Source organism: Neoarius graeffei, chromosome 14, assembly GCF_027579695.1.
Source record: "Neoarius graeffei isolate fNeoGra1 chromosome 14, fNeoGra1.pri, whole genome shotgun sequence".
In the NCBI taxonomy this organism is placed as follows: domain Eukaryota; kingdom Metazoa; phylum Chordata; class Actinopteri; order Siluriformes; family Ariidae; genus Neoarius; species Neoarius graeffei.
Window position 1 is genome coordinate 56,745,954 of NC_083582.1, and position 131,773 is coordinate 56,877,726.

General features: G+C 42.3%; 1 protein-coding gene across 9 annotated transcripts; it reads left to right on the forward strand.

The window, feature by feature from the left end:
• Positions 1-11,429: 11,429 nt before the first annotated feature.
• Positions 11,430-77,610, forward strand: jcada (junctional cadherin 5 associated a). Of its 9 annotated transcripts, XR_009656526.1 has the most exons (7): positions 36,757-37,161; positions 63,757-64,206; positions 66,815-70,929; positions 71,019-71,054; positions 75,075-75,130; positions 75,223-75,329; positions 75,440-77,610. XR_009656526.1 is itself a non-coding variant. In XM_060940097.1 (5 exons), the coding sequence occupies exons 2-4, from the start codon at positions 63,872-63,874 to the stop codon at positions 71,048-71,050; spliced, it is 4,482 nt and encodes a 1,493-aa protein (XP_060796080.1). In that variant the 5' UTR covers positions 36,757-37,161; positions 63,757-63,871; the 3' UTR covers positions 71,051-71,054; positions 75,440-77,610. The 9 variants fall into 9 exon arrangements, 7 of the variants coding, with proteins under 7 accessions (XP_060796079.1, XP_060796076.1, XP_060796074.1 ...); XR_009656525.1 differs by having other exon boundaries at positions 75,075-75,329; XM_060940097.1 differs by lacking the exons at positions 75,075-75,130; positions 75,223-75,329.
• Positions 77,611-131,773: the final 54,163 nt, after the last annotated feature.

The window sequence follows — 131,773 nt, forward strand, 5'->3', positions numbered from 1 at the left end:
AGCTATAAACACTCCTTATCTCATTAACCTCTCATTTTCTATCTCCTGAAATTAATTTTGGGGGAAAAAAAGCTTGTCATCTCTTCTGAAGAGGCGGCACGGTGGTGTAGTGGTTAGCACTGTCGCTTCACAGCAAGAAGGTTCTGGGGTTGAGCCCAGTGGCCGACAGGGGCCTTTCTGTGTGGAGTTTGCATGTTCTACCCGTGTCCGTGTGGGTTTCCTCCGGGTGCTCTGGTTTCCCCCACAGTCCAAAGACATGCAGGTTAGGTTAACTGGTGACTCTAAATTGACCGTAGGTGTGAATGTGAGTGTGAATGGTTGTCTGTGTCTATGTGTCAGCCCTGTGATGACCTGGCGACTTGTCCAGGGTGTACCCCGCCTTTCGCCCGTAGTCAGCTGGGATAGGCTCCAGCTTGCCTGCGACCCTGTAGAAGGATAAAGCGGCTAGAGATAATGAGATGAGATGAGAGATTAGATCTCTTCTGAAGAGGCGGCATGGTGGTGTAGTGGTTAGCACTGTCGCTTCACAGCAAGAAGGTTCTGGGGTTGAGCCCAGTGGCCGACAGGGGCCTTTCTGTGTGGAGTTTGCATGTTCTACCCGTGTCCGTGTGGGTTTCCTCCGGGTGCTCTGGTTTCCCCTACAGTCCAAAGACATGCAGGTTAGGCTAATTGGTGGCTCTAAATTGACCGTAGGTGTAAATGTGAGTGTGAAAGATTGTTTGTTTGTTTCTATGTATCAGCCCTGCGATGATCTGGTGACTTGTCCAGGGTGTACCCTGCCTCTCGCCCATAGTCAGCTGGGATAGGCTCCAGCTTGCCCACAACCCTGCACAGGATAAGCGGTTACGGATAATGAATGGATCTCTTCTGAAGACTCTGGAAAACTTACTGAATGTTAGAAAGTTCTGTTTCCTTAACTTCACCAAATCTACCATTATAATTTTTTCTTTGTTTAATATGTTTTTAAACTCCATTTTCCCATTTATTTGGCTTAGGTTATGTTGAGCATCCAACATACAAGTCCCTTACTTTAAATGATAACATACTATAAATAATGAGTACATTAATAAAACACATGAATTAAATTACAGCTGGCACTAGTTTGAGGTATACTGGGAAAGGAAAATAAATAAACACCATCTGACCATCATAATCAAGAATTCAAACCTTACGTAATTCCTATAGTTTCCTCCTGTGGAGTCTTTCACCATGAAAGGGACTTCAATCAAGGTTTAGTTTGTAATTAATGTGGTTTTGTGAAGTTGGCATGGCCAGACTTGCTGTGGATAAATTATTTGGTCTTCAGAGACCTGATTCCTTGTAACTTGACAATTATCATGTTTCTGAGGGTGGGACCTTACTGAAAATTCAAAAAAAAAAAAAGTAAACATAAATGTCCATTTCTGCTTTTTCTGGATATGGCTTTAGGTGGAACATCTAAACAAAAGATCTAATCCTAAAATTACACTTAGTCTTATTGGTGAAAACAGAATGTGTATATGTTAATGCGAATGAGCTTATTTAATGCAAATATAGTACCTAAGACAAGTAAGATGAATAGAATAGAATAGAATAGAATAGAATAGAATAGAATAGAATAGAATGAACACTTTTCACTACAAAACCATGTTCTTCTGATCAGAATATGTCTTACGTTGAGCATCCCTGAGATGGTATGCTGCTCTGGGTACTTGTTTATATTTATAGTTTTCTGGCCTGTCAGATGGCCTCTGTTCAGTGAAGATAATGGCTCAGATATCTCACTTCCCTCCACTTTTATCTCCAGGAATGCTGAGGCTATCAGGCAGCATTCCAGCACTATGTTAACTGGGATCATGGGAGTTTTGTTAATACTGGAAACAATCTTGGCGACTTGGTTAAATGCCACTAAGAAATTCCCAGGTTTAGGGAGACAGTTCCCATTATAGCAGAAAGGGACTGAATGGGACAAGGCTTTAGGGTGAATAATCAGAGAATAACCTGGAAATTAGGTTGGGGTTTTGGGTTTTTTTTCCCCCAGCTTCTTCCATTATTATTATTATGACTGTTGAGATGAGGCATGGGGCACAGCTTGAGGCATTCTTTAGGTTTTTTTTTACATATTGTGCATAATGGGTTTTCCAATCCTAGACATTATTTAATAACATTTAATAACAGCCAATGCATAAGTGTATATTTTTTCTTTCTCCGTGGAAAATAACCTAAATCTTGCAGGTGGTCATTGTAATGAAAGAGAGAGTGGAGTAGAAACAGAGGTCGTTCAGGCAGTGTTGGTGGTCTAGCTGCAGCGGGGCTCAAAGACTTTATGGGGCAGTCGAGTCGACCAGCAGGAGGACGTGGAGCGGTTAGCAAAGCTGCTCTCACAGAAACCTGGCATTAAAATGAGCATTAAATAGACCCGCTTCTGGAATCCTTCTCATAATGGAGACCACCTTACATAGCTATAACTACAAAAATACAGTATATATTTTATAACCACTTGGATGGCCATAGTAATTGCTAGAGTAAACATCTGGCCAGTTTTGGATTGGTTTAAATATTATCCTTATTTGCAGCGCAAGAATTTTAACAGTCACCTTTTCCATCTTTGATCTGTTTGGAACTTTACGTTTTATTTTGTTTTTGTTTTTTTTACTTCATAACTTTCATATTTTTAGGACACACTGTACGGTATTTGAATGAAATTAAGAATAGATAGGCTATTGTTTTCTATTCAAATCACACTACTGAAAAATAGTTCAAGTGAAAGTTGTGAATTCCTGCAGACTCGAACCGCTGTGTTTAAACCATGTGCTGGTTACTTTAAGTGGGCACTGATCTGTCTCTTATCTTTGTAGCTTTAATCAGGGGTTACATAACTCTTCCTTGACCCCAAGTCTTTTAGCATTCCCATTCCCACACCACTCAGATATATTGTGCACATGATTTTTTTTTTCCTTTTAAATTCCTGTTTACTATGTGGGCAGCACAGGAATGCAGTGGTTTGCTCTATCACCTCACAGTAAGGAGGATCTGGGTTCGACCCAGCCAGTTGACTGGGGCCTTTCTGTGTGGAGTTTGCATGTTCTTGTCATGACAATGTGGGTTTCCTCTGGGTGTTCTAGTTTCCTCCAAAAGTCCAAAGACATGCAGATTAGGTCAACTGGCTACTCTAAATTGCCCATAGGTGTGAAAGTAAGTGTGAATGATTGTTTGGGCGGCATGGTGGTGTAGTGGTTAGCACTAGACCCCGAAGCCGCCGCCAGGCGCCGCTAAAACCGCCATTTAGAATTTGAGCCGCCGCCAGCCAATAATTTTGTAAGCCAATTTGAGCCGCTATCTAATAAAATTTGGCTGAGCCACTAAGAATTGTGTACATCAAATAATGGGTTTATCCACATCATGAGCTACAAGAAAAGTGACACAAACATGATCAACTGTACACACTAGTAGTAACACAATAGAGACGTATAGGCATACACTGTAGAGATTTAGAACTGATATCACAGCACAGAGAGCCACCACAAGCTTGCCGTTGTGACTACCTGTCTGGCTTCCCGCCCCTCACACTGTTACCACGATACACTGGGGAACCCGGGAACCCACCCAGAGCATCAATCGACTCCGATATCGACGAGATGGCTGCATTCTTTGCCGCTGCTGAGGGAAAGTGTAAAGGTATTTTTTTTTGTTTGTTTGTTTGTTTCACATACTTCGAGATTGATAAAAAAAAAGTACTCCACCACTCTACTTTCATCATAGTAAGATAGCTGCCAGTCCTTCACTGGTCATTGCTAGTGAGAGTAGATAGCTAGATGCCTTCCTCGAACAATCCAGATTAGCTTATTATTAGCATTGAACTACAATCTTGCTAGATTTATATTTACAATGAAGTAAGAGACCAGGGGACCTGTGGTAATTTGCTATTTATTCCCCCCATTTGTTTGATCCATTCGCCCGGATATATGCCACGCAGTGACGTCCAGTATCAGCCATTTGTAGCCATAAACATTTTGGTGGCTGCAGCAGCCATTAAGGTTTTGGCTGAGTCAGCTAGCCAGCCAATAATTTCATCAGCCAGCCATTATCCTGAAAACAAACGGCTTCGGGGTCTAGTTAGCACTGTCGCCTCACAGCAAGAAGGTTCTGGGTTTGAGCCCAGTGGCCAACAGGGCCCTTTCTATGTGGAGTTTGCATGTTCTCCCCGTGTCTGCATGGGTTTCCTCCACAGTTCAAAGACATGCAGTTAGGTTAACATGGGGCAGCCTTGGGCTGAAGTGCCCTTGAGCAAGGTACCTAACCCCCAACTACTCCTCAGGTGCTGTAGTATGTAGTAGGTAGCCCACTGTTCTGGGTGTGTGTGCATGTGTTCATTGCTTCAGATGGGTTAAATGCAGAGGATGAATTTCACTGTGTGCTTGAGTGTGCATGTGACAAATAAAGGCTTCTTCTTCTTCTTGTGTTAGCCCCGCGATAGATTGGCGACCTGTCCAGGACCTGTACCCCACCTCTTACCCAAAGTCAGCTGGGATTGACTCCAGCTCACCCATGACCCTCAGGAGGATAAATGGTATAGACAGCGTGCACGTGACGTCACGGGGTCACGTGATATTTGTTTATCTGCCATCTTGGACGGCATGGCCGTGCATAGAACTTAGACGAACCCGTTCTAATTATCAAGTGTGTGGGAGTAGATCTTTCGAGAATGGTTATATCTCGTTCAGCATTTGGTTGTACCAACAGACAGGGCCAAAAGGAGGGCCTGTCATTTTATAGATTCCCCACAGACGAGGAGAGACGCGCAAAATGGGTGTCCGCTGTGCGAAGAGAAAACTGGTACCCCAGTTCTACCAGCCGAATTTGTAGTGAACACTTCATATCAGGTAGGTGTAATCTTCTAATTCAATACTCCTAGTACATCTGTTAAGTTGATTTTCGGATTGAATGATAACTGCATAGTCGGTGATTTGTGATATTTTTTTTTAGACAAAAACATACATATTTACAACCCTGTCATTATCTGGAACTGAGTTTAGATTTTGAACATTCTTACGATAAAACATCCTGCATAGTCTCTTTATGATAAGCGTCTTAATGCCACTTACCCGTGAGGTTATCAAGTAGACATTCTTCTTCGGAACCTTCCAGAGGTATAGTTGGGATATCCATCCCGCAACAAAATATTTATAAGCTTCCAGGCTCTTGTAAGCTTTGAGGGCTTTGCCAGTGTAACACGATTCATGATTAACAAGAAAATTGTAAATGTCGTAGTAGGCCAGATCGGGCAAATCGCCGGCACCGCAGCTCCGAATTTCCCTGAACAAGGATTGCGGCAAGTTGTACGGTTCTGCAATCCCCAACCTGGAACACTTTTCCATGTAACGCTGCCTCACGTCACCTTCAAGATGCTGAACAAACTTAGACAAGTTATCGCGCGATGTAGATGGGGTGTTTTCCGAATTTTCTTGGGGATTACTCCCTGGATCCATTACGCTCGCGCAAGGTAAACAATTCTGAAGCCGTCCAATATGGCGGAGTACACACGGACGGGTCACATGACTGCACATCCTCTATAGACGATGGATGTTTACTACTGTATGTGTTCCTTGTAGCTGGAACACATTTTAATGTTTTTGAATGTTTGTACTCAGTTAAAATCTGATGTTGTGTCCACTCCAGCAGTCATAGATTATAGTTAGCTAAAATGCAATTGATTAAAACTGCATACATAATCGCAAAATACCATCACAGTTTTATGTGCTATATGAATACTACTTGAATGTTTCAGCAAAGAGAAAGGGCATGTCGTGCTTTACTGTACCATAGAGTCTTTCTCCAAATCTTCAAAAGTTCCATACTGCAGCTTTAAGTGAAAACTAGATTAAAAAGGTTGAAAAAAAACCCCAGCTATAAACAATATCTCTGTTTTTCATCCCTGATTTACTCAACACAACAATTCAGCATTCACCGTACGAATCAGGCTCAATCTCTGAAGTAGCTCTGACACTTAACTTTAAAGGAACAGTCCACCGTACTTCCATAATGAAATATGCTCTTATCTGAATTGAGACGAGCTGCTCCATACCTCTCCGAGCTTTGCGCAACCTCCCAGTCAGTCAGACGCAGTCAGACGCGCTGTCACTCCTGTTAGCAATGTAGCTAGGCTCAGCATGGCCAATGGTATTTTTTGGGGCTGTAGTTAGATGCGACCAAACTCTTCTGCGTTTTTCCTGTTTACATAGGTTTGTATGACCAGTGACATGAAACAAGTTCAGTTACACAAATTGAAACATAGCGATTTTCTATGCTATGGAAAGTCCGCACTATAATGACAGGCGTACTAACACCTTCTGCGCGCTTCGGCAGCACATTGATATCTGAGCTCCGTATCAATGCGCTGCCGAAGCGCGCAGAAGGTGTTAGTACACCTGTCATTATAGTGCGGACTTTCCATAGCATAGAAAATCGCTACGTTTCAATTTGTGTAACTGAACTTGTTTCATGTCACTGGTCATATAAACCTATGTAAACAGGAAAAACGCGGAAGAGTTTGGTCGCATCTAACTACAGCCCCAAAAAATACCATTGGCCATGCTGAGCCTAGCTACATTGCTAACAGGAGTGACAGCGCGTCTGACTGACTGGGAGGTCGCGCAAAGCTCGGAGAGGTACGGAGCAGCTCGTCTCAATTCAGATAAGAGCATATTTCATTATGGAAGTACGGTGGACTGTTCCTTTAAGATTAAGAATAACTTTTAACCACATTTAACACGATTAACCTTTCAAATATTCTCTAGTCACCAATGTAGTATTAAAATATGTAGCTAGATACTGTATTATGATGTCCCTGTTTTTACTTAAAAAGTCAAAGGAAAAAACGTTCCATTGAGATTTCTTTCACTCTTACAAATATGGTCCTTTCAAAAATATGATCTATTCTTACACCAAGCGGGTGAAATGTCACAATGGAGACGGAGACTCTGGCTCTGCTTTGTTCTCGCTCTGTCTGTCTTTCTCTCTTGTTTACTTTGCCGTGCCTCACTGGAGGAGCCTTCAGGCCACAGACCACTGTGTTGCACTTGGACTAAAGAACACTCTACCTCACTGCTTCCTGCCCCTCGAGCACACTCAAAACAATATTCATAAACCCCTCCCTTCTCCATAATGGGTATGTCACGGCAGCTGAAATAGAATGCTTACTTTAACTCATATTCAGTTTACTTTCAATATAAAGGCTTTGTTTGCTGACTTTATCAACAAATGACAAAAGCAAGAAGGAACGTCGATAGAAATGCTTCAGTGTGCTGCTGAAATAAAAACTGCTACAAACTGGAGCCAGGGAGGTTGGTTGGCATGAGAGGAGTGTCGACTTTGGAGGGTTTGTTTAATGATATATGGTGTTTGGGTGTGATCCTAAGTAGAGATTAGACTGATTACTCACTAAGGGTAATTCTAGGAAATGGAAAACAGTAGTTTTAAGCAGGGCTTTGAACCGGAATTTTTTTCCTATTGGTTCGTTCCGAACAGAAACGGAATTTTAACGTTTCCGGTTTTGGGTTCCACCATTAAATAGACGTTCCCGAACCGGTTAGAACAAAAAAATTTCGTTCCCGGAACGGTTAATTACGTTCCCTGTCAGCTGTTTAACAAATGGCTATAAAGTTATGTCTCTGTCTCATCCAGCTTAAGCCAAATGTAGGCTAATTCTATTACAACCTTCATTAAATAAGACAAGAAATAATTCAAAACAATTATTATTTCAAATGTTGGCGATTTGGATTCTCAGTATGTCTTCCCATCTACACAAACAGAAAAAGTGCCAAAAATGAAAGATAATTCGTTTAGTGTGTTACCAAAGGCTAGTCAGGCCCTATAGCGGGCTACCGCATGACATCACCGCGCCGCGAGATTTTGTTAGGCGCCATATTGGAAGACCAAGTACACATCTATGCAAGTACATACATACATAAAACAAACTACACCTGAAATGTAGCCAGGGCCGGTTCTGCCCTAATCTGGACCCGGGTGCAACATCGCGCAACCCCCCCCCCAAAAAAACAGTCTAAATCAGGACAACCATCACATAACTATAACTATAAACATTTTATATCAACTATTTTAACTAAATGGGCTATAATAAATAAGCCTGCAGGCAGCCACGGCGGGCTGCCTCAGAAAAGTAACCATTTGTCCTACCTTAAAACTCGTTTTGCATTTTCTGCCTCCTTTTTTGTATTTTCGACCCTCCGTTTATTTTCTTTCCTTTTCTGAAAACCCGATTTGTGTCCAGACATTTTGTTCTGCTACCAACGAACTAACTCGTCAGGTCTCGTCTCTCGAGCCCGCGATGATTCCCGTGGGAAGGGCAACAACTGATACATTTTTACAAACAGCCAATAGGGAGGTTGCATCGTTCAGGCTCTTCTTTGCTCAGAGACACTCAGTAATGCACTTACTCACTAGTAGTCCACCCTCCCGCTCTCTCCATTCAATCAGCGAACGTCACACAGGAAGTGAACCCCAGCGGGTCATAGAAACTTGCGCAGGAGAAGAATGACTATTTGTAGGCTACAGAAACTTTGAGGAACGAAATAAAAACCGGTATTAACCGGTTACCATTATTTTTAATAAGCATTTCTGTTCCGGAACATTAAAAATAATAAAGTTTCTGGTTTCGTTTCTGTTCCATGTGAAATAGAAAAAGTTCCCGGTTTTTGTTTTCGTTCCTTGAACCGGTTCAAAGCCCTGGTTTTAAGGGAGGTGAAGAGGAGGCTAATTCCTGAAAATAATACACATGATTGAGTGATGGCTCACTGGATCATAGGCAGTGCTGTATGTGCATGTCTCACACATTTCTTTGACAAATCAATATAACATTCTGTAAAGATTTTTTTTATTGATTTATTGAAATTTAGTCATTTGCCAATTCCTGTCTGCTACCTACTACTTCAAGTTTCTGCTCCTGCTACATCCTATGACAGTTAAACACACTTAGGCTACATCCACACGACAACGGCAACGAGATGTTATTTAAAAATATATCGCGTCCAAATGGGCAACGATCAGTAAAATATCAGGTCCATATGGCAACGCAACGCTTGCTGAAAACGATGCAATACACATGCCACACCTCTAGGGGCGCTGTAAGACGGTCCCTTCAGAGACACCAGAACAATAGAAGTAAGGACGCATGCGCATAAACTATTATGCGCGAGACTTCATATTAGCCACAAAGTCAGGAAAATCTGTTCGTAAAATTACATTATAATGACCAAATACAATGAAAAGTATTTTTCCAGTCTCACCTGTGAAAGGTAATCCCATGTGATCTCGTTTGGACGGCAAACCTGTTGGTACAGTTAAACGCAGCTAATCTTTATTCTCCGCTTTGACCTTTCCAATATGGCGGCGAGGATGACGTATGATTCTACGCGGAAGGCGGCGTCTTTAATGGTCCGGAATAAATTGAATACTACACGTTGATGGATTAATTTGTTGTTTCTCACCTGTGAAAGGTAATCCCATGTGATCTCGTTTGGACGGTAAACCTGTTGGTACAGCTAAAGGCAGCGCATGAATCTTTATTCTCCGCTTTGACCTATCCAATATGGCGGCGAGGATGACGTATGATTCTACGCGGAAGGCGGCGTCTTTAATGGTCCAGAATAAATTGAATACTACACGTTGATGGATTAATTTGCTCCTCTACGCCCTTTTTGAGGAATGTACTGTAGGACTAAAACCAACATCTGAAGAGGTGAGATCGCTCCTTTTTTCCCCTATTTTTGCTGGCAGGATTGACTCTGCCCTAAGGGCAGAGTCTCTCTCTCACTTTGCACCATTACACAATAAATATTCACAGTGAAAATATTTTGTAAGCGCGTTTCATGAACCAAGTTATAGGATTTGTTGACAACTCGCATCGCATCGCAATGAGAAGATCATTGGCACTACTGGTGTTAAGAATCAGACCATTTCATAAATGAATATTTTGCTGTAGAGCTGCAGTGTTTGTACAATTGCATGTTTTTGCTTCACTATTACTGTCACTATTCTGCTTCTTGCGTTACTACTGTGAACTAACACTGAACATAATAATAATAATAATAATAATATCCAAGCTCGTGTTTCACTCTCACTAGTGCTCTGTAAGGCTTTTTCCTGGTGATATCCTGGTGATATTCGTTACACTTCTACCCGGCGTGAAGCACTCACAGTCATGTGGTTGTGACGTCATCGTAAACAAATCCGTTCTACTCATCCAGACGACTTCACAACGGCAACGTTGCCAGATCTTTCCACTCTGGAACCCGTTCTCAAAAAGATTGCGTTTTGGGCACCCAAAACGCCGGTGCCGTGTGGACGCCAGGCCTAAACGATAAGCAATTGTATCGGAGTCACCTGAATCCGTTGCCGTGTGGACAGGGCCTCAGTGAGGACGGTCAGTTTTGGTTTCTTGGGCTATGGTGACTGTGGCATAGTTATGATTCAAACCTGTAACGTCCCTATGATAGGATAAAATTCATTTTCTGATGTCGATTCATCTTATTTAGAACAGATAGTGTGATCAGTGTTAAAATGTCATGTAGTAAGCTATTTTAAAATATAAAAAAAGTCAACGATTGGCTGATGATTGAACATGATATGCTCCGCAGTATAGTTTCCTTTCTTCAATTTAACACATTTAAAATGCATGCTGTAATTAGCACTTCATTTCTAAAAGGCTTTATTTATTTACTTACTTACTTATTTATTCATTTCTGCATTTCTTTTTCTTTCTGCATTTCTTTTTCTTTCTGCATTTTTCTTTCTTTCTTTCTTTCTTTCTTTCTTTCTTTCTTTCTTTCTTTCTTTCTCTTTCTGCATTTCTTTCTTTCTTTCTTTCTTTCTTTCTTTCTTTCTTTCTGCATTTCTTTCTGCATTTTTTTCTTTCTTTCTGCATTTCTTACTATCCTTCTTTGCTTTGAGTGCTTTTTTTTGCTCTTTCTTTCCTTCCTTCTTTCTTAATCTAAATAATAAGAGTAAGAATTTTACTGAAGGTTTAGTGTTTCCTGAGATCAGTGTTTTTTTTCCAGTGCTATGGATAAATTTGTCAGTTAAAATACACGGCCCAGTGCAAAACAGCTGCATGAATATAACACTATACCAACATGCACCATCAACTGTCCAGATGTCCTGGAATTTGATCCTGGACTCCGTACACACAGCTGAGCTGCAGCCCTCCGAGCAAGTTTCACATTCATTTCCAAACTTTACTTTGATATAGACTGAATTATATGTCCCGTGTGTGTATGTGCATTGTATGTTCAGATTTTGAAATTCCAGTTGGGGATTATCACTTTGCCTGTCATCCAGAATAACTTTATCTAAACTGTCTGTCTTCTCGCTGTATTATCTCTCGGCTCATACCTAACCCAGCTACAGTGAGAGAGAAGTGGAGAAGAAGGTGGCAGTGCCTGGTACTGAAGCTGAATGTGGGTGACATCATTCGAGTCCAGTGTTAATAATCATCTGTGTTTGTTAAATAAAGCAATTTGATGTCCATTTATACACAGTTTTAGATTGTTGAGACTATTATTGTAGAAATGTGCTCCTCTGTGTCTGAGTGTTTAACGTTATTTCACTCTTAAGTGTGTGTGTGTGTGTGTGTTTTACAGTGCAGTGATAGTTGGAGCACTGACCAGACTAAACATTTCTGAGTCCTGCACTCACATGTCAAAACATACAACAGAACCTCTGTAGGTGACCCAATAACCTTCTGTTGAGTGCACAGACACTAGAGCTTTTCTCTAATGTAGAAGTGTGACCAGAGCACATATAAGACATTTTGATATACAGTATATTACGGCCTTTCTTTGCAGTTATCCTGTATATTCTACACAAGCACTGGAATAGTCCTATTCTTCTGTGACTTGGTTGTTGAATACCCTTCATTTTGAGCAATTACTCTAATTGTGGAGTGGGATGCAAGTAGCTGCTGTGATGACCTTTAAAATGACCCAGAATTTTCCTGCTTGGGTATAAATATGCAGAATTTTCTATAGAAAGGACTATAGAAGGCAAAATAAAAGTGATAAATTACAACTATAACTCCTATTAATTTATACTTACAATGCCGAGTCCAAAAAGGTTGGGACGCTGTGTTAAATAAAACCAGAATACAATAATTTGCAAATACTTTTGAACCTATATTCAACTGAATCCAATACAAAGATAAGATATTTAATGTTCAAACTGATAAATTGTATTGTTTTTGTAAATATACACTCATTTTCACGGTGTGCTTATGCCTGTGCTTGAGTGTACGCGTGACAAATAAAGGCTTCTTGGCTTCTTACATTTTTTTTTTTAAGTAAAAGTTTTTTGGCTTCATTATGAACCTGAAGCCTGTAACACATTCCAAAAAACTTGGAGGCAACAAAAGAAAGTTGTGGAATGCTCAAAAAACACTTGTCTGGAACATCACTTTGTGAAAAACTGCATAGGCAAATCATCCAACAGTTTAAAAACAATGTTTCTCAATGTGCAATTGCAAGGAATTTAGGGATTTCACTATCAACAATCCATAATATCATCAAAAAATTGAGAGACTCCAGAGAAAGCTCTGCACATAAGGGGCAAGACGAAAACCAACATTGAACACCCATGACCTTTGATCCCTCAGGCAGCACTGCATTAAAAACCGACATGATTATACTAACCACATTTCCAGACACGTTGGGATATTTTGCAAAATGCAATAAAAACAAAAATGTGCAATTTGTTAATTCACACGAACCTTTATTTAACTGACAAAAGTACAAAGAAAATATTTTCAGTAGTTTTAATGACCAACTTAATTGTAGTTTGTAAATATAAACAAAGTTAGAATTTGATGCCTGCAACACACTCAAAAAAAAGTTGGGATAGAGGCAAAATAAGACTAGAAAGTTTATAGAATATTCAAGTAACACCATTTTGGAAGATTCCACAATAAGCAGGTTAATTGGTAACATGATTGGGTATAAAAGGAGCATGCACCAAAGGCTCAGTCTTTGCAAGCAAGGGTGGGTCGTGGCTCACTCTTTTGTGCCAAAATCCGTGAGAGAATTGTGAGTCAATTCAAAAAGAACATTTCTCAATGCAAGATTTTAGGTCTTTTCAAATCTACAGTACATAATATTGTGAAAAGATTCAGGGAATTTGGACACATCTCAGTGTGTAGAGGTCAGAAACCACTGTTGAATGCGCATGACCTGAGCCCTCAGGTGGCACTGCCTTAGAAACTGTCATGCTAATGTGACAAATATTGCCACATGGGTTTGGGAGTACTCCAGAAAACTGTTGTCACTTAACACAGTCCATCGCTACATCCAGAAATGCAACATGAAACTGTATTACACAAGAAGGAAGTAATTTATCAATTTTGTGCAGAAACATTGCAGATTTCTCTGGGCCTGAACTCATCTCAGATGGACCAAAAGACAATGAAACGTGTACTGGGGTCAGATGAGTCCACATTTCAGCTTGTTTTTGGGAAAACCAGACATTGAGTTCTCAGTGCCAAAGGTAAACATAGCCATTCAGTTTGTTATCAGAGAAGGGTGCAAAAGCCAGCATCTGTGATGGTATGGGGTGCATCAGTGCCCATGGCATGGGTGAGTTGCATGTGTATGAAGGTACCATTGATGTAGTGGCATATATTGGGATTTTTGAGAGGCATATTCATCAAGGTGATGTCTCTTCCCAGGACGTCCATGCTTATTTGAGCAGGACAGTGCCAGGCCTCATTCTGCATGGGCTACAACAACGTGACTTCATAGACATGGAGTGCATGTGCTTGACTGGCCTGCTGCCATTCCAAATCTGTCTTCATTTGAGAATGTATGGCACATCATGAAGAGACGATTCAGATAACAGCGACCACGGACTGTTGAGCAGCTGAATGTATCAAGCAAAAATGGACAAAAATTCCAATATGATCCCGTATGATTAAAAAGTGTTATTAAAAGGAAAGGTAATGTGACACAATGGTAATAATGCCTCTGTCCCAACTTTTTTGAATGTGTTGCAGGATCAAATTCTAACTTTGTTTATATTTACAAAATACAATTAAGTTGGTCATTAAAACTATTGGAAATCTTTTCTTTGTACTTTTGTCAGCTAAATAAGGGTTCATGTGAATTAACAAAGCACAGATTTTTTTTATTGCATTTTGGAAAATATCCCAGCTTTTCTGGAAATGGGGTAAGGATAAAGGATATTACTCCATGGACTTGACAGCACTTTGGAAAACTATTGTCAGTAAACACAGTTCATTGCTGCATCTACTATGCAAAGCAAAAGCCAAATATTACCAGCATCACCACTGAATTCTCTGGGCCTGTGCTCATGTGGGATGGACTGAGGCAAAGTGGAAAAGTGTGCCGTGGCATGACAAGTCCACATTTCAAATTGTTTTTGGAAATCATGGACATCGTGTTATCCAGGCTAAAGAGAAAAAAGACTATCCAGCTTGTTACCAGCACAAAGTTCAAAAGCCAGCATCTGTGATGGTATGTGGGTGTGTTATTGACTATGTCATGGGTAACTTGCACATTTGTGAAGGCTCTATTAATGCTGAAAGGTACATACAGGTTTTGGAGCAATATATGCTGCTATCCAGATAACATCTTTTTCAGGGATGTCCCTGCTTTTTCCAGCAAGACAATGCCAAACCACATTCTGCATGTGTTACAACAGCTTCATGGTAAAAGAGTGCAGGTGCTAAACTGACTTGCCTGGCTCCCACTGAAAATGTGTGGCGCATTATGAAGAGTAAAATACGATAGTGGAGACCTCGGACTATTGAGCAAACTAAGTTGTATATCAAGCAAGAACGGGAAATAATTTCTTTTTCAAAACTCCAACAATTAGTGTCCTCAGTTCCTAAATGCTCACTGAGTGTTGTTAAAGAAAAGGTGATGTCATACAGTGGTAAACATACCCCTGTCCCAACTCTTTTGGATCTTGTTGCAGGCATCAAATTCAGAATGAGTGTACATTTACAAAAAACAATAAAGTTTATCAGTTTGAACATTAAATATCTTGTCTTTGCATTGAATTGAATATAGGTCAAAAAGGATTTGCATATCATTGCATTCTGTTTCTATTTACGTTTTACACAGTATCCTAACTTTTTTGGAATCAGGGTTGTAAATAGTTACTATTTAGATTTTTACGTCTTTGTTATAATATTTTATGTTAAAATTGCAATTTCAGTCCATATATCCATACACGCTTATCCATTAGGGTTGTTGTTGAGTTGGAGCCAACCTCAGCTGACTTTGGACAAGAGGGTACACCCTGGGGAAGTTGCCAATTTATTGCAGGGCTAACGCAGACATGAACAACCATTCACACTCACACTCAAACCTATGGGCAATTTAGAGTAGCCAGTGAATCTAATCCGCATGTCTTTGGATTGTGGGAGAAAACCAGAGCATGTGGAGGAAACCCACGCAGACACATGGAGAACATGCAAACTCCATACAGAAAGGCCCCCGTCTTCTTGCTGTGTGGTGACAGTGCTAAAGACTGCACCACTGTGTCACTCGCAATTTTGGTCATTATTCTGAATGAACTTTTCACATATTAGAATGTTTTTCCAGTTGTTACTATCTGTGACAACAGAGGTATTAATCTCTGGATATTAATCATTAAGCATTTTCTCTCAAATAGCCTTCAAATATAAAAAATAATAATCACCTCATCTTGTGTGTATATTATGAAGTACTGTACATACTGTACTGGGAATGAACCAATTCGATACCGTCTTAGAATGCTAGAATGATATTGGATCAGATTTGACTTATTTTCTGATTCAATACATAGACATGTTTTATATTTTATGGTATGAACGTCTGCTTTGTTGACTAACAAGACACAGATCATGCTCATGGAAACCTGTCATCATGAATCATGAATTAGCAACAGAAGCTTGCTGAGAGTTGGCTTAGTTAAAGTGAAGACATCAATGGCAGATTAGTATTGGATATCAGCCAATACATCAAGCTTAAAGTGCATATCCTGGACCAATTTTGTTTTTTTTATATGAAAGTATGTCCCTTTACACACTCATCCAAAAGGGTAATTTTGCACAAGGCCATCTGTCTACAGCAGAAAAAATAAAATAAAACGCGTCTGGAAAAATCCCAAGGGAGTCTGGAGCCAGATTCGTGACGTCACTTGCGGAAGCGCTAGCAGGCGGTTTCAGTGCACAGCCTGTGTAGACCAAGTTTAGCAGCTAGCGATTTTGCATTGAAATATGGAATTGTCACCTGAGCGCAATGTTACTTCATCTTTGGATGAAGAATATAATGAGATGTCAGAATTATTTCTTACCCTGGCATCAGTCAACTTGTGAATTGCCGATTTTCTTTTTCTCGGCTCGGCTTGGTCCTCGGCTTCGAGGGCCTCAGTGGATGCGGCACTTCGCCTTCTGTCATGGGATACAAACACGGCTGGCTCCTTTGATGACGCTGACACAGATGGAGACGGTGTTGCTTTGGGCATTCTGACAGATGGAACTGTGTCTCTTTTCAGATCAAGTTGCCTCGCGAAGCCCATTTCCCACTGCAAATAGTTCTCAAAGTCGTCAGGCCTTGTGAAGTGAGCATCGCAAATAATGCTGTAGTCTGTAGCATGTAGCCAATTTTTCCGGGTGCCTCGCACGAAGCGCTCCCATTTCTCTCTCATTGTCTGGTCTTTTGGAAAACGATGAGTACTAATCCCATCAAGATTGGTGTTGCTACACCCTTCTACGATACATCGGTTAACCATTTTAATAATTACGCGATAACGTTGAAGAAATTGGCAGAAAACCACCAGGTTGTTTTCTCATAAACAAACCAGCGCTGACGTAGGATTCAGAAGGAGGCATCCCGCACACGACGTCACAAAAATCAATGTTTCCCGGGAAATCCAAATGCCAAGCTTTTTCAGAGGCGGACCAATTCGCCTCAAATGGCTCGATTTCAACTGAATTTTTCTGGTATTGCGCAAGGTAAAAAAAATTGCACAAAATACAAAATGTGACAGATATTTGACCAAAGTTTAATATAAAATAGGAGAATTACATTGATCTCACTCCTGAATTTACCCGTGATATGCACTTTAAGTATTGAATACAAACTTGAAGAAATAATGAGAGCAGAGCATTTTAAAGTTGTATGTATATAATATCTGAGAACACTGCAATTTCAGTGACTATACAAAATGTTCATGGGGATGTCAAATTTTCCAGGAATCAATTTTACATTTCTTATGTAGCATGGATTGTCTCCACCTCTCTCTGTCTGTCCTCCTTTCTCTCTTGCTCTCTTTTGGTCTCTTTCACTCTCTCTGTTGATTAAAACAGGGACTCTCCTTTCTCAGTTGTCTCTCTGAAACAGTCTGACATCATAGTTGGCAAATGAAAGGTCTGTGGTAGTCATGTTAAATTAGCCAAGATGACTTATGTGTGCATGGAGAACAGGAAAGCCCTGTTCAGGCTCAGTATTAATATCAGTCTCGGGTGATCCGAGAAGGAGAATCATTCGCACCTGGTATTGTCGTTCCTTGCATGCATCTTCAGTATTCACTTCTGATCGTATTTTATGTCTAAAAGGGTTACCAATTCTGCTAAAAACAACCAGTGACACTTCATCAGCCAAAAATAAAATCCAATACCAAAACAAAGTCTATATTTTGTCGCTGGGTTGCATTTCTTAAATAAACCCGTTACATGTTCAGATTGATTGACGAAAGCTATACATACCATGCACCACTGGCAGGGTGCATGGTCTTTCCTGCAATGTATGACCAGATAATCATGACAATCACACAAACTTCAAAGAGCTCTTAACCAATACAGAGGTAAATAAAAACCGAAATAAAAAAGTGAATTGCAGAAACAAATTTATGCACTATTTATCAGGAGCATCAGCGTTTATGAATAAAAAGCTCTAGTGAACTTGATCACAAGTTAAAAGTGGTTTCACTATTGTTGATTGTCTTCTTGTATCTTTTTTCAGAATCTGATGGTAAATGTCTTTATTTACCAACAAGTTTACAGAAATACAGTGGTCTATTAAAAATACTGTCTCTTGACAATTTTGTTTAGTCAAATAAAATGAACCCTGGTGAACCTTTAATTTATTTACCTGGCTCTTGCACTGTGTACCTGTGTATGGCTTAGGCCAAGTTTACATTAGACCGTATCTGTCTCGTTTTCTTCGCGGATGCACTGTCCATTTACATTAAAACGCCTGGAAACGCCGGGAAACGGGAATCCGCCAGGGTCCACGTATTCAATCCAGATCGTGTCTGGTCCGGTGCTGTGTAAACACTGAGAATACGCGGATACACTGTGCTGAGCTCTAGCTGGCGTCGTCATTGGACAACGTCACTGTGACATCCACCTTCCTGATTCGCTGGCGTTGGTCATGTGACGCGACTGCTGAAAAACGGCACGGACTTCCGCCTTGTATCACCTTTCATTAAAGAGTATAAAAGTATGAAAATACTGCAAATACTGATGCAAATACTGCCCATTGTGTAGTTATGATTGTCTTTAGGCTTGCCATCCTTCCACTTGCAAGTGGTAAGTGACGCGCATGCCCGATATGCACTGGGATCACACACACAGCGGCTCAGTCCCGAATCACTGCTCGTGCGCTTCACTCGCGCGCTCTGTGAGCTGCGCAGGGCCGGAGTGCGCACCCTCCAGAGGGCACTCGCTGTTCAGGGCGGAGTGATTTGGAGTGCAGGATGCCTGCGGAGCCGAGCGTATCCGTGTATTGCCGTTGCTGTGTGCACGCGAATCGTGTATTGGCATTGCTGTGTGCACGCGAATCGTTTTAAAAACGTTAATCTGATGATCCGCTGATACAGTCTAATGTAAACCCCACCTTAGTCAGTAATGTTCATTGATTAAGGTTTAATTAACTAACATTAGGGCAGCATAGTAGTTAGCACTGTTGCCTCACAGCAAGAAGATTCTGGGTTCGACTACCATGGGCAAATGGGGCCTTTCTGTGGGGAGTTTGCATGTTCTTCTTGTGCCTTCCCACAGTTCAAAGACATGCAGATAAATTGCCCATAGGTGTGTATGTGAGTGACTGTCTGTTTCTCTGTGTTGGTCCCGTGATGGATTGGTGGCCCATCCAGGATGTACCCCAATGTTGGCTGAGATTGGCTCCAGCTTAATCTGTGACCCACAATTGATAAGAATAACTAACATAATTTATTTAATATATGTAAAAATCGCTCACTCATGCTTCCAGCTTGTCTCAGTTATGAGTGTGGGGTCGCTGCCATGCAGACCCCGTTGATCCACATGCCATATTAATTGGAGGATAGTTGTTGTTGTTTTTGTTTTTTTGTTTTTGTTTTTTTTATGCCGGATGCCATTCCTGCCACAACACTCCCATTCCTGGGCTTGGGAAACAAGCATTCACACCTATGGACAATAAAGTCGCCAGTTAACCTAACTGCATGTCTTTGGACTGTGGGGGAAACCAGAGCACCTGGAGAAAACCCATGTAGACACAGGGAGAACATGCGAACTCCACACAGAAAGGCTCCTGTCTGCCACTGGGCTCGAACCCAGGACCTTCTTGCTGTGAGGCGACAGTGCTAACCACTACACCACCACCATTTAATGCATATATACATATGTAATACATAATAATTGCCATTTAATAACATTTTAATGAAATGCACCTGCACGGACTTATGCTTATTCAATCCATCCATTATCTGTAGCCGCGTATCCTGTTCTACAGAGTCACGGGCAAGCTGGAGCCTATCCCAGCTGACTATGGGCAATAGGCGGGGTACACCCTGGACAAGTCACCAGGTTATTACAAGGCTGACACATAGAGACAAACAACCATTCACATTCACGGTCAATTTAGAGTCTCCAGTTAACCTAACCTGCATGTCTTTGGACTGTGGAGGAAACCGGAGCACCCGGAGGAAACCCACACAGACACAGGGAGAACATGCAAACTCCACACAGAAAGGCTCCCATCGGCCACTGGGCTCGAACCCAGGACCTTCTTGCTGTGAGGCGACAGTGCTAACCACTACACCACCGTGCAGTCCTTATTCAATCCATTATTAAAAAATAAGTCCACAAAATGAGCAAACATTAAATTACAAATGTAATCTGGTCTCCAATTCTAAGTATTGGAGCTTACTTTTCAGGCTCATTTCACAACCACAAACATGATAATTATGGTTTTGTTCATGCTGGCCAGTATGGCCTTAATTTTTTATTATTCATTTATTATGGGGGGCGGCACGGTACGGTGGTGTAGTGGTTAGCGCTGTCGCCTCACAGCAAGAAGGTCCTGGGTTCGAGCCCCGGGGCCGGCGAGGGCCTTTCTGTGTGGAGTTTGCATGTTCTCCCCGTGTCCGCGTGGGTTTCCTCCAGGTGCTCCGGTTTCCCCCACAGTCCAAAGACATGCAGGTTAGGTTAACTGGTGACTCTAAATTGACCGTAGGTGTGAATGTGAGTGTGAATGGTTGTCTGTGTCTATGTGTCAGCCCTGTGATGACCTGGCGACTTGTCCAGGGTGTACCCCGCCTTTCGCCCGTAGTCAGCTGGGATAGGCTCCAGCTTGCCTGCAACCCTGTAGAACAGGATAAAGTGGCTAGAGATAATGAGATGAGACATATATCACAATGATCAAATTTCAGAGGGAGCTAAATTTCACCGATTTTATGAAATCAAAGGTCGTCTTGCTTTAATGACGGTGCGCCCCTGGCTGAAGATTGAAATTAATTTAAATAAATGAACTGAATCAGCTTTCCTCACAGTCCAAGCAGCATCGCTCTCAGTAGTGGTTTAAATCCAATTTTGAATTTGTTAATGATGTGCATTGTCTCATTTCTTCAAGAATTGTTTCACATATTCTAAACCTACTGACATAAGGTTGAGCAGTTTAACCAATCCCATGTAAGTGAAATCCTAATAAAAGGCCATTTCTAATTCACACAAACGTCTCAGGTTAAATGAAGTGCTTCAGTTATCAGCTGCGTTCAGGTTCAGATCCACTTTCACTTCATAAAATAGATATTGTAGGTGGGTTAAGTGTGCGAAGCCCGTCCTGAATAAGCCACAGAGTGCTTTGCGACAGCAGTTCGCTGTATGAGATTGTGGGCCTGTACCACATCAAAGTGAATCAGCTTGAATCACTGTGCTACATGTAGACAGCAGTTCAGAAGTCAGTTCAGAGGTGAGACGCCACTACATGATCCTCATGTGTTAAACGCAGCCCCCCTGCCCCATCACCCACCTCCCTGCAATGCTTCTTCCTTCTTTACCATATCCAGATGCCCCAGCTGGGGCAGAAGTTTAAGCACATCTCCTTCTCTTGGTCTCTAATGCTTGACCCCTCCCCACCCCTCAGCCTCTGCTCCACCCTACACACATCTGTTCTGCGTTAGTGTGGTTGCTTGCTCAGGAAAACCCAGTTGCTGCAGGATTTGCTGTGGTCAAGGTGGAAGTGTAGGAGGAGAAGTGGATCATGGGAGGTCTGCTTGTCGCTTTAAGGGTATTTACTTGCCATATAATGTGGTAGGTGAATATGCAAAACCTGCATTACGCTACAAATATCCACTTTGTGTGTTTATTGTATAACTGCGTGTGGGTGCGTGTTTGGAGGGGGTGTTCGGACTGTTTGTGGTTTCCAGAGCTCTTTCATATTTTGACAGCATTCTGTTGAATCATTCATTAGTTTAAGGCCTAATTTAATTGGACTTTGTTCAGCACCCACTCTATTTATGTTTGAGGCTTAATTTAGAGGTACTCAATGAATGTTCAATTTCGTTAAACAAAGAGGCTGTTGTGGCATGAATCAGGCTTTTTCTTTTCTTCATTTTTTTTTTCCAGAGGAAAAACTGAAGAGATTAGATGCTGTGGCTGGAAATTGGAGAGCAGGCTGAACAGTCCCTTTTGTTGGGATCGGATTTCAGACAATTTACTTTTAATTCTTTTCTTATTTACTATTAATATATATTTATTTATTGTTTATCAATCATGTTACCCATTCAAACAAGCCTCAACCCCAGTGAATATCCACAGTCATTGGCAGGAGGTTTGATATGTTATGATTCACCATGCTTTAAAAAAAGCATTTAAAAAAAATTTATGGACAGAGACATTTAACCTTTTTGAAATAATTCTTAAAATAATTAATCTGCAATGAACACTGGAGCAATCTTTGCTCTATTCTACTGTAGGACAGAGTAGACTTTTTATTTCACTAACAAAAACCATCAATATTTATATTATTGCGCTACAGCATAAGCAAATACACTGAACCAAAATATTTCAAAAATGTTCTCTTTTGTTGCTTGGTTTCATGTGTCAGCTGTAATCAATGTGGTGGTCATCAGAGGGTTCAAGCCAGATAGGCCTGAGGAATGGGCTGATTCATAGCACTGTTTGGTTATGGAGACATTTCCTGTTCTGGTGAGATGGTATAGACCCAAGTGACCACAGAACAATGCAAGTGTTCTAAAATAACTATGCTAAATTATAGGTTCAGGCTAGACCAGTAGAGAAGAAAGCCTGAGTTCAGTCTTCAGTAACTGTGTGTCTTTGAACACTAGTAGTTATTTCATCTGATTTCAGTTTGGCACCATCCTGTTTGTGAGGGGGCCCGAGAACGCCAGACATGTTTTCCTACTCAAGAAACCACAGTCTGACTTTTTACTATTCATGGTTTTTAGCATGCTAGTATAGCTGCATGGTTTATCAGAATATCATGGTATTATAAAGTACAATTACTGGTGGATAATACCGCCATGCCCCTCATTCAATGTTCTTTGTGAGTGACAGAGACTATGGTATACAGTAACTTGCATATGGATTCAATGCCTACCTTATTTACAGTCATAAACCTATTCTGAATTTCACATTAATCTCTTCGTTCAGTGTTGGTCTATTGGAGATTATACTAACTTAAGCAAATGGAAGCAGAAACATGCCATTATATTGCATCATACCCTTTCATGGTCCTTTATTATGGCTGCAGGATGTGAAATAATCCAACTCCCACCTGATGTGAATCAGAAACTTGAAGCATTGAACCACCAGAATTCTACTCATATGATATTAAGAACAGATTAACCTCTTGGCCATATTGCTGCATATCCTGTCATATATCATAACAAATCATAAATACAGAGATTTTAATTTAACAAAGGCCAGTTTTCTAAACTTCAAGACCAATATGAATTAATCTACCTGATTGAGATGTAACTAGTGACTTCAATTTGACACCATTTGCTGTCAGGCTAACTGACACTGCATCATGTTGTCCTTGGGATTCTGGACTTCCTAATATACCTACTGTACTCATCACTTTTTGTATGTGACCATTTCTTTTTGCGTTTAAAATTGCACCAATAATATCTTGTTACACTGTTGTGCTCTTATACTGTGTAAATAAATTGGCTGGTAGGCTGGTTGGCTAACCAAGTTGGAGAACTTACCATAGTCCATTAAAGACTTTAGCCGTCTCACTTGCTTCTGTCTCTTTGGGTTCAAAACAGCCTCTGATGTTTTTGTGATTTAGGTGTATCCATGTATTGTTGATATACATTTACTTAAGGTAAATGTAGTTGGCTAGAACTATCTAGATATTTGGACTGAAATGTAAAAGGTGCCATAGCGATGACTTAAGACTTTTGAGACTGAATTAAAATACTATACCCTGTATTATTCTATCCACATTCACTGGATATGAGTAATCGCGCGCTCTGATTGGCTACTCTACTACAGTACTAGGCTATCAGCTCATATACCATCTCATCTCATCTCATTATCTCTAGCCGCTTTATCCTTCTACAGGGTCGCAGGCAAGCTGGAGCCTATCCCAGCTGACTACGGGCGAAAGGCGGGGTACACCCTGGACAAGTCGCCAGGTCATCACAGGGCTGACACATAGACACAGACAACCATTCACACTCACATTCACACCTATGGTCAATTTAGAGTCACCAGTTAACCTAACCTGCATGTCTTTGGACTGTGGGGGAAACCGGAGCACCCGGAGGAAACCCACGCGGACACGGGGAGAACATGCAAACTCCACACAGAAAGGCCCTCGCCGGCCCCGGGGCTCGAACCCAGGACCTTCTTGCTGTGAGGCGACAGCGCTAACCACTACACCACCGTGCCGCCCCTCATATACCATGAGTAGAGAAAAACAAAATGGTGTAGCGTGTTGCTGAACCAACTGAGGATGAAATAAAAACTCTACTCGAAAACAAAATCCCCAAAAAATACAAGAAAGCAACAAAATATGGAATAAAAGTATTTGATGGTAAGAACGTACTTTTTTGAAAAAAAAATTTCAAGAATTATTATTATCGTATTTTTCACAAATTGCTACTGTCATTTCGTCGGTTTGTTTACATTCTAAACAGAAATGATTGTGTCGGACATTTTGTATAAAGTTTTTATTTATCGAATTTGCTAAAAATAAAAATAAAAATGCTCTGTTTCTCAAAATCCAGTGAATGTGGATAGAATAAAACAGTTATTCCACTCAGTCTTGTCGTACATGGCTTATAGCTATCAGCTCATGTATGACTCGATTTCATGGAATAATTATTAAATATACACTGTAGCCTTTGTGTCATGAACTAATATTTATCCTACTTTTATTGCTATTTTCATTACTTTTTCATAGAAATTTCTGCTTGGTGCTTGTTTAAACCTAAATCTTGTTCAGCCCAGCCAGTGGTTATATCATTCTTTTTTGTTTATGTATACTAGCAGTGAAATCTGTACAGGTTTCATGTATTATGGCATTGTATGTTTTACACACACACACACACACACACACACACACACACACACACCAGTTAGAGACAGAGCGGATGTTACTTCAATGTTCCACAAGGTATGAGTTTCCTAAAGTTTGTTTATCTTCACATAAGTAGCCACGGTAGATGTGTGAGGTGAGGAAACAGACCTCCCCAATGGTTAGATTTGCACTAGGAAGATAAGCATCCGATAGGTAATATGAAGTCAATTGGGTTTATCACAAGCATGACAGTGGTAAAGTTCCATGACCCTGATCGTCCATCTTACAGATGTGCAAATGTTGTGGTGGCTCTGAAAACATATCCAGTGAACAGTAAACACAAGCTCGTCCCAACCCTGAGCTAACTCTCTTTGTGATTCTCTCTTTGAATGCTCAGGTGGGCTATGGATTGAGATTTGCCCACCAGATACAAACAACACACTTTCCGAGGAACATCTTACACAGATTTAGTTATATGTGCAACATCTGTGTCAATATTATGAAATCCATCAGCCTTTGTTCTTTTTAGAGCTCTCTTCCATCTGTGAACAGTCAGCCATGAAAACACTCAGGTATGTGGAGTTTTGGAGATTGCATGGTTTTCTTTGTGTGTGTGTGTGTGTGTGTGTGTGTGTGTGTGTGTGTGTGTGTGTGTGTGTGTGTGTGTGTGTGTGTGTTTTGATAGCAGGAACCACAGATCAAATAATCCTTTCATTTGAAAAGACACGGACCGATTAGATTTATTCTAATTCTTTGTGCTTGAATGATTATGTGTTTGTGGAAAGGGGCATTTCAGATTCTAGGCCCTGTGCAATGCAGTCTCTGTGGGTCCTGTTCCCATCTCTTGAAAATCAAAACTTTTTTTGTCCAGGATCCGTGACACCCCTGTCATCTAAAGACTCTGTCAGGAGTTAAATTTGGTAGGTTGCATGGGAGTGGAGCTCTGGAGACTTTAGTTTATGTGAATGGCAAGCAGAGCTCAGCTGTGGTGCTAGAAGTTGTTGAAAATGTACGAACCCCATTTCCAGAAAAGTTGGGTTATTTTCCAAAATGCAGTGAAAACAAAAAATCTGTGATTTGTTCATTCACGTGAATCTTTATTTAACTGACAAAAGTACAAAGAAAAGATTTTCAGTAGTTTTCCTGACCAACTTCATTGTACCCCTCCTAGAACTGCCACCTTATTGTGGTGGAGGGGTTTGTGTGCTTGAATGATCCTAGGAGCTATGTTGTCGGGGGCATTATGCCCCTGTCAGGGTTTCCCAAGGCAGACAGGTCCTAGGTGACAGGCCAGACCAAGACCAGTTCACCAAAACCCCTAATGGAGCAACAACCAAGGACCGAGACGTCGCCCGGTATGGCGCAGCCGGGGCCCCACCCTGGAGCCAAGCCCGGGGTTGGGGCTCGCATGCAAGCGCTTGGTGGCCAGGCCTTTGCCCATGGGGCCCGGCCGGGCTCAGCCCGAAGAGGTGACGTGGGCCCGACCTCCTGTGGGTTCACCACCCACAGAGGTAGCAGTAGGGGGCTGGTGCAGTGTGAATTGGGTGGCAGTCGAAGGCAGGGGCCTCGACGACCTGATCCCCGGACACAGCGGCTAGTTGTTGGGACATGGAATGTCACTTTGCTGGGGGGGAAAGAGCCTGAGCTTCTGCGGGAGGTTGAGAGATACCGGCTAGAGATAGTCAGGCTCACCTCCATGCACAGCTTGGGCTCTGGAACCCAGCTTCCAAAAGAGGGGCTGGACTCTCCACTTCTCTGGAGTCGCCCATGGTGAGCGGGGGCGGGCTGGTGTGGGCTTGCTTATAGCTCCCCAGCTCAGCCGCCATGTGTTGGAGTTTACCCCAGTGAACGAGAGGGTCGCCTCTCTGCGCCTTCAGATTGGGGACAGGGCTCTTGCCGTTGTTTGTGCCTACGGGCCGAATAGCAGTGTAGAGTATCCGGCCTTCTTGGAGTCCCTGGGAGAGGTACTGAGGGGTGCTCAGACTGGGGACTCCATTGTGCTACTGGGGGACTTCAATGCTCACGTGGGCGACGACAGTGACACCTGGAGGGGCATGGTTGGGAGGAACGGCCTCCCCGATCTGAACCTGAGTGGTGTTTTGTTATTGGACTTCTGTGCTAGTCACGGTTTGTCCATAACAAACACCATGTTTGAGCATAGGGGTGTCCATAAGTGCACGTGACACCAGGACACCTTAGGTCGGAGGTCGATGATAGACTTTGTTGTCGTTTCATCTGATCTCCGGCCCTATGTCTTGGACACTCAGGTGAAGAGAGGGGCTGAGCTGTCAACTGATCACCACCTGGTGGTGAGTTGGATCCGCTGGCGGAGGAGGAAGCTGGACAGACCTGGCAGGCCCAAACGTATGGTGAGCGTCTGCTGCGAACATCTGGCCGAGCACTCTGTTGGGGAGGTCTTTAACTCCCACCTCCGGGAGAGCTTTTCCCAGCTTCCGGGGGAGATGGGGGACATTGAGTCTGAGTGGACCATGTTCTCTACCTCCATTGTGGACGCGGCTGTTCGGAGCTGTAGCCGCAAGGTCTCCGGTGCCTGTCGTGGCGGCAATCCCCGAACCCGGTGGTGGATACCGGGAGTAAGGGATGCCATCAAGCTGAAGAAGGAGTCCTATCGGGCCATGTTGACCTCCAGGACTCCTGAGGCAGCTGGCGGGTATTGGCAGGCCAGGCGTGCTGCAGCTCGGGCAGTTGCGGAGGCAAAAACTCAGAACTGGGAGGAGTTCGGGGAGGCCATGGAGAAGGACTATCGGTCGGCCTCGAAGAAATTCTGGCAAACCGTCCGGCGCCTCAGGAGGGGGAAGCAGTACTCTGCCAACACTGTTTACAGTGCGGGTGGGGAGCTGTTGACCTCGACTGGGGACATTGTCGGGCGGTGGAAGGAATACTTTGAGGATCTCCTCAATCCCACCGTCATGTCTTCCATTGAGGAGACTGAGGCTGATGACTCAGAGGTGGACTCGTCCATTACCCAAGCCGAAGTCACTGAGGTGGTTTGCAAGCTCCTCGGTGGCAAGGCACTGGGGGTGGATGAGATCCGCCCTGAGTATCTCAAGTTTCTGGATGTTGTGGGGCTGTCTTGGTTGACACGCCTCTGCAACATCGGGTGGCGGTCGGGGACAGTGCCTCTGGAGTGGCAGACTGGGGTGGTGGTCCCTCTTTTTAAGAAAGGGGACCAGAGAGTGTGCTCCAGTTATAGGGGAATCATAGCCTGGGCCCGCCCATCCTAAGCGTGACGCAACACGAGGGCCTGTTCCGAGCTTAGTCTGGCCAGGCAGGCTATCTACAGCATTTCCAAGCTCCCGAAAAATCGGGAACCAATCAACTTTGAGCATCTCCAACGGCCCCGGGGTAGAGGCGTGTTCAAGGCAGTGATGTAGTAGAACTGCGACCGGAAGCCATAGATTGTTTACAGAATCTATGCCGGAAGCGCTTCATTCACATCACGAACACGGAGCAGCGGCAAGCCTTTAACACAGTGGTAGATGCTGTATTGAAAGCATTCAATGGGAAGTTCTCATTGAAAATGGAGCAAAGAGCAGCCCTGGAGGTATTTATTGAAAGGAAGGACGTTTTCGCCTTGCTCCCGACCGGCTTCGGTAAGAGTTTAATCTACCAGTTAGCCTCGTCGCGTCGCATACGTCAGAGGAAAGAGTGATGTGATTGGTTTAAGCTTCGTCACAGCCTTTTCTGGCTTCAACCAGTAGCAAACTGAGGCATTTCAGGGAGACGGGTCAACCACGGGCTCTGGGAAACGGTTTGGCTTAATAGCTTGGCCAGACCAAATGCTCGGAGAGCTTTGAAGTCGCGTTAGCCAGGCTAGGGGAATCACACTTCTCAGCCTCCCAGGGAAGGTTTACTCCAGGGTACTGGAGAGGAGAATTCGACCGATAGTCGAACCTCGGATCCAGGAGGAACAATGCGGTTTTCGTCCTGGTCGCAGAACCCTGGACCAGCTCTATACCCTTCATAGGGTGCTCAAGGGTTCATGGGAGTTTGCCCAACCAGTCCACATGTGCTTTGTGGATCTGGAGAAGGCATTCGACCGTGTCCCCCGTGGTATTCTGTGGGGGGTGCTTCGGGAGTATGGGGTTCGGGGCCCTTTGCTAAGGGCTGTCCGGTCCCTGTATGAACGGAGCAAGAGTCTGGTTCGCATTGCCGGCAGTAAGTCAGACCTGTTCCCAGTGCATGTTGGACTCCGGCAGGGCTGCCCTTTGTCACCGGTTCTGTTCATAATTTTTATGGAGAGAATTTCTAGGCGCAGCCAGGGGCCGGAAGGAATCCTGTTTGGGAACCACAGGATTTCATCTCTGCTTTTTGCGGATGATGTTGTCCTGTTGGCTTCTTCAAACCAGGACCTCCAGCATGCACTGGGGCGGTTTGCAGTCGAGTGTGAAGCGGCTGGGATGAGAATCAGCACCTCCAAGTCCGAGGCCATGGTTCTCGACCGGAAAAGGGTGGCTTGCCCTCTTCAGGTTGGTGGAGAAGTCCTGCCTCAAGTGGAGGAGTTTAAGTATCTCGGGATCTTGTTCACGAGTGAGGGAAGGATGGAGCGTGAGATCGACAGGCGGATTGGTGCAGCCTCCGCAGTGATGCGGTCGCTTTACCGGTCCGTCGTGGTGAAGAAGGAGCTGAGCCAAAAGGCGAAGCTCTCAATTTACTGGTCGATCTACATTCTGACTCTCACCTATGGTCATGAGCTTTGGGTAATGACCGAAAGAACAAGATCGCGGATACAAGCGGCTGAAATGAGTTTCCTTCGCAGGGTGGCTGGGCGCTCCCTTAGAGATAGGGTGAGAAGCACAGTCACTCAGGAGGAGCTCGGAGTAGAGCCGCTGCTCCTCCACATTGAGAGGAATCAGCTGAGGTGGCTCAGGCATCTTTTTCAGATGCCTCCTGGACGCCTCCCTGGGGAGGTGTTCCAGGCATGTCCCCCTGGGAGGAGGCCCCGGGGAAGACCCAGGACACGCTGAAGGGACTATGTCTCTCAGCTGGCCTGGGAACGCCTCGGTGTTCTTCCCGAGGAGCTGGCCGAGGTGTCTGGGGAAAGGAAAGTTTGGGCTTCCATTCTTAGACTGCTGCCTCCGCGACCCGGTCCCGGATAAAGCGGAAGAAGACAAGACGAGACGAACTTCATTGTAGTTTGTAAATATAAATGGATGCCTGCAGCACACTCAAAAAAAAAAAAGTTGGGACAGAGGCAAAATAAGACTGAAAAGTTTATAAGATATTCAAGTATTTTGGAAGATTCCACAATTATTGGTAATAGGTGAGGGTATAATGATTGGGTATAAAAGGAGCATGCACCAAAGGCTCAGTCTTTGCAAGCATGCATGGATCATAGCTCACCCCCTTGTGCCACAATTTATGAGAGAATTGTTAGTCAATTCAAAAAGAACATTTCTCAGTACAAGATTGCAGAGAATTTAGGGCTTTCAAAATCTACATAATATTGTTAAAAGATTCAGGGAATTCAGCGACATCTCAGTGCATAAAGGACAAGGTCAGAAACCACTGTTGAATGTGCATGATGTTTGCGCCCTGAGGCAGCACTGCCTGAGAAACTGTCATGCTAATGTGACAAATATAGCCACATGGGCTCAGGAGTACTTCAGAAAACTGTTGTCACTTAACACAGTCTGCTGCTGCATCCAGAAATGCAACCTGAAACTGTATAATGCAAGAAGGAAGCCATTTATCAATTCTATGCAGAGACACTGCCAATTTCTGGGGGCCCAAACTCATCTCAGATGGACTAAAAGATAGTGGAAATGTATGCTGTGGTCGGATGAGTCCACATTTCAGCTTGTTTTCAGGGAAACCAGACATCAAGTTCTCCATGTCAAAGGTGAACATGACTATTCAGTTTGTTATCAGAGAAAGGTGCAAAAGCCAGCATCTGTGATGGTATGGGGATGCATCAGTGCCCATGGCATGGGTGAGTTGCATGTGTGTGAAGGTACCATTAATGCCAAGGCGTATATTGGGATTTTAGAGAGACATATGTTGCCATCAAGGCAATGTCTCTTCCTGGAAAGTCCATGTTAATTTCAGCAGAACAATACCAGGCCTCATTCTGCATGAGCTACAACAGCATGGCTTCATAGACACAGAGTGTGTGTGCTTGACTGACCTGCTGCCAGTCCAGATCTGTCTCCAATTGAGAATGTATGGCAGATCATGAAGAGGAGAATCAGACAACAGCGACCACAGACTGATGAGCACCTGAAGTTTTGTATCTAGTAAAAATGGATAAAAATTCCAATTGCAAAACTGCAACAATGAGTATCCTCAGTTCCCACACAATTAAAAAGTGTTATTAAAGCAAAGATGATGTAACACAATGGTAATAATGCCTCTATCCCAACTTTTTTTCAAGTGGAATCAAATTCTAACTTTTTATATTTACAAACTGCAGTTAAGTTGGTCAGTAAAACTATTGAAAATCTTTTCTTTGTCCTTTTTTCAGTTAAATAAAGGTTCACATGAATTAACAAATGACAGATTTTTTTGTTTTTATTGCATATTGGAAAATATCCCAACTTTTCTGGAAATGTGGTTTGTAATAACAGTCTTGGTGAAACTATTCTGATATATCACACAGACAGGCCTATTTAATGTGTGTATATTTTATTACATTTGATAGTGTGCAGGTTGCATGTTCTCCCCGTGCCTGTGTGGATTTCCTCCAGGTGCTCCGGTTTCCTCCCACAGTCCAAAGACATATGAATTAGGTTAACTGTCTACTCTAAATTGCCCCAGGTGAGAATGTGAGTGTGAATGGGTGTTTGTTTCTGTGTTAGCCCTGCAATAGATTAGCAACCTGCCCAGGGTGTAGCCCACCTCTCACCTGAAGTCAGTTGGGATTGGCTCCAGCTTTCCCCAGGACCCTGAAGGATAAACAGTATAGATGATGGATGGATGGATGGATGGATGGATGGATGGATGATAACCAATTTATGAAACTATTACAGCGACTGTTTAGCCAAAAGTCTGTTGCTAAATGTGATCAAAAGGTAGTGTACATCCATAGTGTAAAGATACATCCTTAGTGTAAAGATACATCCTTACTTGATTGATCCTGGGGGAAATTTGACATTTAAATTTGCTAATCAGATCCTCAAATCAGTAGTGAGATATGGATGACCAGAAGATGCTAGTGCTCATTTTGATAACATGTACAGTATCTTTCCCAGAAAAGAATCCTAAGACATTTTGAGATCATTTTGATGCTAACGAACCTGACAAACCACAAATAGTAGCCACCTGTATTGGCTCACTGAGTTCTCAGAAATAAGGACCCCAAACTGTAGCTTTCCTTGTCACTGGAGTGGATCTTTTGTAGCTGTAGTATGTATCTTTATACTTTTCAAGTAGATACACTAACCGGACCTTAAGAACCACTGATATGCCTGTAAAGCTTTACTCTGAAAGCTGGTTAAAGGTATTCCACGTGCTCCTTCCATGGGGAAAGATACATACTAAAGCTGTATCCTTGATAGTATAATAACAATAATACAGGGCTACATTGTCTTTATTCTGATCAGATGCTTACCATTCAGATTAAATGTGACAGCGATGATGATGATGATGATGGGTGTGTGTGTGTGTGTGTGTGTGTGTGAGAGAGAGAGAGAGAGAGAGAGAGAGAGAGAGAGAGGATACAAAAGTAGGGTGGGTTTCCCAAAAGACTCTTACCTCTAAGAGCATCTTAACTACAGTGGTGCTTGAAAGTTTGTGAACCCTTTAGAATTTTCTATATTTCTGCATAAATATGACCTAAAACATCATCAGATTTTCACACAAGCCCTAAAAATAGATAAAGAGAGCCCAGTTAAACAAATGAGACAAAAATATTATACTTGGTCATTTATTTATTAAGGAAAATGATCCAATATTACATATCTGTGAGTGGCAAAATATATGGACCTTTGCTTTCAGTATCTGGTGTGACCCCCTTGTGCAGCAATAACTTGTGTGGCAACTAAATGTTTCTGGTAACTGTTGATCAGTCCTGCACACTGGCTTGGAGGAATTTTAGCCCATTCCTTCATACAGAACAGCTTCAACTCTGGGATGTTGGTGGGTTTCCTCACATGAACTGCTCGCTTCAGGTCCTTCCACAACATTTCGATTGGATTAAGGTCAGGACTTTGACTTGGCCATTCCAAAACATTAACTTTATTCTTCTTTAACCATTCTTTGGTAGAATGACTTGTGTGCTTAGGGTTGTTTTCTTGCTGCATGACCCACCTTCTCTTGAGATTCAGTTCATGGACAGATGTCCTGACATTTTCCTTTAAAATTCACTGGTATCATTCAGAATACATTGTTCCATCAATGATGGCAAGCCATCCTGGCCCAGATGCAGCAAAACAGGCCATGATACTACCACCACCATGTTTCACAGATGGGATAAGGTTCTTATGCTGGAATGCAGTGTTTTCCTTTCTCCAAACATAATGCTTCTCATTTAAACCAAAAAGTTTTATTTTGGTCTCATCCAGCCACAAAACATTTTTCCAATAGCTTTCTGGCTTGTACATGTGATCTTTAGCAAATTGCAGATGAGCAGCAATGTTCTTTTTGGAGAGCAGTGGCTTTCTCCTTGCAACCCTGCCATGCACACCATTGTTGTTCAGTGTTCTCCTGATGGTGGACTCATGAACATTAACATTAGCCAATGTGAGAGAGGCCTTCAGTTGCTTAGAAGTTACCCTGGGGTCCTTTATGACCTCGCCGACTATTACACACCTTGCTCTTGGAGTGATCTTTGTTGGTCGACCACTCCTGGGGAGGGTAATAATGGTCTTGAATTTCCTCCATTTGTACACAATCTGTCTGACTGTGGATTGGTGGAGTCCAAACTCTTTAGAGATGGTTTTGTAACCTTTTCCATCCTGACGAGCATCAACAATGCTTTTTCTGAGGTCCTCAGAAATCTCCATTGTTCATGCCATGATACACTTCCACAAACATGTATTGTGAAGATCAGACTTTGATAGATCCCTGTTCTTTAAATAAAACAGCCTGCCCACTCACACCTGATTGTCATCCCATTGATTGAAAACACCTGACTCTAATTTCACCTTCAAATTAACTGCTAATCCGAGAGGTTCACATACTTTTGCCACTCACAGGTATGTAATATTGGATCATTTTCCTCAATAAATAAATGGCCAAGTATAATATTTTTGTCTTATTTGTTTAAGTGGCTTCTCTTTATCTACTTTTAGGACTTGTGTGAAAATCTGATGATGTTTTAGGTCACATTTATGCAGAAATATAGAAAATTCTAAAGGGTTCACAACAGTGGCGCCACCAGGGGGTGGCCAGGGAGGGCTGTGGCCACCCCTACAAATTTACTGGCCACCCCACTGGCCAGTATAGATTGTAGTAGCCTCAGTTATGCAGTTCATCCCAAATGCACAGCCAGCCAGGCAAGACGCTCTTGATCTTCGGTGAGTGAGGGAAGATCATCTTCCCTCACTCACAGCAGCCCCTCCCCCCCGCCGCTTTTGCGCGCTCCTACAGCACGGCTCAGCGTGTGCGCGTCACCGCCGCTTGTACCTACACAGGTAAATAATGACCTCAAAAGGAGTTAAGAGAGAAGACGGAGAAGACTACCAGTAAGTAAATAAGTCAAAATATTCTTTAGTAAAAGAAGAGGGGGAAGTATGCGTCATAACGTGTGCTTTTTAAGTGCTAAATAGTGCTGTTACACCTTATGCCTTATATATTCATTACACAATGAAACATAATTATTGTGGAACTCAAAATCTTAACTGTACTGTTATTAGTCTGTGCACATTAGATCATTAGTAACATTAAATATAACACAATAAACCAAAGTATATCAGTAGGCATTTCCTTAAGTCTTTCTGATAGTTTTCTACTGGCCAGTTTACTACAACAGTATAATGATATCCTGAAATTATGGCTTTTAGTTTTGGTGTGCCACCCCAAGATTTTAAGTGTCCCCATCTGGCCACCCCTATGAAATATTTCTGGAGGCGCCACTGGTTCACAAACTTTCAAGCACCACTGTAGGAGAGAGAGTGTTCATTGTGATGCTCACTCTACCATTTAACGATGATCTTTGTGCTACGATGCTTTTAGGAAACCCACCTCTGTACCTTTCCTTGTCATGGGCACAGTGCCCTCTAGGGTAAACCTTTGTAGCTATTGTACAGAAAGGTGCAAGAAGTTTATTTTTAAAGCTTTATTCACAAAATTATCCATCCATCCATCCATGTGGAAGATATAAGGTATAAGATACACAAGATGGGCTATTTTGTTCTGAAAGAGAGAGAGAGAGAGAGAGAGAGAGAGAGAGAATACTAAACTGGGGGTGGGTTTCCCAAAAGCCTCTTACCTCTAAGAGCATCTTAACTAGGAGAGAGAGTGTTCATTGTGATGCTCACTCTACCATTTAGCGATGATCTTTGTGCTACGATGCTTTTAGGAAACCCACCCCTGTCCCTTTCCTGGTCATTGACACGGTGCCCTCTAGGGTAAACCTTTGTAGCTATTGTACAGAAAGGTGCAAGAAGTTTATTTTTAAAGCTTTATTCACAAAATTATCCATCCATCCATCCATCCATCCATGTGGAAGATATGAGGTATAAGATACACAAGATGGGCTATTTTGTTCTGACAGACAGAGAGAGAGAGAGAGAGAGAGAGAGAGAGAGAGAGATGTGTGTGTGTGTGTGTGTGTGTGTGTGTGTGTAGTAAGGGTGTGTTAGTGTTTCCGTCCTCTCTCTAGGCTAAAGTTTCTCTGCTACTTTGGAAGGAACCACTTTCACCACATTGGGAGGCTGAAGGAGAGGGTGCTGAAGGAGAGGGTGTGCTCCTCTAGCCGTGTGTGTGTGTGGGGGGGTGCTGAAGGAGAGGGTGTGCTCCTCTAGCCGTGTGTGTGTGAGTGTGTGTGTGTGGGTGCTGAAGGAGAGGGTGTGCTCCTCTAGCCGTGTGTGTGTGTGTGTGTGTGTGTGTGCTGAAGGAGAGGGTGTGCTCCTCTAGCCGTGTGTGTGTGTGTGGGTGCTGAAGGAGAGGGTGTGCTCCTCTAGCCGTGTGTGTGTGTGTGTGGGTGCTGAAGGAGAGGGTGTGCTCCTCTAGCCATGTGTGTGTGGGTGCTGAAGGAGAGGGTGTGCTCCTCTAGCCGTGTGTGTGTGTGTGTGTGTGTGTGTGTGTGGGTGCTGAAGGAGAGGGTGTGCTCCTCTAGCCGTGTGAGTGTGTGTGTGCTGAAGGAGAGGGTGTGCTCCTCTAGCCGTGTGTGTGTGTGTGGGTGTGTGTGGGTGCTGAAGGAGAGGGTGTGCTCCTCTAGCCGTGTGTGTGTGTGTGTGTGTGGGTGCTGAAGGAGAGGGTGTGCTCCTCTAGCCGTGTGTGTGTGTGTGTGTGGGTGCTGAAGGAGAGGGTGTGCTCCTCTAGCTGTGTGTGTGTGTGTGTGTGTGGGTGCTGAAGGAAAGGGTGTGCTCCTCTAGCCGTGTGTGTGTGTGTGGTGTGTGTGTGTGTGAGGGTGTGTGTGTGTGTGTGTGGTGAGTGTGTGTGTGTGTGTGGGTGTGTGAGTGTGTGTGTGTGTGTGTGTGGGTGGGGGGGTGAGTGTGTGTGTGTGGTGAGTGTGTGTGGGTGTGTGTGTGAGTGTGTGTGTGTGTGTGTGAGGACTAACAGGACTACAGCAGTCCAGCTGAGCTCTATAAACCGCACGCGCGCGCTACTAAACTGCAGAGCCCAGTCTCAGGTACGTGACACGCGCTCTGTTTTCCGTTATTTCCGCTCGTGTGTGTGAGTGTGTGTGTGAGTGAGTGTGTGTGTGAGTGTGTGTGTGTGTGTGTGTGAGTGAGTGAGTGTGTGTGTGTGTGTGAGAGAGTGTGTGTGTGTGAGTGAGTGTGTGTGTGTGAGTGAGTGTGTGTGTGTGTGTGATTCCAGCTCAGGGAGAGAACGCGGTTCCGCTACCGAGCGCGCTGACGGTGCAGCTGAGATTTCGGACAGAGAGAGAGAGAGAGAGAGAGATTTCGTGAGGACGGAGTGTAACCGCTGTGCGACTCGTGATGCCGCGCACAGCAGCCTTCTCACCCAGCTGCTCAATCATAAATAAACGCGCCGCCTGTTGACCTTCTGCTCGGTTTCAGGGGCGACCTGGATGTCCTAGTAAACATTTTTTTGCGCAGAGAAGAATGTGAAATAGTGCGCTGGTTATTATTAGGGCGGCGTTTGTGAGGATTGCAAACTTTCTGTGAGACTCTTAACACCGGATATTCCTGCTGCTGCTGCTGTTTAGTAGTGGATGTTTGGGGCACGCGCGCGATGAGGACTCTGAGGTAAAGGCTTTTCTCTCTCTCAGGTAATTAGCTCCGGTTTTCTTCACATTAACTCAGTTGCTAAGATTATGTCTTGTTTACACTGAGTTGTTTTATTAACGTAATGCTAACCAGAAAGTGGAGTCGATAATATCTGAGCTCTGAGCCCTAGAAACCAGAGTCGGTCGCGTTTGGTCAAACACCAGCTGTGGAAAAATGAGTCAATAATGAGCTAATTAGCTATTAGCTGTCCGGAAAACTGTTGTGTGTGTGTGTGTGTGTGAGATGGATGGATGCGCCTTTCCTTCCTTCTCTCATTGGGGAAGTGTGAGATCAACAAGCTCTTATTCTCATTATGTCCTACAGCCTTAGTGGAAATAAGAGTTCATATTCCAGGGTTTTCATTTATCCACCATCGACATTTCATCCTTCCAAGGCTCTAGAGAAAGAAAGAAAGAACTGCAGTTAAGTGTGCTCTCTAGAGACCAGGGACATATGTCTAGAACTGGAGGGATGAGACTTAATGGAAATGGAGGACGAAAGCTCCTCCTCGCTTTTCACAAAATCTTTTAAACTGTCATAAGTTCGACTGGGTCGTTTCCTAACACTAAGGTCACACATACAGGGTTTTCATTAGTCTGAAATGTGAAAAGTAACAGATTAGGTAGGCATGTGACAATAAAAATCAAAAGTTATTAGATTAAGAATATTTCTACTATGCTAGAAAGCACTAGAAAAGACCTTTAAAATGATGCATGAACCAACTATCTGTGGCAAATATTAAGAATTTTTTTTAATTTTGAAAAATCATCTCATCTCATTATCTCTAGCTGCTTTATCCTTCTACAGGGTCGCAGGCAAGCTGGAGCCTATCCCAGCTGACTACGGGCGAAAGGCGGGGTACACCCTGGACAAGTCGCCAGGTCATCACAAGGCTGACACATAGACACAGACAACCATTCACACTCACATTCACACCTACGGTCAATTTAGAGTCACCAGTTAACCTAACCTGCATGTCTTTGGACTGTGGGGGAAACCGGAGCACCCGGAGGAAACCCACGCGGACACGGGGAGAACATGCAAACTCCGCACAGAAAGGCCCTCGCCGGCCCCGGGGCTCGAACCCAGGACCTTCTTGCTGTGAGGCGACAGCGCTAACCACTACACCACCGTGCCGCCCCTCGAAAAATCACAGGCCCTTAATTACACACTAAAACAGTCGAAGAACTGTGACCGATATCAACAACTTCCACCTGTAAATGACCATAACTTGCTTAATTTTTGTCCTACTTTTTGTCCGTCTGCCGGCAGCACTTGGACACGTAGGCTACGTTTACATTAGACCGTATCTGTCTCGTTTTCTTCGCGGATGCACTGTCCGTTTACATTAAACCACCTGGAAACGCCGGGAAACGGGAATCCGCCAGCGTCCACGTATTCAATCTAGATCGTATCTGGTCCGGTGCTGTGTAAACATTGAGATACGCGAATACGCTGTGCTGAGCTCTAGCTGGCGTCCTCAGTGGACAACGTCACTGTGACATCCACCTTCCTGATTCGCTGGCGTTGGTCATGTGACGCGACTGCTGAAAAACGGCGCGGACTTCCGCCTTGTATCACCTTTCATTAAAGAGTATAAAAGTATGAAAATACTGCAAATACTGATGCAAATACTGCCCATTGTGTAGTTATGATTGTCTTTAGGCTTGCCATCCTTCCACTTGCAAGTGGTAAGTGATATGCGCTGGGATCACACACACAGCGGCTCAGTCCCGAAAACACTGCTAGTGTGCTTCACTCGCGCGCTCTGTGAGCTGCGCAGGGCCGGAGTGCGCACCCTCCAGAGGGCACTCGCTGTTCAGGGCGGAGTGATTTGGAGCGCAGGATGCCTGCGGAGCCGAGCGTATCCGTGTATTGGTATTGTTGTGTGCACGCGAATCGTGTATTGGTGTTGCTGTGTGCACACTAATCGTTTTAAAAACGTTAATCTGATGATCCGCTGATACTGTCTAATGTAAACATGGGCCTAGTTTTCTAACGTTAGCAAAACCGATGTGCTAGTCTTTTGATTACGATGAAACTTGGCAGTAATCAAGAAAAATACTTAAAGTGCCATTCCACCATTGGATGTATTCTTTGGCATAAAATGTAATATATTTTGATATATCAAACATAATTTTTTGACAACGACAAGTATATTAATTTTGCGACCAAAGTCACCTACCCTTTTAATTTCCGCGCGGTAGTGAAACGTGATGTCATTGGCAGGTTCCCCTTCTTGTGTACCACGTCACGTGTGACGTGGCACAGATTATCAGTAATGGCGGATAGAACGCGATTTCCACTTGTCGATTGCTGTGCCGATATTCACCATCGACCGTCTCCTTTGGGCATCACTTGCTATTTTCCTTCGCTTCTTTTCCGAAGCTGACAATCGCGTTCTATCCACCATTGCTGATAATCTGTGCCACGTCACACGTGACATGGTACACAAGAAGGGGAACCTGCCGATGACATCACGTTTCACTACCGCGCGGAAATTAAAAGGGTAGGTGACTTTGGTCGCAAAATTAATATACTTGTCGTTGTCAAAAAATTATGTTTGATATATCATTTTGAAGCTAAAAGATTTCTCTGTCTAGTCATGTTGTCATAAAATATATTGTATTTTATGCCAAAAAAATACATCCAATGGTGGAATGGCACTTTAAGCTATCACTTCTATATGTTTTAAAAATACAACCTACTCACCATTGATGGTAGCAGATGTTGGAAGATGAGGGTCTACTTCATAAACAATTTTTTTTCCGCTTCCCATTGTCACATCGCGGAAATTCGAGAACCACAAGGTTACTGAGAATACTGACTACGTCATCAGTATTTGTGTACTGGGGAAATCCGCAAGAAAGTAAAGACCAAAGCACGACGCATGAGTAGCCACTGCAGGCCGCTAGCGGTAGGCAGAAACAATACAAGCGCTATGCAGGTCATTGTAGCGTAAATAGATTAGGCCGGGGGTCATGAGAGTGGGTCCAGGGCAACACGCTGGTGGGGGGACCGGGGGGTGAAGCGCCCCGGCCGAAAACAAATTTCGCAATTTCTAACAGCCAATCGTTAGCTCTCCATAGTCCATCTGAAATAGACTGCTGTATTAATGGTAGATTTCATTCCTGGGTCTCGTGGCAATTACAGTTTGTATGCCACAAAGCCCAATCAAGATTTGGGAAATCAGAACATAACACAAACGCTCGCAGAATGAAGAAATTGAATGTATAACGACAAACATGCAAAATAGCAATAACTTCTAAAATGTAAACTGGGCATTTTCCGCAAGACTTACCATTTTTTTCTGCGAAGCCAAAATCAAACAGCATTCGCTTTTGTTTTTTTGAGGTCGCCATCACGCTATACCATACAGGATAGAGTCGCCATCTTACCACGTGGGAACCACATGCGTTAAATGATTGGATGATATAAGAAAGATTAGCCAATCTGTTCCCACCGTTTATCTAGTCACATGTACACAGCCTCAGCAACCAAATGGCGCGCAAGTAACAGTGTTCCTTATCAAATAAGTCTGACGAGAAAGTTCGAACAATTACGGGAAAATTGCATTTGGCCGAAAAACAACCAATTCAGATGTCATTACAACCGATGATTTCGATCGGCAATCGGTTAGTAATGAAAACCCTGCACATAGCTGGTTGATCCGTGAGAACTGTGGCCATTCTGGCAGATTGTGGAGGTGTGGATTGTGTGTGCGTGCGATTGTGGAGGTGTGGCAGATTGTGGATGCCCTTAAAACCTGTTGGGCGTAGTAAATATGCAAATGAAGCCACGGTAGCTGCAATGGGAGATGCCCTTAAAACCAACAACGGCAGCAACATATAATGACATATGGCTTGACGGCAGTGTGTACGGTTTTCGTGGCTGTAGTACGGCATAGCCATGGCCAGACAAAATAAGCCACGCCTCCTAGGCAAACTTTTCACTTTCTGCAGAATGTTGTTCTGTGAACATTCTGAGCTTGATGGTTGTGATGGAATGCTATGGTATCTGCTGGTAACCCACAAAAGCCTCACGTATGCTCACAGATGCCTTCATGGTTGCAACAGATGACTTCATCTAGCACTTGACCCATGACAATTTTCAACACAGTCAAACTTTCCGGGCCCTCCCGGTTGTCAAGGTAGCTCCCTGGCTCTCACGTATTTCGATGGAAGAGCCTGGAATGCATGCCGGTTGACCCCCTGAAGGCCCAAAATTGTCTACCATGAAGTGATTCCAGCTATGTGAGACCGAGGCATAAGCTGTTGGATCATTCCACAGTTTGCCTGAACCTCTTATGACAGGATCACATGACACAATGTTTCTGTCTTTCACAATGGTCACCATGTCACATTAGACAATCAAAATCATAGTGCCATAGATTCTTGCCATGTCTTGGTCAAGAGACTGACAACACTACAAGTTTGACCCCAACCAATCATCGTTCACAACCTTGCATGTCTTGAAGAGGAGAGTCAAGAAATTGTCAATCATCGTTATTAAGGAACACGTCGTAGGAGTTGTCAAACTAGGCAAGAAAATACAAAAAAAAAACCTCTGACATGCTAGACTTTTCCCAGACACCACATCGCTCTTCTTTGATTATGTCCAACTAAAAGGCCCGGGTCTTATTCCCAACTTTCATTTTCAGGCCAGACGCTGGAAATTTTTTGACCACGAGAAAAATCATTTCAAAATCAAGCTAAATTCATGTAGTCTGATCCCAGCATTAAATATACAGGACACTTTCATGAGACTAGATTGACATTTATGACTCTTGTAGCTACTTGGCTTTTCTGTTTGTTTTGCGATAGTTATTGAAAGCTTTATGGTGACCAATAAAACAATAAGCTGGTGCCGTAAAAGTTCACATGGTCATCCTAAACCCCAATAAATTATTTGTCCTTGTATGCATTGAAACCCGAATGTTTATCTACCTAGCTCATATGTTCTTGGTTCCAGACTTGCCAGAATTCACACAAGCTACCTGCTGTAAATTTTGTGTCAGGTTAGGATGGTCTGGTGATAAGGAAGTGTGCAGATGTTGACTAGAGGGCAAGAGGATTGCAGGGCAGACAAAAGCTAAGGTGCTTTAAAAGGTAAAATCACTCAAGATCACCAGAATTTATAGAACTCCTTTTTTATGTCAGGGATAATGTACAGAGAGCTGGCCATTATTGTGAAATAAACCCCTTCAGAGTGATTCAAGACCCCTCTGATTCACATCGGGGTCCTGCATCACCATTATGGTGTATTTCGCAATAATGACCGGCTCGCCGTTATTATCCCGCTTACTACATGGCTACTTAGTAAAGAAAACAGTAACTTGACACAAAATATAGATTTTAAAAATGATTTTATTGACTTAAAAAATATTTTATTTCTTCCAGCTGGAACAGCATCCAAAGCAACGTAAACTTTGGAGCCTTCTTAAGATTAGCGTGCTTAGCATTATAACTCTTGTTAAACTGAACAGTAAAATGAATATTAGAAAACTCTTCCATGGTGTTTTCTGATGGAGTAACCTTTTTCTACAAAAATGTACCAGACTCCTTTCTGCAGGTTGATATGATTGGATGTGGTCCTCCAGAGTCTGTGATCAGAACTCTGTCCATAGCAACAGTCTGTTATTTATAGTAGCGGTCTACTATTCAGAAATAACAGGCGTAGAATGCTGTAATCGACCAATCAAAATCGAGTATTCAACAAAGCCGCGTAATAAGGAATCATAGCTCATACCCTGAACCCTCAATGAAGCCATTTGATTCTCTCAGCTGTGAATCGAAATCTATCCTAGGGATAACATTGAGCACATAAAGTAGAGCTGGATGATATGGACAAGTACAGTATATTGCAATTTATCTTGCAACATACTGAGTTGATAAATGCCATGATCGAGGAAAATTTACACAGAAGACTTATCTGGAAACTTATCTTACATTGTGGTTAGGGTGTTCATTTGCATATAGCATGCTTTGTCAAAATGATTAATGCAAAGGCCAGTATTGCAGTATTGTGTAGCTCTACTATAGAGTCTGTAGGAGTAGAAGGAAGAGGAATGAGCATGCTTGACAAAGCCAGAAAGTCATTTAACGTGTGGGATATTAGGCCTACGTGGCAAGCAGAGCAGAGTTTGTTTCCTAGCGGGAGCACATTTCTATAGTTAGTCACATAATATGATTGCACTGTGAATAATGCACAAACACGAATACACAAGTATTTATCATGTGGCCTTTTCACTTTAATAGTCACGAGTGTGCTACATGGTGACAATTATTATGGACAGTACAAGTCAAAAGTTTGTACACAGCTCCTAATTCAATGTTATTTTCTTTATTTTTATTGATTAAAAGAAGCTTCATGTCTTAAAGTAATGATGGATGTCGTTTCTCTTTACTTAGTTGAGCGGTTCTTGACATAATATGGATTACTACAGTTGTGGAATATGGCTATTTACTGGGTTTTTTATTTACTATTTACTGTTTGATGGTTTCAAACGCATAAAGAAGGCAAAAATTGCACTAATTAACTTTTGACGAGACACCTGTTAATTGAAAAGCGTTCCAGGTGACTACAGCACGGTGGTGTAGTGGTTAGCACTGTCGCCTCACAGCAAGAAGGTTCTGGGTTCGAGCCCAGTGGCCGGCGAGGGCCTTTCTGTGTGGAGTTTGCATATTATTCTCCCCGTGTCAGCGTGGGTTTCCTCCGGGTGCTCCGGTTTTCCCCCACAGTTTAAAGACATGCAGTTAGGTTAATGTGGGGCGGCCTTGGGCTGAAGTGCCCTTGAACAAGGTACTTAACCCCTGACTTCTACCCGGGCGCTGTGGTGTGGCTGCCCACTGCTCTGTGTGTGTGTTCACTGCTTCAGATGGGTTAAATGCAGAGGATGAATCTCACTGTGCTTGAAGTGTGCATGTGACAAATAATGGTTTCTTCTTCTTCTTACCTCATGAAGGTTAAGATGATGCCAGTAGCGTACAAAGCGTCATCAAGGTAAACGGTGACTACTTTGAAGAATCTAAAATATGCAACATTTTTTTAAACACTTTTTCATCTACCACATAATTCCATATATGTTCTATATGTTATTTCATAGTTTTGATGTTTTCAGTATTGTTCTACAATGTAGAAAATAGTCAAAATACAGAAAAAAAAAACCCTATGAATGAGTAGGGGTGTCCAAACTTTTGACTGATCTCATCTCATCTCATTATCTCTAGCCACTTTATCCTTCTACAGGGTCGCAGGCAAGCTGGAGCCTATCCCAGCTGACTACGGGCGAAAGGCGGGGTACACCCTGGACAAGTCACCAGGTCATCACAGGGCTGACACATAGACACAGACAACCATTCACACTCACATTCACACCTACGGTCAATTTAGAGTCACCAGTTAACCTAACCTGCATGTCTTTGGACTGTGGGGGAAACCGGAGCACCCGGAGGAAACCCACGCGGACACGGGGAGAACATGCAAACTCCACACAGAAAGGCCCTCGCCGGCCACGGGGCTCGAACCCGGACCTTCTTATTGTGAGGCGACAGCGCTAACCACTACACCACCGTGCCGCCCAGTTTTGACTGATATTGTATATTTTTTAATATTGCCTGTCAGTTTTTAATTGACTTTTCATAGATGTCTTGTTTATGCGCTTCTCGTCATCTGTTAATTTTGCTAAAGGATTGCAGTGTGCGTAGATGACATCTGCATACAGAGTTATAATCAATACCCCTTTCGTCTAATGTCCTCCAGCAGCAAGCGTCCTTCCTCTTTATTAAAGATCAATGAATCAAGCGGTTGTGTCTTCCTGCATTACTGATAAAAGACTTGCATTCCTCATCCCGAAAGCATTTCGTGTTTGTATGCGATGTCAGCCCTGGTTTTCCAAGTGTCTGCTAAATATCATTATCTAATTCTGTTGCAGTTGAGTCATTGTATGAATGTCACAAGGACCTAATCATTGAGCTTCTCCAGATTGAGGGGGAGGTATACGTTTAGAGAAGAGTTTCTGCCTGGGGATAGCTAAAAAAAAAAATTGTTACTGTTAATTTACAACAGAGCTATGATATGCTTCTTAAGGCACAATTTACAAGATTTAAACATTTATGCACCCCATTTCAAGGATTCTTTCGGAAATGTGATTGATAACTGATTCGCAGAGTGCTGTGCAGTGGATTTAGCTCATTTAATTATTCCAGTTTTCTCTTATTTTTCTGGCCCAGAAATAAGCTCCACCTCTCCACTTTGTGACGCTGCACTTTTTTCTTAAAAGGCAGCCTATGAGGTATGCATGGTTTTAACAGAAAGGGTGTTGTCGGTTGGAGTGAAGGGGAAATATTTTCAGCGCAGTTGTGATTTATCTCAGTAGGCTGAAAAATTACATATTGCTCCTTTAATTTCCAGAGTCGTACAGAAGATAGAGCCATATCTAGTTATGTATCATAGCTTTCAGGAATTCATTATAATAATATAAATTAAATTATACCAAGCAGTTTAAGAATTTCCTGGACTTATTCCCAAGACTATTTCATACACCCTGGGGTCCCTAAACCTGAACTTAAGAAACACTGATGTAAACAAGCCAATAATAGGTTTCTGTAGATAATAAAGTTTCATTCTGTGTAATATTGACTCTGGAGCAGTAAAGCCTGTCCAGTCTGAGCCTACATAGCTCAGTTCCCATTTTGCTGCTGACTTAACAATACAGTCCCCGGAGCTTTTGTGCTGTTAGCTGACCAGTTCTCACCCTTCAGTTCAGCTAGTCATGAAAACAAGCACAGATAGTGGCAGTATTGTGTGAGAGACACTGTACTCCCTTAGGGAAGCTCTGAGAGAAGGGAAAAGCAGGAGGAAGCAGTAGGAGAAGCTGAAGTGTGTTTGTGTATGTGCCTTTTGTGTGCGTGTGCCAAAGAGTTGGGTAATTGACTTGCAGTGTGTCTGTTTATGCGTATGCCCTAAGCACACTTTGCTTATTGTTATCACTGCACCAAGTGTGGAGTGTGAGAGCACAGTGCCCTCTAAGTGAGAGTTTAGTGCTTAGCTACATCGGAAATGGCTGGTCAAACACCACCGAAGCCACTGCAAAGATATTCCATGACTCATTGTTTTTAAAGTCCTTTCCCATTAGTTCAGCAGATCTCTGCGGAGTTGGAAGGGCTGTCTAAATTTACTCACAGCCTCGATAACTAACTTATCGTGCTTATGTAATGTGGTTGGAAATAGCAAGATAATATTGCAAGTGTAGTGCAGGTTTTGTGTTTAAGTTATCTGTATCCATAAAGTATAACGGCAGAGTGAAACGTGTACATATGCAGTGTGGTAAATATTTTGAAGAGTTTTCCTTAAATCAGTAGGAATATTACAATAATTTCATTTTGGAGAAATTATACTGTGATCTGGCAGTTGGACAGCATGGAAACTGGAAAATAAATTTGAGCAGCATAACAGTTGTGTAGTGTTGTGGGTATTTCCATCAGTTGTCATCATGGCTGAATTCTGGCAAACAAACAGACAACAAAAAATAAATGATAATGCGAGCTTAACATACATTGACACCTCAACTTTAAGAAATCCATCCATCCATTATCTGTAGCTGCTTATCCTGTTCTACAGGGTCACGGGCAAGCTGGAGCCTATCCCAGCTGACTATGGGTGAGAGGCGGGGTACACCCTGGACAAGTCGCCAGGTCATCGCAGGGCTGACACTTATGCCGCTTTTCCACTACAAACGCGGCTGAGCCGTGCCGTGCTGAGTTGGGCTGAGTCGAGCTGAGTGGGGCTGTTGGAGTTGCATTTCGACTACAACCGCGCTGAACCGTGCTGGCTGGAAGTGGGTGGACACATTGGGTGGAGTTAGCGAAAGTGGGTGGACGTCAGGTGATGTCGTTAAGCAGCGCAAACAGTGACATCAGTGACCTTTTAAGCGGTAGTCTCACGACCCGGATAGTAAACAATAAACATGGAGGACATGGAGTCGTTAGTGTTGCTGGTCTTGGTGCTGTGGCTTGTTGTCACCGACAACGCCAACAGATACTGGCAAGAGTGTATAGATGAGGCAAGGCGCATAAGGCTTCAGAAATTCTCGTAATTCGTAATTCTTCTTCTTCCGGGTTTGCGGTGTTTACAGATCCCAGTGTGCTCGCGGGGCGTGTGTGGGCATGTGAGGACACTCCTCCTCACCAATCAGTGCACAGGGGAGTGTCTGCTCAGGCCCCTAGCCTCACTCGGCTCGGTTTGGCTCGCTTCAGCCCCACTCCAAAACCGTGCGAGTTTTAGGGGCTAAGCAGGGCTGAAGCGAGCTGCGTCGTGCTGTTTTTTGGTAGTCGAAACGCGAGCCGTGTCGGGCTGAAGTGAGCTGAAGCGAGCTGAAAAAGGGTAGTGGAAAAGGGCCAATAGAGACAAACAACCATTCACACCTACAGTCAAGTTAGAGCCACCAGTTAGCCTAACCTGCATGCCTTTGGACTGTGGGGGAAACCGGAGCACCCGGAGGAAACCCATGCAGATACAGGGAGAACATGCAAACTCCGCACAGAAAGGCCCTCGCCAGCCAGAACCCAGAACCTTCTTGTTGTGAGGCGACAGTGCTAACCACTACACCACCGTGCCGCCCTTAAGAAATCATAAATGTGTTCTCGCAAAATGAGAAGGGAATGTTTTTATTTACTTTTTATTCTTGCCCAGGAAATCTTCCTGCAAAGATGACGTCAGGCTCTCAGATGCAGTCAGACTGCCTAATGATGTCTAAAACTTTGCTAGCTAAGCGGGATTTCCTCACACAGTGAATGTCAAGCCCCTTTTACACAGCCTGTTGAGAACAGGCATCAGCAGCTTTGTTTGTGTTTGAAGAGTGATATAAATGTGCAGAACTAACAAAAGCATTTCAACACTCAGTTGTTTTCAAAGCAGCGCTGGAATGCTCGGGGTATTCGCATTTCCGATGCAAAGATACTGTCATCCTAGATGCTGAGGCTCTGGTGTGACACGTCACGCAGGCTCGCAATGTAAAAACACACACTGGCTTCATGTCAGCTTTATTTGGTTCAGTGTAAATCACTAAAGCCGGAATATCTAGGTGCCTTCTTTATGCCAATATTATGGAAAATCTGTGTAAAAAGGGCTTCAGGCTTTCATGAGGGTGTTTGTGCCTTATAATGCAGCAGACATAAGCCTAATCAGTTCAGTTTGTTATTATATACTGCAATTCACCGATGCTGCAGTGGACATGCAAGTCTTTAAATGTAAGTTTCACATTTCCTTTTTCACAATTCGGAGTAATCATATTTTGAGATGTTATAACTTGTGATAGAGGTACGTGGAAAAGAGAAACACATTTCCGTTCAGGAAAGCTTCTAGTTTATCTAGGCCACCACGCCAAAAATAAACTGCTTGTTAAAGCAGAATAAGAATGAGAAATACAATGATAGTGCAATTTTCTCCCAATAAAAAAGGAATAAAAGTGCAGTTTTGGATTGATACTGATGATGGACTTATATACCGTAGTGCCATTTCTGTAAGTTCAATAGCGCTGGAATCATCCTTTCTTGCAGCTGAATTATGAAGGACACAGCTCAATATGGCTGAGTCGAAGGCATACAAAGGCGTCGCTGGCAGCCGCCATACTACTCGTGCTCAGATATTCATACACACGGACAATTTAGAGTAGCCAGTTAACCTAACTGCATGTCTTTTGGACTGTGGGGGAAACTGGAACACCCGGAGGAAACCCATGCAGACATGGGGAGAACACGCAAACTCTACACAGAAAGGTTCTGGGTTTGAGCCAACGGGGGCCTAAGAACCCAGATTGGGTGTCTGAACTATTTTGTCAATACATTTCTCTTCAGGCTATTAAAAATCCCAGCTTGAGCAGGAGTATATTTTTTGTAGTTGTTTATATGACTGGATTGTTATTCATAGACAGCGAGGAATTAGAAGGAAAGTTTTATCAAAACATATCCAGTAGGAGTGAGACTTTCTATCTCGGAGTTCTGTTGAAACGTGCAGGAATAGCTTTTTCCTCTCCGATGTAATTTTCAGTGGAAAAAAACTTTTAAAAGCCTTCTGGTTGTGATAGCATGCAAAGTGCAACCATATGTAGATTAGTATAAAGCTGGATTATTAGTCGCAATTAAAAGTGATGAAAGGTAAATGCCTGCTTTTGTTGCCTAATGATTTGATAGACTCATATACTAGAGGCCTTAAAGCCATATGGAAGACACATGGATCGTAACGCTCACTTTCTCCTGTGTAATTTCTACTCGTCAGATTAATTACAGTGACGTAATTGTGCTCTGTGTCGGAAAACACCGATATGCTATTGTGACTGTGTTGAATCTTCATGTTGAATAGACGTATATGTCGGAGAGTTATTTCTTGCATGATGTCCCACATATTCATCATTAAAAAGAATAGGATAATAGATATTAGTAGGGCTGTAACGATACACCCAACTCACGATTCGATTCGTATCGCGATTTTTGACCCACGATTCGATACGCCCACGATTTTTTTAAAAATGTTTTTTTAAAGTAGTAAATTTGACTTATTAACATTTACTTACTTACATTAACTATTTTAATAACAAATAATTCAGACCACTGCAGAGAATGAGTAATATGTATGCAAAAATGAACAAATGTATATCCAAAGATTGTTTTATTTCTCAGAATAATACTGTTGAGCCGGAAGCTCTGTTTTTTTCGGTTCTGAAAAAGTTATTTTTCCAAATCATGTAAATCCGTTAAGATTTTTTTTTGGGGGGGTGGCTCTCTCACTGTCTCACTCTCATAGGGCCAATGATTTTCTGTGATCGCGGAAAACAGATGGAAATTACGGAATTTTTATGGTGAAACATTGCTCGCGTGTCAAAATGTAACTGCCGCAGAAGGCTTCCGCCCAAGCAGACATGCCTTCAGTGTTGCCAGATATTGCTAACGTTTTCCACCCCAAAATATGTTCAAAACCAGCCAAAAAGCACCTAAACCCGCCCAATCTGGCAACACTGCATGCCTTTCCGGTCAAGTGATTGTGATTGGCTTGTGGCACACCTAGCCAGCCAATGAGCTGCTTGTTTACAGATTCGCTCCCCGCGTCGCAACCAGAATGGCGACCGCTTAAAAGAAATGAATGCTCTGCCAGTGGCGAGTGTGGACGTTGCGTGACTTGCAGAAGATTGTCGCAGGTCAGCGAAAAAACGACTTACTAATAGATATAAAAAAATAAAAGTAATTTAAGTAAGTTTAAAATGTAATTTAAATAAAAAGTAAAGTATTCATAAATTGAAGTTTGGAAGCGCCTCTGTTTTTGGGCTGAGGAGAAGTTTGAAAGGGTGTACCGCGATTCTGCCTTCTTGTATCGCGATATGGATCGTGGCTCTGCGTATCGCGATTTTCGATTTCGATACGCATATCGTTACAGCCCTAGATATTAGATCCATAATGATTTATTGATATCGTGATCATTTTGTAAACTAGCGTTTTATTTTATGGCCAGCACCTCCGCTCAGTCAAATTCTCAGTCTAAGACTAACATACAATATTCAGCAGTGAGGTGTGTGTTTAAATGTCTCCTAAAACTGTAATTATCATTGTTCTTCTGCTTGCCCACTCTTTGATCTGAGCACTTTGAGCTGATAGACTCTGTCACTGACGTCTCGTGCTAGTCCAAACCCCGTGATGTACGCTAATTATGTACAGACATGCTGAGCAGGTCAAAAGCAGCTCTGCGCCGAGAATCAAGCTGCAGAATAGGCTAAGCCATAAGTCAAGCTCAGTACTTTGATTTTTATAGGCACCAGTGCTGCTTACTTCAAGATATATTGACCTGCGAGGCCTGAATTCCACAGCTTTGCCAAAGCTTTCCCGTCTTCCAAGCAAGTACTTCTCTGTAAATGTTAGTCTGTGTTTTTGTTGGATAAGATTATTTCACTATGTCCTGTTTTGCTTCCCTCCATATACACACGCGTGTGTGCGCGCGCGCCCGTGTGCACGTTAATTGAGAGGCATCTCAAATGACCATGAAATATCAGCCATTATTGATAGTTAATTACAGACTGAGATAGAGATACAGATAAATGTGTTGAGTAGGTCTCTGTTGGCTTTAGGTTACAGCATACCTGCTGATTCTGCAGCTGAAATAAGTTTTGAATCAACATACTCCACCTTTGGGGTTCCACATTTCATGTTGCCTTTAACTGTGAAATACAATAAACGACATATTGAGAATACACTAAAGTCTTAAACATTATTGTGAAATGAGGGGATGGAGAGCTTGGGTGTTTTTGTGCAACAGAAACCTGGCACTGTGGTTTGTAATGTGTTAGTTCCACTTAAAAAAAAAAGCATTATTTCCTGTGTTAACAATCCTATGATAAGAGCGCCAATGTAATCAGGAAGCATTTCTACAGTACCCGAGTCATCACCTTGCTTTTACTCCATTGTTGAAAAGCCCGCTTTTCAGAAAAGGAAAACATTAGTAACCATGGACGATCCCTAAACAAATCAAGAGTAGTGGGTTGCTTCAGCGTTCACCCTGAAGGCGTAGATTAGAGCGTCTTTGTGTGTAAAGAAAGCCGAGGAAAATTTGGCTGGCATTATCACACTGAGGCCGAGCTGTCTGACTCTTCTAACGTTAGATGTAGACAGTTGGAAATGCACAGGATTTGGTTCTGAGGGTGGGCTGTTATCTTCTGACAAAAGGCCTCTTTAATCTTTGCCTGCAGGTCAGCTTTTAGAAACCACTTTAAAAAGCAGTTTTGTCTGATGTTTTCAGTCAGCTCTGAAAGCAACCGGTGGTTTGAGGGTTGCAATGAAAGCACATCCTTGACTTTATACTTCATGTTTTGATTTATACTGTATATCCAAAGGTCATTCAAGGTCAAGTGACATCAAAATGCTGTCTAAAAGTGAAGTTAATAATAGCATTATTAATTTAAAGGGCTGATGACACGAACATGACTCTATGCAATTTCTTAAATAAACTATACAACATGGCAAACATGTTAGATTTCTGTTATAATTACGTGAAAAGAAGCTGTTGTTACGCGAATATCCAACTTTTAATTGCACAGCGCAAGAAAACTGGGTCTGTGGCTCGCGGCCATGTTGTGACGTCAGCGGAAGAACACGCTGCAGTTCACTGGCTGTTCTACTCAATGGAAATGGCGCATGAAAACGCCGGTGAACTCTCTAGCTCTTCCTCTTCTGGGAGTCTAGAATTGTGTTGTGAGTGGGATAGATCGGAAGAATCTAGTGATGACGAACACGGGTGCATCCAACCGTACAGGTTTGAACCTGTTACTGTGCAATCTGAGAGCGACTCCGACTCCGAGATGGACAGCGGACAGGCAGACAGCCCAGCATTGAACACCACAAGGTTGGATAACAACAGGGATGGCAATTTTCTGCCGAACGGCGGAAATCCGCCGTTTTGAATTTCAATTTTATCATTTTTGTGGAACGTCTAAATCCGTAGAGAAAAGTTTTAGGGGGGGTTAGGTACCTAACTTTTATTGCTGCTACCAAGATTAGTGTCAAATCGTATCGAAACCACATGTCTCGCGAACAACGGAAGCTTCTATATCGAGTGTAACAATGAAAATAAGCAAACGAGTCTGTGATTGGTTGCGAAGTGAAGGATTGAACCAATGCGAAAGCATGTTTCATTTCACTGGCCGTCATTTTGCCTTTAGCTAAATGTCTTGCACAAGGTTTTGAGAGCATTGTTTTCTGCGGAAATATGAAGTTTTTATCACGAGATCAAGAAGCATCGGTGGCTGAAATTGACAAAAACGTCAAGAACAAATTTCGTTGGGATTGGCTACAGCGGACAGTTACTACGAAAGTGAAACTTGGAAAAAAGATCGAGGAGGTCAGCGAGACGCTTGAACAGTTTATCAAGAAGTGCGATTTGCCTGGCAAAGCATTTTGCATTTATTGTAACGATGTGATCAACTACGGATCCCGTGGCTGTGTGGCATTAATTGACCATGCTTCTAAGGTCAAGAAACACTCGGATGTTATTGCACTTCGTAAATATGCCTGGGGCAGTCAGAGTAAGTTGTCTTTTTTCTATTAAACTTTAGATATTTACTTATTTTTATCATGTATTTTTCACACAATATACATGTAAAATGGCTAGAAAATAGGTAGAAGAGGCTAAAAAGGCTAAAGCTTCAGGGGGGCTCCGCCCCCCCTGAACCCCCCCCCCGTTCGGAGTTTCAGCTGAAATAAAATTTTCCTGTTGCCGTCCCTGTAACAAGGATTGGTAGGTCAACCTGTATTTGTTCAAAATGTTACAGAATCAATATTTTAATATTGTGTATTGTTGTCTTGCATGTGTAAACACTGCTTATATCATGTAAGCCGTATGCTACACTGAATACATAGTTCCTAATGGAGCATGCAAACGGCTAACATAATAAGCTTACGACTATGCCTGATCCGTGATACATTTAGGATAATATTGGCAGGCACGTCTTCTAGTTTATGGCTTCTTAGTTTTATCCTTGAATGAAGCAAAATATTTGATAACCTACATCAGCATAAGCAAATGACAATCTGTAGCCTACTTGTCTGGCTAAGTTAGCTTTCCCTCAGTGTTTGCTTTGAGAAACAAATTCTTTCAACTTGGCAATAAGAGACCACAATGCAAAGGCAAAATACTACTACTGCTACTACAAATCTGTCACATCAACAAACCAGGGTACTTGCTACCGTTCCCTAACAACGCATGGCAAAGGGTAAAGTGTAGTGTTGCTACGAGTACTTGCTAAAGCCTCCGGTGGAAGATCCTCGATGTGCTGATAAGACATACAGTTCTATAGAACACACAAGTGTCACGATAATCACAAAACGGATGCAAATTGTTAAAATACCTCATTTTTAAGCAATCATGTTTTGATCTCTTCCGAATAGAATCTATGATAGCCTACCCTCTTTACCCTTTGCCTCTCGTTGCTAGGCGGCAGTTACATGAAAGCCGCAAGCTTTCACAAGCAAATACATGACTGATATCACGCCGACTTTATGATTACATTTATGATTATCATGAATGTGTACTCTGTGATGTGTACTCTGAGCGCTCTGGAGCGAGTCACTTCCAAGATGGCCGCGCAGACCGCAGTGTTACTATTTTTAGCATCATGTTGGAGCACTCTATAGCTCTACGTACCTTTATCTTATGTCGTTTCTCAACACATGTTCTGACAGGAGGACTGTGTTTGGAGGAGTCGCCTTGTCCCAGGCGACTGCTGGATCCAGCATAGCTACTAGTAGACCCCCTCCGGAATACTGTAGGCACTGCTGATGGTAGCAGCACACGTTTGTGCTGAACTGAACACCCAAGAGATTCCTTTAAGCTGGGAAGGGTGTCAAAACAATCCAAATCGAAGTGTTCAGAGCACAGGACGGATGTTGGTGAGGGCTCCCACTTGTCACGAGTGCGCCTGACTTGCTTCACCCACTTCGCATGCAGCTCGGGATCTCTGGGAAACTTGAATAAACTTACCCCATCCTTGTGGGTTTTGGAGCAAAAGCCGGCATATATATATATATATATATATATATATATATATATATATATATATATATATATATTATAATAATAATACTAATAATGATAAACTGAACACCTCTCGCATCAACAACAAACTGGTAAGTTAGGAGGAAGATTCTTTCGCTTACGTCATATAGCTCCTCCTCCTCTTTCGTCTCCTGGGTGCTGCAGCCCCGTCAAATTTGCTCAAATAGCCGCGTTTTTTATCATAACTTGTAAAATAGGCGCCTTCGTGAATTAATATATGGATCATCGGGAATTACTTTTTATGTTATAAAACATCGCCAAAGATGTCAAAAACGTGTCATCAGGCCTTTAATACTACACAGGCTTTCGTCTAAACCGGGGAACAGGGGCGTTGCGCCCTCTTACCGAAATGCCGATTGAACCCCAAGTCACACTTAGGCCATGCACTTATATGCTACTGCACAACATGCAATCTTTCTCAAAACGATCTTTTCTCTGTGAAAACATCCCAGCAACACCACGTGACAATGTGTCTGATAATCAAATACGTTATAATTACTCCAAAAATATTCCAATCATAGTAGATACACCGCCAGACAGTGCAAAAACAATCCGAATTGGCGTTTTCCAGACTGAGACGCCATGTTGTTTAGTTGTTTACTTGTCGCGGCTGCTCTCGCGAGATTTGACATGGGTTACATACAAGGTCAGCTGACTTGTAGAGCGAGATTTCTCGAGACTCAATGACCTTTCACCCACCGGCGCGGGAGCTTTTGACAGAAGTAGTTCGCAAGTTGTTTTTGTTGACACTTGGGCATTTAAAGATGTCATCCCGCGGCACGAAATGGAAGAAAGCCAAAGACTGTCCGGGGCAGAAGAAGATTACTTCTTTCTTTTTCAATGTTGACAAACAATTTGTTACAATTTCCCTCTCAGATAGCCTCAGAATGTCCCATTGTAGCCTCAATTTTTCAAAGGCTTCGCACGGCGGAGGGGGGGGGGACGGACCCCCCCCCCTCCCTCGCCATGGTTACAGCACCCTCATACTAAATTTTTCTAGAAAACCCCCTGCTACAAGTAAAAAAAAAAAATTTTTTTTCCTGTGGCACCTTGTCAGATATGGGCGCGGTCCTTTTTATAAGCAATTCTGCATAATAAAATAGTAATAAAAACCATAGAAATTGTAATAAAACTAAATTTGTTACTTTCTTGCAAATATAGAAAATAATAGTTAATAATTAATGTTTAAACTTAACATAAAATGTATATTATCAAATCAAAGAAGGGTCGCTCTGTTGTTGACTTTGCCTCCCTCCTCAGGGCCCAGCCACAGCCGCTGGTTCTCAACATGCTGCACTCCTCTGTAGCTCTCATATGCTCAGGAAGAAGAGGCTGACCTGCGTGATGTCATGAAGGAAACAATGATGTGACTGAGGTCCGAACTGAGAACGTTACTGTGCATCATAAAAGACAGTGTCAAGGCCACATTGTAACAGAGCCTGGAGAACAATGATTAGGTGCGGCTAAAATGGAAATTTTCTGAAGGACAGAACAGATGCCATTGTTCTCTTTTTGTTTATGCCTCGTTTGTTCCTTAGAGAGAGCTCAGGCCCAAGAATTGATAATAGTTTGAGATTTGCAGACCATATATCGTTTTAATAGAAGGCACTTGCACCGTATTGGTGCAGCCTTTGCCACGTTCTGGACTTGAATCAAGAAACCAACACTCAAGGAATTTTGCAACTTTTTTTAAACTTATGAATTGTGGCAAATGTGTGACCTTCACTTTAACCATTTTAGACTCATCAACAGATTTACACTTGCTTTCCAAACATCACCGTTTGCATCCTGCACCACTTTTTCCTCCATCCTCCCATTCTTATAAATGGACTCCACAAATCTCACTCAGGCTATGAATAAGGAGTTGACACCAAACTGTCATGGCGGCAGCTCTGGGCTCTCTGCACACCTGATGGGAAGGCGGGTGTGACGAAGAGACCAGATGCCCTCCAAAAGCTCAGACCTAAAAATGTGTGATTTATTTACGAGTGAGCAGCACAAGGCTTTATACGGTACCATGTGCAGCCATGCCTCATAGTGAAGAGAGGCATGAAGCCAAAATCTTAGCTTTCTTGTAGATAATTTGTTCTAATAATAAGAAAATAAAATGAACTAAAACAGACGGGGCCCATTAGTGGTGTTTAAAGAATCCAGTTCTTGCAAACTTAAATGTGGACCTCTTGGTACTGGCTGCCTGAGAGATTGCCATCTTTTGTCATTTCTGTAGAATCTTCCTGCTCTATTGGCTTAGGATCCTGCAGCTTACTGTAAAATTTATATAACCCGACATCTGTTTCTTTGAAATGTATTTATTGTTTCTCGGTGTAGTTTTCATGCACCGTAGACTTGCAACATCATTAGTCTGCATGTGGTTGTGTTTATTTTTAGCATGCCTGATATGTTGGCTACAAAAATAGGTCATAAATGGGGAAAAAAAACGTGTTATTATCCAAATCTACTAGATCTACCCTTTTTTTCTGAAAGGCGCAGTTAGAAGCTATTTGTCACCATTAAAGTAGCAGACGTTTTTAAAATCAACAGGCATTTTCTGTATTACTCAGCAGAACAACAGGCCTGTTTCATTCTCCAAGTGTGGTGGCAGCTGCAGCTTATTTTTGCACAATAATAATAATAGAGTATATAAACGCTGTATCAAATAGCAAGACCTTTCCGGGTTCAGTTCAATGAAATTTAAAGTGTGTTTGCTTTTGGGTTATACTGTTTGTGTGTGGGGGAGTATAAACTTTATAATAAAAGTTTCTGATGAAAGTGCATCTTACCGGCTTTGTCACCAGTAAATCTGTAGTTTCGTATAACTTAAATGTTCTTACTGTGTCATTTGAGAGTGAAGAAAGCAACTATTTCTATTTTTTAAAATTGGGCTATTGTTTTAGAGCACACTTCTGTCCCTAACACTACATTCAGACTGCAACCTGAAACGACCCATATCCAATTTGTTGTGAAATCCGATTTTTTTGTTAGGCCGTTCACATTACCAATTATATGAGACTTGTATGCGATCTCCAATATGAACGGAAAACGACCCAAAAGTGTCCCGCATGCGCAAATTGACACGTAATAAGCACATCTACGTAATACGTAAACAAAAAAAAAAGCGCACTCTTCAAGTTTAATGATTTCTTTTTTTTTTTTTGTTTAATTATCTGGTTAGTGTTAAAGTGTGAGGTCTCGTGTGTGTTTTTGTTTCTGAACTGAAATGAAAACGTGTAGCCTGGTAACGAGGGTTGACTCCTAAATATCTCTCTAATTTCTATATAAGTGCACTACATGTTACTAGGAAGTAATGGATTTTTAAACTCTAAAAAGTGCACTCGAGCTTCAGTAGGCAGTCATTTGGGATACGGCCGCTGTATTACCAAACTCTTAATTCAGGCTTAATAATTTGCACATATTTATTTCGTCATATTAATAAACTTTTTCTACATTTTTATAAATATTTATTTAGATTGTTTATAGCCAGCTGAATTCTGCAACTTCTCTCAGCGCTGGCTCAAGGTGCAGAAACACCAGTGCAGTTTGCTATGGAGATGAGGCGAGACCTGGTGATGTGGTTTTTGTGGCGGCGGCGGAACTCTCACAATCATCTGATTAATGTGGGCAGCAGAGTAATGAGACCGAAGGTGTCAAATTACTGGAAATTTCCTGAACAATCTTATAATCTTGTAATACAGGATGGTTTAAGTTATAAATCAGTTATAGAAACTGTTTTATTTAATCAGGCTAACAGATCAACATCCAGGTCCCTACCAAATCCACCATTAGCTTGATCAATTTTATAAAAGTCTATTTAAATTCTGAAAACTGTACAAATGTTGTTGTTTTCCACCAAAGAGGCGGGATTAGCCAACGCAGAATAGTGACATTTGTCTCTTGTTGATGACGTGTAGGTCGCATGAATGCGACCTGTCCGGTCAGACTGCAGTCGCATGTGAAAATATCGGATATGCATCGGATTTAGGACCACATATCTAAGGCTACGTTCACACTGCAGGCTGAAGTGACTCAAATCCGATCTTTTCGCCCATATGTGACCTGTATCCGATCTTTTATTGACAATATGAACGACACAGATCCGATTTTTTCAAATCCGACCCAGGCCGTTTGGATATGTGGTCCTAATTCCGATTCCTATCCGCTCTTTTCGACTTCAGTCTGAACCGCCAGGTCGCATTCATCCGACTTACACGTCATCAACAAGCCATAAACGTCACTATTCTGCGCTGAAGTAGGCGGCGGGTCTCTCAAAAAAGTTACAACAACATGGCGCATAATCACGGGCGCAGATAGAGGGTGGGACGAGTCATATTTAAATTCACCTCGTTCGGTCCCCCCCACTTATAGGGAGGAAAAAATGTCTATGCTGTCTTTCTTTGCATAAGGCAAACCTCACGGAAAAATCAAAAGACTAATTACCATTCGGTTTATTGAGGTGCACGGCAGTGTATACATAGTTGCAACAACTCACATAAAACAAAGACTGATATTCGGTTGGTTGAGCTGCGCAGACTGCACAGGTTGCGAGCTCGAGCTTGGTTGCTATGGTTACTAACAACAAGTTTGACAGGCATATCAGGGTTGGGGTTGGTTTGCTGGCAGCTTTGTCCCCCCCAATTTTTTGTCCCTCCCAGTTCAAAAAACGTGTCTGCGCCCCTGCGCATGACATCAATGCGAGGGACGCTTCGGGCTGTGAAGGTTCTGAATCTTCTCAATGGAAGGACGCAGAGGTTAGGGAGCTGATTTCCATTTGGGGGGATGCAGCTATTCAAGCTCGATTGGATGAGTCATACTTCCGTAAACACTGGCCATGCTCACTGCGTGTGACGTCGTCATATCCTGCAATGCGCATGCGGAACACTTTTAGGTCGCTTTTCGTTCATACTGAGGATCACATACAAGTCGCATATATTTGTTAATGTGAACGACCTCACAAAAAAATCGGATTTCACAAAAAAATCGGAATTGAGCATTAAGCCTTGCAGTGTGAACGTAGCGTAAGCGGCCTGGGTCGCATGTGAAAAAATCGGATCGGTGTCGTTCAGATTGTCAATAACAAATCGGATACAGGTCGCATATGGGCAAGAAAATCGGATATGGGTCGTTTCAAGGTGCAGTCTGAACGTAGTCTAAGTTACACACAGAATTCTCAGGAAGTGTGCATCTGAAGTAGCTTGGTTGAAAATGATGGATGCAGAATACAACTTGTGAGCACTCTGCATTCATCACACAAATTAGGATCATTTATATGTGCAGCACTGTCAGTGTTTTGCATAGAGGATTTAACATCATTTTAGACACTAAAGAAGGTTGGGTCACCAAGAGAAATTCAAAAGTCAATCCGCCAAGACTAACAGGTTTAAGGTTCTTAAAGAAAGGCAATCGCATTAGTGTTTCTCTGCTCCGAGACTTCCGTTTTACAAAGATTCACTGACACATGTGTGTCTGAAAGAGAGTATGTTCTCAGGTAGAATAAAGGACATACAGTAATCTTTCCTTCTTTCATAAAGGATTTACATTCAAGCAGGAGCCAAAAGTATAAAGGTATAATGTTTTAGTTTAGACTGAAATTTAACTCCTTGTGCACTAAAGGATTGATACCAAGACGCTTAACCATTGGTGATTAGTTCATGGCTATAAATAAGACACATCATATTGAAGCGTTTGTGTTTTCTTTTGTAGCGGTGCTTCACATTACCACCGATTTCGAACTTGAAGTGGAAAATAATCGCATACTTCTCAGTCCAGTCGGCTTTAAACAGTTTGGTTTTTTTGTTGTCCACCTTTTTAGTTTTATCAAGTGATGTTGTCACTTCGCTAATCAGACCAGAGTGGGCAAATGAAATTTTAGAAAAACAGTGAAAGGCTTTCCTATTACAGTGAGCTGCCTTCAAGCAAATAATTTACAGACATGGGTGCGATTGGCTGCAACAAAAGATCTGCTACACAAGCCGAGCATGTTCATGTTTGAAACTACAAGCTACCCTCATGTTTTTCATAAGTTGATCAATTCTACTACAGTAATTTGGTTCTAAAGTATTTAGCTTTAGGGCGGCACAGTGGTGTAGCGGTTAGCACTGTCGCCTCACAGCAAGAAGGTTCTGGGTTCGAGCTCAGTGGCTGACGAGGGAGCCTTTCTGTGTGGAGTTTGCATGTTCTCCCCGTGTCTGCGTGGGTTTCCTCTGGGTGCTCCGGTTTCCCCTACAGTCTAAAGACATGCAGGTTAGGCTAATTAGTGGCTCTAAATTGACCGTAGGTGTGAATGTGAATGGTTGTTTGTCTCGATGTGTCAGCCCTGCGATGATCTGGCAACTTATCCAGGGTGTACCCCGCCTCTCACCCATAGTCAGCTGGGATAGGCTCCAGCTTGCCCACAACCCTGCACAGGATAAGCGGTTACGGATAATGGATGGACGTATTTAGCTTTAACAGTTTTAATGCACTACACTCTGGAATCCAGGGTGTCTTAGCAGCTCACACCAAGTGCTCCCCAGATAGGATCCAGATTCCCAGTGACTCTGACCAAAGCAATTACTGAATATATGAATTAATGAATATACTCTGCTATTTAGATGGTGAATTATTTGAAGCAGGTGTGTTAGATTCATACATCTGTAGGTGTAGAAGTAACCCTGACCATACTAAATGGATAAAAAGCTATGAATTATACGTATTTTTTGTATTTGTTTAGTTTGCTTGAAAGTTTAGCTTGAAACATCTGAACTGGTATGACTAAAGATGAAGATGAGATTCCATGTGTGCGTGTAACAGGAACGATAGATCACCTCACTCTCCATAAACATTCTCCTGCTGTGGTGTAGCAGAGAGCCAGTTTAGTCAGTCTGGCTGGCATGGTTTCAGTTTTCATTTTGAAGACACAGAGAATCTCCTGCCAAATATGATATAATTCTGTGTCCTTCTGCAAATAAATTTTTACATTATTTTATTTATTTTTAGATTTAAGTGCATTTATACATATGCTGTGTTTATACCATTTAAATTGATCTTTGGTGTTTTGGAGCATTTTTTAAAGAGAGCTGCTAAACTGATCTTTCAACCCCGTCTTTTCCCCCACCCTTTCATTAGTGATCTGCATTTTTTGGCTTTGTTTAAAACGGTGCAGTGCTCCCAGACTGGATAAATACAAACTAAACCAAAAGTACTGATATTACTCAAAGTGCCCTTGTATACTGGCGAGTTAAAGATGGCACAAACTGTTAGAATTTTCTCACAAGTCAGAATTATAGCATCTGTTACATTTTGTGAACTTTTTTTCAAGTCAATGATTATATCCATCCATTATCCGTAGCCGCTTATCCTGTTCTACAGGGTCGCAGGCAAGCTGGAGCCTATCCCAGCTGACTATGGGCGAGAGGCGGGGTACACCCTGGACAAGTCGCCAGATCATCACAGGGCTGAGACACAGAGACAAACAACCATTCACACTCACATTCACACCTACAGTCAATTTAGAGCCACCAATTAGCCTAACCTAGTCTGGCTAACGCGACAAAGCTCTGCGAGCATTGGTCTGGCCAAGATATTAAGCCCAACCGTTTCCCAGAGCCCGTGGTTGACCCGCCTCCCTGAAATGCCTGTTTGCTACTGGTCGAAGCCAGAAAAGGCTGTGACGAAGCTTAAACCAATCACATCACTCTTTCCTCTGACGTATGCGACGCGACGGGGCTAACTGGTAGATTAAACTCTTACCGAAGCCAGTCGGGAGCAAGGCGAAAACGTCCTTCCTTTCAATAAATACCTCCAGGGCTGCTCTTTGCTCCGTTTTCAATGAGAACTTCCCGTTGAATGCTTTCAATACAGCATCTATGCGTAATAGATGCGGACGCGTGAATGAAGCGCTTCCGGCATAGATTCTGTAAACAATCTATGGCTTCCGGTTGTAGTTCTACTATGTCAGTGCCTTGACCACGCCTCTACCCAGGGCCATTGGAGATGCTCAAAGTTGATTGGTTCCCGATTTTTCGGGAGCTTGGAAGAGCTGGAGATAGCTTGCCTGGCCAGACTAAGCTCGCAACAGGCCCTCGTGTTGCGTCACGCTTAGGATGGGCGGGCCCAGGCTAAGCCTAACCTGCATGTCTTTGGACTGTGGGGGAAACCGGAGCACCCGGAGGAAACCTGTGCAGACACGGGGAGAACATGCAAACTCCACACAGAAAGGCCCTCGCCGGCCACTGGGCTTGAACCCAGGACCTTCTTGCTGTGCGGCGACAGCGCTAACCACTACACCACCGTGCCACCCGTCAATGATTATATCTCATTCTAAAAATGTCATTGTATCACAGTATTCAAAGGCTTGTTTTCCTGTTGGAAAAGGCACATGGAAATGCGGTGCGCAGAAAAGTCATGAAGTGCCAGTCAGATTGCAAACTTCAAGAACCTAAAGCTTGTGGCCAGGAAAGATTCTGAGGCTGAGATGTCAGAAAGATTGAGTTTGTGTTGGGATAGTTTACTGTTATGATTTCCACCACAGGCACACATAAATATAGATTTACTTCAAGACTTGCTTAGTCAGTGAGCATGCACGGAGTATACATCTTAATTAGTAGTATGACAGTGCCCCATTCATTCACATTTCATTCACTATTGTCTGATGTTGGTGGCTTTGTTTTATCCTTGTTGATTATCTGTTTAGTCAGCAGTGGGGTAACATGGCAGCTATGATTTTTCCCTCTAATTGGGTCAATGTGCATGAGGCGTGCTGCCTTCTACTTCAGTGGGCTGGATAGCGTATCATTGCTGTGCTGAAAGAGAAGCGGGGGTGAGAGGGGAATGGGTAATCGAACAGACAGGCAGGCAGACAGCCATTGAGAATTACTTCTCTTCTAAGGTTGGGCTTTGACAGTCTCGCCTTTGGTTGGGGGCGCATTCTTCACATCAAAGCGATTTTGGGGAAAAAAAATTCATATTAATAATTCTCTGACTCTTTCTCTCACACACTTTTCCTCGTCCGATTTTATTTCTTTTCACAGTGATGGCCTCTCTGGTGCAGCTGTTCATAGACACGCCTCATCTGGAAAACGTTTAGAACTCTGACGACATCCGCGCACACACACTTTGGACATCACAACACACTCCTGCTTAGCCATGTATAGTGTGGAGGACCTTCTTATCTCTCATGGATACAAAATCAGCAGCAACAACAACGTCCCTCCATCGCACTCATCCTCACCCTCGTCCCATGAACAGCGGCCGGCGACGCGCAGTAACAGTCGGTGTGAAATCACAGACAAGCGGAGGGGACATGGCGCAGTGAACGGCTACAAAGCGGACTGCGTTTACGGTGGTGATGTGAGACAGACTTCATCTCGGAGTGGCCCCAGTGACACAGAGATCAGAGACAAGAACCAGAGGACAGAGGAGGACAATGCTAACCTAGTAGATGGACACTCACCAGGAGGCACCTTGACCAGTGACAGCGGGTTGGTCTAAGTGTTTTACAGCATTATACTTTTATATTACACCCATGTACGTACTCTTGCTGACTCAAGGACACACAAAACCTCTCCCCATTTTTATCACATTAGTCTTCATTTCCTTTCAGCTCAGGCTTAAGTTAGCTGGGGTTGATGAGGCATGTTATGTAATGGTGGCAGCTGTCAAGGACTTTTTCTCAGGTATAGGACAAGATACCAACGGTGTGCTCTCTTTTTTGCAGTATGTTTCCTTATCTCTCTTCATATCTTCTCTATTACTATGTATATATTTTAAAACATGCAAATAAGTTAATAGTGTTGCGTCTTCACCTTCACCAAACACTTCTTATGACTCAGTTTCTCTCCTTTTCTCACTTGCCAGCTCCTGCCGCCATCCTCTCTCTCTTTTTTTTTTCTCAGTACCTCTCACTCTTTCCCTGATACACACATTTGCTGTGTCAGGTACATTTTGAAGTATGTTGGTCCATTTCTCGCCATACAGGACTGTTATGTTATAAAGCAGAACTATATTGGAACACCCCATTATCATTCCCTTTTACATGTTCAATGCAGATCCATTGGTACATTATAAGACTTCTGTTAAATCCCTGGTGAAAAACCTCACAGGATATTTAAGGATCCATGAGGATAGAAGAAAAGAAGAAACCTTTTTATTTGTCACATGCACACTTCAAACACAGTGAAATTCATCCTCTGCATTTAACCTATCTGAAGCAGTGAACACACGCACGCACACACCCAGAGCAGTGGGCAGCCACACTAGAGCGCCCGGGGAGCAGTCAGGGGTTAAGTACCTTGCTCAAGGGCACTTCAGCCCAAGGCCGCCCCACGTTAACCTAACTGCATGTCTTTGGACTGTGGGGGAAACCGGAGCACCCGGAGGAAACCCACGCTGACATGGGGAGAACATGCAAACTCCGCACAGAAAGGCCCTCGCCGGCCGCTGGGTTCAAACCTGGAACCTTCTTGCTGTGAGGCGACCGTGCTAACCACTACACCACCGTGTCAAAGACCTGTCAAAGATCCTTAAAGGTAAGGATCTTTAAAGGATCTTCGAAAGATTTTCAAAGATCTTCATATGCAAAATAATTTGTAAAGATCCTCAAGGATTTGACAAAGATCTTTTAAGGAGCCTACAAAGATCCTCTTAATGATGCCCACAAAGATCTTTGCAAGGATCCTGCAAGATGCTCAAGAATTCAACAAGGATCTTTCAAAGATCTTAGAAGGATCCTTCTAAGGATCTTGTTAAGATCTTTGCTAGGATCTTTGAGGATGTGATCAGGATCTTTTAAGGATCTTTGCCAAAATCTTCACAAGATCTTTGCAAAGTTCCTCAAAGATTTAACAAGGATCCTTCAAAGATCTTAAAAGGATCCTTTTCAGGATCTTTTAAAGATCTTAACTGGAATCCTCAATGATTTAATCAGGATCTTGTAAGGATCCTTGTCAAGGTCTTTACAAGATCTTTGTGAGGATCCTTAAAGATTTTTTAAAATGATCCTAATTCAACGGAATTGGCAAGGATGGAAATAGATTGAAACTTACATAATTATGATCCATAAGAATCAGATAAGGATATACCAAGAAATCCTGAATAGCCAACATCTTAAAATGATCTTTGAAAGAACGGTTCATGATTTTCAAGGTTTCAGAGATCTTGAAAGGCTCTCTTGGTCAATCAGTTGATGACTTCTACTGGAAATGTCAGTGTATATGTTATGATAGCATCAATAAAGAATAGTTTTGTTTGGAATTGAATATGGTTTTTTGTTTTTTAAGATTCTTGTAGATCTTGACAATAATTCTAAAGATGCTTGAAGACCTTGAAAAGAACTTTGAAGATCCTTGTAGGTCCTTGAAAATCTTGGCAAGAAGTTAAAAGAGCTTCGTAGATCTTTGAAGATCTTGCCAAGAATTTTAAAGATCCTTGAAGATCTTTTGAGGATCTTTGTTGAGATCCTCAACAGGATCCACAAAATCCCTCACAAAGAACTTTACGGATCCTTGAAGATCCTTGAAAGATTTTCACCAGGGATCACAATTCCATTCCTTTATATATTACGTAACATCAAACTTAATAAATATTATGAACACAAATGTGAGCATTGCTCCGTTACAAATTACAGCACAGCTGTTTTGTAGGTGGAGTCAGTGCAGTGCTCACATGACTGTTGGAAAAAAAAAATCATAAAGCCATTTAACATTTTCTGGAGGGTCAGCACAAGATAATTCACTATACAAAAGCAGGTCAAAGAGAAATGATTGACTCACTCACTGCACATCATAGAAAGATCATTTAAATGGCCATATAATAATAATAGAAAATGTTATTTATATAGCACCTTTCATGTATAATAATACAGTTCAAAATGCTTTATTAAAAAAAAAACTACAATAAGTGAATGAGCAGAACACAGAAAAAAACAATTTAAATGTGATAGAAATTTGTTTTTTTCACTTTAAATATCTTATACACTACTTGTCTATATCTGTTCTTTGTGGTGAAGGAACATCTGCGAACCCTAACTCACTAAATTAGTTTTTTTTTTTTTACTCACATTTCTTCTGTGTGTCTGTGTATATGGTGCAGATTCCATGATGCCCACAGAGAAATGTACACTCATCCAAGGCCAGAGCATGATGTTGCTTACTGGCGAAGACGGGGTCAAGACTTCAACATGCTCCTGGACTACGTGGACATCAGGGAGCCACAGGGAAAGCAATTAGGTGGTCACCATAAAGCACAGGGCATGCAACGAAGGCCAGAGTCAGCATTAACCACTGAAGAGCATCGTCGTGAGAGACAGCGCAGAGCAGACAGTGCACGTGCCAGAGAGCGTGAACTGGCCCTCTACCAGTGGAAAATGGCAGCAGAGAGGAAGTACCAAAGCCTGGGCACAGAAGAGTGGCGTCCAGCTGTAGGAATAGGTCAACATATGTCTGAAAGTGAAGGTGAAAGATGGGCACAGGAGCAGCGGCGGCCTCGCACAGCAGAAGGTGCTGTTCCTCCCAGGACCAAAGCCAAATCCCAGTCCCTGCCAAGAATGGCCATGCCCTCAGACAGTATCCAGTACTTAAGCATATCATCCTCTGGCCATGACCCATGTGGAAGCTATCGAACAAATGGGCACCAGTCACGGGTGCCTCAAGGTCGCAGTCTCAGTGAAGGGGAAAGTAGGGAGCGATGGATTGACAATAGCCGGTCAGGTGTACAGTCTGCACCCCCATCAAAGCCCCGTTTTAGCCGACCTCTTAGACCTCCATCATATGAAGTTCACCAGCAGATGCGAGGAAGTTCAGAGATGCTCTCTGGTGAGTTTGTGCCCCACCCCAGAGACAGAACTCCACTGCCTTTTTCCAGACAGGATTATTTTGCACAGGAACTTGGAGGGTCTGGCATGGAGCCCCCAGGTTACATCCCTCCACCATCTTACAGGAGGCAACCTGTCATCAGGGGAGGGCACAGGACTTATGCCAATTCCATGGGGAACTACCAGTACAGGGGAGACCCATATATGCAAGGGCCTGCCATGGCCGAGGTCCAGGAGTGGTTCATGAGACAGACAGGGATGGCTTGGCCTGACAATTACAGGGATGGGAGGAGGAGTATGCCCTGTAGGAGACAGGCATACCCTGGTTATGGGGAGGAGCACATAGGGAATGTTCAGTACATACCCTTTGATGACCCACGAGTCAGACATATTTCAGGAGGGAGAATGGATGGGAACTCGCTGACCGATGCTGACAAAATCAGGAATATCAGAAAAGACGTCCCCATCACCTCCACATCTGAGAAGTCTCCTGATGACAGTGCCTTTCTGTTCTCAGGAAAACCATTCAGCAACACAGAAGCAAGTAACAGCAATATCAGTGATTGTGTTAATGAAGCAGTCATGCATAAGGAGGTGTCAGGAGAGGTGATCAACTCAAAATCAACAAATGATGAAAACTCCAACAGGTACCCAGCCATCCCTGACTATCTAAATTCCTTCCAAATAACATCACAACATCAAACATCCCAACAGAAACCCAGCATAGACCAACAATTCTGTGATACAGTAACACAAGTAAAGACATTTGAGGCTCAAACAGCAGCTGAAAATAAGAAAAACAAGAAGAAAATTAAAGAGACTATGTTCTGTTTAGTGTCAGTTCCAATAAACGTGGTAGCCAACAAAGAAGCTATTGATCCAAATAACAATGAAAAAATATCAAGCTTAGTGGTGATACCTACAGAAAATTCAGTGACCCAACTCTGTAGCAAAGACATGCCAAAGACTGCAAACAGCAGTGAGCAATTAATACAATCCAGCAGCTCACTGAACACAAAAAGGACCAAAAGAGCTCCACTTCGGAAAGAGATCATAGACGTTTGGTCTCTCCAAGCAAGTGCTGACAAAGAATTGTGCTATGCAGGATCCTGGCCAGGTGATCAATATAAAAATCAAGAGACTCAGACAGGTTCTCTTGAGGGTTCAAGAAATACAACTGTACAAAATCCTCAAACCCAGGTTACATATGACCCTCTATCATCCACAGACAGTGGGCTGGGGACTGAATGCAGTGTCAACAAGTGTCCCGTAAAAGTCCAAAAGAATTTCAACCTTTCCAGCAATAGTGCATTTTCCCAAACAAAAACAGCTAGCAGCTCAAGTACAAAAAGCCCAGTTCAACTCATAACAGCTCCATCACCACCATCTCCTGATCGCCAGCTCCTACTGAGAAAGAGTGCACCCAAACCCCAAGCACTAAATGGCCAAGAAGCCTTTGGCCAGTTCTTGTTAAAACCTGTAAACAGGAGACCATGGGATGCCATTGGGGAACTTGAATCTTTTAACAAGGAGCTGCAGGATCAAAATGCCAAACAACAAACCACTGATCAGGCTATAGAGGACCTTGATGAGGCATTGAAAAGCATTTTAGAGGTAGACACCACAATCATGGAGTTCAGTAGACCTGAGTTGGCTACACATAGGGTTAAACAGCAACATACAGAAAGAAGTCCTGAGCGACAGTTAAAGAATGACAACTTAGATTTCAGGTCAGATTTAGAGCACAGTGGTGTGACTCAAATAGGTAAAGATTTCAGGGAAGTAGGAAGTGCCTTCTCTACACTAGTGGGTCAGTTTGTAAATCCTGCCATACCACCAAGACAAGAGATGGACAGTGGGTTTGTCAATTATGAGGTCTTGAGTATGACGCAGGATGACCTGATGGTGAACAGGTTGGATATTACAGTGCCAAAGGAATCGTTACTGAAGGATGTTGGACTTACAGTGTACACAGTGATCCCAGACTCAGTGAAACTGGAATCACCTGTAGGTTTAAGCCCAGAGTCTCCAATGCTGACAAGTCCCTCTGACAACTCAGAAACATGTGAGGCTTCACAGATCACGTCTTCAGATAGTGGAGGAGATCAAAATACAAACAGCCCTGACTTTAGTTCAAAGCATAAGCATTCAAACAGTAATATAAGCTTTGCTAATAAACCTGACCAGAAGAAAGCGTCAGAGAACAGCAAAGTTATCACTGGCTCAGAAAGGTCACTTCACATTCATGGTGTCAGAAGTCAGCAGTTCACATTTATGCCAAACCCTGATAATGCTGATTATGACGATGATCCGTATCTGAGCAATGAAAAAACAATAGCAGATGAACATCTGGAGGCTCTTCTGAGTCAAGAGAAAGCTAATAGCATGCCAACAGAAGATCTTAGCAATCTGTATCAAATTCAGTGTGCCAAAGGAATTCCTGTGCACGAGTCCATTGAACAGAGGGCAGCCAGGATCCTGGGCATTGTTGTACCAGCTGAAGCCTTGGTTGTCAGTCAGGATGGTTGCAAACAGGATCAGGAAGATGAGCACGGTGACGAACCGAGTGAGGAAAAGGCTGAATTTGTTATGCAAACCATGACAATAAAGCCAAGTGAAGAAACACAGCATGTGAGAAGAGAGTATGAGCAAGTCATAGAGACATCAGTCCACATCCACGAACTGATGGAGAAGATTGATACTGCCATTGAGGAAGACCATGGGCCTGCAGGAGAGAAGTCCAGTAAAGAAAGTCATAGTACTTCGTTAGTGTTAGATTTACCCGAGTTTCCACCCAATAACCTGCGTTTATCACTGCCAGTGACTGAAGATAAGGATCTGACTTTAAGTGTGTGTGGAGGTGAGAAAAAGGTTACACCTGCTGCAGACATGTCTGAAGGCCAACCGGACAAGTCCATCATACATCATCCAACTTCTGTGTGCAGAAATGAAGAAATGTCTGCAGAGCGCATTAATCCTCTCATGAAGGATGAGTCAATGTCATGCGTCAGTGGTTTCAAAAAAGGGATCCAGAAAGGGAGGGGAGAAGAGGAAATAGGAAAGGAAAGAAACGAAAATAGAGTTCAAGAGGACAACGTAGTAGAAGGAGAAGAGGAGCAATCTGTGATGAATGAAACAAGAGTAAATGAGTGGCAAGCTGTGTTTGAGAAAAAGATAGATGAGGATGTTGATAGAAAGATGGATGAGGAGGAAGAGACAAAGGAAGAAATAGTGGAAAGAACAATCCAGTCACCAAAGTCCATGGGGCGCTCGGTCTCAGTCCCTCAGTCACGCAGTGGGACAGTGGTCAAGAGAGAAATCACACTCCCAGACACCTTTAGTATGGCCACTGATTCAGATTCACTTGAGGAGGATGACATTCAGTCCTTTTCAGGTGAGTGAAAGTTTATTTTGCACAGCTATAAATTACCAAAGAATAACCTTAAACACGATAGAAAGTATAATATTTTGTTTGGTACATAGAAATGACAGCTGATGTCCCGGGCCCAGGTTAAAACAGTGAGTATAATAGATATTAAATACAGAAAAGTCCTCATCTCATCTCGTTATCTCTAGCCGCTTTATCCTGTTCTGCAGGGTCGCAAGCAAGCTGGAGCCTATCCCAGCTGACTACGGGCGAAAGGCGAGGTGCACCCTGGACAAGTCGCCAGGTCATCACAGGGCTGACACATAGACAACCATTCACACTCACATTCACACCTACGGTCAATTTAGAGTCCCCAGTTAGCCTAACCTGCATGTCTTTGGACTGTGGGGGAAACCGGAGCACCCGGAGGAAACCCACGCAGACACGGGGAGAACATGCAAACTCCACACAGAAAGTCCCCCGCCGGCCGCTGGGCTCAAACCCAGGACCTTCTTGCTGTGAGGCGACAGCACTAATCACTACACCACCGTGCCGCCCCTTTCAAAACTGTCAAGTGTAAATAAAGTTATATTTCAAATCCTGTTGAACGTTTGAGCTTTATCATTCATCATTACAACGACATGGTGGCACAGCAATGAAGCACTCCCCATCAGAAGATTACAAATAGGCAATGCAACAGCAATCCGAGACAACATAATTGGTCATGCTGTCTAGCTGGGATGGATGACATTCCACTCTCCTGCCCATAAAAGCGACATTAGCCAGTCATGGATGTCTGTGAGTTAAAGGGCATATTCTGGACCAATTTCCTTTTTTTTATATACAACCCTGATTCCAAAAAAGTTGGGACAAAGTACAAATTGTAAATAAAAACGGAATGCAATGATGTGGAAGTTTCAAAATTCCATATTTTATTCAGAATAGAACATAGATGACATATCAAATGTTTAAACTGAGAAAATGTATCATTTAAAGAGAAAACTTAGGTGATTTTTAAATTTCATGACAACACCACATCTCAAAAAAGTTGGGACAAGGCCATGTTTACCACTGTGAGACATCCCCTTTTCTCTTTACAACAGTCTGTAAACGTCTGGGGACTGAGGAGACAAGTTGCTCAAGTTTAGGGATAGGAATGTTAACCCATTCTTGTCTAAAGTAGGATTCTAGTTGCTCAACTGTCTTAGGTCTTTTTTGTCGTATCTTCCGTTTTATGATGCGCCAAATGTTTTCTATGGGTGAAAGATCTGGACTGCAGGCTGGCCAGTTCAGTACCCGGACCCTTCTTCTACACAGCCATGATGCTGTAATTGATGCAGTATGTGGTTTGGCATTGTCATGTTGGAAAATGCAAGGTCTTCCCTGAAAGAGACGTCGTCTGGATGGGAGCATATGTTGCTCTAGAACCTGGATATACCTTTCAGGATTGATGGTGTCTTTCCAGATGTGTAAGCTGCCCATGCCACACGCACTAATGCAACCCCATACCATCAGAGATGCAGGCTTCTGAACTGAGCGCTGATAACAACTTGGGTCGTCCTTCTCCTCTTTAGTCCGAATGACACGGCGTCCCTGATTTCCATAAAGAACTTGAAATTTTGATTTGTCTGACCACAGAACAGTTTTCCACTTTGCCACAGTCCATTTTAAATGAGCCTTGGCCCAGAGAAGACGTCTGCTCTTCTGGATCATGTTTAGATACGGCTTCTTCTTTGAACTATAGAGTTTTAGCTGGCAACGGAGGATGGCACGGTGAATTGTGTTCACAGATAATGTTCTCTGGAAATATTCCTGAGCCCATTTTGTGATTTCCAATACAGACGCATGCCTGTATGTGATGCAGTGCCGTCTAAGGGCCCGAAGATCACAGGCACCCAGTATGGTTTTCCGGCCTTGACCCTTACGCACAGAGATTCTTCCAGATTCTCTGAATCTTTTGATGATATTATGCACTGTAGATGATGATATGTTCAAACTCTTTGCAATTTTACACTGTGGAACTCCTTTCTGATATTGCTCCACTATTTGTCGGTGCAGAATTAGGGGGATTGGTGATCCTCTTCCCATCTTTACTTCTGAGAGCCGCTGCCACTCCAAGATGCTCTTTTTATACCCAGTCATGTTAATGACCTATTGCCAATTGACCTAATGAGTTGCAATTTGGTCCTCCGGCTGTTCCTTTTTTGTACCTTTAACTTTTCCAGCCTCTTATTGCCCCTGTCCCAACTTTTTTGAGATGTGTTGCTGTCATGAAATTTCAAATGAGCCAATATTTGGCATGAAATTTCAAAATGTCTCACTTTCGACATGTGATATGTTGTCTATGTTCTATTGTGAATACAATATCAGTTTTTGAGATTTGTAAATTATTGCATTCCGTTTTTATTTACAATTTGTACTTTGTCCCAACTTTTTTGGAATCGGGGTTGTATATATGAAAGTATGTCCCTTTACACACTCATCCAGAATGGTAATTTTGCACAAGGCCATCTGTCTACAGCAGAAAAAAATAAAATAAAATGCGTCTGGAAAAATCCCAAGGGAGTCTAGAGCCAGATTCGTGACGTTACCTGCGGAAGCGCCAGTAGGCTGCGCAAGCTTTGCACGGTTTCAGTGCACAGCCTGTGTAGACCAAGCGCTCCCATTTCTCTCTCATTGTCCGGTCTTTTGGGAAGCGATGAGTTCTAATCCCATCAAGACTGGTGTTGCTACACCCTCCTACGATACATCTGTTAACCATTTTAATAATTACATGATAACGTTGAAGAAATTTGCAGAAAACCACCAGGTCGTTTTCTCATAAACAAACCAGCGCTGACGTAGGATTCAGAGGGAGGCGTCCCGCACGCGACGTCGCGAAAATCAATGTTTGCCGGGAAATCCAAATGCCAAGTTTTTTCAGAGGCGGACCAATTCGCCTCAAATGGCTTGATTTCAACTGAATTTTTCTGGTATTGCGCAAGGTAAAAAAAAAGCAGAGAACGCAGAATGTTACAGATATTTGACCAAAGTTTAATATAAAATGGGAGAATTACATTGATCTCGCTCCTGAATTTACCCGTGATATGCACTTTAATACAGATGGCAGTTAGTTCTTTCTTCCAAGCACGTTCTTTAATCCTAGTGCAGTTGAACTAAGATACAGTACGCAAGAGCAGTGGGGTGGTTGTGAGTTAAATATAAAAGTCCTGTTTGTTGGACTCTTATTGAATTCAATGCACTTGCTCATGTAGTTTTTTTTATTATTTAACAATTATTTGCCAAAGGCAAAATGAATATCGGTGAATATATTCACTGAGCCTGAGGCGGATAGTTGTTTCAGTATAAATACACAGGTGATTTTTTTTTTTTTTTTAAATCGTATAAAGAATTATTTCAAACTTCAAAAGCAGCATGCGAACGTAACAAAGGCGCAACACAGATTTGTGTCACTTATCCATACTGACTCTCATAAAATGCTTTGTTTTGAAATTGATAAAATCAATCACAATTCCACCTTACCTTTGAATAGTTTTCGACCAAACTTCGTAGCATCTTTAGTGCTTTTAGGAACAGTATTTTCTTTCATAATTTGTAATTCTTCCTCATTTACGGTGACAAAGCGATTGGCTGCCATTTTGCTGAGGTGCTCGAGGTGATTGGTCGAAAAATTCATATTATTTCTCGATAATCAGTGTACGTGATTTTTCTATAATCACCTCTGTAATTATACTAAAATGTTATATTGGGGGTGGCACGGTGGTGTAGTGGTTAGCTCTGTCACCTCACAGCAAGAACGTCCTGGGTTCGAGCCCAGCGGCCAGCGATGGCCTTTCTGTGTGGAGTTTGCATGTTCTCCCCATGTCTGCATGGGTTTCCTCCACAGTCCAAAGACATGCAGGTTAGGCTAACTGGTGGCTCTAAATTGACCGTAGGTGTGAATGAGAGTGTGAATGGTTGTCTGTGTCTATGTGTCAGCCCTGTGATGACCTGGCGACTTGTCCAGGGTGTACCCCGCCTCTCACCCGTAGTCAGCTGGGATAGGCTCCAGCTTGCCTGCGACCCTGTAGAAGGATAAAGCGGCTAGAGATAATGAGATGAGATGAGATGACAGACTCCAAACTGAATAGTAAAGATAAAATCTTGTAGCAATAAGTGTTTCTCACCACAAGAGGGAAGTATTGCCCAGATTATTTCACTTACACCAGTGTTTCCAGTTCTGCTCAGGGTGAGTTTTTTTTATTTCCCAACAACACATTATTGAACTCATCAGCTAAATAAGAATCTTGTACTGAATTTTAAATTGGTGTGTTGGAACAGGAAGAACACTGTGACTCCAGCACTGGGATTTGTAAACAGCCCCTTATGCACTAAAATACCCCCCCGCCAAAAAAAAAAAAGGTTAAATGTTATCGAACTATGTTCAAGTTGAGTTTTTCTTTGCTTTTTATGTTGGTTTGGTAATAATATGGTCCATTTATTTTTAAAATGTTGCTGAGTTGATGTGTTTCTCCTTCTTTTTCTTATCACTTCTCAGACTCTTATGATCCCAGCCGAGTTGAGAGGGTGTAAACTCGGACCTTGGTACAGCATCTCAGACTGCCCACACTGTCCTGTCCTGTCACTGTGACCTGGCTGGGAAATCAGTCAAATTTTCTCTTTTCTTTTTAACTTCATTCGGTTGTTGTTGTAAACAAAAACCGACAGCACACTTTCTTCATGTTATGCATCTTTTTTACAACATATTTTTTTAATAAAATAAGAACAATTCTGTTCATACAACGCTGTCGAGAAGAATATAACCTGGAAATTATTACATTTAAAGGCTGTAAATACTTTGATCTGCACCAGCACATCTTGATGTTTGTTAAATTTTCACCAAACAGGTTTATAGAGCAACTAAAATAAAGCGTACAACATACCAGCTTAGACTTCTCATCACCTGCAGTTTGACCAGTGACCGAGAAGTCACTGCTTAAATCTGCTACCAGAAGCAAATTTATAAACTGAAACAAGGTTTGATTACAAGTCTTCCATTGTAAATAATAATAATAAAAATAAATGCAAGTGAGTGAATATTTAATGTCTCATAAATGATCACCCTGCATCAATATACTCGCTAACAAAGAGCACAACTGAATGATGTATTTTGACAGCTGAGATATTCATATCAGTGTGTCCACATAGCTATTATTAGACATTGTCATAATAACGTAATTTTTCAAGCATGCAATACCTTTCAGTTTCCTCATTTTCAAAATCGTATCTGAAACATGAGCTTGTAATTATCAGTAACCAGCAGAAAATATATCATGTCAGAGATGCAAAAACGTAATAAATGTATATTTATTTTAGCAAGCAATCTTCAGACTGTACAAAGGAAAATGCAACATTATATAATTACTTGACATTTAATCGTGCAATTCTATTTGCTTGATTACAATCACTTTGCAAATGTCACATACGAGTGTGTGTAATTTCCTGCAGAGTCTGTGCGGTAAATGAGCTTTCAGATGGTGGTGTGCCTTTGGACGCAGAAATGTCAAAATGTATTGTGTGTTGTTTGTATATTTGTATAGTTCATACGTCACTAAATCTTCCTTGACAAGTTAGAGAATTGTGTTATTGGTTACTCTTTTGCATGCTCTAGTAGGTTCCACCTGAAGTTCTTCCATTAGAGCACCGTCAGTATTGGTAATTCATTAACACTGGTTAATGTTATACAGGAGGAACAGCTACATGAGAACTTCAATATGATACAACACACTGTCGTAAATATTAAGCTGATTTGGGGCACTCAGGCTGTGCTCTATCGATGATGCAAATTAATCCAATATCTGTGGGCGTTTGGGGAGAAAAGACTCACACGTACATTTTAACAGTAAGTGGCCAATATCATCAGTGTTTAGGTTCAGAACATAAATGACTATGGTGTTGTAAAATACAGTACCAGCCAAAACTTTGGACGCACCTTCTAATTAAACGTTTTTTCTTTAATTTTATTAAATAAAAGACGCTTCATGTCTTAAAAGTAATGATGGATGTCGTTCCTCTTTACATAGTTGAGCGGTTCTTGATGTAATATGGATTACTACAGTTGTGAAATCGGGTTATTTACTGTATTTTTATTATTTTGATCTCGAAGGCAAGAATTTGCACTAATTAACTAGACGAGGCACCTGTTAATTGAAAAGCGTTCCAGGTGACAACCTCATGAAGCTGGTTAAGATAATGCCAATAGTGTGCGAAGCGTCATCAAGGAAAATAGTGGCTACTCTGAAGAATCTAAAATATGAAACTTTTTTTTTTGGGGGGGGGGGTTACGCTTTTTTGTTTATCACATAATTCCATACACGATCCATATGTTATTTCATAGTTTTGATGTCTTCAGTATTGTTCTACACTGTAGAAAACAGTCAACATACAGAAAAAAAACCTATGAATGAGTAGGGGTGTACAAACTTTTGGCTGGTACTGTACATTTCTTTTAATAAGCCTTTCTATTTTCATACAGAAGTTGTGTGTATATGTATGTATGTATGTACAGTATGTATGTATGTGTTCTTGTGTAAGTCACTGTTGCTGTGTGTTGATTAATTATTCTGTGTCGGCATGAGATAAGCAGTATATTATGGGTAAAACTGAGGATTCAGGTTTTGCATATTATTGCATTTGGTACTATATAATAAAAATCATTATATTTCAAAATGCATATTTGTATCTTCCAAAAGAAAGCATTGATATTTAAAATAAAAACCATTATTTTTTAGAGTATTTTAAAGAAGGAAAGTGTTTATTATATAGGCACATATTCAAAGCAACTGGTTTTAAACAAAGTTTTGGGAAAGTGCTTTCTTTGTACATTACAGCAAAATATGAATTAATAAACTGTTTGCATGGACCATACTTGTTTGTGCTATTGTACAGAATCCTACAGCACTATTATTTCATCCATCCATCCATTATCTATATGCTTATCCATCAAGGTCACGGAGAGAAGCTGGAGTCAGTCTCAGATGACTCCAGGCGAGAGGAGGGGTTCACTAGGGAGGTATTGCAGAGCTAACACAGAATTAAACAACCATTTGCACTCACATTCACACTTATGGGAAATTTAGATTACCCAGTTGACCTAATCCACGTCTTTGGACTGTGGGAGGAAACCTGAGCACCCGGAGGAAACCCGTGCAGGCAGGGAGAACATGCAAACTCCGCATAGAAAGGCCCCAGTCAGCCACGTGGTCTGAACTGTGAGGCGACAGTGTCAAGAACTACACTACCGTGCTGCCTACTAGGCTATTGTTTAATTTTTATTATTATTGATTTCAGATACTAATTACATCTAGGTTACTCACTGACTCATTTCAATAAAATGTGATTTAATATTATATTTAAAAAAGGCAGTCATTTCCATGGAAGACTGATTATTATTACCTCACCCGGGACGGAGTCCACCAGGGGGTGGGGTATTGTTTCTTTGTTTTTTTGTTAATGATATTATGGGAAAACGGCTGGACCAATCTTCATGAAACTTTCAGGATAGGTGGGCATTGGTCTCAAATAGAACCTCCAACATTTTGAGGGTCATCCGGTCAAGGTCACCAAAAAGGTGAAAATTGTTTTTTCGCAATATCTTCCTTCATATTTATTCAGATGTGTTCTGATTGGCTGAGAGCGGTCCGGTGTGTTCTGATTGGCTGACAGCAGTCTGGCGTGTGAATGAGAATCAGAATCAAAACCATTTTATTGGCCAAGTCTGTTCACGCACAAGGTCAAAATCAATGTCAAGGTCATCAAAAAGGTCAAAATCATTTTTTCGCGCTATCTTCCTTCATATTCATCATAAGTGCTACCGGGCGAGGTTTGTTTTGCCTGGCAACACTTATTATTATTATTATTATTATTATTATTATTATTATTATTATTATGGGTGGTAGAAATGGGCAACTGGACTTGCTTGAAGATTCTTGAAAACGTTTCACCTCTCGTCCAAAAGGCTTCCTCAGTTCTGTCTGACTAATAGGGAGTATCAGATTAGTCAGGCAGAACTGAGGAAGCCTTTTGGACGAGAGGTGAAACGTTTTCAAGAATCTTCAAGCAAGTCCAGTTGCCCATTTCTACCACCCACAGTTTACTATGACCTGGATGATTGAGAATCTTCACAGACATATTATTATTATTATTATTATTATTATTATTATTATTATAGGGCATAAGTAATATAATTTATTATATATTTTATAATAGTTGTATTATTTTATTATAGTAAGCATAATGGTATCATAAAAATATATTATAATTTAAAAAATAATAAGCATACAATTTTCTTTTAACTGTAATTCAGGTTTCAGTAGCTATCGAAATGCAAATCACATTACAGCAAGAGACGAGATTTCCCTGCTACATTTTAAAGCAACAGCTGTTTCATCTAACACTGTGGAAAGAGAGACATGCTAATGGCCAAAGGCTTGGCATGTTACAAGCAGAAGGGTTTAGGTTTTCGTTTTCCTAATGATTAGTTGGTAATCATAGTTCTTGACAAATACTGACAAATATAAACAATTGCTCAGCACACTGCTTCATAGAATTATCATTTATCTATTTCAAAAGTTTTCTTGAAATGCAAAACGTCTTTCCTTGCTGCTTGCCTTAGTGATTTTAAATGATAAATATTGAGTGTAGGGACAACAAGATCTATTCTACCAATTCACTTCCTCTGTAAATCCAATTTCTGAACACTCTTGGATGATTGAGGGTTGTGTTATCCTTTTTGTGTACAATGAACAGAGCCCTGACCAGAGAATCAGTCAAATAATCAACTTAACCATGGTATCTCTGCCCTCTCACCCACTGCCTGTACAGCTCAGGAAACTCTTTGGCCTAATCCCAATTCGTTTTAAGGACCTTCAGGATATAGAAATTCCAGCTTGGGCTCTGAAGATTTTAAGGAATTAGATCAATAGCTTTTGGGGAAATGGGTAAGGAATAGGGCGGCACAGTGGTTAGTACTGTCGTCTCACAGCTAGAAGTTCCTGGGTTCGAGCCCAGCGGCCGGCGAGGGCCTTTCTGTGCGGAGTTTGCATGTTCTCGCCGTGTCCGCATGGGTTTCCTCCGGGTGCTCCGGTTTCCCCCACAGTCCAAAGACATGCAGGTTAGGTTAACTGGTGACTCTAAATTGACCGTAGGTGTGAATGTGAGTGTGAATGGTTGTTTGTCTCTGTGTCAGCCCTGTGATGACCTGGCGACTTGTCCAGGGTGTATCCTGCCTCTCGCCATAGTCAGCTGGGATAGGCTCCAGCTTGCCTGCGACCCTGTAGAACAGGATAAGCGGCTACAGAAAATAGATGGATGGATGGATGGATGGATGGATGGATGGATGGATGGGCAAGGAATAGCATTGCTACTGTATGAAGCTACGATGAACCAGCAAAAGCTATCTACAGCCGTATATTTCTTCATGTTAAATCGTCAGTATACTATTAGACGCCGCGCAACACACCATACATCACATGTGGCATACTGGTTTATAGCTGTAATTGCAGTCCTTCAGTGTACAGTATGTCCTTCTGTAATTCTCTCTTGAATGCTATTTCATTCCAAAAGGTCAGTGGCTAAAATTAATTACAGAAAGTACTTTTAATCGTTGATTGGATTTGTTTTATGTGTGTGTCTCTCATGTTACAAATGTAAAAGGTTAGGCTGAAGGATTACCCCTTCCCTCACAATGCCAGACCTTTCTGAAACATGTAGCCAAGCAATGGGGCTACAGCACATAGTCATGAGCCCATTCTAATTAGACTGACAGAGAAAAGGCCCTCTTAATGTCTGTGGTCTCTCTTAGGTCAGGTCTGACTAATGCTTTTTATCTGGCAACCTTTTCTGTCTTTCCAAGAAGTCTTAAGGCTCTCGTTCAAATCCTGGCAAACAAGAGAGTACAAACTGCCTTTTTCTAGATCAGGATAAAACCTCCGCAAAGTTACATGGATCTTTGACTTGCGAGTATTGCACACTGCCAAACTGTAAAGTTATTTAAACAATAGCCTCACCATGTTTAAGCTCAAGATCTTTAATTACTATTGAACAAAGAATAAGAGTGCAAACACACAATGACTACTATAGATTATTCAATGGTTGTGTTATGTATAGTATCTCTCTCTCTATCTATCAAATATACTGTAACTGCAGTGTACTTTATTAATAATCACAGTAGATATATAGTATATAGAAAAAATCCAGCATAGTACAGTTTCCAGAAACAGTTTTCAAATATCCACCCATTATCTGTAGCCAATTATCCTGTTCTACAGGGTCTCAGGCAAGCTGGAGCCTAGACTATGGGTGAGAGGCGGGGTACACCCTGGACAAGTCACCAGGTCATCACAGGGCTGATACATAGACAACCATTCACACTCACATTCACACCTACGGTCAATTTAGAGCCACCAATTAGCCTAACCTGCATGTCTTTGGACTGTGGGGGAAACCGGAGCACCTGGAGGAAACCCACATAGACACGGGGAGAACATGCAAACTCCACACAGAAAAGCCCTCACCAGCTGCTGGGCTCGAACCCAGGACCTTCTTGCTGTGAGGCGACAGTGCTAATCACTACACCACTGTGCCACCCGTTTTCAAATATGAAATTATGAAATCGAGTCATGCATGAGCTGATAGCCATAGCGACAAGCCATGTACAACAAGATTGAGTGGAATAACTGTTTTATTCTATCCACATTCACTGAATTTTGAGAAATAGAGCATTTTTATTTTTATTTTTTGCAAATTCGATAAATAAAAAACTTTATAGAAAACGTCCAACAAAATCATTTCTGCTTAGACTGTAAACAAACCAGTGAAATGAAAGGAGCAATTTGTGAAAAATGCTATAATAATAAAAATTCTTGAAAAATAAAAAAGATATGTTCTTACTATCAAATACTTTTATTCCATATTTTGATGCTTTTTTGGTTTTTCTTTTTTTGGGGGGGGTTGTTTTTGAGTAGAGTTTTTATTTCGTCCTTGGTTGGTTCAGTGACACACTCAGCCATTTTGTTTTTCTCTACTCACAGTATATGAGCTGATATCCTAGTAGTAGAGTAGCCAATCAGAGCTTGCAATTGCTCGTATCCAGTGAATGTGGATAGAACAAATAGTACTGTACGTTTAGACAACACCTATTAAAACTTTCCTGTTTCTTAGGAAATTATCTGTTCTTAACTTTTACTGTATCAACCATTACTACTTATGGAAGTCAATGCACCAAACACCTGAAAAAGCTCCATTTCTCCTCCTGCTCTTTACAACAACCATCCAGATTTCATCATATACAACCCCGATTCCAAAAAAGTTGGGACAAAGTACAAATTGTAAATAAAAGCGGAATGCAATAATTTACAAATCTCAAAAACTGATATTGTATTCACAATAGAACATAGACAACATATCAAATGTCGAAAGTGAGACATTTTGAAATTTCATGTCAAATATTGGCTCATTTGAAATTTCATGACAGCAACACATCTCAAAAAAGTTGGGACGGGGCAATAAGAGGCTGGAAAAGTTAAAGGTACAAAAAAGGAACAGCTGGAGGACCAAATTGCAACTCATTAGGTCAATTGGCAATAGGTCATTAACATGACTGGGTATAAAAAGAGCATCTTGGAGTGGCAGCGGCTCTCAGAAGTAAAGATGGGAAGAGGATCACCAATCCCCCTAATTCTGCGCCGACAAATAGTGGAGCAATATCAGAAAGGAGTTCGACAGTGTAAAATTGCAAAGAGTTTGAACATATCATCATCTACAGTGCATAATATCATCAAAAGATTCAGAGAATCTGGAAGAATCTCTGTGCGTAAGGGTCAAGGCCGGAAAACCATACTGGGTGCCCGTGATCTTCGGGCCCTTAGACGGCACTGCATCACATACAGGCATGCTTCTGTATTGGAAATCACAAAATGGGCTCAGGAATATTTCCAGACAACATTATCTGTGAACACAATTCACCGTGCCATCCGCCGTTGCCAGCTAAAACTCTATAGTTCAAATTAGAAGCCGTATCTAAACATGATCCAGAAGAGCAGACGTCTTCTCTGGGCCAAGGCTCATTTAAAATGGACTGTGGCAAAGTGGAAAACTGTTCTGTGGTCAGACGAATCAAAATTTGAAGTTCTTTATGGAAATCAGGGACGCCGTGTCATTCGGACTAAAGAGGAGAAGGACGACCCAAGCGCTCAGTTCAGAAGCTTGCATCTCTGATGGTATGGGGTTGCATTAGTACGTGTGGCATGGGCAGCTTACACATCTGGAAAGACACCATCAATGCTGAAAGGTATATCCAGGTTCTAGAGCAACATGTGCTCCCATCCAGATGACGTCTCTTTCAGGGAAGACCTTGCATTTTCCAACATGACAATGCCAAACTACATACTGCATCAATTACAGCATCATGGCTGCATAGAAGAAGGGTCCGGGTACTGAACTGGGCAGCCTGCAGTCCAGATCTTTCACCCATAGAAAACATTTGGCGCATCATAAAACGGAAGATACGACAAAAAAGACCTAAGACAGTTGAGCAACTAGAATCCTACATTAGACAAGAATGGATTAACATTCCTATCCCTAAACTTGAGCAACTTGTCTCCTCAGTCCCCAGACGTTTACAGACTGTTGTAAAGAGAAAAGGGGATGTCTCACAGTGGTAAACATGGCCTTGTCCCAACTTTTTTGAGATGTGTTGTTGTCATGAAATTTAAAATCACCTAATTTTTCTCTTTAAATGATACATTTTCTCAGTTTAAACATTTGATATGTCATCTACAGTATGTTCTCTACTGAATAAAATCTGGAATTTTGAAACTGCCACATCATTGCATTCCGTTTTTATTTACAATTTGTACTTTGTCCCAACTTTTTTGGAATCGGGGTTGTACATGTATTCATTATATGTTTTGCTCGATAGACAAAATGTCAGCTTCATCTCAGCAAGCATCTGTTACTGATTTGCTTGAGTTTTATGTGTGAATGTTGCATTCCTGCTCTCTTGTGCTAAGAGAAAGTTAAGAGCAGCAGCTGATGTTGCTCCTACCGCAGTGTGGGGAATTCAGGACAAATCAAGTGGAGTGAGACTTACTGAAGTAGACAGTTTTCAGTAAATAATTGAATATTCCTTTAAGGGTAAATGTTCAGGTGAAATGGTTTGGTGAGCTGTATGTGCTGCTGCCTGATGTGATGCCAGTGCCAAATCCTGACACGCTTCAACTGTTGTGGTTCCTGTCACCCTCCACATCCTGATGCTCTACTTCTGCTTGGAGATTTCTATTGTCATTGATGGTCCAGCATGCTTACTGTAAAGATTGAAGAAAAAACGTTGATGTCCAAGATTCATTTTTTCTTCAGTGGATAATGATAACTGGGTACTATAGAATTGTACCTAAATAATCATAAAGACTGTTTATCCCAGGACTCCATCCATCCATCCATTATCTCTAGCTGCTTAATCCTGTTCTACAGGGTCACAGGCAAGCTGGAGCCTATCCCAGCTGACTATGGTCGAAAGGCGGGGTACACCCTGGACAAGTCACCAGGTCATCGCAGGGCTGACACATAGACACAGGCAACCATTCACACTCACATTCACACCTACGCTCAATTTAGAGCCACCAAGTAATCTAACCTGCATGTCTTTGGACTGTGGGGGAAACCGGAGCACCTGGAGGAAACCCACATGGACAGAACATGCAAACTCCACACAGAAAGGCCCTCGTCGGCCTTTCTGTGAGGCGACAGTGCTAACCACTACACCACCATGCCGCCTATCCCAGGACTCTTATACAATTATTCACCCTTATTCCAAGCCCATACTGAAAATCCTTTTAATCTTTAGTGTTCTGCCTGATGGCAGGTCCACTCTGACAGCTTCAGCCATCAAAGTTTCAAGGAAAGAATTACAGTAGTGGTTTCCCGTTGCCTTCTACTGGATTATTATTATAGAGTTTTCTCCTCTCAACCATTCACACACATTCACACCTACGGTCAATTTAGAGCCACCAATTAACCTAACCTGCATGTCTTTGGACTGTGGGGGAAACCGGAGCACCCGGAGGAAACCCACGCAGACACGGGGAGAACATGCAAACTCCGCACAGAAAGGACCCCGTCAGCCGCTGGGCTCGAACCCAGAACCTTCTTACTATGAGGCGACAGTGCTAATCACTACACCACTGTGCCGCCCCCTTTAATACAGTAAGTACTGTGTTAAATACTGTTTGCCTTTACTCTTTACACCTTTTTTTTAATGGTTTCCAGTACTGTGCAAAAACCTTAGGCACCCTAATTTTTTTCATATAAACTTGGTTATAGATTTCTATTTTATGACTTCTGCATTACCGAGTCAGTATAAAAACATTTTAGAGTCCAAACGTTCGTTTTCCAGCAGAAAATTAAATGTTACAGAAAAAAAAGTTTGTATCTGAGCAGCAAATTACTTAAGCGACCACTTTTCAAATTAAAAACGAAAGCTGCTGGGACTTGGTGCAAAATTAAGACACAAGTGTGACAAAGTGTCCAGAAGAACTGTGGCTGGTTCTGGACGATGTTCAGTAAAACCTACAGCTCATTTCATTATAAAACTACACTCATTGTACCTGAGAGTACTATTTTTTTTAAGCAAAGGGTCGTCTCACACCAAATATTGACTTTGTTTCATTTATTATGGCTTACTGATTACTGTTGATAGTATTTTTTTAATGTTGAAACATTTCATTTCATTATTTTTAGCCGTTATTGGTCTACAGCATTTCTTTACATGTGCCTAAGACTTTTGCACAGGACTGTATATTGATTGATTTTCATCAATCAGTTACTGATTTTAATGATTTATATTCCAGCAACACACCGATGAGGATGGGTTCCTTTCTTGAGTCTGGTTCCTCTTTGGGTTTTCTTCCTTGTGCTGTCTCAGACTTTCTTGTCCCTGTTGCATCTGGCTTGCTCGTTAGGGATTTTAATCTACATCCATTCTATAAAGCAGCTTTCTGACTATTGTAGATAAATGGAGATATAGGAATTTATAGGAAGTGAACTGGGAAGAGGGTGGAGCTTCATGCATGGTCTTTTTCCCAAAGTGCACTTCTTTCATAACTCCTTTCAGCAGTCAGATGTCATTAAACAACTTTCTGTATCCAATTCATTTGTGTTAGTTGTTTCCTTGTGTGCCCATCTTTCCGTTTGTCTAATTTCTCTGCTGATATTAGAGAAAGAGAGAGTAGATGCTTATCAATTATTTATGGAGAGTAACTGGAGGCCATGTGCAGGCTGAGGTCTTCGGTGCATTCAGTGTCTGAATGGTCTGATCTGAATAATGTATGCAGTAGAGAGCAGTGGTCATGGACACGTTAACTCACGAAGAAAGCAATGAGTCAACATATTCATCTAATGTAGTCATCAGTTCAATAGTAATATTATTCCTCATCTCCCACTTGGGAGGAAAAGATGGAGGAGTAGAGTGATATTACTTGATATCATCCTTTCTTTCCAAACATAATTTACTCCTTCATATTTTTATTCTTCCTTATAACTATTGACATCTCTGCTTGAGGCCTGTTTTCTTTAGCGATATACTCTATCATTGCATGACTCAGTTTGCATAGCTTGGGTTAAAACAACCTGAATTCTTTTTTGTCATGTTTTCCCCTCTGTTTTATATCCTAGTATTGTATCTTCTTTATTTGACTTGAGTGAGTGAACATGTTGTGTATCTTTGTGACTCATAGTCAAGTCAAGTTTATTTGTATAGCGCTTTTAACAATAAACATTGTCGCAAAGCAGCTTTACAGAATTTGAATGACTTAAAATATGAGCTAATTTTATCCCCAATCTATCCCCAACGAGCACACCTGTGGTGACGGTGGCAAGGAAAAACTCCCTCAGAAGACACGAGGAAGAAACCTCGAGAGGAACCAGACTCAAAAGGGAACCCACCCTCATCCAGGCAACAACAGACAACATGACTAACATTAACAGTCCTAACAAAGTCAGCTTCGTTGATGCTATAAACCCCCCACCAACGGAAACCCGAGTGCAAAACCGTTCACAACAACCGCAGTCCCAAAGTCAGCAAGTCAACTGCAGTCCTAAAGTCAGCAAGTCAACTGCAGTCCCCAGCACAAAAACACCACTGCAAGAGTCCAGAGCGTCCTCCAGGTGTGACCCCCAACTGTCCACATGGGGCTGCGCTCCACAGGAGTGATGTGATGAGACTCCAACCAGACACAGGGCACCAGGATGGACCAGGCAGGTCCGAGGAGCGGAAGAGGTCAGCATCTCGATCCCAGGACCGACATGTAACTCAGAGGGACAGATTTGGGGGGGGGAAGAGAGAGAAAACACAGGTTGTTAGGTATGCCCAATGTCACCTGAATAAGTAGGAACAGTATACATATTGCACTGAGTACAAGCAGGGACTCCGGCAACTAACTATGACAGCATAACTAAAAGGGGAGAGCCAGAAGGTAACACAGGCATGAGGGAGCCCCGGGACATAAAGCAGCCAGCCACTACACCGTCAACAAACTCGAGTGAGCAAGCGAGTGGGGACTGACAGCATCCATACATCCCAGTTTACCAAAACACTCTATGTCTGAGGACCCTCCAGATCTACACCTTTACTTCATAAACACCATTAACAAAAGGCTTGACTAAACAGATATGTTTTCAGCCTAGACTTAAACACTGAGACTGTGTCCGATTCCCGAACACTACTTGGAAGGCTGTTCCATAACTGTGGGGCTTTGTAAGAAAAGGCTCTGCCCCCTGATGTAGCCTTCACTATACGAGGTACCAGCAGATAGCCTGCACCTTTTGATCTAAGTAGGCGTGACGGGTCATAGAGGACCAGAAGTTCACTCAGGCACTGTGGCATGAGACCATTCAGTGCTTTAAAGGTCAATTGTAGTATTTTATAATCAATACGAAATTTGATTGGGAGCCAATGCAGTGTGGATAAGACAGGCGTGATGTGGTCATATTTTCTAGTTCTAGTAAGGACTCTTGCTGCTGCATTTTGAACTAACTGGAGCTTGTTTATGCACTTATTGGAACATCCAGACAGTAAAGCATTACAATAATCCAACCTGGAGGTAACGAAAGCATGAACTAGTTTTTCCGCGTCATGTAGTCACATTAAATTTCTTATCTTAGCAATATTTCTGAGATGAAAGAAAGCTATCTGGGTAATGTTATCAATGTGAGTTTTGAATGAAAGACTGGGGTCAATAATCACTCCGAGGTCTTTTACTGCTGCATATGAAGAAACAGAAAGGCCATCCAGAGTTACTGTGTAATCAGAAAACTTACTTCTAGCTGCATGTGGTCCTAGTACAAGTATTTCAGTCTTGTCAGAGTTAAGCAGAAGGAAGTTAATAAGCATCCAGTGTCTAATGTCTCATCTCATCTCATCTCATTATCTCTAGTCGCTTTATCCTGTTCTACAGGGTCGCAGGCAAGCTGGAGCCTATCCCAGCTGACTACGGGCGAAAGGCGGGGTACACCCTGGACAAGTCGCCAGGTCATCACAGGGCTGACACATAGACACAGACAACCATTCACACTCACATTCACACCTACGGTCAATTTAGAGTCACCACTTAACCTAACCTGCATGTCTTTGGACTGTGGGGGAAACCGGAGCACCCGGAGGAAACCCACGCAGACACGGGGAGAACATGCAAACTCCACACAGAAAGGCCCTCGCCGGCCACGGGGCTCGAACCCGGACCTTCTTGCTGTGAGGCGACAGCGCTAACCACTACACCACCGTGCCGCCCCCACTTACATTGTCTGACCTTAAATTAGTAGTTTGAATTTTTTGTCAGATATTCTCAATTTTGTCATTAAAAAAATTCATGAAATCATTGCTACTACATACTACAGGTGTACATGTGTCTATAGTGGACTTATTCCTGGTTAATTTTGCTACAGTATTAAATAAGAATCTAGGATTATTTTTGTTATCTTCTATTAGGGAGGAGAGATATGTTGCTCTAGCAGCACTAAGAGCTTTTCTATACTTCAGGAAGCTCTCCTTCCACACTAATTTGAACACTACCAATTTTGTTTGATGCCATTTACGTTCACATTTTCACGTGGTCTGTTTTAATGTGCGAGTGTCATCATTATACCAGGGTGCTAATTTTTTGTCTCTGACTATTTTCCTTTTAAGAGGAGCTACATTATCTAAGGTATGGCGGAATGTTGACTCTAAGCATTCAGTTGCCTGATCAAGTTCTGCAGGGGCTGACAGTGATCCAATCAAAGTTGATAACTCTGGGAGATCATTTATAAAGCTCTGTGCAGTAGTTGATGACAAATGCACGAAAAGCCCCGGATTCTGATAACATTCCTGGTCGTGTCCTGAGAGACTGTGCTGAGGAGCTCACAGATGTCTTTACAGACATCTTCAACATCTCATTGAGCCAGGCTGTTGTCCCCACGTGCCTCAAAGCCACCACCATCATCTTGGTCCCGAAGAAGCTGTCTCCCTCCCTCTTCAATGACTACCGCCCTGTCGCACTCACTCCCATCCTCATGAAGTGCTTCGAGCGGCTAGTCATGCGGCATATCAAGTCTGCCCTCCCCCCGCCCTGGACCCTTTCTAGTTTGCATATCAGTCCAACCATTCGACCGATGACGCCATCTCCACTGCCCTCCACTCAGCCCTCACCCACCTGGAGATAAAAGACTCGTACGTCAGAATGCTGTTCATAGACTTTAGCTCAGCATTCAACACAATCATTCCTCAGCAGCTGATTCATAAACTGGACCAGCTGGGACTCAACACCTCCCTGTGCAACTGGCTGCTGGACTTCCTGACGGGGAGACCACAGACTGTACGGGTCGGCACCAACTCCTCCAGCACCATCACATTGAACACGGGGGCCCCCCAAGGATGTGTGCTGAGCCCCCTCCTCTTCACTCTGCTGACCCACGACTGCACACCAACATCCAACTCTAATCTCTTCATTAAGTTTGTGGATGACACGACTGTGGTGGGTCTCATCAACAATGGCGATGAGACAATCTACAGGAGTGAGGTGAGCCGCTTGGCCATGTGGTGCAAGGACAACAATCTCCGCCTGAACGTGGAGAAAAAGAAGGAGATTGTTGTGGACTTCAGGAGAGCGCACACCCAGCATGCTCCACTACTGTATCTATCGACGGTGCTGCAGTGGAGAGGGTGAGCAGCACCAAGTTTCTGGGTGTGCACATCTCTGAAGACCTGTCCTGGAGCAACAACACTGCATCACTGGCCAAAAAAGCCCAACAGCGTCTGTACTTCCGCCGCAAACTGAGGACAGCAAGAGTCCCGGCCCCCATCATGCACACATTCTACAGAGGCACCATCGAGAACATCCTGACCAGCTGCATCACCGTGTGGTACAGCGCCTGCACCGTGTCCTGCTGCAAGACTCTGCAGCGCATCGTGAGAGCAACTGAGAGGATCATTGGTGTCTCTCTCCCTTCTCTAATGGATATTTATAACTCCCGCCTCACCCGCAAAGCCATCAGGATTGCAGGTGACCCCACCCACCCATATCACAGCCTCTTCAGCCTGCTGCCGTCGGGGAGGAGACTGCGGAGACTCCGGGCCAAAACCAGCAGGCTCAAGAACAGTTTCTTTCACCAGGCGGTCAGGAGGCTCAACTCCCTCCCTGTTCTGCCTCTCCTCCCCCCTCTGCCCCCTGCCACAGATTCTGCTCGCACTCCCCCCTGCCCCCCTTCAGCATTTGACATGTCACCCTCACAGTTCCACCCCCAACACACACACACACACACACACACATACATACATACATACATACATACATACTCTCAACGTTCATTAACACACTGAACTCAGGGACTGCACATTTCACTTTACCTCACTCATTTGCACTATTCCACACTACCTCACCTTAACAGCCATTAGTTTATTGTTTATACTGCTTATTTCATGTTTACCTGCTATACCTCAAGTGCCCTTGACTGTTTATTTGCACCAATTTACGTGTGTGTGTGTGTGTGTTTAGTCTATGTCTAGTTCTTATCTAGAGTGTTTATACTGTTTATATCGTTTGTTTATGAGTGTTTAGTCTATGTCTAGTTCTTATCTAGAGTGTTTATACTGTTTATATTGTTTGTTTTTTCAATTATTCTATTTTTATTTATTGCATTGCCTGTTTGCACCGTGAATCAGAGAGGACTGAAATTTCATCTGTGCTGTATGTCGAGCATGTATAGCATATTTGACAATAAAACTGACTTGACTTTTAATACAGTAGCGTGGTGAGGTGCATATATTATTACTCAGACATATTTTGAATGAGATGAGATAATGATCTGAGATAACTTCAGACTGTGGAAGTGTGACTATATTTTCTACGTTTAACCCGAATGTTAGTATTAGATCGAGGGTGTGACCACCATTGTGGGTCGGTCCTATGACATTCTGATTAATCCCTACTGAATCTAAAATGGACACAAACACTGTTTTCAAAGGGTCTTCTGGGTTATCGAAGTGAATATTAAAATCTCCGACAACTAAAGCTTTGTCTAAGGAAATAACCAGATCTGAGGTAAAATCTGCAAATTCAGAAAGAAACTCAGAATATGGCCCCGGGGGCCTGTAAATAATAAGTAACGGAATTAACTGGGTATACTTATTTTTCGAGGCTACATACATTATGAGTATGAAGAACTTCAAATGTATTAAATTTATAACCAGGTTTTTGTGTTACACCTAGATAATCATTATAAATAACTGCAACGCCTCCTCCTCTGCCAGTTAGACGAGGCTGGTGTATATAACTGTATCCAGGAGGACTCGCTTCATTTAATGCTATATATTCATTTGGCTTAATCCATGTTTCAGTTAAACAAAGTACATTAAACTCCTGATCAGTAATGAGTTCATTAACCATTAGCGCTTTAGATGTAAGAGATCTAATATTTAATAGCCCCACCTTTAGATCAAAGGTGCTGGCAGCGGCTGTACATTCAGTATGATCTAATTTTATATTGATTAGGTTACTGGAACAAACTCTCTGAATATTTCTACCTTTTTGTTGAGCTCAGGGAACAGACACAGTCTCGATGTAGTGGACCCTGAGTGACGACTCTGTGCAGCTAGCAGACGGTTTAGCCTGTTTGTCTGCTCCCTGGCCTTGGCTCTGGATTTTCAGAAATTAACTAGGCCTGTTCTGAGACTATGACCTATGCTGCAGGAAATGAGAGCAGCACCTTCCCGAGTGGGATGGATACAGTCTCACCCTAACAGGCCAGCAGTGCCCTCAAAATTAGACCAATTATCTATAAAGCCCACACTGTTTTCAGAGCACCACCTGGACAACCAACAGTTCAGCGACCATAACCTGCTGTAAACTATATTGCCACGCCGCATTGGGATGGGGCCAGAGCATACTACAGCATCGGACATCGCTTTCACTAATTTAAACATCTCTACAAAGTTACTCTTAGTAACCTCAGACTGACAAAGGCATATATCATTAGCTCCTGCATGGATAACTATCTTTGAGAACCTGTGCTTGCCTAGGACCCTAAGATTACCTGCTATGTCTGGCGCCCTGGCTCCCGATATACACCTGACTAAAGCTGCTGGTGCCCCTAAAGGCTGAGATAATTTCATGTGCCGTATGATAGAGTCCCCTATAACCAGAGCTCTTTCAGGTTTCTCAGCAGGTGCATTACTAAGGAGAGCAAACCTGTTCGACACGTGACACGGAGGAGAGCGGTGCTCCCGTGGGCGAGCCTCAGAGGTAGCTTTGGCTCTACGCTTATGCCACCAAGTCGTCACCCATTCACCCCACTGTAAGGGCTCTAATGCCGGAGTTGGGGGATTACTAACCCCACCTAGGGCATCCAGACTTTCCTCTACAGAAACTACACTGTTCTCACGCTCACTGACCTTCTCTAAAGCCTGGACACGCACTTCTAACACTATAATCTTCTTCGTCAGAGAGCTAACTAATCTGCACTTATCACAAATAAAGCTATCGCTAGCGACGGAGGAAGAATGACTAAACATCCTGCACTCAGCACACCGAACAGGCTGAAGGTGTGCCATGATGAAAAGATTCACGTACCTTAATCGAAGATCTGCAGATATTAAAGCAGACCCGATGTGGATGGCCTCCGCTTATGGTCTTTACACAGGAGGAGGAAAAAAAAGAAAAAGAAAGGAAAAAGGAAAGCAACAGTACAATAAAAATGAAGAGGATACTGGAACATTATTTGTAGAAAAAAGTTAAAAAAGATTAGTAATTAACGCCAACACTCGCGGAAAAAAAGGACTCGTCGCAAACAACTCAGGAACCAGGAAGTGCGTAGCACTCATAAACAGCAAGATTATGAAGGAAAATCTGCTGTCAACGAAAAGCCAATATAAACTCAATTCCTTCTCAAGTAATAGTTTTGTTTTGTGCTACACTGCAATCTTAGAGAAAGAAAGTGCCATCGAGCATCATGATGGGTTCTTTGGTTGATCCATCTGGGGAAACCTTTTTTTTTTCTGTCAAAGAGGGTTTCAGGTAGAACCTCTTAAGGAAGCTAGAAACCAACCAAAGAACCTTTAAGGAACCATCAGCTCTAACATTTTAAAACATAGCAGTGATTTCTATACAGTTATGTTTCTCTGAACACAATTTCATGAAAAACACAAATCTGAATCCAAGAGGTTCATGTGGCTGGATTTCAACTCATTTTGTAAGACTGTTAGTCCTTCAAATTTGAATAACAACCCTACAGCTAACCTTTCCATTAACCTTAATAACTTTTCATATTAATTATGTCATGCAATTGTTATTAATTTGCAAGTTTGTGATCATGCCAGTTTCTCTACCACTCTTTCCTTTGGTAATTTTACATAACCCCATCTGCCTGAAAATACAGATTTTACAAGGGTAAGTCAAAAAGTTCTAAGACAGATATTATAATTTCAAAAGGTGTGAAAGGCATCCCCCAGAATTCTACAAAGAAGGAATTCTCTGATGGAAACACCACTTGCAGAAGTGTTTAGACTTAAATGGAGGATATGTAGAGAAATAGCTTTGTTATTTTCATAAATAAAGATTTATTATCCTCTTCCATCCATTATCTCTAGCCGCTTTATCCTGTTCTACAGGGTCGCAGGCAAGCTGGAGCCTATCCCAGCTGACTACAGGCGAGAGGCGGGGTACACCCTGGACAAGTCGCCACGTCATCACAGGGCTGATACATAGATAAAGACAACCATTCACACTCACATTCACACCTACGGTCAATTTAGAACCACCAACCTAACCTGCATGTCTTTGGACTGTGGGGGAAACCGGAGCACCCGGAGGAAACCCATGTGGACACGGGGAGAACATGCAAACTCCGCACAGAAAGGCCCTTGCCGGGTGCTGGGCTCAAACCCAGGACCTTCTTGGTGTGAGGTGACAGTGCTAACCACTACATCACCGTGCCGCCCCGACTTTACGCTCGTATTTTCATAAATTAAAGTTTAGAAGAATAAATTAAAAATGAAATCTTAATTATTTAAAATGAATTCTGCATAAACTCAAAATTCTGGTTCTTATTAAAATCATATAGTCTCCTTTTGACCATATATTAATTATTTTTGTTAACGAAAATTAACTGGGGGTTAACTAGCTCATTTTCAGTTCACTTAGCCCCTAAGCACATAACTTCAAAACAAAATTTTTTCTTTCTCTCTTTTTTAAATTTTAATAATCATTGTATGTTTTTATATCTCTGTTGTAAACCGTGTTTTTTGTGTGTGTTTCTTCCAATGTGTATAGATCATATATGATACCAGTTAAAATTTTGGACACATAAGATTGAATATATATTATTCACTGATTTTAAAAACATTTAATAAAGGCTACTACTACTACTACTACTAGTTCAATGATTTTTTTTTCACAAGGATCTAAGGATATGACTAAAATGCACCATATATAATATTAATGCACGTGTACTAATCTCTCTGAAACTAAATAGCTGTATATCCCTGGAGATGTATCCCAATATCAAGATCTTGTGATCTCCCTGGAGAACTCTCAGATCGCACCATCTGGCAACAAACACAGAGTTGGGATAGTTCAGGATGCCAAGTTATCTTTCTCTCCTCATATTGCAAGCCTGATTTGTTCATGCAGGTTTCTCCTTTACAACATCAGGAGAATCTGCCTCTTCTCTTTCTCTCTGGCCACTCAGGTGGATGTTCAGTCTCTTAATTTTGAGAATGGACTATTACAACTTGCTCCTGAGAGGTCGGATCCAGAATGCAACTGCATGACTTATTTCTTATCTTTCTTCAAGTTTTCCCACGTCACCCCATTGAGATGTTCTTTCCACTGCCTTCCTATAATTATAACTGCTCACATCAGATTGAAAACACTGGAGCCAAAAGATAAAAAGACTTTTCTCTGCACTGGTACCAATATGCTGGTGGTGAAATGAACTTGCCTTGGGTGTCCAGAAAGCTGACTCACTGGCTATCTTCAAATGGAGACCTAAATATCCACTAAGCACTTGATTGAGCACTAAGCACTAATGTAGAGATTACAAAGCACTTCTGTAAGGGCTTTTGCTAAATGCTGTAAATGTAAAAGAGCATCACAGAGTTTCCATTTGTTCACATGGCTTTCAGATATCGAAAAAAAAAAGTCACACATTCACACAAACTCATGTAAGTATATTATGTAGTCCAGTGGCAAAACATTACTATTAGAGCTGGGACTTCAGCTCAGCCAAAACTTAGCCAGACACACCAAAAAAACAACAGGGCAAAGGATTTTGCAAGGGATTAGCGGCAGGGTGCCAGGTCGCTCTGTTGTGTGTAGCTGTCGATGTTGATTTGAAAAATAACTAAGTAATCATCAGGAAATGAATATTTAAAGGTAGACTGACTTTCAGATTTTTCAGGTTGAGGTCATAAAAAGGGGGCGACACGGTGGTGTAGTGGTTAGCGCTGTCGCCTCACAGCAAGAAGGTCCGGGTTCGAGCCCCGTGGCTGACGAGGACCTTTCTGTGCGGAGTTTGCATGTTCTCCCCGTGTCCGCGTGGGTTTCCTCCGGGTGCTCCGGTTTCCCCCACAGTCCAAAGACATGCAGGTTAGGTTAACTGGTGACTCTAAATTGACCGTAGGTGTGAATGTGAGTGTGAATGGTTGTCTGTGTCTATGTGTCAGCCCTGCGATGACCTGGCGACTTGTCCAGGGTGTACCCCGCCTTTCGCCCATAGTCAGCTGGGATAGGCTCCAGAATTGCCTGCGACCCTGTAGAACAGGATAAAGCAGCTAGAGATAATGAGATGAGATGAGGTCATAAAAAGAATTTTCCCCTGACACCCAATTATTTTTGTTTAGTGGACCGAAAGCTACTGAATTTGAATCACAGACTTCCAATTTTATTTTTATTTTTTTATATTTTAACTAGAACAATTAATGAATTTAGGGCCAAGTGGCCTTAAATTCTAAGCTTTCACTGTGACACAATACAAGATACTACGTCATGCATCACATGGTGGGCTTTCCCCGTTTGTGCAAGGCACTGTGGGATACAAATTTGAAACATGAGAGAAAATGGAGGACGCAAATGAAACGTGAAAGACTGACTACAGTAACAGAAAGCGAGAAGAAAAGACATTATGTTGCGAAGGAAAGGAAACTAATAAATATCGGCGGTCAGCGAGCACCTCGGTGTGGTCAGCTGTCTGTTTAGTGACAGAACGGAACTGTCAGTGCACGGTCAAGGTAAACCTGTAGATGGCAGTAATGCAACACTGGATGACAGCTGACGTAAAACTCAAGAGAAGAAGAAGAAAAAGAAGGTGCTGAAAGGTAAACATGCACATGCGCACATGGACTTCCTCTGTCTGCTTGACTGTGCGAAGCGAGCAATTTCATGCACATTATTCGCCAGGGAATCCCCTCAAATTAAATAACTTCCTAGCCACAGAATGGCCTGAGGGTTTTTTTTTTAGATATTACAGAAATAAACATATATCACAATGACCAAATTTCAGATGGAACTAAATTTCACCGGTTTTATGAAAATGAAAGGCCGTCTACTTTTAAGTCTAAGTGAAAAATACTGTGGCGAGCGTGTGTGCATGGAAGAAGAGTCTGGAGACTGAAATCATATGGCCCTTTTCCACTACCCTTTTTCAGCTCACTTCAGCTCGCTTCAGCTCACTTCAGCCCGACACGGCTCGCGTTTCGACTACCAAAAACCAGCACGACTCAGCTCGCTTCAGCCCTGCTTAGCCCCTAAAACTCGCACCGTTTTGGAGTGGGGCTGAAGCGAGCCAAAGCGAGCCGAGTGAGGTTGGGGGCGTGAGCAGACACTCCCCTGTGCACTGATTGGTGAGGAGGAGTGTCCTCACATGCCCACACACGCCCCGCGAGCGCGCTGGGATCTGTAAACACCGCAAACCCGGAAGAAGAATAATTACGAATTACGAGAATTTCTGAAGCCTTATGCGCCTCGCCTCATCTATACGCTCTTGCCAGTATCTGTTGGCGTTGTCGGTGACAACAAGCCACAGAACCAAGACCAGCAACACTAACGACTCCATGTCCTCCATGTTTATTGTTTACTATTCGGGTCGTGAGACTACCGCTTAAAAGGTCACTGATGTCACTGTTTGCGCTGCTTAACGACATCACCTGACGTCCACCCACTTTCGCTAACTCCACCCAATGTGTCCACCCACTTCCAGCCAGCACGGTTCAGCGCGGTTGTAGTCGAAATGCAACTCCAACAGCCCCACTCAGCCCGACTCAGCACGGCACGGCTCAGCCCGACTCAGCCGCGTTTGTAGTGGAAAAGCGGCATTAGTTTCTCGGTTGTTAGCCTGTGCTACTTGCTCTCAGTCGCACTGGCTTGACTGTTTTATTAGCGTTCGCTAACACTACTGATGAATGCTACACCTGCTGGTAGGTGATGTCACTGCTGCGCTGATGGCGCCGACTTGTGGTTAAGCTCGCGTTGGCCTTCGAGAAGGCCTCAAGCGACAAATTTTTGGTCCCTCCCACTATAAATCAAAATCTTATTGGTTTATTCATGTCACTTCCTACATAAACATACACTATCATGGCCTTCTAACCAATGAGTGAGCCGGCTCTAAACTCTTCTCAGCCTAGAGACAGCAAACAAAAAAAATCTCATTGGATAACTCGATTTTAATGCTTTCAGGACAGTAACCCTTTCATTTCTGAAGCACATTTGATAGAAAATGAGACCAAATTAGAAGAGAATAATTAGAATGAAAGCAATTAAAGAATGACAGAAATTAAATATAGCATTTGAAATGCTGATATGTTTGGGTCTTCTCTGAAGGCCTAGAAGGCCCTGACAGTTCTCCTCTGAGGTACGGTAGTCTATACATTATGGAGTCCATCAGTATTTCAGTATTCAGTCAGGGAATTGAGTTTTTTTATGGTCAAAGTGTTTCCATATACAGTAGACTTATGGGAATTCTCTGTATATCCATTAAGGAAGGTTTGCCTTCAATAGAGTGTATATATCATGCTATTCTTTCTCAGTCTCTCTCTATGCGGTCTTCTTTGTTGTTGGCTTGGTGGTATGGTGGTGTAGTGGTTAGCACTGTCGCCTCACAGCAAGAAGGTCCTGGGTTTGAGCCCCGTGGCTGGCGAGGGCCTTTCTGTGTGGAGTTTGCATGTTCTCCCTATGTCTGCGTGGGTTTCCTCCGGGTGCTCCGGTTTCCCCCACAATCCAAAGGCATGCGGGTTAGGTTAATTGGTGGCTCTAAATTGACCGTAGGTGTGAATGTGAGTGTGAATGGTTGTTTGTCAGCCCTGCGATGACCTGGCGACTTGTCCATGGTGTACCCCACCTCTCACCCATAGTCAGCTGGGATAGGCTCCAGCTTGCCTGCGACCCTGCACAGGATAAGCGGCTACAGATAATGGATGGATGGATTGTTGGCTCTCTGTAACAAGCTTGAGGTCTACTAACATAGTAAACATTCATGCATTCAGCAGGTCTTCTTCAATTTGAGCATCAGCCCTGTTTGGATAGTTTCAGTCAGATTTTAATCTCAGAATATCAGAGTTGCTGTGATGTAAGGGACTGAAGCAGTTCTGGAAAATTCAGGATACAATATTATTTTATCATCCCATGCAGATGCATTACAAAAACTCGAAGGGCAAACCTCCGCCAAGCCACATATTAGAATATCCTGGATCCACATACATATCCAGATTTGCATCAAAATCTAATCAGTAGTTCCTTGGCCCATGAGTCACCTTTTCTCAAAATTTCATCAAAATCCATGAATTTTCATTCTTATTCTAGTTATAATAGCCATCAGGACCCTCCCTTGTTATTCATTTTTTTGGCTTTTCAGCATACAGATGGCTCTCCATCCCTCAGCGCTCCAGCATTCCTTTCTGTTTAAATCTCCTCTTTCTTTTCCCCAGTGCTCCATCCATCCTGCTTTCTTCTCACAACTCTCACGTCTCTCTGTTTCAAAAAATGAATGTATGGTGTTGTGTTGTTTTGTGTAGCTTATGCTGTCTGTCTTCAAGTGGCTGTTGTTAGAAATCATGCAACACAGAAACTGTTTAAATAATGAATTTGTTTGTCATGTTGGCTCTTTACTCAGTACTTCCCTTTGTTCTGCTTTTCCAGTCACAGGGCTCTTTTCAGATGAAACTTTTTTGGCGTTTAAATGTTCCGGCCAATTTGTTAGAACTGGCATGAAATGATGGCGCTGCAGCGAATATAATATTCAGTCACCACATATATGTAGGAGGTTTTTTTTTTTAACAAATGATCAGCAGGCTCAGAGGATCACTGAGGGTTTTTTTTTTTAGGTTTTTTTTGTCACACCATCTCCGTCATGCAGCATTATTCATACAAATGCATTCTGATGCTTCTAAACATCTGCTGTCTTTCCAGTCTGATTACTGGAAGATATGTATTTATCTATTAATCTATCTAATTAGTATCTAGCCTTATTGATATTTTGTGAAATGACAAATTCCATGTACTTCCCTAGAACTTCATTAAAACTGTATGTACAGTGGATATAAAAAGTGTGCACACCCCGTTAAAATGATAGGTTTTTCTAATGTAAGGAAAAAAAATGAGACCATAATAAATAATTTCAAAACTTTTCCCAGCTTTAATGTGACCTATAACCTGTACAATTCAATTGAAAAACAAACAAATCTGTTTGGGGGAAAACATAAAAAAAAAGTACAATAAGCTGGTTGTATAAGTGTGCACACCCTTAAACTAATACTTTGTTGAAGCACCTTTTGATTTAATTACAGCATTCAGTCTTTTTGGGTTGGAGTCTATCAGCCTGCCACATCTAGACTTGGCAATATTTGCCCACTCTTCCTTGCAAAAGCACTCCAAATCTGTCAGATTGCGAGGGCATCTCTTGTGCACAGCCCTCTTCAGGTCACCCCACAGATTTTCAATTGGTCTGGGCTCTGGCTGGGCCATTCCAAAACTTTAATTTTCTTCTGGTGAAGCCATTCTTTTGTTGATTTCGATGTATGCTTGGGGTCATTGTCGTGCTGAAAGATGAAATTCCTCTTCATCTTCAGTTTTCTAGCAGACACCTGAAGGGTTTGGGCCAAAATTGACTGGTATTTAGAACTGTTCATAATTCCCTCCACCTTGACTAAAGCCCCTGTTCCAGCTGAAGAAAAACAACCTCAAAACGTGATGCTGCCACCACCGTGCTTCACCATAGGCATGGTGTTCTTTTGGTGATGCGCAGTGTTGTTTTTGCGCCAAACATACCTTTTGGAATTGTGGCCAAAACATTCAACCTTGGTTTCATCAGACCATAACATATTTTTCCACATGCTTTTGGGAGAGTTGATGTATTTTTTTGCAAAATTTAGCCGAGCCTGGATGTTTTTCTTTGACCCTACCTCACAGTCCGGACATATGGAGAATACATGAGATTGGTGTCACATGTAGTACACAACCAGAAATTCCTGCAGCTCTTTCAGTGTTGCTGTAGGCCTCTTGGCAGCCTCCCTGACCAGTTTTCATCTGGTCTTTTTATCAGTTTTGGAGGGACGTCCAGTTCTTGGTAATGTCACTGTTGTCCCATATTTTCTCCACTTCTTGATGACTGTCTTCACTGTGCTCCATGGTATATCTAATGCAGTGGAAATGTTTTTGTACCCTTCTCCTGACTGATACCTTTCAACAATGAGATCCCTTTGATGCTTTGTAAGTTCTCTGTGAACCCTGGCTTTTGCTGGAGGATGCAACTGAGTAAATGTCTGAATTTTATTTGGGGTTACTCAGAGTCATTTTAATTGATGTCACGTGTATACCCAAAAAGACTGAATACTGTAATTAAATCAAAAGGTGCTTCAACAAAGTATTAGTTTACTTATGCAACCAGCTTATTGTACATTTTTTATGTCCCCCCCAACAGATTTGTTTGTTTTTCAACTGAATTGTACAGGTTATAGGTCACATTAAAGGTGGGAAAAGTTTTGAAATTATTTATTGTGATCCCGTTTTTTTTTTTTACATCCGAAAAACCTATCATTTTAACAGGGTGTGTACACTTTTTTATATCCACTGTAGCTCAGTTATTATATTATTGACATGCTTTGATGCACATCTTTCTGAAAAGTAATTGTTGTTTAAAATAATATTGAAAATATGCACAGTATTTATGATGCAAATATAATACAACAGCACTCCAGTGCTGTTGTATTATATATATTATATATTATATAATATTATATATTATATAATAAACTATAAACTATTATATACACTATATAATATATTATATAACATATAATATATGATGTATAATATATAATATGATATATAATATATTATATATTATATAACTATATAAACTATTATATAATATTATATATTATATATTATATAATAAACTACAGTGAAATAGTACCATATTAAGGCAGAATGCAGGGCGGCACAGTGCTATAGTGGATAGAACTATCACCTCACATGTTGCATGCAGGTTCCATGTTTAAATCCTGCGATAGACTGGTGTCCTGCCCAGGGTGTACCCCGTCTCTCACCTACAGTCAGCTGGGACTGCCTCTAACTTCCCTGTCCCTGTGACCCATTCAGCAGTATAGAGAATACAGCACTTCACCTAACCCTATTATATACATATCAAAACTATGTCACAGGATGAGATCAGGATGAGAATGAGATGTGATTTCAAATTGATGTCACAGTGATATAGACTTCACATACCGTGCGATCATCATGAGATTAAATTCCTGACAAATTCCTGATCTAGTGATTATAAGATTGTGAGAATGTTGTGTCCTTGATTGAGAGCATTTTGCCAAGCTCTGATTGCCTTAGGTGTAAGTTACTTTAGATAAAATTATCTGAATAATGAATTCAAGTAAATAGTAATAAAATAAACATTCATTCAAATGTACAGTGGTGCTTGAAAGTTTGTGAACCCTTTAGAATTTTCTATATTTCTGCATAAATATGACCTAAAACATCATCAGATTTTCACACAAGTCCTAAAAGTAGATTCAGGTAACCCAGTTAAAAAAATGAGACAAAAATATTATACTTGGTCATTTATTTATTGAGGAAAATGATCCAATATTACATATCTGTGAATGGCAAAAGTATGTGAACCTCTAGGATTAGCAGTTAATTTGAAGGTGAAATTAGAGTCAGGTGTTTTTAATCAATGGGATGACAATCAGGTGTGAGTGGGCACCCTGTTTTATTTAAAGAACAGGGATCTATCAAAGTCTGATCTTCACAACACATGTTTGTGGAAGTGTATCATGGCATGAGCAAAGGAGATTTCTGAGGACCACCAAAAAAGCGTTGTTGATGCTCATCAGGCTGGAAAAGGTTACAAAACCAGCTCTAAAGAGTTTGGACTCCATCAATCCACAGTCAGACAGATTGTGTACAAATGGAGGAAATTCAAGACCATTGTTACCCTCCCCAGGAGTGGTTGACCAACAAAGATCACTCCAAGAGCAAGGCGTGTAATAGTCGGCGAGGTCACAAAGGACCCCAGGGTAACTTCTAAGCAACTGAAGGCCTCTCTCACATTGGCTAATGTTAATGTTCATGTGTCCACCATCAGGAGAACACTGAACAACAATGGTGTGCATGGCAGGGTTGCAAGGAGAAAGCCACTGCTCTCCAAAAAGAACATTGCTGCTTGTCTGCAGTTTGCTAAAGATCACCTGGACAAGCCAGAAGGCTATTGGAAAAATGTTTTGTGGGCGGATGAGACCAAAATAGAACTTTTTGGTTTAAATGAGAAGCGTTATGTTTGGAGAAAGGAAAACACTGCATTCCAGCATAAGAACCTTATCCCATCTGTGAAACATGGTGGTGGTAGTATCATGGTTTGAGCCTGTTTTGCTGCATCTGGGCCAGGACAGCTTGCCATCATTGATGGAACAATGAATTCTGAATTATACCAGCGAATTCTAAAGGAAAATGTCAGGACATCTGTCCATGAACTGAATCTCAAGAGAAGGTGGGTCATGCAGCAAGACAACGACCCTAAGCACACAAGTCATTCTACCAAAGAATGGTTAAAGAAGAATAAAGTTAATGTTTTGGAATGGCCAAGTCAAAGTCCTGACCTTAATCCAATCGAAATGTTGTGGAAGGACCTGAAGTGAGCAGTTCATGTGAGGAAACCCACCAACATACCAGAGCTGAAGCTATTCTTTACAGAGGAATGCGCTATAACTCCTCCAAGCCGGTGTGCAGGACTGATCAACAGTTACCAGAAACATTTAGTTGCAGTTATTGCTGCGCAAGGGAGTCACACCAGATACTGAAAGCAAAGGGTCACATACTTTTGCCACTCACAGATATGTAATATTGGATCATTTTCCTCAATAAATAAATGACCAAGTATAATATTTTTGTCTCATTTGTTTAACTGGGTTCTCTTTATCTACTTTTAGGACTTGTGTGAAAATCTGATGATGTTTTAGGTCATATTTATGCAGAAATATAGAAAATTCTAAAGGGTTCACAAACTTTCAAGCACCACTGTATGTCAATAAACCTTTGCTGCTGTTAAAAAAAAAAGTAATGATACTAATGCTAATGTAGTCCACTATTAGGCATGAGTACATTTACGTATATTTGCAAATTAATAGCTTTTCCGATGCATAAATAACAGGTTGATTCAAAGTCTGTCTTTGTGTGATGTTTATTCTACCTTCTTTTTTATTGGTAGAGCTGCACCTCTACAGCTTGCTCCATTATTAACATACTGTATAATTACCTTTCTGTTTTTACCATGGTGCCTACCACAGTGTAATTGTGTGTGATGTTTTCCTGTTCAGCCAAGCCTCCTTTTCCGCTGCATGACTGAAATAACCTTGACTTCTTCTCTATGAAATCGTTGGTGTCTCCTACACCTAAGACACAAGTCAGTAACATTGTATGGATCATTTACTTCTTAGAATGTCAACTGCAAACTACAAAAAAACCTGGATAGATTTGCTTTGACAATACCGACCACACTTGAGTACAATTTAAATAACTGAACAGGACATATAAGAAAACTGTGGTTTCGAAGTTATTCTACACTACATAACTATCAATTTAACCTTATGTTTCCAATCAACGTCTTGCTGAACATTACTCCTATTACAGATTTTGAATTAGAACCAGCAAACTTACATAGATGCTTTGTCCTGTACCCATTTGCATTGCTCTTTTTCTCTCTATATATGCAGTGTGTTTCAAAAAATTTGATATCATTTCACAATCTAATAACTTTGCCAATTCTCATTCAATTGCCCTCAAATTTTAACAGCATGTGTGGAAACAGGCCAAATTTTTATGTTTAATGTTTTTATCTTTTTAGGTATAGAAATGGGGCGGCATGGTGGTGTAGTGGTTAGCGCTGTCACCTCACAGCAAGAAGGTCCGGGTTCAAGCCCCGTGACCAGTGAGGGCCTTTCTGTGCAGAGTTTGCATGTTCTCCCCGTGTCCGCGTGGGTTTCCTCCGGGTGCTCCGGTTTCCCCCACAGTCCAAAGACATGCAGGTTAGGTTAACTGGTGACTCTAAATTGACCGTAGGTGTGAATGTGAGTGTGAATGGTTGTCTGTGTCTATGTGTCAGCCCTGTGATGACCTGGCGACTTGTCCAGGGTGTACCCCGCCTTTCGCCCGTAGTCAGCTGGGATAGGCTCCAGCTTGCCTGTGACCCTGTAGAACAGGATAAAGCGGCTAGAGATAACGAGACGAGACAAAAAGTTGAAAGAGGAAGGCTGTGTGTGCAGGGCAAAAGGATCTGGACGACCACCAGCATCGGAAGAGACGGTCGAGTGGGTTCGCGAATATTGAAAATTTGTGAAATCGTTCATGGACTCCACATACATTTGAATTTCTCATTCAAATTTTAAGGAATAAATATTATATTATTCAACATTAAGCCTGTTCAGTTTCATTTACCTAGACTATGTAGTTTCTGGGATATCTCATCTCATCTCATCTCATTATCTCTAGCTGCTTTATCCTGTTCTACAGGGTCGCAGGCAAGCTGGAGCCTATCCCAGCTGACTACGGGCGAAAGGCGGGGTACACCCTGGACAAGTCGCCAGGTCATCACAGGGCTGACACATAGACACAGACAACCATTCACACTCACATTCACACCTACGGTCAATTTAGAGTCACCAGTTAACCTAACCTGCATGTCTTTGGACTGTGGAGGAAACCGGAGCACCCGGAGGAAACCCACGCGGACACGGGGAGAACATGCAAACTCCATACAGAAAGGCCCTCGCTGGCCACGGGGCTCGAACCCGGACCTTCTTGCTGTGAGGCGACAGTGCTAACCACTACACCACCATGCCGCCCTGTTTCTGGGATATTTACATCTCAAATAATACTGTATATATTTTTTAAACACCCTGTATATTGTCTTATTTTTAACTTGAACTTTGCACTTTCCTTTTAAAAATGTTCTTTTTTCAATAAATATTAAACTTGCACTGGAGACTGAGAACTCACACTATGCACTCTCATCCTCGTCATACACTTCGTCTTTTTCATCGCAACAGTGTCAGTTCACATTTTAACCAGTTTAAGCTTCTTTACACCAGTTGCTTTTTTCAACTTATCCCATTTTTTATTCTCTCCATTGACTCATGGGAACCCACTGATCTTGATAGTCCTGACATTTCTTTTCTTGACTAAAAAGGAAAAAAAAATGTGTTGACCCAAAGTATGTGACAGCATAACTTACTGAGAGGACTACAGTTTCAAAGTTCAATCTAGTCAGCGTCTATGTTCTTAGCTTCTCATTTAATTCTTAAATAACATTGGCTGGCCTTGAGTGGTCTATCAGATATATTCCATTCAAAATGGAATATATCTGATATATCATGAAAAAAGCCATTATTATTATTATTATTATTATTATTATACATACACATTTGATGGAACAATTATAGATTTTACAAGAAGTTAAGAACAGAGTTTACAAATTGTCACAGTCGCTCACACGGAAGTTTTACATGTAAGATATATCTTATGGCATTTTCAATTCACTCTGACAGTTTACTGCGGGCACCGGTGGTGAACAAAAAGTTGTTCTGCTCATGTGCTTGATTCAGTTTGATGATCTTCAAGTCAGGACAATTTAAGCGACCTTGTGTGGTCCTTAACACTTATCAAGAGCTTCTCTCGTCCCCAGCTCATCTAAGCCAGAGGAAAGGAGGGGCCAGTACGTCTGAGATTCACTGGGGATGCAGGAGTTGCCATAAGTGTCAGCAGCACTGAGTTCGAATGCCTTCATGGGACTCCAGCTCCATTTGGTAGATAGCCGTTGACTCCTTGTAATCAAGAGAGTTCTTCCACCCTTACTTTTTAATGGGATAGAGTTGTCAGCCCTATGCTCAACCCCCAACCTGGATGACCAGGGGATCACTCTTTGTCAGGACCCTACCCTTCACTCTTCATCAGGACCCTACCCTTCAACCTGTTCGGCATGGGTGGCCCTACCAGGAGTTCAAGACTCCAGCCGACATAGCTCTAGGGACCACAGGGACACACAAACTGCTCCACCACAATAAGGTGGTGATCCCTTCGGAGTGCAGCAGAAAACTTTGCCATTGAATATTCACATCAGCTCCGACGTGTGACGTCATGTTGTCTTGACAACCATGCAATATCGTAAACCATATTCAATACTCACTCTCCATTGGGTAGAGTGATGTAATACATGTAGGATAAACGATATGCTAACAATATTGCATGCTATCAATCCAAATGAATGAAACCCGCCAGAAGGGAATTGAATACATGTTTTTATTCCATCGAAAAAAGTGTCCTGTATGTTCTGTAGCTGTGCTAATACCTCTTGGCAACAACAAACACACTCACACACCCTCCAATCATACACTCCATTCATGGTGGCTTCGATAATGCCGTATGATCTACCTTAAACACTGTACAGAGTGTTTTATCAGATATATTTATTTGTGTTTCTGTATGTCGCTGAGAAGCCAAGTCTGTTCCTGTTCCTCATAAGTCACTGTCTCAGTGTCCCTGCTCCTAGTAAACAAACAGAACCTTTCTGAGAACTACAACACTGTGTATTGTTATTAGAACGATTTTTTTAATGAGAAGAGGATCTTTACTGTATTTCTGCTTTCAGTTCATATCTACCCTTATGAATGTATTAATTATGTTCATTGTCTGTCATTGCAAAGTCTCACAATAACTTGCATTATGTTGACAGGACAATTGTTGAGTTGTATAGAATTCTAAAACTAAGTCATTAAGTATTCATTCAAATGGCACCTGTTCAGCTGGATATGTTCAACAGGTGCATTCATAGATATTTATGGAGCACTTGGGAAGTTTTCTTTCTCAAGCCAGAGATGAAATACCTACATTTCCTTAACTTTCTCAGACCAGCTTTCCTTTTGAGACAGTATATATCGTAACAGAATTCATAAGCTTCCTGATCCCTAACTCATACAGCGCACACACAAAGCAAAATGTCAAACGGACTCCGAGACCAAAGACCACAATTATCTATGCAGGATACATATGTTTCACATGGATCAAATTGTCAAATGGAATCCCAGTCAAACCCATGTCCTTGTGGTATGCAAAATGTGGCTTTGTTGCGCAACATAATTTACAGTTTTCAGCAGCTGTATTTTGTCTTTACAGTCACTGAGGCAGACCCAGAGCTCCAAGCTTGGTATTTCAGCTTGACCTCGTAAGCAGACTGTTACAACAAACTCTTCTGAACAGCTTTGTGTGTTTAGCTCTATATTATAGTGAAAGAGATTTCCCTGTGTCTGCAATGGAGGAATGAAACTAGTCTCAGACTGTGAATGAATTCTAGCTTTTTACATTACCTTCCAATGAATATTGTGTGAAATGTTGTTAATTTGGCTGAATGACATGTACTGTATAAGATATATAACTCTTCACACAGGCATTGTTGTAAAGTGGATGAAAGTGTGGATTACGAAGACAAATTAAATGCAATATGGAGGTTAAGAGAATATAAGGCAGGAGCATGTAGGAAAAAAAAAAACTTTCACTGGGGCCTCCATTACATCCCAGTCCAACAGTTCCTGCTTTAATACATATGTTTTAAGACCACTGTGTAGCTCATGCATCATTCAGTGCAAGAACTTTTGAGATACATGTAACAGAGAAACATCCATCCATTATCTGTAGCCGCTTATCCTGTTCTACAGGGTCGCAGGCAAGCTGGAGCCTGTCCCAGCTGACTATGGGTGAGAGGCGGGGTACACCCTGGACAAGTCGCCAGGTCATCGCAGGGCTGACACATAGACACAAACAACCATTCACACTCACATTCACACCTACGGTCAATTTAGAGTCACCAGTTAACCTAACCTGCATGTCTTTGGAAACCGGAGCACCCGGAGGCAACCCACACAGACACGGGGAGAACATGCAAACTCCATACAGAAAGTCCCTCGTCAGCCACTGGGCTCGAACCCAGGACCTTCTTGCTGTGAGGCGACAGTGCTAACCACTACACCACCATGCTGCCACAGAGAAACATATTTCAGTTCAACAGAGCCTGTAATTTTCAGAACTATATAGTAGAAAATGTCTAAATTTCGCCAAATGAAGGGTTTTCCAAGGCCACCACACACATATGACAGAGAAAGTGGACTGCAAATATTATAATGCTGTCTTTAATAATATTGATGGCTCTTGTCGTTCCCCATTATCTATACCGCTAACTCCACACCGTCAGCGTTGCAGGTGAGCTGGAGCAAATCCCAGCTTACTTCAGGCAAGAGGTGGGGTACATCCTGGACAGGTCACCAATCTAGCACAGCGTTAATACAGAGACAAACAACCATTCACACTCATGGGCACTTTAGAGTAGACAGCTGACCTAATCGCATGTCTTTGGACTGTAGGAGGAGACCAGAGCACCTGGAGGAAACCCACACAGGCACGGGGAGAACATGCAAACTCCATACACAAAGACCTCAATTGGCTGTGAGGTTCAAACCCAGAGCCTTCTTGCTGTGAAGAGATAAAACCACTAACCACTGCACTACCGTGCCACCTCTCACCATTCAAATTTTGGTTTCTGGATGTTGTTTCTATTCAATGTTTGACTTTCAGTCTTCATCCTTGCCGTTTTTAGTCTTTCCATCACAGAGTTTTATCTCTAGGAGTTTTATAAACCACTGATTTGCATGACAGAGAATTTGGGTTTAAAAAAGAAAGTAAGCGCTTTAATCTGTATGAAGTATAATAGAAACATCCAAGATATGGGAATAACTGGTCAAAAAAGTCAAAGTCCCTTCCAGACCAGGATCTGGTCTTCCCGGGCAGTCTCCTGTACCAGTACTACCCAGCTCTTTGAGGCGCATAGGTGTGGCGCCGATCTCCGTTTCTATAGCCCTCGGCCTCTTGCCTATTATATAGCTAGGATTACAGTCAGGGGGTGGTCCTCTGGTAACTTTGAGAGTTTGGGAATAATTGGAACAACAACATCCATCCATTCATCCATCCATTATCTGTAGCCACTTATCCTGTGCAGGGTCACAGGCAAGCTGGAGCCTATCCCAGCTGACTATGGGCGAGAGGCGGGGTACACCCTGGACAAGTTGCCAGGTCATCGCAGGGCTGGAACAACAACATTTCATATTAAATTATTTGTTAGTTTCTACAATACACTCTAAGTAGTAGATGACGAGACATAAATTTATCATATGTAATTGTGTTTGTTTTTTTTGTTTTTAAATGACTGCCATTTAGGTGGTACGGTGATGTAGTGGTTAGTACTGTCACCTCACAGCAAGAAGGTCCGGGTTCGAGCCCCGTGGCCGGCGAGGGCCTTTCTGTGCGGAGTTTGCATGTTCTCCCCGTGTCCGCGTGGGTTTCCTCCGGGTGCTCCGGTTTCCCCCACAGTCCAAAGACATGCAGGTTAGGTTAACTGGTGACTCTAAATTGACCGTAGGTGTGAATGTGAGTGTGAATGGTTGTCTGTGTCTATGTGTCAGCCCTGTGATGACCTGGCGACTTGTCCAGGGTGTACCCCGCCTTTCGCCCGTAGTCAGCTGGGATAGGCTCCAGCTTGCCTGCGACCCTGTAGAACAGGATAAAGCGGCTAGAGATAATGAGATGAGATGAGACTGCCATTTAGAAATGACAATGCAAAGCTTCAGTTGCGTGTTTTCTTTTCTACTTGATTGTTTCCTTTGAGTCCAGAATCTTTTACATATGACACTGAGAGCTATTCAAACATTAAACAGTGACGTTATTATTGGGTTGTGGCTGAATACTCTTTCTGTTTACTCACTGGTTGCTGTTGATCAATATCCATTATAGTTATGAGTTTTACAAGCCAAGCACAAATGTGCACCACCCAGAAGAACGCACAAGAGAGGATGATATGTCAACTCAAAACCATAAAATGTTTCGGGGAAGTCAGTAATTTTATTGTCAGCTTATCCATGTACAGTATAAGTATACAGTGGAATGAAATTTCACATCTGCATTAGTATGGTGCAGTGTATAATACTATACTGGGTTTCTGGGATACTACAATGTGAGAACAGTGCACATTGTGCCAGGATTAGTGTGAGGAAAATACAAAACAAAATATAATTGTGCAAATTATGAAAACCATGAGCAGTATACAGTATGTGTATGCAGAAGTCTACAGAATATAAAGAGTATGTAGAGGACAAAGGGTCAGGGCATAAACACATTCACATAGAGAGAGAGAGAGAGAGAGAGAAATACATTATTGAGCGAAAGAGAGAGAGAGAGGGTTGATAAGCAGTGTCTAAATATTTAAACAGAGGATGGCAGACAGGAACTTTTTAATGGATGGGAGCACATAATTATGGATAAAACAAGGTTACATTTGCAGAATAACTGATGTGTACCTTGGTGTAGTATAATAATTGCCTACTTAATGACATTACAATATTGGCTTCAACGTTGCTATATAAATCAATTCGTAGGCCTTTCCAAGCAGAACCCCTTTAGGAAGCACAGCACACTTAACAATGTAAAGAACTCTCAAGAAAGCCTTTTCCCTGAGTGTACAATTCTAAAATGATTTTTATTTCAATTAATATGAGCTGGATCTAGTTCATTAAGACTACATGATCTATGTTAGATCTCTCAGAGATATGATATGAGATCAGAGTTGGGGTGGAAAGCCTTTTTCGGGGTGGCAGAGATGGTCACAGCTTATCTTGTATAAAATCTTGAAATGGTAGATGCTGTGGAAAAGGTAAAGATGACACCAGTATGCAAACTCGGTTTCCAGTATACCAAACCAAAAGCGAGATCCAGTTTGGCTTTGGATCACTCAAAGAAAGAGACAGATGTCTCATCTCATTATCTCTAGCCGCTTTATCCTGTTCTACAGGGTCGCAGGCAAGCTGGAGCCTATCCCAGCTGACTACGGGCGAAAGGCGGGGTACACCCTGGACAAGTCGCCAGGTCATCACAGGGCTGACACATACTGTAGACACAGACAACCATTCACACTCACGGTCAATTTAGACTCACCAGTTAACCTAACCTGCATGTCTTTGGACTGTGGGGGAAACCGGAGCACCCAGAGGAAACCCAGGCGGACACCATGCAAACTCCACACAGAAAGGCCCTCGCCAGCCACGGGGCTCAAACCCGGACCTTCTTGCTGTGAGGCGACAGCGCTAACCACTACACCACCGTGCCGCCCCAGAGACAGATATATTAAGTCATATTGTACAATACATATAGAATGTCATGATGCTGTAGTGTATGGTGTTGCTGGATCATAACTCCTGGATCCCTACTTTGATCCAGAACTCAGGTTACTCTCTGTGCACGTTAGAGAAATAACCTTGGGGACAAAGTATAGCCGGTTTAATTCCCTGGACCAGCAGGAAACATGTGAGGGGTGTTGAGTGAATGAACAGCACTTCCCCCTCCCTCTGTATCATGGCTGAAGTGTCCTTGAGCAAGGCACTTAACCCCAAGTGCTCCCCGGGTGCTGTAGCATCGCTGCCCACTGCTCTGGGCATGTGTGTGTGCTCACTGCTCACTTGTGTGTGCATGCGTGGTTTCACTGCTTCAGATGGGTTAAATGCAGAGGAGGGATTTCACTGTGCTTGAGTGTACATGTGACAAAATAAAGGCTTCTTCTTCTTTTCCTGCATGTTATCCCCATCTCCATGTGGGTTTCTTCCAAGTTCTCAAGTTTACTCCATAAAACGTGCTGGTAGGCAACTGGCTATGTTAAATTGCTCCAAGATGTGAATGAGTGTGTGTAGTGCCCTGCAGAGTGTATTCCTTCATCATATCTAGTGATCCTGGGATTGGCTGTGGGCTGTGCACTAACCAGGATAAAGCAGTTACTAAAGTTGAATGAAACACACACAGTAAGTAACAAGGCCATTTTCTTAAGGTATAATCTTAACATGCTGAATTTCATACTGATTTCTCTAATTGTAGCCACACAGCGGTGTAAAGGTTTGTACTGTCACCTCACAGTAAGCAGGTTCAGGGTTCAAACCTGCTGGTTGACTGGAGCCTTTGCATGTTCTCCTCGTGCCTGCATGGGTTTCCTCTGGGTGCTCTGGTTTCCTCCAACAGTCCAAAGACATGAGGATTAGGTTAACTGGCTTCTCTAAATTAGCCATAGGTGTGAACATGAGTGTGAATGGTGACCTGTTCATGTTTATGCGGAAGCCATAGCTTAAGGGTTAGGGAAGCAGCTTTGGGACCAAAAGGTTGCTGGTTTGATTTCCTGGAACAGCAAAAATGGTTGAAGTGCCCTTGAGCAAGCCACCTAACCCCCAACTGCTCCCCAGGCTGCTCTGCTCTGGGTAAGTTGTACGTCACTCTGGATAAGAGCGTCTGCTAAATGCTGTTAATGTAATGTAATGTTCAAGGTGTACCCTGCCTCTTGGGATGGGATCCAACTCACCTTGGATCAGCAGCATGTGAAACGAATGAATGAATTTCACTAATTGTACAACCCCGATTCCAAAAAAGTTGGGACAAAGTACAAATTGTAAATAAAAATGGAATGCAATGATGTGGAAGTTTCAAAATTCCATATTTTATTCAGAATAGAACATAGATGACATATCAAATGTTTAAACTGAGAAAATGTATCATTTAAAGAGAAAAATTAGGTGATTTTAAATTTCATGACAACAACACATCTCAAAAAAGTTGGGACAAGGCCATGTTTACCACTGTGAGACATCCCCTTTTCTCTTTACAACAGTCTGTAAATGTCTGGGGACTGAGGAGACAAGTTGCTCAAGTTTAGGGATAGGAATGTTAACCCATTCTTGTCTAATGTAGGATTCTAGTTGCTCAACTGTCTTAGGTCTTTTTTGTCATATCTTCCGTTTTATGATGCGCCAAATGTTTTCTATGGGTGAAAGATCTGGACTGCAGGCTGGCCAGTTCAGTACCCGGACCCTTCTTCTACACAGCCATGATGCTGTAATTGATGCAGTATGTGGTTTGGCATTGTCATGTTGGAAAATGCAAGGTCTTCCCTGAAAGAGACGTCGTCTGGATGGGAGCATATGTTGCTCTAGAACCTGGATATACCTTTCAGCATTGATGGTGTCTTTCCAGATGTGTAAGCTGCCCATGCCACACGCACTAATGCAACCCCATACCATCGGAGATGCAGGCTTCTGAACTGAGCGCTGATAACAACTTGGGTCATCCTTCTCCTCTTTAGTCCGAATGACACGGCGTCCCTGATTTCCATAAAGAACTTCAAATTTTGATTCGTCTGACCACAGAACAGTTTTCAACTTTGCCACAGTCCATTTTAAATGAGCCTTGGCCCAGAGAAGACGTCTGCGCTTCTGGATCATGTTTAGATACGGCTTCTTCTTTGAACTATAGAGTTTTAGCTGGCAATGGCGGATGGCATGGTGAATTGTGTTCACAGATAATGTTGTCTGGAAATATTCCTGAGCCCATTTTGTGATTTCCAATACAGAAGCATGCCTGTATGTGTTGCAGTGCTGTCTAAGGGCCCAAAGATCACGGGCACCCAGTATGGTTTTCCGGCCTTGACCCTTACACACAGAGATTCTTTCAGATTCTCTGAATCTTTTGATGATATTATGCACTGTAGATGATGATATGTTCAAACTCTTTGCAATTTTACACTGTCGAACTCCTTTCTGATATTGCTCCACTATTTGTCGGCGCAGAATTAGGGGGATTGGTGAGCCTCTTCTCATCTTTACTTCTGAGAGCCGCTGCCACTTCAAGATGCTCTTTTTATACCCAGTCATGTTAATGACCTATTGCCAATTGACCTAATGAGTTGCAATTTGGTCCTCCAGCTGTTCCTTTTTTGTACCTTTAACTTTTCTAGCCTCTTATTGCCCCTGTCCCAACTTTTTTGAGATGTGTTGCTGTCATGAAATTTCAAATGAGCCAATATTTGGCATGAAATTTCAAAATGTCTCACTTTCGACATTTGATATGTTGTCTATGTTCTATTGTGAATACAATATCAGTTTCTGAGATATGTAAATGATTGCATTCCCTTTTTATGTACAATTTGTACTTTGTCCCAACTTTTTTGGAATCGGGGTTGTACTATTTGGATAATTAATGACTAATCGTCAAGACTAATAGCACTACAGCAACTGAGTTAAAACCAAAGGATGATAACAACATCCATGCCGTGGGCGGCACGGCGGTGTAAGTGGTTAGCGTCACCTCACAGCAAAAAGGTTCTGGGTTCGAGCCACAGGCCTTTCTGTGTGGAGTTTGCATGTTCTCCCCATGTCTGCGTGGGTTTCCCCTGGGTGCTCTGGTTTCCCCCACAGTCCAAAGACATGCAGGTTAGGCTAATTGGTGGCTCTAAATTGACCATAAGAGTGAATGATTGTTTGTCTCTATGTGTCAGCCCTGTGATGACCTGGTGACTTGTCCAGGGTGTACCCTGCCTCTCACCCATAGTCAGCTGGGATAGGCTCCAGCTTGCCTGCGAGCCTGTAGAATAGGATAAACGGCTACAGATAATGGATGGATGGATGATAACAACATCCATGCCATGGGCAGCACGGTGGTGTAAGTGGTTAGCATGGTTGCCTCACAGCACGAAGGTTCTGGGTTTGAGCCACAGTCCTTTCTGTGTGGAGTTTGCATGTTCTTCCCGTGTCTGTGTGGGTTTCCTCCTGGTGCTCCAGTTTCCCCCACAGTCCAAAGTCATGCGGTTAGGTTAACATGGGTCAGCCTTGGGCTGAGGTGCCCTTGAGCAAGGCACCAAACTCCCAACTGCTCCCCGGGTGCTGTTAGGGTAGTATCTCACTGGGCTGCGACAGCTTGTGACAAATTGCGAACATCATTCGCGAGAGAGTTTCAAAAGTGTCTTGAAGCATCCACGGGGCCTCTCAATTTCGTCGCAAAGTGTCGCTCCTTCGTCGCTGAAATTTTGAACATGTTCAAAAAATTAGTGCGACAAAATTTCTCTCAAAATGCGTCGCTGATGTCGCCAAGCCGTCACGAACCCTTCTCAAGTCAGTTTCCGTGAGGCTTCCTCTACTTCCCTGCCTGACGAGGGAAAGCCGGGCTGCGACAGCGTGCGACTAGTTGGAGACACAACAAGAAGAAGAAAGAAAGAAACCTTTATTTGTCTCATGCACACTTCAAGCACAGTGAAATTCATCCTCTGCATTTAACCCATCTGAAGCAGTGAACACACGAACACCCCCCCCAGAGCAGTGGGCAGCCACACCAGAGCGCCCAGGGAGCAGTCAGGGGTTAAGTACCTTGCTCAAGGGCACCTCAGCCCAAGGCCGCCCCACGTTAGCATGTCTTTGGGGGAAACCCACGCAGACACAGGGAGAACACGCAAACTCCACACAGAAAGCCCCTCACCGGCCACTGGATTCGAACCCGGAACCTTCTTGCTGTGAGGCGACCGTGCTAACCACTACACCGGTGCGGTAAAATATGCGAATATGAATCCAGTCTGGGGCGGCACGGTGGTGTAGTGGTTAGCGCTGTCGCCTCACAGCAAGAAGGTCCGGGTTCAAGCCCCGTGGCTGACGAGGGCCTTTCTGTGCGGAGTTTGCATGTTCTCCCCGTGTCCGTGTGGGTTTCCTCCAGGTGCTCTGGTTTCCCCCACAGTCCAAAGACATGCAGGTTAGGTTAACTGGTGACTCTAAATTGACCGTAGGTGTGAATGTGAGTGTGAATGGTTGTCTGTGTCTATGTGTCAGCCCTGTGATGACCTGGCGACTTGTCCAGGGTGTACCCCGCCTTTCGCCCGTAGTCAGCTGGGATAGGCTCCAGCTTGCCTGCGACCCTGTAGAACAGGATAAAGCGGCTAGAGATAATGAGACTAGATGAGATGAGATGTTGTGTCTCCAACCAGTTACAGGCAGACGCGCAGCTTGTGAACAGGCAAGGCAGACAACTGCTTGGGGCCCCCTGGCCCAGGGCCCCCCCGAGAGTCGGGGCCTGAGGGCTTATTTATTTATTTTTTCTCATCTCATTATCTCTAGCCGCTTTATCCTGTTCTACAGGGTCGCAGGCAAGCTGGAGCCTATCCCAGCTGATTACGGGCGAAAGACTGGACAAGTCACTCACCAGGTCATCACAGGGCTGACACATAGACACAGACAACCATTCACACTCACATTCACACCTACGGTCAATTTAGAGTCACCAGTTAACCTAACCTGCATGTCTTTGGACTGTGGGGGAAACCGGAGCACCCGGAGGAAACCCACACGGACACGGGGAGAACATGCAAACTCCACATAGAAAGACCCTTGCTGGCCACGGGGCTCGAACCCGGACCTTCTTGCTGTGAGGCGACAGCGCTAACCACTACACCACCGTGCCGCCCGTATTTTGTTTTTTTATTGTTCTTTACCATTGTATTTTCACATTTGGAATTTAAAAAACTTTGGTTTCATACATTTTTCGTTGGTGTCAGATTATTTATAACATATTGGTGATGAACACTGGTCAGAAGGGCCCCCTGGAAATTTTTGCTTGGGGCCACAACAGAATCGCCTCTGGTCACAGGCTGTCGCAGCCCAGTGAGATACTGGCTGCCCACTGCTCTGGGTATGTGTGTGTGTTCATTGTTTCAGATGGGTTAAATGCAGAGAGGAATTTCACAAGTTTGTGATTAATAAAGTTCTTCTTCAACATCAACAGTGAACAAGTGGCGTGCGCGTTTGTGCGCAAGCGTGCGTGCGTGCGCGCCCGCGTTCGGCCCTTTAAGAGTAAGCTCACGTCAGCCGGAAGCTGCTGCATGCGAGCAGAAAAGCAACAGTGTGTGTATGGGTTTGAGACGCGCAGAGGCGACTGATCGAGTCCCACTCACTCACTGAGAGGCTTCCACTGCTGGCTCCAGAAAACAGCTTTCCTTTCCTTTCCTTTGTTTTTCAGAGAACTTCGCACGACCTGCTCCCTGTTTCGGAGTCTCTTTTATTAAACTCGTATGAAGTTGTCATGAACCGAAACGCGCCGCTTTGGTTAGGAATCTGAATCTCAATAAATAAATAAACAAGCAAACAAACAAACAAGCGCGCGCGCGCACCGCTGGAGCACCTCTGTATTTCTTCAGTTTTGATGCGACTTCTGGAGTGAGACACTTGATAAAGTAAGTTTATCACAGCAATTGAACATTTAATCTTTTTTTTTCTTTCCTTTCCTGTACTAACAGTTATAGTAACTTCTGTATGTTCTGTGTGCCTTTATGCTTAAACTAGCCAACAATGAGTCACACTAATGGCCCACACATGACTCCTAATTAATTTATCAGCAGATTTAATAATCCGACCATCTAATAAAATGCATGTCGTTTCCCATTTCTGCCTGCTTTTGGGTTTTGTACTGTTTTGCCATTGTAGAAGTCTTTGAGCAATTAAACTAACCCATGGAGACTTCTCCTCCAGTATAGCAAGATGTTGTGCCTTGGAATAGATTCTCCAAGACCTGTAGTGGAGTGATGAACGGTGGTGGTGGTGGTGGTGGTAGTGGTCGTCTTCTTCTAAAAGGATCTTTCCTCCCTTTATGTTTGGATGATGATTAAGCGCTGTGTAACACATTGGCCTGAAAGCTCCCATGTGCGTTGAGATTTGTTGACTTTGAAGGCTACACTCCAAAAAATAAAGGTGCTTCAGTGGTTCTTCAAATCTCTGGATGGTTCCATGGAGAGTCAAAACTCTGTGATGAACCATTACATTATGCGAAAGGTTCTTCACATTGGAAATGGTTCTTCAGAGCCTGGCATTCTCTTACCATTTGCTGGTCAATGCACATAGGCTATGTTTACACAAATCTGTCTTCACTGCTCAAACAAATGGTTTAAATGGTTCTTTAAAGAACTGTTGCATGAACGGTTCTTTGAAGCCCTGAAAAAGGTTCTTCTATGGCATCGCCCTGAAGAACCGGTACTGGTCCCATTATTTTTTAGAGTGTACAGCATATGATTTTCATCCTCGTGAAACAATTCCTTGAGGCCCATGTGCACTGGTGATAGGAACGCTGTCATCCTGAACGAGAATGCTTGTTTCATTGTGGGATAAAGGTTATCAGTCAGGAGAACTTGACTGATTTTGCAAACTTTTTTTTTTTTTTCAGTCTTTCATGGTCAGATTAGGCAATCATGGTGCCAGAGGTTCTTGCTGTGTCTTGGTCGGGACACTGACACCACCACAGGTTTGACCCTGACCAATCACTGTTCATGTCCTTGTGCATCATCAGGGAAGAAGGTTAAGAAATTCAGTTGTGGCTGTTGTAGGAGCTGTCAAACTTGGCAAGAATTTCCAAAAAATTCTGCCATGCTAGATTTCTTGTTGGAGTGTTGAGTGTCCCAGACGCTGGCATTCATATTCAGGCTGGATGCTGGAAACAACAATTATTTGTGCAGTCTGAGCCCAGTATAAAAGGAGTAGACCCAAACCATACCAGCAGAATGCCACCTACACTGTAACAGTCCCCTTTTATTTACTTATTAAAATAAAGCTATCCATGATAAAAAAAAAAAAGTCAGGCTTGCAAATTATGCATGAATATGCCAATTGTTTCCTTGTCTATCTGACTAGGTAACTGCTAACACGCTAGCTCACGTTTGTTATAAGTAAACACACACAGGATTTCACTTTCTCAATTTTAATTGGCACTGTTGTATTTTAGTGACGTATTTAATCAGAGCTAATCCTGTAAAAATATACCACAACCACAATTCTCATCATTAACGTTAGCTAAATTAACTAGCTGGCCATTAGCATGCGGAGTCTATCCACTAATAAGAGACATGATGGCGTCAAAGCTGTGGAGCATATTTTAAAAACTCATAACACATGTGCAGTGTCCTCCAAATGTGTGTTGCGAGAACATCTGTTTTAAATGGGAATAGACATTGTGTCAACAAATTTGACTCAAACATCAAGCTAGATCATTATCAGCCAGGGTTAAGCATTCATGATTTATGAATCATGTTTTCAAACACTGAGTGCAGAGTGGGTTATTACCATGTCTAATCAGACTTTTCAGGTTTTGCTTAGTTGCATGTGTATATTTGGTATGAAAAAGTAAAGTGGAGGATTATACTCCGTGCAAGTGTGGCTGGCACTTGGCCAAACTCTGAGATTGGCACATTATATTTGATGCCTTTTATATGAAGAAATGTATGCCTTGGTTTTGGCTTTCATTTTCTCTAATAGTCTCATGATGGCCGTTAATGGTGCTCCATATACAGTGCCTTGCAAAAGTATTCATCCCCTTTGGTGTTTGTCCTGTTTTTGTTCCATTACAAGATGGAATTAAAATGGATTATTGGGGGGTTAGCACCATTTGATTTACACAACATGCTTACCACTTTAAAGGTGCAAATTGTTTTGACACAAACAATAATTAAAATGAAGGGAAAAAAAACAGAAATCTGGAGTGTGCATAGGTATTCACCCCCTTTCGTATGAAACCCATAAGAGCTGGTCCAACCAATTCACTTCATAAGTCACATAATTGGTTGGTTGATTGCACACAGGTGGATCTTGGCGTCACATGAGCCATCACATGATGTCTGTATAAATCAACCTGTTCTGGAAGGACCCTGACTCTGCTACACTACTAAAGGCCTCTGCATGCTCTTGCGACAAGGCTTTCGCAGACAGCTTTTCGCAGACAGTTGTAATTTATCGTTGAGCGGGGAGTAATAGGCGTGCGCGATGTTATTCACCGCCACAATGCAAGGGGGCGCGAAGTCGCAAAATCGCTAGGAGTAGTTGGTGGGTGTGGTTAGTGGAGTGTTTATCCTCTGGTTACTTATAATGACTAGAACTGGAGTCGTATAGATGTACGTACTTCCTCACTTCCTCGATCAACCGCTCTTCGTGCTGCTCCATCTTCGCTCGTGTTTTTAAAAATGGCGGTCGTGAAAACAAAACAAACCGGGAAAGTAGGGAAGCGGAAGTGCGTGTACAGCAGATGTAGAGTGGACCAATCAGAGCCCTCTTGTCTGCGACGCTGTCTGCGAGGCTTCTGCGGTGGTCACAATTTTTGGGAGGTGCGCGCAGAGCGTCTGCGAAGGTGGGGGGGCTACACAGACGCTATCTGCGGTGCCGTCTGTGAGGACTGGGTTGTCAGCATAAATTGGCCTTAAGGAAGCAACATGAAAACCAAGGAGCCTCCAAACAGGTCAGAGACAAAGTTGTGGAGAAGTATAGATCAGGGTTGGGTTATAAAAAATATTCCAAACTTTGATTATCCCAGGGAGCACCATTAAATCCATTATAGCAAAATGGAAAGAATATGGCACCACTACAAACCTGACGAGAAGGCCGCCCACCAAAACTCCCAGATTGGGCAAGGAGGGCATTAATCAGAGATGCAACAAAGATAACACTGAAGGAGCTGCAAAGATCCGCAGTGGAGATGGGAGTATCTGTCCATAAGACCACTTTAAGCCATACACTCCACAGAGTGGGGCTTTATGGAAGTGTGGCCAGAAAAGTAATTGCTTAAGAAAACACATTTGGAGTTTACCCAACAGCATGTGGCAGACTCCCAAACACATGAAGATTCTCTGGTCGGATGAAACTAAAATTGATCTTTTTGGCTGTCATGGGAAATGCCACATGTGATCCAAACCTGACACCCTGAGAACACCATTCCTACAATGAAGCATGGTGGTGGCAGCTAGGGTTGGGCGGTATCCAAATTTTGATACCTTTAAACCGTCTGTGTTTTCCCGGGGTATACGGTATTACCGAGAAAAAAATATTTTGTTTCGGCCTACTGTGTAACGTGCGCCTATGCCTCAAATGTACTATTTAAAAGCAGCATAGCGAATTGTGTGCATTGTGGTATGGATTAAGCAGCAAAGCGAATTTTGTGCATTGATGAATGGATTAAGAGATATTTCAAAGCATCACGCAACTCTTCCTTCATCTTGAAAATAGCATTCAACTGTCGTTTACACATGTCTGCGTTGAAACGCCATTTGCAGCACTATTTCACCTGCTCCATCAAAAAAAAGTACACGATGAGCAGGATCATACCCTTTCAAGCATGGGAAATAAAAAAAAAAAGAAAAAGAATCAACCAATACCCAAGTCCATTTAGACTGCGCGATAAACCATATTCTTCAGCGCAAATGAGGCGAACCCAATTCAAATGCGCGGTAGCTGCACAAGGCAAAATCATATGGGCCCACGTCATGCCATGGCGGGGAAATTAATAATCAAATGGCCTTACCTTGCTTAAAACGTTGTCTTGATCACATAACTCCTTACAATTATTCCACTTAAATCCATACGGTTTAACACACCCAACAAAGATAGCAAGCGCATTGCTAATTCCCACCAGAAACCTAACAGTTTACGCTACGATGTTTTCTTCCGTTTCTTCAGTAGATGACATTTCAAACGTTTATTACCCACATCCCAAATGTCATACGTTATATTATTTTACCTTGTTGTTACTCATGTAACCTACTCAAAACACAACTCATTGGAGAGATCTCGTGGAAGTGGAGTACCCCAGGCTATGGTGTGCCTTAGGGGACATATTAGATTTTTTTCGATTTTGTGCGGTCATTTACATTATTGCTGGCTCTTCCTTTTCGTTTGGTTTGAAACCAAAATGCTGCCACACTGCCGATGTTGTATTTTTTTTTGCCACTAACTCGTTATCTTGACTTGCCGTCTTTCAACCGCGGTCTCAGTCTTTTTTTTTTTTTTTTTTTTTTTTTTTTAAGATAGGACAGTATAGAGAGACAGGAAATGAGCGGGGGAGAGAGAGACGGGATCGGGAAATAACCTCGGGTCGGAATCGAACCCGGGTCCCCGGATTTATGGTACGGTGCCTTAGCCATCGGAGCCATGACACCCCCGGGCTCAGTCTCTTGCGAAGCTTTCTGTCAGACTCCAAAATGTCACGCAGGGTTGCCATGGTAACGACATAAACAACCCTGCACGCGATGAAAACTTCTTTAGGAAATTGATAGAATTAGTGAAAATACGATCACACAGTTATTCGGGATGATCTTCAATTTATTATTTTATATTATGACCTCATGTACTCCATATTTATTTAGATATTATATATATTTTTTTAAAATGACGGTAATGAGACCGATACCGTTGGTACTTTTGGATACCTCGGGATACCTTCTTACCGTAATACCGCCCAACCCTAGTGGCAGCATCATACTGTGGGGATATTTTTATCTGCAGGGACAGGAAAGATGGATGGCACTAAATACAGGACAATTCTGGAGGGAAACCTGTTTGAGACTGGGATGAAGGTTCACGTTCCAGCAGGACAATGACCCTAAATGTACTGCGAAAGCTACACTGGAGTGGTTTTAAAGGGAAACCTTTTAAAAGTTTTGGAATGGCCTAGTCAAAGCCCAGGCCTCAATCTAATTGAGAATCTGTGGCATAACTTGATTGCTGTACACCAATGCAACCCATCTAACTTGAAGGAGTTGGAGCAGTTTTGCCTTGAGGAATGGGCAAAAATCCCAGTGACTAGATGTTCTAAGCTAATAGGGACATACCCCAAGAGACTTGAAGCTGTAATTGCAGCAAAAGGTGGCTCTACAAAGTATTGACGGGGGGTGAATACCTATGCACACTCCAGATTCCCCCCCCCCCCCCCCCATCTTATTGTTTGTCACAATAAAATGACAATTTTTCACCTTTAAAGTGGTAGGCATGTTGTGTAAATCAAATGGTGCCAACCCCCTAAAAATCCATTTTAATTCCAGCTTGTAATGTGACAAAACAGAACAAATGTCAAGGGGGATGAGTACTTTTGCAAGACACTGTATAGTAAATTATGCTGATGCATCAGCACTCCACAAAAAGTAGTCTTTCTTTGATTGAAAGAGGGTTGGAGGCAAACTTGTGCTTTAAAGGTGAAGTCAGGGAACACTTCATGTTTTTGCCAACTTTCGATAACCTATCTACACGAACTTGGATTTCTGTGGTGTCCTGCAAATGATGTGGCCACCATCATCCAACCAATCAGCATGAGGAAGCCATCTTTTACTTGTCTGTAAACTCGAAGCTCTTGCTCTTGTCCTGGCATACAGGCATTGTAGGCTTGGCAGCGCACATGCATGTGTTTTGGGTGTGTGGTGTTGAAGAGACCAGTGAAGGGAGGTGCTGTATTTGCTTGCATTTTGAGTTTCAAAACAGCCAGCTTGAGCTGATCTCTGCCAAAGATCCTGACTATACATTTAATAGCCTGAAAGTACATGGCGAATTTGATGTTAGTGCTAGTTTCATGCTATTCAGCCCTTTCGGGAGAATTTTCTCAGAATGGAGGCTGATTGACAGGCTTGACTTTGCCGTGGATCAGTGCTTATGGATGTGAAAAAAAAGTTACATTGTGTGGCTAGGTTATAAAGTTATTATCCCTTGTACTAGAGGAGGCTATTGTGTCAGGCCTTGGCACCATTGAAAGCTTTGCTTGGGGCACTCTCAAAGATGTTTCCCTGGCTTGTGTAGCTCTCTGCCAAACCTGATTTCCTTTTCACCGTGCCTCAGGGTTTGCCATTGTTCTGATTTGCAGATGGATTACTACACACTCTTTTGAAGTCACAGTTCCCAAACAAAGCCTTGCACAAAAGGAGCTTTTCACTTTTTGCTTAGGAACTTAAATATTCTAGTATTTGTATTGCATGAAGTGTATTTACCTTTTCAGATGCATCTTGGGGCTGATGGTGAATGTTTACAGTGGCAAGAAAAAAAAGTGAACCCTTTTTGGAGTTGCCTGCGTTTTATGTATAAATTTACGATCTATCGTCCAAGTTATAATAACGAACAAATACAAACAAATTATCTTTTAATGTCTTTATTGAACACATCCATGAAACATTCACAGTGTGGGTGGAAAAAGTAAGTGGACCCTTGGATTTAATAACTGGTTGAACTTACTTTGGCAGCAATAACCTCAGACAAGTCCTTCAGGTAGCTGCAGATCAGACCTGCACAATGTTCAGGAGGAATTTTTGGACCATTCTTCCTTACAGAGCTGCTTCAGATCAGCCATATTCTTAGGATGTGTGGTGTGAATGGGTGAAGGTTTGGACTCTGGGCCATGCGAAAAAGTGGATTTCCCCCCACCTTTTTTTTTTTTAAAGCTATTGTTTATTTACTTCACTGTTTTGGGTCAGGGTCACTGCATCACTCAGTTTCTACTGATCTTCAGCTGGCAGACCGCCACCTTGACATTATCCTGTAGGATGCCTTGATAAACAGGAATTTTCCCCTTGACATTGGTGAGCCTTCCAGATCCTGAGGTAGTAAAGCAGCCTCAAATCATGATTCTCTCTCCACTGTATTTCCCCATTGGGATGTTTCATATGCCATTTTTATACTATTTGTTGTGCTTTTTGTGTTTTCTTCCCAAATAATTCAACCTTCATTTCACCAGTCCACAAAACACATTTTCCCAGTAGTGGTGTTGCCATGGTGCTCGTTGATGAACTTCAGGTATGGTGGCCTGTTTGTTGGTTGCTGTCGGGGGGGGGGAGCACCAGTTTCCTCTGCGGCATCCATGGACACGCTACCCGTTCAGTGTTTTGCATATGGTTGACTCATGAACCGATATTAGCCAGTTAAAATTCCTTCAAACCTCTAACTGGGACACTAGGGTTCTTCTTTACCTTACTGAAGGATTCTGAGTTGACCCTTTGGAGTAATCTTGGCTGGATGCCCACTTCTAGGGAGACTAGCCACAGTAATGGTCTCATTCGTCTTGCTCTGGACTGGCATATCTAAACTCATTGATTGCTTTGTAAGCTTTTCTAGCATTATGCAACTCAATTCTTGATCTTTGTCTTCTGAGAGCTCTCTTGTGAGGCATGGTTCACATCAGCTGATGCGTCTTGTTAATCGCAAACTCAATGCTGTCAAAGTAGCTCTAACCCACATCTCTACACTGGTTTCATTGATTGGACTCCAGCTTTGATGATTAACTCCTGACTCCAGTTAGCTTTTGTTTAAAATCATTAATCTAGGGGTGCACTTTTTTTGGGGATATGCACTGTGAATGTTTGAATGATGTATTCGATATGGACAAGAGCATGGCAATAATTTGTAGTCTTGGTTAAAACAATTGCTTTTGTTTATTATTGTAACTTGGATGATCAGACCGTATATTAAGATACGCTTACAGTATGTATAAATGCAGGTAATTCCAAAAGGTTCACTTACTTTTTCTTGCCACTGTAAGTGTATGGACTTTTGAACCAATCTTAACGCAAATATTTATCACTGATAGATATAGCAGGGTCTGAAACTGAGAGCACTAGTGAAAATATTTCTATTCTACACTATTTTCTCATTTAATACAACTGTTTATTACAAATCCTATTTATAATAGCTTGAGTGAGAAGGAGAATCTTTGAAACGTTTGCATGAATTTAAGTTTTAGTGTCTGGTATATCCCCATATTGCTTTCATGACTGTGTCAAGTCCTCAGGTTTTGCACATGATGTTGGTGCATAACCTGGCGATCGATGTTGGATCAAATCCGTCAATGTTATCTGAACACGCTTCAGTAGAAGAGATTAGGCGTGAGGAAACTCTGACCTTTTTGTACAAAGCTGTTAATATGGTCAGTATCACAAATTTGCTTACTTTTAAATAAGGCCCTAGAAATAGTGCAGAATATTCAAGATATTTTTAAACTTTATTTCTAGTTTTAAATGGGGAGGACAAAATTCCCAGATTTTCAGTGTGGCATCAGAGTTTTGGACATTACTGTAGATCATGCACACGCTCTCCTAGAGACATTCATCATGATGGTGTTTGTGACCAGCACTTCTAACACCGATATCCATCACTTGAGCCCCTGCTGTGGTCATAGATGATGACTGGAGCAGGTCAGTGAACTGAAGGCGCTTCCGTGCGGTCATGTTGCTCTGCTGGCCGGCTAATTAATCTCCTAGCATTGTCTGAGGATGTCGATGCATTTTGTTGAAGTAACTTGTTTTTGTTATGATGATTTATGCTTGATATTATTCCTGTTCTCTTTTGGAACATTAGGAGGAAGGATATGACCTACTTAAGGAAATGTGATTGCCTTTTTAAAGCACCAGTGTGCAGAAAGGTCTCCTTTTTCACCGCAAACAAGATCATGGCAAATGAAAACTCTATTCCACTGGAGAATGAGCGCTTGAAAGAAATAGAAACGGAATAAAATGTCTAGAGAGACTAAATTTTATATTGCATTATGTGAGAATTAAAAACACCTCAATGTGCTGTTGCAGGAGAGTAATCAGTGATGTGATGGAGTTGCTGTTACTGTCCCAAAGTTGATTACTTTCCTGTAAAAGCATGTCCTGTTGTGTTTTATTGCTCTTATACCATTATCAATTTGCCACTGATTTAAATACATTTTTCCTTTCGGATTTTTCCAAGTGTAGGCCATAAAAAGAATCCCCCCCCCCCGGACACCCAATTATTTTTGTTTAATGGACTGGGTGCTACTGAATTCAAATCAGACTTCCTATTTAACTTTTTTTTTTCTCCCCCCCCAACTATGACCCAATTCAAGATATTACGTCATACATAATGTGGTGGGCTTTCCCCATTCTCACAATGCATTGTGGGATACAAATTTGAAACAGGAGAAGAATGGAGGACGTGAGCGTGCGAATGAAACATGAAAGACTGACTACAGTAATGGAAAGCGAGAAGACGTTATGTTGCGAAGGAAAGGAAACGCAGGACCAAACTAATAAATATCAGCTCTCAGCGAGCACCTTGATGTGATCAGCTGTTCGTTTAGCGACAGAATGATGTAACGGTCAGTGCACGGTCGAAGGTAAACCTGTAGATTCCCCTCAAGATAAATAACTTCCCAGCCATGGAATGGTCTGATATTTTGTGAGGTATTACAGAAATAAACACATTTCACTGATTTTATGACCTTTGAAAGGCTGTGGGTTGGGGTTTTAAAAACCACTTTAAAAAATGTTTAGTTACATTCAATGTTTGTGAACCATTTGCAAAATGGTTACTGTTTATCACCTTAGAGTTCATATCAACTATATAAACAACTGTTCCTTTTACTTTCCATTCTCTGGAAGTTAATAAGGTATGTTACCCTGAGACCTGAAACTGAACGTTTTCTAATGAGACGCCATGACGCACTTAATTTGATATGGAATAACTTTGTTGTCTTTTTCTAATCTGTAAATTATCTGATTTCTTGGCACAATCGTTTGTATACATTTCTTCAGATTGGATGTCAGTCAGTGTTCCATTGTGTTAAAGCATCCACAAACTTTCAAACAAGGATAATTACACAATGGGCTTTTATTAACCATAGCAGAAACGTTCCCATAATGCATTTGATTAGTTTTATGCATGCATTACTACTCCTCATACTTGACAAGATAATGCAAACCAGGTTAACATGGCATATTTATAAATTCCTTTCATGTCAATGTTCCTTTAATGTTGTGCTAGGGCACAGTTCCAGGACACCCCTCAATCCTGAATTACAGCTGACCCTGTTGCATAAGCTTACATCATCTGTAGAGGCCCAGGAGTGGGTGGCGGATGAGGTTGGAGAACAGATGGATTGGGGCCTCATCCTACTCCAGCAAACTCTCCGTCACTGTGGTCCAAGAGGCAGCCTGAATCCTCCGAGACCTGCTTCTTTCTCATGAACGGTTGCTTAGCGCATGTTGTGACATGCCGGCGCTCCTGCTTTTTGCATTAGGCCAATCATATAGTCCGATTCTCTTATGCTGCGTGCATGTCTCTGATTTTGATTTCTATAACGTAGAACCAAGTCAAAAATGTGACTGGATTGGAAAGAAAAAAAAAAAAAGTCCTGTGGTGTTTCTGCTGGTTCCAAATTTTATATAGCATGCATTTACTATCAATTTGTGTTTCCCTCTCCAGGCTGTAACAGAAAAATGGTCTTTGTATTAACCTTGTTGGTGTATTTGGCCATTGCAAGAATATTTGGAAGCAATTAGAGACCTGGTGCAGGAGCTTGTCAAATATTAACAAAGTCTTCCTTATGTGTGTTAAACAACCTTTGTACACACTTGGTTGTTAACAAAAATACTGAAAATGTAAAGGAGTCTATATTCTCAGGAAATACCTGCCCTCCCAATGAGTATAGCTGCTTCTGGATGTTTCTCATGATAACTTGGCTAAGCTGTTTTAATTCAATTCAGTTCAACTTTGTCACATGTACGAGACAGTGTCTCACAGTACAATGAAATTCTTATTCTGTGAGTCCTCCAGCAACATTATCTAAACATGAATAAAGAAAGACATTAAAAAAACCAGAGGTGGACAGTAACAAAGTACATTTACTTGATTACTGTACTTAAGTACACTGAGTATCTGTACTTTTGAGTATTACTTTTTTTTTTTTTAAACTTATGACTAACTTCGGGCGGCACGGTGGTGTAGTGGTTAGCGCTGTCGCCTCACAGCAAGAAGGTCCTGGGTTCGAGCCCCGGGGCCGGCGAGGGCCTTTCTGTGCGGAGTTTGCATGTTCTCCCCGTGTCCATGTGGGTTTCCTCCGGGTGCTCCGGTTTCCCCCACAGTCCAAAGACATGCAGGTTAGGTTAACTGGTGACTCTAAATTGACCGTAGGTGTGAATGTGAGTGTGAATGGTTGTCTGTGTCTATGTGTCAGCCCTGTGATGACCTGGCGACTTGTCCAGGGTGTACCCTGCCTTTCGCCTGTAGTCAGCTGGGATAGGCTCCAGCTTGCCTGCGACCCTGTAGAAGGATAAAGCGGCTAGAGATGATGAGATGACTAACTTCACTACATTTGAAAGGCAAATATCGTAATTTTCACCCCACTACATTTCTAGCAAGGTCCTCGTTATTACAAAGCAGCTTTGAAAGTGGATGTGTTTTGTTGGCTGGTTTGTTTTTCTCTTTTCTAAAATGTGATTGGTTTTTTTCATAGGTGACACTGAGACAGCCTATCAGTAATCACTAGGGTCACGTCCATAGACTGGATAAAATCAAGTTCAATGATTTCTCTGCAGCATTATTTAACATGATCAGCATACATGTCAACCTTTGGTCAATCAAACCTGTATAACCAATCTCCAAAATCCGTATTTCCCTTATAAAATCCGTATAAGATGCAAATTAAAATAATTTACCTAAAATTTGAATGATAATTAACAATGATGAATCCCAGTTACTTTTTATTCAATGTTAATAACAATAAACCTTCAGAATGAATACAAAGCTCCAATGTTTGACAAAAACAGTGTTCTCAGCGTAGCTACGAAGGAAATACTTCGTTGTTTGGAGACAGGTTTCACCAAGCGGCTATTATGCGCGAGACTTCATATTAGCCACAAAGTCAGGAAAATCTGTTCGTAAAATTGCATTATAATGACCAAATACAATGAAAAGTATTTTTCCAGTCTCACCTGTGAAAGGTAATCCCATGTGATCTCGTTTGGACGGTAAACCTGTTGGTACAGTTAAATGCAGCACATGAATGAGGCATCTTTATTCTCGGCTACTGTCTAGACGCTATACCAGAGACGGTTGAAGAATCTCTCCACTTTGCCACATCCAATATGGCGGCGAGGATGACGTATGATTCTACGCAGAAGGCGGCGTCTATATTTATATGTCTATGACTTCCTGGTTGGCGGGATTCTTGCAATGCGGTGTGCGCATGATCAAAAGTGGAACGAAGTCTCGCTACCACAAGATAACGTGCGATTTCATAAGACTCTTTACTGACTGTCTGTGGTGTACAGTACGTTTGTAAATGTTATGCGCTCTTTTATCATCGTGGGAATTGATTATAGCTCTAAATATTGAAGTTTTTTTTTAAAGAATCCGTATAACTTTATTTATACGCCCGTATACTACGTTTATTGAATCAAATCCGTATAAAATACGGACATTCTGTATAGGTTGACATGTATGGATCAGTTGATGGCAGAATGAAAGGAGGCAGTTCTTCTGGGGAATACATACACTCATGGCTATAGCTAGAACCCATGTTTCAGTTTTCTAAAAGGAATAAAGAGTTGTTTAATTTTAAATGTTTTTGCCTAAAACGGAGCACATCACGGCCTATAAAAACTTGCTACCCGACCTGCGGAAGCATGTTGAGGAATGTAAACGTTTTATTCCAAGAGAAAGCTTGCAACGAAGTTGTCTGTGCTTTTAGAGCTAGCGATAATGTTGCAATAGCTATGCAGTCTGGTTAGTCAAATAACTTTCTATGGATTTGCCCACCAAGTTGCCATAGCCTTGTCCATGGCTAATGTTAACATAGCTAGTTAACTTGGACACTGTTAGCATGTGAAAAGTTACACTAACATGAATAACTTATCTGAAGTGCTTTCAGAAATGTTGTAGCATAATCTTGCCAAATAAACAAAATGTAGAAGTCTTTTTCTAGTAATGTCAGCTACCCAATGAGTTTGAAAAGATTTTGCTAGCATGTCAGGTGGAGCTTCACTGACTAGCTAGCTTAACGTTAAACCACCATGATGGCACAGGCAGATTCATACCGTATGTGCATGAATACATGCGCGTGCACACGTGAGACCTGTGAGATGGACAGTATTGTACTAGTCAGTCACAACAAATTGCTGGAATTTTTTTGATGTCAGATCTTGTTGTCTTTTTATTTTATTTTTTGTCTTGTTTAAAGTAGGGTTGCTGTTGGGCATTTATTAAGCTTGAGGTGTGGACCTGGGTTTTAAGCAGGTTGGATTGTCATTATTTTCTGAGCAAGCTGCATTTACAGCTATTTCACTGTCTTCCTGACTAATATGCACATACATGCGTACACACACTGCCAGAGATGGGTCA

Bases quoted from the DNA above. Each gene is read 5' to 3' on its own strand.
- jcada (XM_060940096.1), top strand. From the start codon at position 63,872: ATGTATAGTGTGGAGGACCTTCTTATCTCTCATGGATACAAAATCAGC. The intron at 64,207-66,814 runs GTTGGTCTAAGT...TATATGGTGCAG, and splicing joins ACCTTGACCAGTGACAGCGG to ATTCCATGATGCCCACAGAG. The intron at 70,930-75,439 runs GTGAGTGAAAGT...ATCACTTCTCAG, and splicing joins TGACATTCAGTCCTTTTCAG to ACTCTTATGATCCCAGCCGA.